At 40.2% G+C, this 117,364-nt stretch overlaps 6 protein-coding genes across 12 annotated transcripts in view; 5 read left to right on the top strand and 1 right to left on the bottom strand.

Annotated features, from left to right (window-relative positions):
- The window catches only part of hk2 (hexokinase 2), a 79,211-nt gene extending 73,323 nt beyond the window's left edge, over window positions 1-5,888 (bottom strand). Inside the window, exon 1 of one of the 2 annotated variants that reach the window (XM_054772422.1) lies at window positions 5,654-5,888. In XM_054772422.1, the coding sequence (XP_054628397.1) occupies window positions 5,654-5,716 (63 nt within the window). In that variant the 5' untranslated portion in view covers window positions 5,717-5,888. The remainder of the gene's footprint in view (window positions 1-5,653) is intronic. The other variant, XM_054772421.1, reaches the window with a different exon arrangement.
- Window positions 5,889-10,941: 5,053 nt separating this feature from the next.
- figla (folliculogenesis specific bHLH transcription factor) lies at window positions 10,942-29,929 on the top strand. Its single transcript, XM_054772423.1, has 5 exons — window positions 10,942-11,180; window positions 14,233-14,376; window positions 14,448-14,537; window positions 20,723-20,875; window positions 29,788-29,929. The coding sequence occupies exons 1-5, from the start codon at window positions 10,995-10,997 to the stop codon at window positions 29,800-29,802; spliced, it is 588 nt and encodes a 195-aa protein (XP_054628398.1). The 5' UTR covers window positions 10,942-10,994; the 3' UTR covers window positions 29,803-29,929.
- Window positions 29,930-31,767: 1,838 nt separating this feature from the next.
- add2 (adducin 2 (beta)) lies at window positions 31,768-55,599 on the top strand. Of its 4 annotated transcripts, XM_054773897.1 has the most exons (16): window positions 31,768-32,084; window positions 38,545-38,737; window positions 39,067-39,208; window positions 40,625-40,776; window positions 40,870-40,950; window positions 41,611-41,760; window positions 44,424-44,567; window positions 44,775-44,873; window positions 44,961-45,137; window positions 46,535-46,780; window positions 50,586-50,702; window positions 50,772-50,858; window positions 50,944-51,070; window positions 52,715-52,780; window positions 54,336-54,369; window positions 54,516-54,577. In XM_054773897.1, coding segments are annotated over exons 2-16 (1,770 nt in total). In that variant the 5' UTR covers window positions 31,768-32,084; window positions 38,545-38,590; the 3' UTR covers window positions 54,517-54,577. The 4 variants fall into 4 exon arrangements, with proteins under 4 accessions (XP_054629872.1, XP_054629869.1, XP_054629871.1 ...); XM_054773894.1 differs by lacking the exon at window positions 54,336-54,369 and having other exon boundaries at window positions 31,771-32,084; window positions 54,516-55,599; XM_054773895.1 differs by lacking the exons at window positions 31,768-32,084; window positions 54,336-54,369 and adding an exon at window positions 32,163-35,373 and having other exon boundaries at window positions 54,516-55,599.
- Window positions 55,600-55,754: 155 nt separating this feature from the next.
- On the top strand, window positions 55,755-64,083 carry snrnp27 (small nuclear ribonucleoprotein 27 (U4/U6.U5)). 2 transcript variants are annotated; one of them, XM_054773898.1, is made up of 7 exons: window positions 55,755-55,964; window positions 57,836-57,968; window positions 60,337-60,443; window positions 61,093-61,172; window positions 61,767-61,802; window positions 63,380-63,444; window positions 63,769-64,083. In XM_054773898.1, exons 1-7 carry the CDS (start codon window positions 55,928-55,930, stop codon window positions 63,821-63,823), a joined length of 513 nt encoding a protein of 170 aa, XP_054629873.1. In that variant the 5' UTR covers window positions 55,755-55,927; the 3' UTR covers window positions 63,824-64,083. The 2 variants fall into 2 exon arrangements, with proteins under 2 accessions (XP_054629873.1, XP_054629874.1); XM_054773899.1 differs by lacking the exon at window positions 61,767-61,802 and having other exon boundaries at window positions 55,756-55,964.
- Window positions 64,084-64,654: 571 nt separating this feature from the next.
- mxd1 (MAX dimerization protein 1) lies at window positions 64,655-100,466 on the top strand. 2 transcript variants are annotated; one of them, XM_054773260.1, is made up of 7 exons: window positions 64,655-65,268; window positions 65,893-65,992; window positions 79,236-79,355; window positions 81,080-81,109; window positions 87,400-87,514; window positions 87,770-87,929; window positions 91,203-100,466. In XM_054773260.1, the coding sequence occupies exons 1-7, from the start codon at window positions 65,202-65,204 to the stop codon at window positions 91,397-91,399; spliced, it is 789 nt and encodes a 262-aa protein (XP_054629235.1). In that variant the 5' UTR covers window positions 64,655-65,201; the 3' UTR covers window positions 91,400-100,466. The 2 variants fall into 2 exon arrangements, with proteins under 2 accessions (XP_054629235.1, XP_054629236.1); XM_054773261.1 differs by lacking the exon at window positions 79,236-79,355 and having other exon boundaries at window positions 91,203-100,465.
- A 6,771-nt stretch (window positions 100,467-107,237) lies between these two features.
- Window positions 107,238-116,487, top strand: zgc:65851 (uncharacterized protein LOC321113 homolog). The gene is made up of 4 exons (XM_054774691.1): window positions 107,238-108,063; window positions 111,345-111,662; window positions 111,747-111,871; window positions 115,008-116,487. Exons 1-4 carry the CDS (start codon window positions 107,320-107,322, stop codon window positions 115,348-115,350), a joined length of 1,530 nt encoding a protein of 509 aa, XP_054630666.1. The 5' UTR covers window positions 107,238-107,319; the 3' UTR covers window positions 115,351-116,487.
- The last annotated feature ends 877 nt before the right edge of the window (window positions 116,488-117,364 follow it).

Below are 117,364 nucleotides of genomic sequence, written 5' to 3' on the forward strand. Positions count from 1 at the left end.
GTAATACGATGCGAAAAATTTACATAAATTCTTTACATTCAGTGGAATTTAAGTAAAAGGAGGTTTACGTTATGCGAGGTACTACTGTATATCTTTTTTTTTTTACATGAAAACAATGGAAAGTATTACAGTGTATGAATTCACATACAATGGGGCAAAAAAGTATTTAGTCAGCCACCAATTGCCCACGTTCTCCTACTTAAAAGATGAGTGAGGTCTCCAATTTTCATCATAGGTGTACCTCAACTATGAGAGACAAAATGAGGGGAAAAAAAAATCCAGAAAATCACATTGTCTGATTTTTAAAGAATTTGCCAATTATGGTGGAAAATAAGTATTTGGTCAATAAGAAAAGTTCATCTCAATACTTTGTTATCTTCCCTTTGTTGGCAATGACAGAGGTCAAACGTTTTTAGTCTTCACAAGGTTTTCACACACTGTTACTGGTATTTTCGCTCTCTAGCAAACTTCAGACGAGCCTGGAGATGTACACTGCAGGATTTGAGTCCCTGGCAGCGTAGTGTGTTACTGATGGTAGCCTTTTTACTTTGGTCCCAGCTCCCTGCAGGTCATTCACTAGGTCCCCCAGTGTGGTTCTGGGATTTTTGCTCATCGTTCTCATGGTCATTTTGACCCCATGGGGTGAGATCTTGCGTAGAGCCCCATATCGAGGGAGATTCTCCGTGGTCTTGTATGTCTTCCATTTTCTAATAATTGCTCCCACAGTTGATTTCTTCACACCAAGCTGCTTACCTTTTGCAGATTCAGTCTTCCCAGTCTGGTGCAGGTCTAAAAATTTTGTTTCTGGTGTCCTTTGACAGCTCTTTGGTCTTGGCCATAGTGGAGTTTGGAGTCTGGCTGTCTGAGGTTGCGGACAGGTGTCTTTTAATCTTGGTGTCAACAAATCTTGCTTGTTTGTAGGTGGCCAAATACTTATTTTCCACCATAATTTGCAAATAAATTCTTTAAAAATCAGACAATGTGATTTTCTGGATTTGTTTTTCTCATTTTGTCTCTCATAGTTGAGTTATACCTATGATGAAAATTGGAGACCTCACTCATCTTTTAAGTGGGAGAACGTGCGCAATTGGTGGCTGACTAAATACTTTTTTGCCCCATTGTATATGCTACATAGGGGTGGGAATCTCTGGCCACCTCACGATTCGATGAGATTAAGATTCAGAGGCCTGCGATGCGATGATATTATTGATGCATCTTTTTTGTGATCAATAGTTTCATTTTTTTCATGCATTTTTTTTCTATATAATTTCTTTTTACTCACTGTTTACTACTAAAACAAAGCATATTTGTAATGAGCCACAATTAAAATAAACATGAAACAGATTAATTTACTTCCATTATCTTTTAATAATTGGAAGGTTACATCTACCAACATATTTCCCATTGCACAGAACCAGCAGGAAAAGTAAAGTGCACCAGTCGAAACATGTATAAAACAAACTTTATTCTGAGTAACCACCATTAAAAAATCTGCCATTATTCACAAATAAATAATAGACTTCTGAATTCAAACTAACATCCTGAGCATAGAATCTTTGACCAAATAATATTTTTGCTGTATAGAAAAGTCAAAAACAGCTTTCATAGTAGGGTGGGAGAAATAATCGATACTTGGATGCATCGCAATGCGGACATTGACCATTATTAAACGAGTCATAAAAAGACAGAAAGCGGAATTGCTGGACAGTTTATGGTGGTGCACCTAAAACGCTACCAAAATGGCTGAGCGTAAACTCCAAACTCCACCCGCTGGATTTAAAGCGAGCATCTGGAAGCACTTTGGCTTTCACATAGTTGAAGGTAAAAGAGCCGGCTGGACAAGAGCCAGATAATATGGAAGCTTTGTCATACAAGTTTTAAATATTTTGGGAACACAACAAATGTGAAAAACCATACAGCATGTTTCCACTCTAACGAGGAGGAAAAACAGCCAGCTGAAGTTGCTGCCAACCAGAGAACCATCGAGCAGGTGATAACTAATTTTCCTCAGAAAAGGCACCGTTATGTCACCGTAACAGCGCACCATTACTGATGATTGGAAGCTAGCGTCTCATGTGCTACAAATTACAGGAATTAATGAGCGCCACACGGGTGCCAATATGGCTGAGCTGTTCAATGTTGCAGATTATCGATGCGTCAAGATGCATCAATAATCGTTTTATCGTCGCCTCCCAGGCCTCTGAATTGTAACCGCATTGAATCGTGAGGTGGCTGGAGATTCCCACCCCTATTTCATACAAAATATAGATTTCTGCACGAGCAGCTGTCATAGAAGAATGCTTGCAGACGTCAATATATTATGAATAACCAAAAAAGTAGGCTGCCCTTATTCACAATTGCTGTGTCAATGAAATAACGTTGCAATGGGACGTTGTAACTGGGTTCCAAAGTGCGCAACAAAGCACTGGCCCTTTACATTGTGGGAAGTTGAGTGTTGCAGTTCTGTGCTTTAGCACAAGGCAGCAGTGTCTCTACAGTCTCTCTCTTCTGTCTGCACCGCCCATCGTCTTCTGCGTCCTGACTGGCTGTAGACCATTGTCACTCAATCTCCTTTGTGTTGTCTCTTGTTGTAGTCATGGCTGGCAAAGTAGCTACCCGTGTGAGCTTCTTGCTAACCGCTAATACTGTAAACAATAAAAGAAACAGAAGTTAACCGCGGGTGACTCTGAACACTGTATCGTTGCAAGTTTTCTCCTCGACAAAACCCACAATGTCGACAAAACGTTCTGCACACACAAGGCAGAGGAAGCCATCCATCACACAAAACGTTGGACCCCTGGCCATGCTGAAGAAAGGCAGAAGTTACGCGGCTGTATAGGGTGCCATTACAGAATACTGTAAATGAATCTTCGGTTCATGGAGGACCATGAGGAGTAAAATCCAACAGGAGCAATATGTTTTAACAAGAATACAGTACAAAAACTCTACAGCCTAACGGCGCCAGGACAAAGATGCACAGTCAGAGGAGTGAAATACAGGTGGGTCACTTATATTTAATAATTTGTATAATAATTTAATGTCCAACCAAGAAGTTTGATTATTGTCTGAGAAAAGTGTATAAAGTGTATGGTGAGAGGTTTTACAGCCTTAAAACATATACAATAGGGGTGTAACGGTACACTAAAATGTAATTTCGGTTAGGTTCAGTTTCTTGAAGTGCTCGGTTCGGTTAATTTTTGGTACAAAAAAAGGCAGAAAAAATGACTTAAAATGCTTTCATTTAAAAAAAATGCAAACAGAACTTATTTTAAATAAATAAAAGCGACCTATTTGGGTGATATTTCAAATAAATTAGATGGTAATGAGTTTTTATAAATAGAAAAATAATAATAAAACAAATATTGTGGCGAAATGTAATGGACAGTGACAGTTAAATAGCTCTCTGTTGCACATGAAGTCCAACCATCTGCCGTAAGTGGAATAGCGGACACATGTGATAACTCGTTGATGACATCACTTTTAGCTTTTTCATGAAGTGCTGGTATAACTTTCTGGCTAAAGTGAGGACGTGATGGTATTTCATAGCGAGGTTCAAGAAGTTTAATCATATACATTCATGGAAAAAATAATTAGACCATCCTTGTTTCTTCAGTTTATTGATCCATTGTAATGCTTGGTACAACTAAAAGTACATTTGTTTGGACAAATATAATGATAACAAATATAGCTCATAAGAGTTGAATTGAAGATCTGATATCTAGCAACTTCCATGGTTTTCTTGATAATAACCAAAATCGCTTAAGTTCTTACATGAATAGCGATAGCATTGTACTGCCAAAAAATGTAACTCTTATGAGCTATTTTTGTTGTCATTGTTATATTTCTCCAAAGGTACCTTTAGTTGTTAAAATTAACAAGAAACTGAAGAAAAGCAAGCAGACGAAAAAAAAAAAAAACAGTGACTGACGCACGAGCCGTATATAGCTGTCTTGTGAAATGTACCACGTACGTTATGAAACAAGTTTAAGGTTGCAACGTGCATATGGCAACGTATTGAGAGGGGTGTAATATTTTACCACGCTTATGTATATAATGTAGTATGATAGTCATACAGGCAGAATGTTTGATGCAGCTCTTGTACTGTGCAGGTGTACCTAATTTTGTGGCCAGTCAATGCCTGTTACTGTTACCACTGTCTGCGTACTGCAAACTGAAAATTAACAAAATTCTGATATTGTTGGTCGCACGCCTGTTTTATGATGACTTCATGGAATAACACAAAAATACATTTCAAGGAAAAAAGTGGTTATGCTACCCCAATTGAGTTGCATATGTGATGGACGCAACACAAGCCTGCACAGTGCCGTCTTGTCAAATGCGCTGCATATTTTACGAAACAGGTTTACCAAACCTTAACTTTAGATTCAAACCGAAATAGAGGCGAGCTGAGGAAAACCTAATAAAGTGGAGGCAGTGGGCAACGCCACACGGGCCGTTTTCAACTTGCCAATTGCACCGTGTACGTGAATGAGGCACCAATCAACTCCTCTGGGGCTTCAGCCTGCACAGTCGGTCTCGGGAGGGGCGGTCGCTGTGTGTCACTGGCCAATCACAGAGCGTGAAGAGTGAATACATAATGAGGATTTTCTTTCATCACGATTACGGATAATGACGAGATGTACTCGTTTCATGCTCGCATGTGGCAGCAATGCATTATCCTGTCAGTCTTTCAGTTTCTTTGTGCCAGTGGGTGGAGTCGGGGCAGCTAGCAAGAGTGCTGAAGCCTGCAAGTGAATGAATATGAATGAAGGCACAAAAGTGATGGTTTCAATGCTACAGCCCCAGTGTGAGAATATTTGGGTTTCAAACAGGACAAACAAGGTGAGCCGATGAACACCGATGAGCCGATATGTTGCATTTGTTGGAAAGTAGTGGCAACAAAGAAGGGGAATCTTAACAAAGACAGTCTATTTTTTTTTTACCTTTGTTGGTTATGATTTTTATTTTATGTGCAATTTTTGCTAAAAACAGACTGATAGTTTTTTTTGTCTTTTTTTAAATGTATTATGTTCTTATTTATTTTATTTAAAAGCCCTTGATATTACAATTGCACTCTTAAATACCCTTGAGAAATTCAAGTTTATTGCTTTTGATACAGTGCACTCGCATTATTATGCCATATATGCCATACCACATGCCATATAATATCGTTACATTAATGAAAGATGGTCTCAAAATAATGTTGACAATAATATCGTTTATCGGCAATAATTTGTAGGACAATTATTGTCCACTAAAACTTGCTGTTGTGACAGGCCTACTGCTGGTGTATTTTATTTTGGAAACCGTGGCTCCACTCTGTAATGCTAAAAAGACACTTTTGACTGGCTTTTTCTTGTGACTTTCAGGTCTAGAAATATGAAAATTAAAATCACTGTCTAGCTAAATATCCCTTAGGACTAACTAAAAGTAGTTGACATTTATAAAACGAAAGCTGTTTTTCACTAGTGAACGCCTCAACGGCCTTCACAGATGATGTTGTTATACATTTAGATAACAACACTACCTTCAACCGGTGTTACCCGTTTGCCCCGTCTTCACAGTGGCTTACGTGGTACAGTACCGAGTAAGTGTTTACTCAATGTCTTTAAAACTGTTGCGATTTGTATAAAACACCAATAGCGTTACTCACTTTAAGTACTTGCTCGTCATGGAGTTCGGTGGAGTATTTAGCAAGTAGACTCGAAGCCAACATCGTTTCCGGGATTTAGTCGGTCCTCCTTCAGATTTTGCAATAGTTCCAACGTTTTAACGTTGTTTATTCCAACCGTTTTATTCTACTCCCGTCCAGTCGCCTTCGTTTACGTTTTAAATTACTAAAAAAAACTTGCAGTTTCCGGGACTCGGCAGGGTGACGCCGTCACGTCAGTTCAAGTCGCTGATTGGCTGAGGGCATGGCGTCATTACGTGCTGCTTTGTCAACTGCTGTACAGTAGCGTATCGATTCAATACCAGGAGAAAACAGGCCCAATATCACCGATACCGACAATCATACCGTAACTTTTTACTTCAGACGTTTCAAGACATTTAATGGTTTTGTAATTTTACGCTTGAGCATGTTTATAATAACAATGAAGCACAGGATTTTATGCGAACAAGAAAAATCAACAAACTTACTCCTGAGCATAATGAAAATCAAATAATGGGGGAGGGAGGGAGGGGGGGGCGGGGCAAAAGCTACTTTGTTATTTTTATGTATTTATGTATTTTTTTTTATTTTGTAAAAAAATATATATATATCCAGTATATCGAAAAACAAAGCTTTGTTTTATTATTAGTTATTAGTGTCAACATTTCAGCTTCTTCTGTTTACCTTTACCTTTACATTTTTGTTCTATTTTTCCCATTTTTGCAGTTTTCTGTTCGTTTGTTTTAAATTTATTCCTACAATGTGCCGCCGGAGTCGATTCTGTCAATATTTGTATTGATCTGCCACCTAGAGCTTGCTGGCCCATTTGTTAGGTTTGTTTCATGTTGGGGGGCCACACAGTAACAGCTTGGAGATCGGGAAGACCTGGGTTCGATTCTCCCCTGGGCATTTCTGTGTGGAGTTTGCATGTTCTCCCCGTGTGCGCGTGGGTTTTCTCCAGGTACTCCGGCTTCCTCCCACATTCCAAAAACATGCAGGTGAGGTTAATTGACGACTCTAAATTGGCCATAGGTATGACTGTGAGTGTGAATGGTTGTTTGTCTATATGTGCCCTGCGATTGGCTGGCGACCAGTCCAGGGTGTACCCCGCCTGTTGCCCGAAGTCAGCTGGGATAGGCTCCAGCATACCCCCGCGACCCTAATGAGGAAGAAGCGGTATAGAAAATGGATGGATGGGTTTCATGTTGGTGTTGTCACCTTTTGACCTGTGTGCTTCTTTGTAGATCCCTTCACTCCCTGAGTGGGCGGCGCCACGAGGCACACCTGAAGCCACTTGGTCATCAAGGGCTCTTAAGCCACATGGCTGCAGGAGGAGGACGTGGGATTGTACTATTGGTTTGCATGCTGCCTGTGAAACACCAGTTTGTTTGCGCCTGTGCTCTGAGCCTTAAGATTGCTGTGTTATTTCAAAGTCTGTTCCACGAGTTCCTTGCCTCCTGTGACGCCGTCCGCTCATCAGTGAGTTGTTGCCTTTTTCCACGGTGCCTTTTTGTTTTTGTTTTCTTTTGTTGCACCGTTCTACCTCAGTTTGGACTCAGAACTTTTTGCTATTCCTTTGTTACTTGGTTCCTGCTCAACTAAATTAAAGATATTATTTTTTGACCTGGATTGTGTCTGGCTCTGCATATTGGGATCTCCACCTGACTGCACGTAACACCATTAGGCAATATAAGGACAATATAAGACACAAACGGCATCATTGCCTTCAGGGGATGCCAACAAATATATTAATATAATATAAATTAAAACTAGTTATTACTTGCAGTGTCACAATGCACTCAGCTCACAAAATGAGACAATATGCACATTGGGTTCGCAAGAATGAGACGGGGTGATATTTTAACATTTTTAAGAAAACTACAATTACAATATATAGGACTGGACATAGACTTTTGCAGCAATCGTGTTTTGATCTGACAAATCAAGTAAGTTTGATCAAGTGTAGAATTACTACAGCTTCTGCTTGGACCTAACACCGCAGTAGCTGTTGAACTCCGATGAAAAAAGCGTCTCACGTCTCACTCACCCTAGCTAACGAGTGACACTGGAAACGAAGAGGAGGGTTGGATTGCAAGGTTTATAGTATGCACCAAACGCGTGAAATCAGATCCAGCCAATATAACCACATAATTCCAATTTAATAAAAATATGCATTATCTTGCAGTAATATCTTGTTGATTTTCTTTTCATTTGCTAGCAAAACAGTAGCATGTTTAAACATCCAGTAATGTATTTCCTTAAATTCTGCTTTGACGTCACTTGTCATTTTTAATCGGGCTGTTACCATTTGAACATTAGCTAAGCAGGTTCAAGAATGTGATTGCCGAACAGGTGACCAAAGAGAAGGAAATGACCATCACAGTAAAAGTATCAGTGTATTTCTTATAAAGGCACGCCAAATTACCCTGACTCATTTTAAAAAAGTAAATGATTCAATAAATAAACGGGCAAATATTTGTAACCCACCCAATAGTAGACCCAAAGTTACGCCCTTGGTGTGCACAAAGCACTTAATGTGTGGTTCCAATCCTGTCTCGTGCCCTGCCACTTCTATATTACATGTATTATCATACACAGTAGCGATGCCATAATTCACAAGGGTTCTGGCTGCCCTGTTCTTGCGTGACAGCTTTTCTCTAAATTTGTTAACCATGCAAATTGAGTGATGTTATTTTAAGACAATGATAAAAACAATTTATTTTGCAAGCTATGTAAATTGCCAAAGCATGGGTGCGCCAGATAAATGTTGACTAGGGCAGCACTTTGGGTAGGGGCCGGCTCTGCGCCCACCATGAATAGGCAGACACAACAACATATAGGAGCATTATTTGGAAACAATCTCATCTCTTCCTTAACATACAATTTTATTGTAGTATAACCGCCCTCCAAGTTTACATTGGAAAAATATATGGAGCTTACCATCTAAATATTTTATCATAAACAAAATTTAAGAGAGGTTTCCAATTGATTCATCGTTTTCTACAGAGATTTAAGACAGATATTGATGAATCAATAGTACTTAATGACAATAATAGCCCAATACATCCATTTTCTATACCGCTTCTCCTCTTTTTTTTTTTTTTTTTAGGGTCGTGGGTGCTGGAGCCTATCCCAGCTGACTTCAGGCGACAGGCAGGGTACACCCTGGACTGGTCGCCAACCAATCGCAGGGCACATATAGACAAACAAACATTCACACTCACATTCATACCTATGGACAATTTAGAGCCGCCAATTAACCTAACATGCATGTTTTTGGATGTGGGAGGAAAGCGGAGTACCCGGAGAAAACCCACACACACACGGGGAGAACATGCAACATGCAAACTCCACACAGAAATGCCCAAGGGAGAATCTAACCCAGAATCAATCAATAAAAGAATCAATCTCCAGACTGTTACTGTGTTGGCCAACATGCTAACCACTAGGCCACCGTGCGGCCGCCAAATACAATATACATGAATAAAATGTGTATCTACACAAAGCATAATTTTAATTTCTTCAAATGGAATTCAAATCATTTATTAAAAACCTTCACCCATACACTACTCACTTCACATTTTTCACAATGTATTTATTCCCCTGACATTTTTCTTTTTGACATTTCTGATACTTTGAACACCAGCACAGGTTTTATACACTGAGAAGCATTTTACAGACATGTTATACAATACATAGGCCTACCTGACCCTGATGAGAAATGGTGATGTCGCTCACTTTTCTTTTTCATATATTACATACACATACTGTACCATAGCAGCACAAAGCAGTACCCTGCTCAAGGATACCTCGACAATGGTCAGTTGACTTTGTCATTCTGAGTTGATCCCTCACCTTTCTTACAATCATCCTCAATGGATGAGGTAAGATCTTGAACAGAGCTCCAGATTGAAAACGATCCAAAACAATGTCTTTTTATTTGTACAGAATTTTGTGACATGTTAGTTAAATACAATAGTCATTTAAATACTTCAATAATATAAATGAAATTTGGCCGCACGGTGGCCTAGTGGTTAGCATGTTAGCCACACAGTCAGGAGATCGGGAAGATCTGGGTTTGAATCTCCATTGAGCATCTCTGTGGCGTTTGCATGTTCTCCCCGTGTGTGCGTGGGTACTCCGGGTACTCCGGTTTTCTCCCACATTCCAAAAACATGCATGTTAGGTTAATTGGCGACTCTAAACTGTCCATAGGTATGAAAGTGAAAGTGAATGATTGTTTGTCTATATGTGCCCTGCAGTTGGCTGACAACAAGTCCGGTGTGTACTTCACCTCTCGCCCGAAGTCAGCTGGGATAAGCTCCGGCATACCTCCGCGACCCTAATGAGGATTGGCAGCATAGAATATGGATGGAAAAATAAATTCACAAAAAATTGTCATAATTTGAAATTATGCAATTACTTCAACCAAGCGCTTCCTGTATCGCTCCATAAGACTCCTGCACCTTTTGACAGTTATTTTGGCCCACTTTTCATGAGCAAAGCAAACAGCGCGATTGGGAGGAAATGTGATATACGTGAAAATCATCAAAGAGCCTATACTGTCACAAAGGTAGCCGGCCATTTTTTTGTAGGCGTAATTTTGGGGATATTTAGGTCATTCCTAATTTTTATTTGCTTTCTGTGTAATATTGTAATGCGTGTTGATTTTTAACTGTAGAATATGCTGCGGGCCATTCACAAACGAGCTGCGGTCAGCAAATGGCTCCCGCACCGCATTTTGAACACCCCTGCTGTGTGTCCCAGTGCTGGGAAACTCGACTCCTTTTACTGACTCAAATTCTTATGAGTCACTCACTGCTGCAAATGAAGTACTCGATTTACTTGAGTCAACCGTCACAGAGTGCATGGGCATAAACTTTCACATGCTCAACCTCCCCTGACTTGTCCCGCATTTAATCACTCCCTGACATGTTACCTGGTTTCCTTTTTTAATTTAGTTAGTAAAAATCAGTTCAGTAAAAAACTTGCAGGTAGTGAATGACTCATTCAATACTCCCACGTCTCTACTACAACGGACATTATCTGCTCAGCATGGTCTTGTCCATGAATGTTGTAATATTGACTTATAGGAATGTTCCAAATTAAATGTTGATTAAAGAGCAGTAACATTAATACACAAAGAGATAACTTCATGTAACTTTGATATGAAAAAAAAAACAGAAACAAAAAAAACAAAACAACGCAACCTAATTAAGGGAGGTGCAGCTCAGGTGTGGAGCTCTCCTCCCATCACCTCACACCGTCGCCACCTGCCACCATGGCAGTTCATTAACCATCACACGGCAGGTTACATGACTCCAATTAGGTACTGCTCGATAAAATGAAGGTGCCAGAGGAGGAGTTAATGAGTGACATTTTGAAGCGTCTCACAGGTGAGTCGGCGTTGCCCGTTTACAGCAACATTGAGAAGTTCAAACGAGGCAAGGATGGGTTCTACGTGGTGGCTGAGGACTTCCACGAAACTGTGAAAAAAAGAGAGCAGGTCAACGCCAAGGAACGGCTGAGGGTGAGTTGATACGGTTGTTTTATGTGTAAGCGAATGATTACGTTCGTGCACTTGAACACCGCGTTTGAGTTCCACAAGGGGCAGGCATTCACTGTGGAAGTCCACTTTCCTTAACTTGAACGTAAAGCAATAGCTCGCTAACCCGCTGATTAGCAAGCAACTCACGGTGAGGTTCATCCTTGGGTGGGGGGATCGATTCAAATGTCGATTGTATAGATACTAAGGGCGGCGCGACATCTCGTCCTTGATGTTTATATTCACAAGTTTTTGTTATTGAGGTGGTATTATTATTATTATTATTATTATTATTATTATTATTATTATTACATTGATATTGTTTATTAGGCAGCAGTCCCAGCAGTCTGGAAGCAGGGGTGGACATGGACATATATCATTTCAGCCCCCATAACGAGCCTCCACTTGTTTATATTAAACAGTCCAGGGTTGGGCTCTAACTTACAGCTTCTGCCTTGATGGAGGATGCATGTACCAACACAACAAACCGAGGCTTACAGCAGAACATGTGAATTTTGCAGGGAGTAATTGATGACTGGCGATTAATTATATAATTCCTCAGTGTAGCTCACACACTGTTCTACCGGCCTGAGTGAGGCACACACTGCGTTCTTGCTACTGGAACTAGTTCTTCAATGAGTACCATTTGATACTGCTAAGTTTTATGTAAGTAAAGGGAATAATTTCGTTTTGTTGTTCTTGTATTGTATTATACACTCCTGATAAATTAAGACCAGCTGAAAAATTGCAATTACATTTTGTGCTGTCAAATCTTAGAGGTTCTAAAGAAGTTTTAAAATGGGAATGAGACAAAAAAATTTGTCAGCAATTTATTGCAAACAACCATTAAAGTGAAGTGGGCTGTTCATCTGTCCGTCAAGCCATGGGATGATTCTCTGCCCAAATGAAGGTTTTTACTGGTGCAAAGTGCAGTCCAATAACCATCAGACGGCATCTGTGAGAGAAGGGGTTTAAGAACAAAAAAACTACTTCAAAGGCCTCATCTCAGTCAATGCCACACAATTGCCCATTTCGAATTTGCACAGGAGCACCAAACAGATATTGAAAGGTGGAAAAGATTTATTCAATGGGGGGTAGAGAATATAAACTTGACGGTCCTCATGCCTTCAATGTTACTCGAATGACGAGATCGTGGCACAGTGGAGGGTTTGCCATCATGATTTGGGATGCTTTTTCCTTCAACGGAACAATGGAGCTTCAGGTTGTGTAGGGACATCAAACAGCAGCTGGCTATGTGGAGATGTTGCAGGGGGAATCCCTCGTCTGTGTGGTAATGACTGGGACAACACTGCAGTTCACAATGCCCGCCTGACAAAGGACTTCTTCCAGAGGAATAACCTCACTCTTGGGCCATCCTGCATGTTCCCCTGATCTAAATCCAATTGAGAACATTTGGGGATGGAGGGCAAGGGAAGTTTACAAAAATTGACAGTAGATGGCCTCCGTGAAGGCATTTTCACCACCTGGAGCAACATTCCCACTCGCCTCCTGGAAGCACTGGCATCACACATGCCCAAACCAATTTTTGAGGTTTGGGCATGTCCCTTTTTATATTATTATTATTTTTTTTATATATATATTTTTTGTGGGGTTTCTCTGGTAACCTGTGGTCTTAAACTTTTGATCAGCTGAACATTCATTTCAGTTTGTTTTTCAATACATTACATACTCCAAGTTTTTTTTTTTGTTTGTTTTTTTTCTGCATTTGAAAGCTCAACTTGGAACCTCAACCTCGGTCTAAAATGTAAATTCGTGCAAATTTTCACCTCCACCGTTCTTGTTAATACTTGATGCGAGTGTTTCCAGGAGGCTAGTGGGAACATTGCACCAAGTGGTGAAGATGGCTTCACGAAGGGCATCAACTGTCTGGAACTGATGGCCATTTTTATAAACTTCCCTTGCCATCCATCCCTAAATGTTCTCTATGGGATTTAAATGAGGGGAACATGCAGGATGGTCCAAAAGAGTGTTATTCTCCCAGAAGTCCTTCATCAAGCGAGCATTGTGAACTGCAGCGTTGTCCTGTTGAAAAACCCAGCTGTTACCACACAGACGAGGGCCCTCAGTCATGAGGGATTCCCGCTGCAACATTTGCACGTAAGCATCTGCCGTTTGACGACCCTGCACCATCTGAAGCTCCAGTGTTCCACTGAATGGGGGGGGGAGGGAAAAGCACCCCAGATCATGATGGACCCCCTCCACTGTGCCGGGTAGAAAACATCTCAAGTGGGATCTCCTTGTCATGCCAGTAATGTTGGAAGCCATCTGGACCGTCAAAGTTACTTTTTTTTTTTCATCAGAGAATGAAACTTTTTTTTTCCAACCTATTCAATGTCCCATATTTGATGCTCCCTGGCAAAGTCTAAGCGGGCAGTTTTGTGGCCTTGAAGGAGACGAGGTCTTAATTTTTTTGTTTTGTTTTTTTTTAACCCTATTCCCGCAGATGCTGTATGGTTATTGTGCTGCAGTCAGCACCAGTAAGGGCCTTAATGTGGGTCGAACACCGCCCTGTGTCTTGATGGACAGCCCATCGGATCCTCTGGCTCAGCGCAGGTGTTTATTTTTTTGGGAGGGGGTGGTCTCAGGATCTTTCAAAAAAAAAATGTAGACTGTCTTACTGCGCCCAACTTCAGCAGCAATGGCACGCTGCGAGAGGCCTTGCTTATGCAGCTCGACAATCCGACCACGTTCAGAGAGCTTCTTGGCTTTAGCCATCAGGAAGGCATGACAGTGAGTGCCGTTTTGAGCAGATTTTGGCTTTTATAGCCTGCGGTCTTAGGTTATCACCTGAAAAGTTTATTTCAGGGTTTTTTTGTTTTAAAAGTTTCATATGTTTTTGCATATTGTAGCTCTACTTAAAACCTCATCCAAATGTGCAAAATGCCAAGTCTAGCAATTTTTCAACTGGTCTTAAAATGATCAGGTGTATAATGCACTTAAGCACTGTCATGGATCCCTTTTTTTTTTTTTTTGTCCTTCTGTGAGTGACTAATTTTCGGTGTCTAAATCTATGCAGATAAGGAACCTTAACACCATGTTCTCTCGCTTGAAACGTATGGTACCGTTGATGCGACCAGACCGCAAGCCCAGTAAAGTGGACACTCTTAAAGCTGCAACAGAGTACATTCGATTGTTACTTGCAGTTCTACAGGAGACTGATGTATGTTCCTTCGCCCCTGCACTGTTCTAATTCAAAGATTTGAGTTGTTTAACTCCATTCTGTTCTTTTAGACTGATTGTAACGAGACTGACTTCCTGAAGAATACAATATCCTATGGGCAGACTGATGGCTTTGACAATAACGTTTGGGAAGTGGATGATGTAAGTTTGTACTGTGTACATACATTTTTACTTTCACATTCTTGAGTTAATCCTTAGGTTTGTTGTTTGGGGGGTGGGGTTATAAAGCTACAATGTTTCGGCATGGCTCTAACTTTTGTAACCATTTCACCACATTGCTAATTTATGATACATTTAGCCTGCTCATATTTGGCAAACCTTTCTTTAAAGCTTTGCAGGCATTTGTTTTTGTTTCAGACCAAGGACACTCTTACACGCTTTTCAGTGTTCATGGAGCACACTTGAAATACTACTGGCGATAATCATTTATAATGTATTTTCTTTGTATTCACAAGTCTTCTAACCATGAGAAGCAGATGTGTGATGTACTTTTGTCTACGTAGTCGCAAAATAGTCTGTTTTCCATATTTGTGGCAGATTTCCACAAATTTGGCCCTACCTGTTTGCTCTCGCTCATAGATACATTAATGGGAATGTCTGAATGTAGTTTGGCGCTCAAGCACTGTACAGTGCAGAGGGAAAATTTCATGCATGTGTCAAGGTGGCATTATCCTTCTAAATCACACTTGTCATCCGGCCCACGGAAGCGTTTGGGAAAATTTGCAATGAGTTGGCCCTCCTCACAAACCTTATCAAAGTGCTTACAGCGATTTTTGTTTAATCGACTCGTCCAGTATAAACCACTCCTGGCAGTTTTCATTTTAAAAGTGGAAACAATATTGTTTTTGTATATGGCATGAGATTCACAACTATTAAGGGTGCCAGATTTAGACCAAAAGTCAAAAACTGTACACAACTAAAAGCGGTAGCACTTACACCCTGTCTATACAAAATAAAACCTGACTGTCAAAAGTGATCATTTTAACCACAGCGAAGTTTGCTGGGGAAACTCAATCTGCCCGTTCCACAGCTGCAAACTCTTTGGGGTTACAAATCTCACGAACTGTAGTAATAATTATGGTAATGATTATAATAAAAGCATATTTGTAAGCGCCTTTCAAGGAACCCAAGGACACTGTACGTATACCCAGTTAAAAGCAGCGCACACATAAATGGAAAAAAACAGGCATAAAATTATGGAGAATAAAATGTTTTGAAAAGAAGAGTCTGTATGTCCGGTGGGAGAGTTCCAAAGTTTGGGAGCAGAGCGGCTGAAAGCTCTGCAACCCATGGTGCTGAGGTGAGCAAGTGGGGTTGCGAGGTGGACTGAGGAGTATCAGAGTGAGAGGAGGTGGCGGCAATGTTGAGATCGGGGGGGGGGGGGGGGGGGGGGGGGGGTGAGCTTTTGGATGGCCATGAATGTGTACAGCAGGTTTTTAATTTCAATTCTAGACGTGACGGGGAGACAATTGAGGTACTGCAGGACGGGGGGGGGGGGGGGGGGGGGGGGGGGGTGATGTGATGAAAAGAAGGGGTTCTGGTGATCGTGCTGGCGGCTGAATTCTGGACCGTTTGAAGCTCATGGAGGGATTTGTGAAGGAGGTGGTCAGTCAACCATCACTTTATTGAAATGAACCATGCCGAAACAACCGTAGTCGTATATCCAGACATCGGAAAGTTGGAAATTTCAAGCAGGGAATGAATGAATGGATGGATGGGGGAAAAAATGCTATTTTCCCCACTCCCAAGTCCATCCAGTGAAGTAAATTTTTTTTTTTTTTTTTTTTAAAGTGTCCATATGACACATTCACCAGGTGTCAAGTGCATTTTGTCCCAACCTGAAAATATTAGTATAAAATATATATACAGTATTATGTTCCAATCCCAGCACTGTGCGCATAGGGAACCGGGATAAAGTGTGAAGGCTGATTACTTACTGTATCTAGTCGTCGGTGCTAATGAGACATTTTCTCAAAATCTGACCATATTAACTTTTTTCAGCCTGGGTTATTGGTGCATGTCTTGTTGGCAACTTCAAACGAGTGTGTGCGCACTGATGATGCATGAGTGTGCTCAACCTATTATGTTGGCTAAAAGGACAAGGTGTTAAGGTTTTTAATACTTTTCAATATGCAGAAATATACAAGTGTTAAATTTTAGGATGAATAAAGATAGTGGGGTTGGGGGTAATGTACAATAGGCTTTGAGTTTTGGCCCCCTTGTTCGAGATACTGCTTTTTTTTTTTTTCCCCAAAAAGCGACAAATCTAGTGACGTTTTGTGGTCTTACTGGAGTCTGACATGAAAGCTCATGTCTTAACGAGCAGCGGGTGCTGCTGTGAATGACAAAGGAAGCAACAAGAGTGAGTTTTGCTTTTTTAACTCACTTTGTCTCCCACATTATTTCTCTTCTACAGCGTCCACTGCAATTACAGTACATGCATCATGGCCAATTATGCAAATTAGACTCTCAGCTAGCAGTCCTATGGGGAAACAGATTTTCAAAGGAATTTTTAGACATTTTAGTTTAGACTCTAAGCTGACAGATACTGGCGGTATACTACAAAGAGTTTAGTGGGCTGGCAAGGTGTAAAGCCGGGCATGCCTGTTCAACGAAGGTAGCTCTTTTAAAGTGGCTATATCACCCTGGTAACTTAGGCTAAACGCCAGACTTTCACCTTTTTAAAATCTGATATGAAAGTGCCGCGGGCCACACAGTGGCCTAGTGGTTAGCATGTGTCCACAGTCAGATCGGGAAGTTCGAATCTCCGTTGGCCATCTGTGTAGTTTGTATGTTCTCCCCATGCGCATGGTGGGTTTTCTCCAGGTACTCCGGTTTCCTCCCACATTCTAAAAACATGCATGTTGGGTTAATTGGTAACTCTAAATTGTCCGTAGGTATGAATGGTTGTCTATATGTGCCCTGCGATTGACTGACTGGCGACCAGTCCAGGGTGTACCCCGCCTCTTGCCCAAAGTCAGCTGGGACAGTCGCCATCGTACCCTCGCGACCCTAATTAGGATAAGCGGCATAGGAAATGGATGAAAGCGCCGCTGTTTAACTAATTCGGAGATGGCGTCACTATTTGAGAACCCGGTGGACCTGGGAACAAGAATTGAAGCAGCACTACGACGGGAGCGTTTTTTCCAATATCGCGCTAGCATTCCCTGATATCCATCTATAAGAGATTTTCAGTCACGGAATTAAGCTAGATATGCTCAATTTTTGAGCATCAGGAATAAAATTTATTTTTTTTGTTTTGCATGTTTGTCACGCTTAAATGTTTCATCAAACAAATGTATGTATTAGTCAATGACAACACAACTGAACACAATGCCATTTTTAAAAACTTATTAAAGGGAGCCAAAAAGCCCTTGTATTATTTTAGAACTGATGTAGTCTCGGTTCATTTTGGATTATGTACATGTACATAGATAATGTACATGACTGCCAGCTCCACTTTCCACCCTCCTGACATATCCCTTCATCACTGGATCAAATTTGGCCATAAGCTCCACCTTTTCAGAAAATGTTAATTGTCTGGTTTTATTTAATGTTCCAGCCTGAGGTCAGCTGGGATAGGCTCCAGCGTATCCGCAACCCTAGTGAGGATAAGTGGCATAGAAGATGGTTGGATGTGTTTGTCTGTGGAACCCCTAAAAGCCATGTTTCTTTCACTTAAAGACTCAATTATTGCCGCCAATCAATGTAGAACATCACACCACCTTTTTCCCCTCAACGTCTGTACGTGCCATCTACAGTATTTATCGTGAGCCCTTTTGCAACACTAACCTCCGTCCTTTCTTGTTGCCATGTGAGCATTATGCTCCTGGCTATTGTATTTTTACAGTTTTTTTGTTTTTTTTTTTTGTCCTTCCCTATTCAGTTTGTACTCGTTTAGAAAGACGTTTGCAGCGGAGTACATAAGCCAGCTTACTTTTTCTCCATTGACTAAGAGTCTGTTAAAATAGTAATGTTGACACCTTTTGTCCGTTTTTTTTTTTTTGTCCTTCCCTATTCAGTTTGTACTCTCGTTTAGAAAGACGTTTGCAGCAGAGTACATAAGCCAGCTTCTTACTTTTTCTCCATTGACTAAGAGTCTGTTAAAATAGTAATGTTGACACCTTTTGTCCGTTTTTTTTTTTTTTTTTTTTTTTTTTTTTTAAAAGCGAATGTGAAGCTGTTTCCTATTTGAAAGGGGCCACTGTGAACCAACTTTATTCGTACCTAATCAGTTAGAGGATGGCCTGTCAGCCGGGTCTATTGGAGCAGCAGAAAGTCCGCTTGATGCTGCTGCATCACGGCTGGGTTGTGTTTCAGAAGTGGATGGGACAGGAGGAGCGCTTGATGCTGCTGCATCACTGCTGGTTTGTGTTGCTGAGGTGGAGGGAACAGGAGGACTTGCAGCGGTGGGACTGAGGAATCTCAGCAGCGCATATGTGGAGAGAAGAGTAGTTAACACCAGTATAATAATAAACACTTGGTTTCAAGAATAAAATATAATTGAAAAACCTAAGCAATGCATGCATAATGTACTGTAGACTATATTGTACTGTATAATATACCTGTACAATGCATTTTTTTGATATGCAGATTAGTAATATCAATTTGTCATTACAGTGAAATGCTAATTAGCAGAATGAAAATAATCTGCAGTGTAATGTTATGCTCTACTATTAATGATGCACACTGACAAAGTTTAACACTATAAAAACACTTAGATAATATGAACTAATAGAACAAACAGCTCGGCTTACAACTAAGTATATAAGCGCATGAGACGTTAATAGCATTTTGATTAACTATTACAAGCTGGGAAACGTGAGCCAACCAGGTGTCACAATGTAAACAAATTTTAACATTACGCTGTTGAATAAATCGAATATTTACATTTACCTGAGGAAGGTAAGGTAGTAGGAAGTAGTTGCATTACTCTTTTCCATAACAGCTTGGGCCTTTTGATAAAATTTAACTGACCTTTTTAAAACTAACAGCGCTGGGTAGTTAGCATAGCATAGTTGGCTAATCAATAACGGTTAATGACGCTATCGGTCATTGTTCTGCAACAGAAAAGTGACTTAACTGTAACATGACCTCCGTCTTTGTCCCTTTTTTTTTTTTGTCTTTTTTTCCTCCCCTGGACACGACAGTTTTGTACATGTTTGTGTAACTTACAATACCATCGGTGTTAATTTAATAGGGAGCCTTATGAGATATTATAATTATCACGACTATAGGCTTTGCTATACAGTTAATTGTAAGACATAATCAGTTTTTAATAGTTGTAATTTTTTTTTCTTCCCTCACTTCTGGCGCCCTTACCATTTGCCTACATTGCCTAGGCCACAGGCCAGCCCTGGCCCCTGGCATCAATTAACTGCAATGAAAGTTACTTTTAATAAACTAAAAAGTAGTCACAAAACATGTCAACACTGTCACCTAATGGTGACCACGAGGTACAGCACGTCTCATGAGCACGCTGATGCAACTCATCCGTCAGAGTATTTGTCACATAAGTGTAATTATTTCACTTTGACATGGCCATTAATAAGCGGATCAGTGTTTTTATGTATAGGGCAATGTGACTTACTAGCTGTCAGTGTCATCATAGAAAAACAGTAGATTTGCGTGTTCATCCCGACAGTGTTAATAAAAAAAAAAAAAAAAAAAAAAAACTGAACTTGTGCAATAAAACACACTATTTGATGTCAGTAAAATACAAAAACAATGAAGACGGTTGTCCTCCCAATTTTGCTTTATGCCAAGGTTAATCTTTTTGTGAACTTATAATAACTTGCTCATCTTGTGTAAAATACACCCGCTGGGATTGCGTCTCATTTTTGCGCAGAAGTAGAATATGACATCAAATGCCCCCTTTTTTTATGGGAACGTGCACTGAGCACAAAGCCGAGAACCGAACTTGACAGTTGATAACCACCATGGCAGTACCACTTTAATTCTGTTTGGGGAATTGAGGTTTTGTTGAACTGCATCATTAGCGCATCATTAGCGCATTTTTTTTTTTTTTAGCCACTGTGGCAGTATACCGCCAAACAGCGGAGCAGACTCTGTAGGGGTAATGGTTTAATTCATTTGGGCTTTGCGCCAATTATCTGGGAAATGGGACTGTGACATTGTGATTGGTTTGGTTTGTGTCATGTGGGGGGAAAAAAATGACACATACTCCCAAGTGTTTCAGAGGTATTGAAGAAAGGGTAGACTTAAAGAAAACTAAATGTACTGTTTAGTGGGTTGGGAAGAAACAACACGAAAGAATAAACATGAAAGATGTACTGTAAGCATTTTGTGCATGTTTTACATGACAGTTTCTGAATATGCCAGAGGACAACGTTGAAGATGGCTTTGCCATGCCATCAGAAGCCGGAACAGAAGATGGAGATCTGACCAGACTGGTGTTGCAGCATTGTGTGATGCCTTCCTACCAGTTCATCATTCAAGTAGCACCTGATCAGACCTCGGTAACTTCCTGATTGTATTTGTTTTGTGACTGTTGCTGAAGGAGAGCGCTATACAACTCCTTGATTGTATATGTTGAGTCCTGAGTCAAAGTTTGGCCTCAAACCTGGGACAGGATGTGGTATGGATATGGGAAAAGTATTTCATCTATTTATAAAAAAAAAGGCAACGCAATAACCATTTGGGTAGGCTGTAATACCAGGAAAATTACTAATCAATGCACTTTTTTTTTTTTCTCTTTAATGTGCTAAGCACAAGTGTATGAATAATAGGCCTTCACTATAACTGACATAACTGTCCAATCAGCATCTAGATATGCCACACCTGTAAGGTAGGTGGATTATCACAGCAAGGAAAAGTGCTCACTAACAGATTTGTGAACAAAATTTCTGAAAGACCTTTCACGTACATACAATTTTAAAATCTTTTGATTTCAGCTCATGAAAAATGGGAGCAAAAACAGGTGTTTTGTGCGTACCTTTTTGTCTTATTTGCCTTGCAGTTTACCCTGTTTTTCAAGCATGGTGCAAAATGCGGTTTGCCAAAATAATTACAGTAAATGGAGTCTTTTGAACAAGCGGCAACCAGACACTTCAATTCCTGAAATGACAGACCAGGAATATTTTATTACAAATGAAGTTTAGCACAATGCATTTGATTTCAATGAGTCACAAATTAGATGTTGGAACTGTTTTCTTTTTCCTTTTGTCTTGTGATTTGATTATTGAACGTGAAGAGGCTGTGATTACAGCTGCATCAACCTTGCGCAATTTGAAGTACATCAGCTTCAATGTACTGCGGCTCTCGCACAAGCTGAGGTTCGGTATGAGGTGTGCTAACTTTCATCAATGCCGTTGGATCTTATTTTTTTTTCTTGTCCAGGAAAAAAAAAAATGTTCCAACAGATATCCCTACCCTGTTGAATGATTGAAGCATATTGGAAACATGCCTGGTTTGTAGTCTGTTCACTACCTGGGTTTGACATGTATCTTTTCTTTCCCAATAAAAAAAAAAAAAATATATATATATATATATATATATATATATATATATATATATATATATATATATACACACACACACACACAGACCCTTTCCAAAAAATTAGAATGTCATGGAAAAGTTGTTTAATTTCCATAATTCCATTCAAAAAGTTAAACTTTCATAGATTCAGGGCCCACAATTTAAACGATTTCAAGTATTTATTTGTTTATTTTTACATAATTTGGGCTTCCAGCTCATTAAACCCACGAAAACAGGAATTCAAAAAATTAGAATACTGTGAAGAAATCAGCCCAAATTTTGCAGGGCATGAATGTTTTAAACTGAGTGTCACACACTAATCATCTACTAAAGTCAAATCACCTGCACAGGCTTCCCCAGGTGTCATTAAATTGCTTCAGTTTGGTTCAATTGTCTCAGTTGGGTTCAATATGGGAAAGACTGCAGACATGACAACTGGCCAGAAGACCATCATTGATACCCTCCATAGGACGGGTAAGCCACAAATGTTCATAGCTAAGGAGGCTGGTTGTTCACAGAGTGCTGTGTCCGAACATATCAATGGAAAGTCTAGAGGAAGGGCAAAATGTGGCAGGAGAAGATGCACCAGCAAAAGAGATGACCGTGGGCTTCAGCGGATTATCAAACGGGGAAGATTCAAGAATCTGGCAGAGATCCAAAAAGAGTGGAATGAGGCATTCAGACGCATCCGGGAGATGGGCTACAACTGTCTGGTTCCTCGGGTCAAGCCACTTCTGAACCTGAGCCAACGTAGGAAGCGTCTCCACTGGGCCAAGGAGAAGAAGGACTGGACTGTTGGCCAGTGGTCCAAGGTCCTCCTTTTCCGATGAAAGTAAAGTGTGCCTTTCATTTGGGAATCAAGGTCCAAGGGTCTGGAGGAAGACGGGTGAGGAGCAGAACCCAAGCTGCCTGAGGTCCAGTGTGAAATATCCACAGTCCGTCATGATTTGGGGTGCAGGTGTTGGTAAACTCTGCTTTCTTAAATACAAGGTCACCGCAACAGTCTACCAGAATGTTTTAGAGGACTTCATGATTCCCTCTGCTGAGGATCTGTATGGAGATGCAGATTTCATCTTCCAGCAGGACCTGGCCCCTGCCCATACCGCCAGAAGCACCAAAACCTGGTTTGATGCCCATGCCATCACAGTGCTTGACTGGCCAGCCAACTCACCGGACCTAAACCCCATTGAGAATCTATGGGGTATTCTCAAGAGGAAAATGAGGGGCACCAGACCCAACAACAAAGAAGAGCTGACAGCAAGCATCAAGGAAATCTGGGCTTCCATAACTCCCAGGCAATGCCACAGGCTGATTGCTTCAATGCCACGTCGCATCGAGGCAGTGATTAAGGCAAAGGGATTCCCAACCAAGTATTGAAGATTGTCATGTCGTTTTGAAAGTACCATATTTTGATTGATTTGATGTGATCCTAATTTCTTTCTTTTTTTCCTGAAAAAACTGAGAAGTAAATGGTGATTTCTTCACAGTATTCAAATTTTTTGAATTCCTGTTTTTGTGGGTTTTATGAGCCGGAAACCCAAATTATGTAAAAATAAACACTTGAAATCGTTTAAATTGTGGGCCCTGAATCTATAATCTATGAAAGTTTAACTTTTTGAATGGAATTATGGAAATTAAACAACTTTTCCATGACATTCTAATTTTTTGGAAAGTGTGTGTGTGTGTATATCTATATCTATCTATCAGTATATATTCATTCATTCCCTCTGGCAGCATCGGCAAAACTTTCACTTTGTCTCAGAGCACACAACTATGGTGTGTTCAAAGACCGCTAGGCATAACCACGTGAAAAAAATAAAACCGACAAATCTGTAAACATTTTTAACAATATTTTTTTTCCAAAACTTTATAATGTTGAAAAAATGTTTTTGCATTTTAATTTTTTTTTTTTTTTATCATTGTTCCCGAAAGCTTTTCACAGCCTGGTGGTTGGGGACCCCTGCTTTAAAACATTAATGAGCACTGCAGGAACACACTTCACCTTCCGTGAAAGTTCCGTGAAAGCATGATGTTTATTTAAAAAAAAAAAAAACTGCCAAAGATCATCCTGGGCATGGTGCAGGTGGAAAAGATGGCTGCACATCTGGCCCATCCCAGTTGTCGTCACAACTCTGTGGCATGGATCGACTGCAACAGCTGGGTCTGAAGCGGGGAGTGGCGGCAGCACTTAAAGACTGCTGGCATGCCAGCATGAGCCGTCGGCTAGACAGAATGTGGCTGGTGCCAACTGTGCAGTGATCTGATGCGACATTGATGAGAATGACATTGTAGGACCGTTTGGGATCACAGATTCGGACCCATTCAGATATGGTGTGCGCAGGGCGTATAGCACAATGCTTCAGGTCGAACTGCTGCTTCATCCAGCGTTACTGTTGGGCCATTCTGTTACCCAAGAAGAGCGTCACCACTGGTAGACTTTTGGTGTTTTGTTTTTTTTTTTTTTTTTGTTGGACAGCAGCATTCATGGTTCCACTTATCACAGCAAGTCTTCCAGGTCCTGAAGCAGCAAAACGGCCCCAAACCATCACACTACCACCGCCATGTTTTACTGTTATGAACTTTTTCTCAAATGCAGCATTGCTTATACACCAGATGTAATCGGACGCACACCTTCCAAAAAGTGAAACTTTTGTCTCGTCAGACCGGAGTATTTGCTTGTCTCGTCTGTGTTCGCTCGCTCGTCTTGGATCAAGATGTTTTCTGGCAAAATTAAGACCAGCCTTAATGTTCTTGTTCAGCTGTGGTTTTCGTCTTGGAACTCTGCCATGCAAGCTCTGTTTGCCCTTTTGACCTTAACTGAGTCAAGTGAGGACTGCAGTTCTTTGGTTGATGTTGTGGGGTCTTTTGTGACCTCTTGGATGAGTCATTGATGCGTTCTTGGGGTAAACGCACATAGGTGGGTGAACACAGGCTCCTGCGCTGATGCAGCTTGGAGAGGCAGGAAAACTGCTGTCCATTCTGCATGAGAATGAGGTCAGGCACTGTGTGGCATCTGGTGCAGAGCTGGCTGTGTCTTTGGAGAGAGTCTGCCACATTGTTCTTGTCAGGTGCAAACTGCATGGTGAAGTTGCATGTCTGCCGCCGCATAGTATACAAGCTCATTTGCATGTAGTCTTCCGCAATAAAATTTTTGTTGCATTTTGTGTGGACTACGCTTGTTACGTTTGCAATGCATACTTTGTTTTTTGTGAAGTACATGTTTTGGATGCAGTAAAATCAGGCTTTTTTTTTTTTTTTTTTTTTTTTTTTAGAAATCACTGCAGCTGAAATGTAATTCAGCTGCTTGTTCTCGTTCTACCGTTTTTCTTATTTCATTGTCTTTGTGAAACACTTTTGCCTCACACAAAATGGCGATGTGCAAACGGGTAAAATTAACATCAGATCATGTTTTATACAAAAGACTCGGAAGAAAATATTTGACATTGTTTCCTCTGTTTGTTCAATGTGTTTGCAGTACATTTTTATTTGGTTATAGCTGCAAATCACTGTAGTCTGTGCGTCATGCCCCTCAAAGTGACTGCACCCTGTCTGGTACCCCTTTCAGGAGACTGACCCTAATAAAAGTGGGCAGGGGTGTTATTTCATGTGTAGAGGGCTCTGATGTTAAAAGTGTAAATTATAAACTGATGCAGGAGTGAAACTGACAAACATTGTCGCTTGTCTGCGTGCAGTGGCACACAGTTTCAAGACATCATTGAAATTACCAACATTTGTGTTAACTCAAAAGTACAGTTTTTAAAATGAAATGTATCTGGAGCTACACCTGCCTCATTTTCTATTTTCTGCTGTGCATATTTAGAAGTTAGAAGCACCTTTTTTGGGGGGAGGGGAAATCATTCACAATAGGGGTGTTCGTTTCAATTTCGATTTGTGGTTGCCAATATGATTCAAGGACGATATTGGTTCATTCAGAATGATATGATCCCAAACAATTCCGGAACTTTAAATCGATTCAGTAACTTTTTTTTTTTTAAACTGGATATTGGACAGTGCCGGTGAAGTTTCCTAGATTCCTGTTTTTTTTCGGTAAGGAAATCGGGTATGAATTATGGATATAAACAATTAATGGCAAATACATACAGTACATTTGATTGGAGTGCAGCCAACACTTCAGGTTGAATTAACAGGAGGTTAACCTTTTCTGCTCTCATTTTCAATATTCAATAAAAGTACAGTAAGTGCAACCCCCCCCCACCCCAGTTGCTGGGGCCACTTATGTGTTCAAAAGAGTAATACATTTGCATCTCAAGAATGCCTCCCCGAAAACCTCATACCTCACAAATTGCCTGTCGTTATTTGTCTCCCACCGTGTCCCCTGCGCACTCACCGCTCCATTTTTGTGTATGTGATGAAGACGTTCTCATGTTCTTCTGCAATGGAGGGCCGTGGCCATCTTGTTTACATGTGTTCCACAGCAAATAAGATGTGAGCAGTGTTGGCAACTTGGTGATCTTGTCCATAGATCTGCCGACATTCCAACCCCTATTAATGACATCTATTTTCTCAAAAGTGATTAGTGACTTTTTCTAGCGTGCACAGTCCACTTCCGAGCCGCGATGCCGCGGGGCTGGAGCCCGCCCTGTTTTACACAGCGAGATCTAAAACGCAAATGTTAAGCTTCAGTAAGCCTGGATAAAAGAGGGTGTGTTTTTATATTTTGTTAGTCTATTGCTACTGTATTTGTAAAATGAAGTGAATTAGCTTAAAATTATTTGGGTGAATGTAAGTACACTAGGTCCCCAACTTACGAACATCTGACTAGCGAACATTCGTGGATACGAACACAAGCCGACTGGTTTATTTTATTTTGCCTTGTAGTCGCTCAATCAGTATTTATACTGCTACTGTACATGCTTGACCAGTAGAGGGCACTGTGACACTGCTAATGGGACCAACAGAGGCAGCGTTAGAGCTAATGGGACCAACAGAGGAAGCGCTAGACGCTGGGGAGATAAAGCTAAATTGTACAACCCGGACAGAGCGTGTGATTAAAGTTTATGAAGAGTTAATAGGCCTGCTTAATTCTACACCACCCACAGAACACTACCTCTTTTAGAAGAGTAACGACGACGTTTGTTTGTTTTTTGTTCCCCCCCCCCGTCAATAGCCAACGTGTGATTGGAGAGCTTTGAGACGTATTGGCCAATAAAATAAAATATTTGTTTTATTTTGATATAATTATGGCCAATTTTAAATAAAAAAAAAAAAGGATTAATCAAGTTTATTTGTAGTTCTAAATGTAGTTGGTGTTTTTACTCACTCTTGTCTCTCCTGGGAGGTTGTGCTTTTTTCCTACAGCATTTTACAGCTTCATATGCAAATTAGACGACATTTACAGACTTCTAGGACAGCCAGTAGCTACTTTTCCCTACTGAAAAGTTGGCACCAGTGGATGTGAGCGTCTTCATCACATACATAAGAATGGAGAGGCTACAGTGTGCAAGGACACGTCGGGAGACAAATGTAACGCAGAGCGATTTGTGAGGTCGGACTTTTTTTTTTTTTTTTTCCCCCAAGGAGGCATTTTTACGATGCAAATGTATTAGTCTTTTGAACACATTGTTTTGAGAAGCCAAGGTCTTTACTTAAATGGCCTCAGCAACCGACGGAAATCCGACCAGAACTGGAAATGTGGGGGTAAGTGACTGTTGATGTACTACACTGTTGATGGGGATGTCATACAACTTCATGTCAAAAAAAATAACTATCCATTTAAGTCAAGACACAAGTTGTGATCAACCCACAAGTACAACCGTACTACAAATTCTATAATAAATTGGGCTGTGACATTTGTTTTAAAAGTAGTCAGAAAGTCCAGGGAAGAAAACGGTGTCATACTTTTCATGTATGCCTCGTGCACTCAGTACAGCAGCACACTGTATTCGGTTCCACACCACACTACAAATTGCATGCACACAGTAATTCCGGGGCAAAATTAACAGATTTTTAGATTTTAATGAAATTTCATCAGCAGGTATTAAAGTTTATATCCTACATACCTTTTTTTCTTCATCTTGTCCATGAGTTTGAAAGGCTTAAAGTTGGACTTAACTTTCGAAGCTTGTATGAGTGGATGTGGTCCGACACTCAGTATGAATCTGATTTTTAAATTAAATCCAAAGTAATCTACATAACAAACATGAATAGGAATTAAAATATTTTGAAAGATGTCCACACGGACGCTCCAAATCTACCACGCACGCAGTGTCAGATTTTTGCATGGCTAAAATGGACAGTCTGTGTTGTGTGAAATCTCATTGCGCCTTTTGTTGTGCTGGCACGTGGCGATGACGTCACATGCAGGCAGGTTTAATGGAGTAACATTTAATGTCTTTATTGTTGTAGATTAAATTCTCCACAACCTCCTAAAGGTCAAAGGACCACTTTGGAAAATTAATTAATAAAGCCAATTTCACCTCCCCCTTGCGTTCTCTTTAATCTCCAACTATGAAAAGGAAGACTCAACAATTTTAGATTTTTTTCCAAATGTATTGAAGAATAAGTCAGACAGGATAGTTTCCACCGTCTACAGGTACCTGGAGCTTGTTTCACTTTACCTGTCCCCATCTCCTGGCTGAAAACGAGTCCCCCCCCCCCCCGATCGTCCCATAGTCATTTTTATACTTGTTTGCTCGGACCATTGGCGCCAGTCCCTCCAAAGATAACTTTCTCCTAAATTTCTTGACGAAGCTTGTGACGCCAGCAGATGATAGCCGGCTACTTTGCTGTCCCGATAAGACTTCCTGTAGTTGTTGACATAAACAACATTCTTTTCCTCAGCCGATGTCAAGGTAGTTTTGTCTACATTCTGGCTGTTTAACCTTTGACACACTTAAACAGATGTTCACCTACTCCGCTAATTATTTATTAAAGCATTTTTTCCATGAACTACTTGTAATCATTCACTAAGTTATTAGACGAATTGATGAAACGGTCATACTATACTGTACTTATTTTAAAACACTCAGCAATAATTCAATCAATAGACATCAATGCAAACAGTGATTCTAAAATGTACTTGTAATAATTATTTACCCACTCAGTAAATTCATTTTCCTACATTATTAAGTTCTAAACACAAACAAACAAAAAACACATCCATATAAAGCCTGCCTTGGTTAAATCCAATGCTTTAGTTCCTAGTATCTATGCAAATGATTGATTGCCTTTTGTCACCTGGAATAGCAACTTGCTGAACACCGATCTATGTACTTGGATCATAGGAATATAAATCGCCACATCGATGAATCGTTACACCCCTAACTCACAATTAATTTCAACATGGCAAAAGAGATAATTATGCAATTCATCGAGAGTTCTGGTTATAGATTCAGTGGTATTTCGACGAAGCTACATAGCGTTCATTATTTCCACAGTTCATGCACACATCTAGTTTGCTATTAAACATTACAAGTATAGCAAACAATTATCAAAATGACAATACGGCCACAGTCAAGGCAACACAATTCTGGGCTGATGCTTGATAGTTGAAACTGTTGCAGATCTGCACCCTGTCAAGGTTACGTTTGTCTGCACAGATTGTTTGTTTGTCTAAACTAGCAACTTTTGGACGACAAACTGTATAGGGTGGGCAAAATGATGCATTTTTCACTGTAGAACAGAAACGCTACACCGCAACGGTGAGATTCTTAGTCGTACACTGCCCTCGTATGGTCAAATATTTGAGTACACTTTCACTAAGGAATAGTGTAATACCGCTACTATTGCTACTGTACTACTATTCCCACCAAGGCTTTTTCAGCTTGGCATTATGCTTTGCGACTCAGCAGTGCAATATGGTGTGGCTTTTTCTGGTCAATGGGTCACTGATTTGGTTCTCAAATGACTTTTTTTCTTTTTTCCCCCGCAGGGATCGTTAATTTGAAGAAAGGAATTTTCCAGACTCTCGTGTTTTATTTTATTTTTTAGTGTTTTTTTGGTTTTACTTTTGAAACTTAGTTGTAATTGGTTGTTAGCATATGAAATGTATTGTTTCACCAAATATATCTTTGGCCACATTTGAAGTGTACAACTGACTCCAGTGTGTCTTAAAGTATCAGAAGTGCTCCAGTTATTTGTACAATCCTAATTTAAAAAAAATAGATGTATTTTTGACTGCCAATAAATTGATATGCTAAATTGTGTGAGTTGTATATGCATGGTTTATTGTAGTTTCAATACTAAATGTTCAAGCAAAATACAGTAAAATGTCACAAGGGCCTCATGATATTTCCATCCATGTAAGTGTGTGCTGATTTGAAAGATGGTATGTCATACATGTAGTATATCACTATACTGATGAACGGATCTGCTTTAATGCACAACTAAGTCATTTGCAGTATGTGCGGATCAGATGTGTTGGGAAGGAGTTACAGTAGATGCCATCTACTGTACAAAGTTGTAAGTACAAGCTACACACAGTCCCATCATAATGTGTTTGTGAATGAATGCAAAAAGGTAGACTCAAATCTTAAGTATTTTTTAAAAGTATGGCCAAATAGTTTTTGCCAAATATCTGTGCCAGTACACGAATGAATGAATGTATGGGGAAACACTACCTTTTCTGTCTGTGCTTTGAATCTAGAATGGATATTTTTTAAAAATATTATTATTGGCCTGCAATTCAGTGCGGGTAGTGAATCCATCCATTTTCTATACCGCTTCTCCTCATTAGGGTCGCGGGGGCATGCTGGAGCCTATCCCAGCTGACTTCGGGCAACAGGCGGGGTACACTGGACTGGTCGCCAGCCAATCGCAGGGCACATATGGTAGATTAAGAGTCGCCAATTAACCTAACATGCATGTGTTTGGAATGTGGGAGGAAACCGGAGTACCCGGAGAAAACCCACGCACACACGGGGGAGAACATGCAAACTCCACACAGAAATGTCCAGGGGAGAAACGAACCCAGGTCTTCCTGATCTCCAGGCTGTTACTGTGTTGGCCAACATGCTAACCACTAAACCACCGTGCGGCCCCGCGGGTAGTGAATATCAGATGAAAACAAACTTGTTTTGTTTCTGGCTGTTGGCGTTGCAAAGGTGTGGTGAATATCTCTGAGGAAGGTAAATTATGGCGATGCCTCCCCGTTAAGCACTATCAATGCCATTCAACAAAGACAAATGCACTACTGGAATACAACACACCTGTTCCAGCCAACCCCACCTTCCACCCAGGCTCCAACGAGGTCACGAGCGCGAGCCATCGAGCTCAAAGCCGAACAGGTACCAGCCAATGTGTGGCTGTGCAGGTATGTGTTTGTAAACCTCACTCCCCTGTATACAAACACATACCTGCACAGCCACACATTGGCTGGTACCTGTTAGGCTACCATCTCAAAGAAAAATGTTACATACTGTATGTTACGTTATGTTACGCACTACTCCACAGGATAAATGGTAGAAAATAGGCAATGCATTAACTATGTGTCGGATCTATACTAAAATTAGCAGTATTGCCCACCCTCAGCAGAAAATGAACGGAGCTTCATCTTAACATAGTGTGACATGAATCATTACCAGCATTTTTACATTTTTTTTATTTCAACAGCAGTCCTTTCACGTTCAAGTAGTATTGACGGGCACAATAACCCACTCTAGTTTTTCCTGAGACCCAAATTTCACACTTCTACTTCAATATGTACTGTATACTTAGTTCCTAAAAGATTGTATTTTGATAGTGTAGTGCTGTCCCAAACCGATGAGTCATTGCCTCTTACCGGAAATGACTCTCGTATTATTAGTCCCGTTCCTCTTCGTCTCTCCTTTTATCAATTTTGACTCAAGACCAGACCACGCCCCCTCTTTCGGTATTTAGCCAAGATGGCGATGATTCATTGGCTGCAGATTCACCATTTAGGGCGGTGTTGAGTGCAACATCCGGGCACTGCCGCGCTTCCCAGCATGAACGCACTTGTGCACTCGAAATGCTAGGTGTAAAGTGTGGAAGTGCACCATTTGGAACACCGTATACGACAGCGCCAGACTGGGCAGGCGTGGCAGTGGGCTGTTCCTTGGAGGCGCAGTCGGCAATGAAAAGCATCATGGTCCCCCAGACTTGCTAGTAGGTACCCTGACAAAGGAACACAGCTGTCGCAACGTATTCGAAGCTACCGCATCTGCCTTATTTGAAAGGGGTCCGGTAGGCACGTCCTGGGGATGCACTGAGGTGAGTGCACTGCTTTCTAGTAAGTGTTTCATTTCTATGTTGCGTGTTTGATTGGGCGTTGTGCAGCATCCTCATTGATGCTGCATCTCAAGCGCTATACACTATATGGTTATTACGCTAGGTATATATATATATGTGTGTATACATATATATATGCGTGTGTGTATTTATTTTAATTCTTCGTTGGTGCATGGCCTGGAATGTGCACTGTGCGTCGTTTGGCTGAGTAAGATCAAAATATGCATTGTTGCCAAACGACGTAAAATTTCCCGACAACATTTTGGATTGCGTTTAATCGGCCTTGTCGTGTGCAAGCACTGTGTTGCCATCGCCCTCCACATATTGCGGACGGCCGTCAGCGCATCATTGGCTCTGCTGGTGCTGATGCTGCCTTGCGTGCATGAGTGTTGCTAGGGAGCCATGCAGCGTGCGGCCGCAAGGGGATGATGGAGTACAGAGAGGGCGTCCTGTTGATAGGATTCCCTCACCATGTTCTGTCAATACATGTTTTGTTTCTGCCACACTATTCGGCATTTGAAAGAGTGATGCAGTAGGGGGTGGATCGATCCAAATATTGATAGCACTGATTCAGAGGGTAGTTATATTTATTTTCACAAATGCCTGCGTTTTTGAGGTGTTGTTCATATTGTTAGTTTGTTGATAGTGATACAGCCAGGGACATATATTTAATATCAGTAAAGAAAAAGTATTGGCATCATTTTTGTTAAATTTTCAACCTCATGACGTCTCACGACACTTAACTGCTTAACAACTACTCTTGCAAGTCAGTAGCCCAGAATCCGATCACAAATGGAAATCGCAGCAGGTCATTACGCAACATAATGGTCTGACTCACGGTGTCATCTTACAAAGCATGCTAACATTATCACACGGCAAATTAACACTCAAATAATAATAATAAATAATAATATAGGCTACAAGACAAGTACCAAATACGAGTTTGAAATAAAAAATAGCAATTTTAACTTTTACCCAGAATGCACTAGTCCCAGCAGAGCAGGTCATTGGTCAACGGAGTGCGCAGCAGCCATGCCTGGCAGGCCACCAGAGGGCGATCATGAGTGCCTCTGACGTCGCCATAAGAACTTTTTTTTAGTCGATTTGACTTGGTATTGTCAAATTGTGATCTACTGATCCTACTTAAGTAAATGTTTCTAAAGTATCATTATTCAAACTAACACGAAGTAAACACATTAATATTGCAAACATTTAAAAATATATATGTCTATTAACTACGGTTTTCTCACATGGTTTACATGTAAAGTAACATTTACCGTCACAAAAAAGTTTTTTTTCCAGTGTAGATGTGTGGCTAGTGGCTTTTTTTGAAAAAGAGAATGTATAGGTGTCAGAATTAGGGCTGCAACTCACGATTATTTTTCTTAGTCAATTAATCTGAAGCTTGTTGTTTCTATTAGTCGCGTAATCGGCTAGGCCCGAGACCAGGGGTCTCAAACTCGTGGCCCGCGGGCCATTTGTGGCCCACCAAATCGTATCTTGCGGCCCGCGACTGGACATCAAAGAGTAGTGCAACTGCAGCCCGCAACATCCAGGCAAGCTCAGTGTTACTTCCGTACTTACAGGGGCAAGTAAACACCAACACTGGACTAACAGTGGTGTTATCACATGGATGTATTGTGTATTGTATCGTATCCTGAGGTACCCTGAGATTCCCAGCCCTACTCCCAATACTTGATGTGGCCCAGACTCTACCTCCACTGGCCCCCAGTCAAATTGAGTTTGAGACCCCTGCCCTAGACGGACCACGTCAATATGAACCAAACACAAGCAGTTAGTGTTTTGGCCTGCCACATCTCAGAAAATATGCAAAAATGTCTCGCACCGTTTTCCAAAGTCAAAGCCGATGTGCGTGAATATCTCGTTTTGCCTAAAACACAAAGATAATAGGTTTGCTTCCATGGATGACTAAGGAAATTAAAAATATTAACATTTGAGATGCTGCAATTAGAGGATATTTACATTAAAAAAACAGGTTAATCGAATACCAAAATACTTGTCGATTAAATGTATAATCGATTAATCATTGATTAATTGTTGCAGTTCTAGTCTGAAAACTCATTAAATATACCGACAAGATTGCTAACTTGGCAACACTAATCCCTAATGTCTTCTCTGGTCGACCAGATGCATATAAGGTGTGTTAAGAATCAACGCTACAACGCCATCTACTGTACGGAGTTGTACCGACATTCATTCCACAGTCCCACTATAATGTGTTTATGAGCACGGGTAGCGCCAAATGTATTTGTGTCGGTCCAAAAGTATTTGTGGCTGGCCCTAACATCTGTTTGTTTGCCAGGAAGAAGAAACTACAAGTTTTGTGTAAAATAATAATGATTACAATAATGATGGTGCTGATTTAGATGGGAGTGAATATGGATAGAAGTGGCTATAATAAAAGTATGCACCTCTAAATCAACGACAGTCATTTCTATTAACTGATATTGTGATGCCAGAGAGATAGTGATGGATCAATCATAATACACGCAGTTTGTTTTCCAATGTGATGACGTTTAAACCCTGCTTTTAAGAACTTACATATTTACATATATTCAGTAGGGAGAGGGATCCATTCAAGTTTTAGCCTAACGAAAGTGGAGCCACAGAAAATCAATGCAGACCTGCTTAAGTAATTATTGTTCCAATGGATGTTTGTGCTCCCAAAAGCGCTGTAAGTAGATGCATTTACAATATGCGCTACATGCATGTGTATGAGAGGCTAATGTGCACCATAATGGATTTCTGGGAGATTTGGTTCTCAGAGCACAGCAGCATGTTTCCATGTCCGGGTCTCTCCTCAGGCATTATCTATGGATACATTACATGTGAATTGCAAAGCTTTTAAAGATAATACAGTAGAGTATACTGAATACAGAATACTGACTTAAAACCAGTACCCATACAATGCATTTTTGGCCAACCGTATTGTGTGTACAGTATGCAAGTAATTGAGTAAGACACACGAGAAGGGAGGGCGTGGTGTTTTGGGACTTTATCTGTTCCCTGCAGCACTAAGTGTGTGTGTGTGCGTTCTTCCGTGTGTGTGTGGGTGTTGGTGTGTGTATACACGCATGTGATCTTTTCCAAAGATCGTTAAAGTATCTCTGGTCTTTTTCTCCACTTAACGAGCTGTGTTGCTGGTCCACTTCCTGTTAATTGTTCGGATTAATCTGCACGTGAGCTTGTACCACTATGCTGCATGTGCCTACCCGCCAGTGCTGTGAGTGATACAGTTTCCTCTGTCTGGGTAGGTTTCTTTTCAATTACTCTTTTTCTTCATGGGAATTGAGGGTTAATGTGTAATCTGAATGATCCTGAAAGATTATGTATTCTTATATTAATATCTGATCTGATACACTAGTCCAAAAACCCACATAATCGAAAAACAACAACGCGAAAAACTAACTAAAGACACCGTGACCTAAACTAATAGGCAAAATACACGAACCAGAAACATAAAGTAAGGTACCGTGGTGCAATGGGGCACTCTGGGAAGGCAAGGGATATCAAGGAAAGAATAGCATAACCAGGAGAAACTACAGCAACCACGGATAGACAATGAGCAGGTGGATGAGGGAATAGCAGGTATAATATACAGGACAAATTTACAGTACAATACAGTGAATTTCCCCGCTGTGGGATAAATAAAGTACAAATACAAAGAAATAACATCTAAACTCGTTGCCTAAGCTACCCTCAACTGACTGCTCTCCTTGTGGAGGAGCAGCATCTCTACGCTAAAACCCTCCTGAATAACCGAGCTCTTCTCCAAGGGCGATCCAGCCTGCGGAGGACACTCATTTCAGCTGCCCGTATCCACTCGTGAACACAGGTGATGTAAATTATGGCCCTTGAGGAAAATTAATTACCCTGCTTCTCAGCCGCTCTCTGATGGGATTGACTAGAAAATGAATGAATAGATATCCGTTTATGTCAACATGTGTTGTAGTATTGTTAACTTCATCATTATCTTGCATGATTTTGCAAAGTCAGATTTGTGGTTATGTCTACAGCTGCAACAATGAATCGATTAATTGATGATTAATCGATTATCCAATCTATCAACAACAATTTTGGTATTTAATTAATTGTTTGTTTTTTTTTATTTAAAAATGTGTCTGATTCCAGCCTCTGGAATGTCAGTAGTTTTTCAATTTCCATTTTCATCCATGAAAGCAGACCTACTAGCTTTGCGTTTTAGGCAAAACAAGATATTCACAAACATCAGCTTTTACTTTGGAAAACAGTGATGGACATTTTTGCCTCTTTTCTGATATGTTGCAGACCAAACCACTGACTGTTTGTTTTTGGTTTATATTGATTTGGTCTGTCTACGGCAGGGGCGTCAAACTCGTTTTCACCGTGGGCCACATCACAGTTATGGTTATCCTCAGAGGGCCACTTTTTATAATTCTATTTTAGAATTTCGTTAATTAATTATTACATACATTTTTCATTCATTAAAAAAAATTGTCATTTTAAATTGGATTTGACAACAAAAAAAATAAATTTTCTGTCAATATTGACAACAAATACATTTAGCAAGAAAGATCGTCTTTTTGATTAAAAAAAAAATTTTAGTTAGTAATATTAATTTTGTTTTTACTTTAATATATTATTTTATTATTTATTGTAAATGTAACGGTAAATGTTTCTTAAATTATTGTAAAAATGTTTTAAATATTACATTTTTTGATATTATTGTAAAAATATTTGTTATACCGTATATAAAAATGTGTACTTATTTAAATACATTTATATTAAATAAAAATATATAAAATTACAGCATACATATAAAAATACAATAATATAAATATAATCTTACAATAGTATAAAAGTAAAATAATAACAAATAAAGCTTAAAAAAGTAAAGACAAAATTTATATTAATAACAAAATTACAATATATATATACTAATATTTTTTTTTAAATATTAAAATAAGTGTCCTTTTGACATTATTTCAAGGCTTTCGCGGGCCACATAAAATGATATGGTGGGCCAAATCCAGTCCCCAGGCCTTGAGTTTGACACCTGTGGTCTACGGTCTAACCAATTACAGTAGACGCTCCTACCACGTAAATAATCCGTTCCGAGAACCTTTAAGTTATAGGGTTTTTATGTTATACGAAGCGTAAAATACATGTAAATAGCCTAATCCGTTCCAAGATCTTCCCAAACTCACCCCTTTGGCCCTTCAAAATATTCAAAGTCCACCAAATATGGTGGGAAAATATAATAAAATGTTAGCATAAACATAAGAGTAACATTCCAATATAAAATAAGGTAATAAATAAGTTTACTGTAAATAAATAAAACTGGAAAACAAAAACAATCCTACCGTTCACGAGATGTCTTGATCAGGAGCACACAAGTGGAGGCAGGAAGGAGGAGGAGGAGGAGGACTAGCCGACTAGTCGAAACACGACTCAAAGAGTCTAAGAGTCAGCTGGTCTCACAGACAAACGCACACGCACTACACGATAATGCTGTGTGCAAAATTTTAATTTGTAACTTAACTTAATTGTTTAAGTTAGTTTCAGGGCGACTACGAAGAGGAAGGTGTTTGAAGGGACAAGCCTGTCTCTCACACAAACTCACGTACGCGCTATATAACTCAGCCAATGAGATGAGAGCGTAGGCGGTGTCCCGATTATCAGCCAATGAGATGAGAGCGTAGGCGGTGCCCCGATAATCAGCCAATGAGGTCGAGAGCGGAGGCGGTGCCCCGAAAATCAACCAATGAGAGCGTGATGCGTCAGAAGGCGTCACCAAGTGTTAGTCTGAACTTGCACCGACTTGAGGCATTAATAAAGTTGATGAAAAAAAAAAAAAGACTCGCACTGACTTGACACTTTATGTTATATGGAATTTCTTCCGTAATACGAAGCAAAAACTTTACATAAATTCTTTATGCTCAGTGGAATTTATGTAAAAGGAGGTTTATGTTATGCGAGGTACTACTGTACTTGATTAGTCAAAACAACAAAATAATTGTTTTGGAGCCCTGGTTATAGATGGGAGGGGCAACGGGAAAGGAACTAGCACTTACCTCCAAAGCAGGCAGTCGACTTCTCAGCTGTTCTTTCACCCCCCTTTGCGCAACTAACAATATGCACCCATTTAAGTTTTGCACAAATGGAAGAAAACAATAGAAACAGACTTCTGTATGTTGAACAATCCTTTATGATTGTCCATTTTTCTTGTCTCTGGCCTAAGTCACAAGTAAATGTGCAAGTAATGGCTATTTTTGTTGACAATGACTTACGTCGACATGAATCAGACCATCCAAGGGATGTCGACTGAAACGGGTTCCACTGCACTTTATGTTTATGTAATGGAATGGTTGATATGTTTCCAGTTACAGTATGTTCCCTATCTGATTTGAACTGTTATATTGGCTGTTACTATGTTCTCCAGAGTTATCCTCGACCCAGACCTGGTTGTAACACACCAACTGTGGAAGATGAGCAAGTCCCCCACCCCGAAGGGCACCCCGGTGCAGCGGAGCCCCAGTGATGGGGTCCCAGAGGGCCTCCAGTCTCCTCAGCATTCCACACCCAGCTCTGGACCGCAGCTTAAGAAACGCATCTCAAGCCTCCTTCAGAGTCCAGTAAGATCAGTGAGCTCTAAACACATACGACATAATAATAATAATAATAATAATAATAATATGAGTAAATGTAGACTTGTCATAGAGGTTGGTAATGTAGCAGAAAATCAATTGTCTCTCAAATGTCATTTTCATGCTGATGCTGCACTAATTCTGCACTCTGTACTGGGTTTTTGTATCTTCGATGGTGACGGTGAGACTGCGATGCTGTGTTTTATCATGAAGTAAGAGTGTAGATGAAGCACGTACGATGACGATCAGATGGAGTTATGTATGTACAGTGATGTAGATATCCTTGATGACTGATGTACATTGATCTGTGTGTGCAGTCATTCAGGGAGGAACTGGATGTGCTCATTCAGGAACAGATGAAGAAAGGTGGCAATTCCTCAAACCTGTGGGCACTCAGACAGTTGGCGGACTACATGACCTTGCATGGCTCCCCGGCCACCCTACCAGTCTCCCCATCCAGTATGTACTTTTATACACACCTTAAGGTACAGTGCATTTATAGGAAATGTTCAAATTGTTCAGCTATTTGTCCTGGGGTGGACGATATTACAAATGTTGGTATCGATGCCATACCAAGTAAATACAGGGCCAGCATTCCCGATACCGATGCCGATACAATATTTTTACGATCTTTGAATGATTTTGAGACTTTGCCTTCAGTTTTTGATTGATAGCTGTGACCCCAGGATGCAAGGACATGGTTGCTGATGTTGAGCCAACAGGTTGGCGTGATACACACAAAAAAAAAGCAAAGTAGCAAAATAACAGAAAAACTAGGAGGGACTGCTATGGCTAAACACAAATCTCACCATCGGACGTGGGAACAGGAAGGCGCACGAAAGGCCACATCAAACACACATACAAGAGTGGAAGGTAACAACAAAGCAAAATAACAATGAACCGGCGACTACGTAGCTGAAGGTCCAGCTGAACTAAATAGAACCATAATTGCAAATTAAAGACAGGTGCGCCCCCAGCTCCCTCTAACCCTGGGGTAGGGAACCTATGGCTCGGGAGCAAGACGTGGCTCTTTTGACGGCTGCATCTCACTCTCAGACATATTTTTTTAAGGATGACATTTATTTACATTTTTTGCTGACATTTTAAAATAAAACCTTTCAGAAATCAGTTTTAAAATTTCTTTAAAAATATATCACTTTTTTGCATTTTAATCCATCCCTTTTCTACTACAATGCAGGTGGCCAGAGCCAATGCCACCTGTCCAAAACTCAATTATTACTGGATAATGTGGTATACCTACCTGGGTCACTGAGAGGTCAAGAAATACACTTCCCTCCTTTGGTCAAATAGTCTGCTATCTAATTCTGCAGAGCAAAACCTTTTGACGAAAATTATGGCGAAACGAAAGAAAAATGAAGAGTATCGTACAAAACCATGAAGCACCAGAAGTCGCATTAATTGTAAGAAGTATTTTATTTATTATTGGTTAGCTTCAGTATAATGTTATTAAAAATAATACATTCATAGACGTATAAATTGTGGGCCTTGCTTAAAAATGTACGGATTTAGTTGTATTCAATGTTACGGCTCTCAGGGCCTTATTATGTGACTTTCATGGCTCTCTTCGCCAAAAAGGTTCCCGACCCCTGCTCTAACCAAAGCAAAGGTAAAGCGTATGGTGATAAACAGGAAACAGAAATAACTAAACAACAGCACCGAACAGGAAATAATCCAATGTGATCTGCCCATTCCACATAATATTTATCAGTGGTGGATTAATAACGACATGCAATTCATGATTCACGCTATTGTATGTTTGTTATCAATCATAGAGTTAAGTTAAAAAAGGTCAAACCTGAAGTGACAATATTTTCTTGTGTGGTTTTGTTGCCTATGCGTTTGTCCGTCCCACAGACATGATGATGGTGACGCCCATTAATGACCTCCAGGGCTGCGATCCTGGCAGCATGGTGAAGGGGGAAAGACTGATGCGCTGCAAACTTGCCAGCATCCATCGTCTGTTCGATCTCTACGGCTGGGCCCAGATCAGTCACACCTGTCTCACTGTTGGTTTTGTATTTAAGTTGAAATTCCATTTTCATGAATGTTATTATTTATGATTTGTGTCTTTCTTTCTTTTTTTTGTTTTTTTTAAACAGCTGCGAGTCAGCAAAGAACAGGAACACTTCTTGGTGCTACCCGACGGCCTGGCATACAGCGAGGTTACTGGGTCAAGCCTGGTTAGTATATCAAAATACCGAGGATGACCTCCTCATCTCCTTCCTGATCTTCTTGTAACAGCACATGGAATCCATGACCCCTCTAGCATTCATTAGCATTCAATAATCTTCATCCTTAATGATGGGGAAAAAACAGCCTAGGTCTCAGCTTTGTGATATAGGTGACAAAAAGTCCTATTTTTATTTTTAAATCTTATTATAATAATTCATTCCTAATGTATTTATATTGTATTCATATTCATATAATTATTAGAATATATTTATATTTATTTTCAATTTATTATTATTATTTCAGCAACTACTGTAAATCACCGTTTTGAGGGCTTTAACATACTTGAAAACTTAGCAAATGCTGCGATGTACTGTATATCCTGGCGAAAAGTGGATATCTTAACCATACCCTGCTTAGTAGCGCCCCCGTTGGATAGTGAGAAAATACATTTGCATTTGAAAATAAGCAAAATTTTCAAGAAAATAAGTAGAGTGTTGGAAATTCTGGTCTTTCCAAAGAAATTCCACCAGAAGTTCCATTGATAGTTTATTTAGTTAGTTGAGCAAATTGTTACAGTAAATCCAAATTGTACTGTGTTTATATTCAGGTTCCCATACTTTGGTGAAAGGTTGATACTAAGTATGCTTTAGGGACTGTGTGGTTTTCAGGTAAAGGTGAATATCTTGGGTGAAATAGTGGAGAAGGGCAGTACCAACCTTGGTGTGGACGCAGAGAAGTTCAGCCTGCACTCAGCCATCTACTCGGCCCGGCCTGACGCTCGCTGCCTACTGCACCTTCATACGCCGGCCACAGCTGCAGTGAGTCTTCCTGTATATGGTTTGTCAATAAGACACCACATCTGCAAAAACTGCATTTAGTCCAACATCAGGCTTGCTTTTCTGTCCCTCCTTGGCGCTTCTGGCTTGCGTGCCTCGTGGGTGTGGCTGTGCTCCACTCTATGTGGGGCCCAGTTCGCTTGCGGTCGCTGTGGTGTGGCTCCCTGGCCAGCCGTGGTTATGTGTTTGTGTGTCGCTTGGATGCAGTTCCTGCCAACCATCCAAGAACAGTTTGGTGACAACCGATGCTTTTTCCAGCATGATGAAGCACCTTGCCATCAGGCAAAAGTGATAACGAACCCGCTCGGGGAACAAAACATCAACATTTTGGATCCATGGTCACGAAACCCCCACAAACCTCAATCCCTTTGAGGATTTGTGGTCAATCAGGTGGACAAACATAAACCTGCAAATTCGGACAAACTCCAAGCATTGTTCATGCAAGAATGGGCTGCGAAGTGAATAGACAGCACCCATCTTTTTTCTATGCCGCTTATCCTTCGGGCGAGAGGCAGGGTTCACCCTGGACTGTTCGCCAGCCAATCGCATTCAACTCACATTCATACCTAAAGACAATTTAGAGAATGTGTGAGGAAACCTGAGTACCCAGAGAAAACCACGCACGGGGAGAACAGAGAGATCCCGATCTCCTCCCTGTGTGGCCAACATGCTAACCATTCGGCCACCATGCAGTGAATGCCATGGTGAATTGAAAAAGAAGGGTCAACTCTGAAATACTGACTCTTTACATAAGCTTAATGTAATTATGACTTGTAATTATAATTCAGTATGCCATGACTTTTGGCCGTGACTGTACAAAAGGGCGCAATACTTATTTTTGTAACACAAACTCAGTGAGAAACATGGGAAAGGGGACAAAATAATAATTAGGATTGGGGTGGGGGGTGATGTTTGTCTAGCCTTGGCTGTCGGGTGGGAGGGGGTGACAATCAGCCAGCAAAAACACACAATAATATTAATTGCATGTATTATTTTTTTGTAATTATTAATGTAATTTTTGTCCAATGTAATCAATTTGATCTTTATTCCATTTTTTTTAAATGTACCCTTCTTTTTTATACTTTCTTTCTCTCTTTAATACAACGCAATTACATAACAATCATCATGACTACTATTATTTATCACTATTTTGTTTTTTTCTTCATATTTGATTAATAATTTTTATTAGTATGCAGCCCACTTTTAATGACACATCTCCCCCACAATGCACAACCCTCCCCTCCTATTGTACACCATTATTACTTGTCTTATGTTTTATGAATTATGTTCTATAACCCCTTCAGGTATGTAAATATGTCCATCACTGCTTAGTTATTACCCACTTAGGTCGTTTTTTTTTTTTCCTTGCAGAAAAAAAGGCTTATTTTCAGAAAAACAAATGAAAATTTGACCAAAAATGCACGAATGCTGAAGGTGATGTTCCACTGTAAGCGAATAAATTAGAATTAAATGAAAATAAACGTTAATTGATGAAATAAATCAGAGATTAAAGATAAGTGAATACAGTAGCATAAATATGACAGAAACATTGTATAACGCATGAATAATGCAGAATATCAGTTGAGCTTATTAATGATAAATGAATGAGATATATTGCTTGGTATTGTTGATATTGGCATACTTGCCTCTGATGTTTTGATGAATAATTGATCATTTGTTGGCATATTTAATGTTTCGGCTGGACTGTTCCTCTGTGTTGTTTTCAATTCTAAATCTTCTTGTTCAGCAATGCTTTTAATGTAGTTCTGTTGTTGTCGAATGCTGATGACTTTATTCCATCGGACTCCATCGGTCTTAGTGCCTCTTAGTGCCTTTCCTTTTCCTTGTAGTCAAGATGATGTGATGTTTTCTATTTGTCCAATACTTTGATGTCCTTGAAAACAAGTACACTAAGTCCCCAACTAACGAACACAGTTGGTTCCAGACGACCGTTCTTATGTCGAATTGTTCTTAAGTAGGGGAAAAGGTAATATTACCAATGATATAGGTACTACATGTACGTGTATACATATACAGTATATGTGTATGTATGTAAATATGAGTTTGGATGTAGTAGTAATATTAAACGAGGATAATTAATTAAAAAAACAATAATAAAAGTGATATGATAATACGTAATGATAAATGTTATTTACCTTTGAAGAGGAGTGGTCGAGCATACGTTGTTGTGGTGGAGTTGGAGGAGGAGTTATTAAAAAAAAGGACAAATCGTCGTCATCGTTAGACTCTAAAAGAGGTAGTGTTCTGTGGGTGGTGTAGAATTAAGCAGGCCTATTAACTCTTCATAAACTTTAATCACACGCTCTGTCCGGGTTGTATTATACAGCTAACAATGTAGCTTTCTCTCTACCGCTGTTCTACCACTGTTGGTCCCATTAGCAGTGTCACAGTGCCCTCTGCTGGTCAAGCATGTGGCAGTATAAATATGGACTTCATAAGGCAAAACACATGAAAATATAGACTAGTCGGCTTTGTTCGTATCTCCGAAAGTTCACAGGTCGGGTGTTTGTTAGTAGGGGACTGAGTGTACTATTTAACTTGTTGGCGTTTCCCCTGCTTCCTTAAGTGTTGTGCTTTCTTGGTGATGTGAACGTGAAGTTTGACTGACAAATGTCTGTCCTCAGATTTCAGCAATTAAATGTGGTCTCCTGCCATTATCCCATGAGGCCCTGCTTGTCGGTGATGTCGCCTATTATGAATTCAACGGAGTCATGGACGCGGAGGAGGAACGTGTGGAGCTTCAGAAGAGCCTTGGACCCACTTGTAAGGTTAGCACATCCCAAGAAGTAGACCCACCTGACAATAGAGACTTGATTCAGCAGCTGCTTCGTGCTTCCCTCTTGAGTGCAGAGAATAAATACTTAATTATCAAATCAGGCACTGCCGCAAGATTAGAGCTATGGTGCACTTTTATTCCACGTGGATGGACAGCTTATTTATTTGATTGGTTTTAATCAAGTCTTAATGATGTGAAGGTTCTGGTGCTTAGAAATCATGGAATAGTGGCCCTGGGGGAGTCTGTGGAGGAGGCCTTCTACACAATCTACCACATTCAGGCTGCCTGTCAGATCCAGGTACACACTCACACACAGTCCTTCAAATATACAAATGAAACTTTTGTTTTAACATGATTAAACATCATTTCAACTTTTGTGTGCCAGGTGTCAGCGCTGTGCAGTGCTGGCGGTGAAAAGAACCTGATCCTGCTTGACCGGGCCACCCATAAACCCAACCATGCTGGCACTGTGGGCAGGGCCGGCTCTACCTTCGGCCCAATGCACAAGAGCCGCATTGGAGAGCATGAGTTTGAAGCCCTCATGAGAACGCTAGATAATTTGGTGAGTCAGTTCTATAACACAAGTTCTAGTGCAAGAAATATTTGTACTGAGCAGTAAAAAGTCAGATACGGTTGAACCTGTTTATGTTGACGACCATCTAGGTCAGGGGTGTCAAACTCGTTCTCACCGTGGGCCACATCACAGTTATGGTTATCGTCAGAGGGCCACTTTTTATAATTCTATTTTAGAATTTTGTTAATTAATTATTACATAAATGTTTCATTAATAAAAAAAAAATAGTCATTTTAAATTGGATTTGACAACAAAAAAATATAAAGTTTTCTGTCAATATTGACAACAAATACATTTAGCAAGAAAGATTGTCTTTTTGATTTAAAAAAATATATATTAAAAAATTAAAATTAAAATTGTTAAAAAAAATATATATATTTTTAAGTTGTTTTTGTTCATAATATTAATTTTGTTTTTACTTTAATATATTATTTTATTATTTATTGTAAATGTAACGGTAAATGTTTATTAAATTATTGTAAAAATGTTTTAAATAGTACATTTTTTGATATTATTGTAATGTAAATGTGTACTTATTTCTGTACATTCATATTAAATAAAAATATATAAAATTACAGCATACAGCATACATATAAAAATACAATAATATAAATATAATTTTACAATAGCATAAGATTAAAAGAGCTGTTAATAAAAACACCAAGGTCTTTTACACAGGGGCGGCAATAGGATCAAAGAGGGCCTGCGACACCGTTAACATCAGTGAGGGCAGTGTCCCCAAAAATCACAACCTCAGTTTTCTTCTCATCTAGATAGAGAAAAATGATTGACATCCAGGTTTTTGCATCATGGAGGCAGTTTTTTTAAGGTTATAAAAGATTCAGTTTTGGATTGTAGGGGTAGATATACGTGGATATTATCTGCAAAACAATGAAAAGAAATGTTATGGTTTTTAAAAAATTGAACCCAATGGCAACAAGTACAAACAACACAGGACCTAAAATAGAACCTTGGGGCGCCCCATAGCTAAGAGGGGAAGGCTTTGATGAAAATGGGCTAAGATGGGCCAAGATTCCCACTATAATTTTTGTAGAGCTGACAAACAGGAATATCCCATTACATTTTGGTGACCATCTGGATAAAACTGCAGATCCAGAAATGCAGTTTTACCTTTTGATTCAATTCAAAGAATCATGATGGACTGTTCATCATGAGCCAGGAAGTATTGTGCTAACAAATCAACACACCACAAGCGAGTTGTTATATGTTGGATGCTGGACTGTGACCTAAAACTTTATTTTGTCTATGGAAGAAAAAACGTAAGTAGACAGAAAACATCTAAGCTGTGATGGTAACGGTGAGCCTGGGTTGAGTTATCTGTTGCATAGGTGAAATGTTAACCTTTACCGCCTGGTGTCCTCTAGGGTTACCGTACAGGCTACGCCTACCGTTTCCCACTGCTGCTGGAAAGATCACGAACGCGAAGGGACATAGAGGTTCCTGCAACCGCCACAGCTTTTCACCAGTTTGACGATGACGGAGTCCCTCTGGGTCTCAAGCAGCACCCTTTTACCCAGCGCCAGCAGCAGGAGAGAACTCGATGGCTCAACACCCCGAATACCTACCAAAAAGTCAGCCAGGAGCAGGCCAGTCCTGGACAGCGCACCACTGTAAGTACCTGTATGTAGCGTTAGAGATGTTACAGGATTAGTGAATACACTGAACTGGTGAAGCAGATGTGTTTAAACCAGGGGTCTTAAACAGGGCACATACAGCGCAAATGAAGCCTTATGTATTCTCAGGGTATTGAATCGATTGCAACTGGATTGTTCAGGTTGTCTTAGAAGATGTTATGCATCAGTTTGTGCTCACGGCTCAAGACTGGAAAGGACTTCCTTTCTAGTCGTGAGTCACTTGAGTTCTGGCGTATTACAACATTACATTAAATGACACAAATTGTAAGTGAAACCTGTTGCATTGTTGTTAACATTGTATTTTTGATTAATTGGAGAGTTCAAAGTGTGTGTTAGTGATACCAACAGGACTTGTAGACCTCCAACAACGATAACCGGAACAAAGTGTCAGCAGTCACGTCGTGGCTCTCAGTTCTTTGAACAATTAATTCATCCGGGCGCCGTTTCAAAAACTGTAGACTTTATGACCTACTTAACTTAACTCCAGGTGTGGTTTCCACCACCCAATCATTACAATTCTAGTACAAAAGGACAGTCAGAAAGTCATTTGCTAATCCTGTGAGAGAAAAGATGGCGTTGACCGTGTCAGGTCAGATGTTATTACTTCATATAAATTGGGGAAACGATCAAGACCAGGACTGAGATTAAAACGAAATGTAGTTGGGCAATGAGAATAAGCCTGGAATCTTAATGAGATTTGAGACCACAGAGTCCGTTGACGGCACAGTCAGGAGATTGTGGGTTCATATCGCCGTTGGAATAGCTCAGCATCATTTGCATGTTCTCCCCGTGCGTGTGTGGGTTCTCTCCGGGTACTCTGGCTTCCTCTCTCAAAAATAAGCATGTTAGGTTAACTGAAGACTCTAAATTGCTCATAGGTGTGAATGTGAGAGTGGCTGCGACTGGCTGGCGACCAGTCCAGGGTGTACCCCACTTCTCGCCCAAAGACAGCTGGGATAGGCTCCAGCATACCCGCGACCCTAGTAAGGACAAGCAGTATTAAAAAATGGACATACAGTGTATGAATAACACGACGATAGGCGTACCGTATTCTACACTACCCGGACACAAACCGAGGCAAAATTTTGGCATACATTTTTGACGTTAATGGAAAAACACACTAATTGTGTCATACACTAACTGAGGTTCAAATACTTCTACTACTTCTTCTGTGTTGCTACAACCACAACTGTAATACAACCAACTGTTTGGGCAGAGAACTCCCTTGTGGGAACACCTTTGTAAAGAAATGGTTTAGCAAAAAAGTAGCCAGCAAAGCAATGGTGGGAGCTCCGTGCAGCTGCTGGCTCTGCCTTTGGCCTTTTGTGATGAAAGGGATTGCCTCTGTCTAACAGGTATTGTACAGGGTGTCCCTGAAGTCTGGACACAAAGGAAGTGTGAAGTCATTGCTTGAGTTTGCATGAATATTGCAAAGTGCATCAACCAGATATGCGAACGGCGAAAAAAACAAAAAACTAATAATGGATGCACCCATTAAAAGTATTTTCGATACTCTAACCTCTATATTCTGCTTCTCACCGTTATAAAACAGTTTTTAAATGCAGTTTTACACATTAACAAGTAATTATCGGCATACAGAAATGTGCAGTTACACAACAACATGTCCTGTCAAACCATCTTCCTGCTGTAAAATGTTGAGTGAATTGACTTGTGACAGAGTTCCCTCTGCTGGATTCATAGCTGCAGTACTCTTTTCCCCTGTAGATAGCGCCATACAACCAATTTATATTTAAGTGAACATAAAGCAACCCAAAAAGTAATTATTTACGATTCAAAGCAGAGGAAAGAAATCCGTTAATATGCAAGGGAGTGAATGGGTCCAATGTATTCCAGTCGAATAAAATGTTGTTGAAAATGGGATTTCTTGCAAATGTGCATTTCTGCCCTGTGCCCAGACTCAACGGACACCCTGTAGAACCCTGCTGGCACTGACGTCACAAAGCAATTTTTTTGCGGTGATAATACCCCGCCTCTCACTCGAAGTCAGCTGGGATAGGCTCCAGCATACCCCTGCAACCCTAGTGAGGAGAAGCGGTATAGAAAATGGATGGATGAACACTGTCTAATCTAATACTGTCTAATGCAGAGGGCCTCACTTACATTTGTTCAAGGGCCAGGATTTTTCTCTGCAGATACTGTGAAGGCCAAATAAATAAATCTAGGATTTCTATAGGATTCTATGACTCTGGCTAATTATTAGCCTTTGCCAGTGCCAGCAAGCCACTAAAGCCCAGAGTCTTGCATGGGTCCAAATAATCAGGGGGATGGGGCGATGGACAGTGCCAAAGTTATGATGCGTCATCTAAAAGTACATCCGCAGGTTACATTCCTTTGAAACTTTATAAACAGCAGCAGTCCAGTCGTTGTTAAAAGTCTTGATTTTCAGCGTCTGCTTTTCTTTTTTTTTTGTTTATTTCCTTGATCGCCCATCTTTACATATGAAACTGATCTTATCCACAAATCTTACAGTATCTACCTCTGCAAAGGTCTCAAAGTCAGCCATTGTCCCCTTTTGCTCTGCCAGACAGACAGTAAACAATCAAGCCTAGGTTAAAGCTACAGGTAGCGGGAGCAAAGAGCCAGGCAGCGCCAGGTTAGCGCTTATGAGCTGTGAAAAGAGTAAAGCTACTACAAGGACAATGATGGATTTCATGACCATTTTTGGTAAGAGGCTCAAAGCAGGTCTGTAGTATAACCTGTTGCACAAGTTTTGTTTGCTTGTAAAATGTGAAAAAAAGACTAAAGGAACTGATATAATTTAGTAGTTTGGACAGCAATTTTCTAAACTTTTAAGTTATATTTGAGAGACCGACCTCATATGCAGTTAAAACAACAAGTTTGAATTGTTTCACGTGTATTGTTTCATGTTTTTTTTTAACAAAATACGATTGAAACATTGAATGTACCTGTATATAAATATAAAACCGTATTGCATTGTAAATCGGTGCATCACTTGTTGATAGCGTTATAGTCGCATCTTCTTCTACTGTTGCTTCATTGTAACGAGTATGCCTGACTGTCTCCCCCTGTGGAGTGGAGGAAGTACTGCAGGAATGAGCACTTCTTTAGTGAGACTAAATGGTTTCATTAATTTGGTGAATTTTGGCACGCTAAATGAAAAGCTTTGGCAGGTTGGATGTGGCCCGTGGGCCACCTATTGAGAACCACCGGTGTAATGTCTCTTTTGCAGAAAACCTGCGTGAAAAAAGCTATGGTGACCGTGGTTGTGGTTCTTTTTGTTTTCCATAACAGCAAAATGGGCAGAGTTGCAATTATGTTTTTGTAGTACAAAAACAATATGAGCCATCTACTATAGTGGTTTGCAAAGCTGTCATGTAGCTAGCGAGGGCTTGATTGCCAATCATTATGCCATTCAAAATCACACGGTAATTGTTTAGTGATCTGTCCAGGTTGCTTTTTTATGCTCTAGCTAGGATGAAGCGGTGTAAAACATGGATGGAAAGCTGGGAAAGGAAATGATACTGGTTGTTTGAAATCAGTAGGAGGAGCTAGCTCTTCCTAGCTGTTTACCTCCTTTCTCCCTCCCACCTCACTGAAGCTCTCTGCATTGCAGAGAAGGCTGCCTCTGAATCCGCTCTGACTGCTGCAGTGCAGCGTCTGCCCTCTGGTGGAAAAACCCAACAGCACCAAATACATTTTGGACCTCAATCTCTAATAAAATAATAATTACTGACGAGAAGATTGTTGAAGATTGTGGTTTTTTTTGTCCAACATATCAATTGTTGTTTCTCTCCCTCAGTGGCTGAAGACAGAAGAGGTGACACAAGCTGGCAGTACTTCCATCAAGATAGAAAACCCCAACCAGTTTGTGCCTCTTTTTACTAACCCTCGGGAAGTGATTGAGACACGGAACAAGGTAACGTTGGGTTGTCCTCTTCTGTGAAATGTTCACATCGTACTGATGTTCAAGTCTCCCCCCCTTCAGATCCGACAGCAGAATCGCCAGGACATGAAGACAGCAGGCCCACAGTCTCAAGTCCTCGCCAGTGTGATAACGGATGATAGTCCTCCGGTAAAATGCAATGTGTTTATTTGTAAATATGACCTCCTCGCAGATTATCTCCATGTTTTAAGAGCTTTGTTTTTTAATCCGTTAGTCCCCAGTCAGCCCACCACAAGTCCCACCAGAGCCTGAAACTCCCAACCCCTTTAACCAGCTGACAGACCAGGAACTAGAAGAGTACCGCAAGGAAGTGCAGAAGAAACAGGACAGCGGCACCAATGGTATGCTTCATTCAGCCGGTCCTGATGAAAGTGTCAATGGCTTTTTGTCTATCATCATCACACAGGAGCTATACAGTAAGACATTTGTTCTTTTTAGCTAGACGTTGTAATTAAGAGCTGAAATAGCGCAAAACTATATTTGCAAGCATTGCAGTTGTTGAGGTCAGTATTATAGCAGCCAACTTAGGGTGAAAGGCAGAGTACACCCAGGACTGATCACAAAACAATCAGACGGCTGACGCATACAATGGAACCCAGTGTTGGTCGACATAGACGGGTAAAAGTCCTGGTCCGCCTCCTTAAGTCGATGTCGGTGTACATGGTTGACCACTTTTGTTGACATCAAATTTGAGACGCATTCAAAGATATGTGATGATATGTAGTATTTTACCCTGGTCACCTGGTGTCACTTATATAAAAAAATCTACTAAGAGCCTTTGGTGAGCTACTCAAAATCAGCTGGTTAGATAGGAGACCCCAGTCATAGTATCACCATCACAAGGCTGGGTTAAACAACCACACACAAATAGTCTTTTGAGAACAAGATATAATTAGTATAATGACAACAAGAGAGTAAAGTTGTTCTGTGACACTTGGAAAAGTACGTACCCCATGAACGTGATAAAAACAAGCATGATTGGCATAGCCTGTGTCGAGCTCAATACGAGACACGCCATTTTGCTGGCAACCCTGCATGACACAGCAGACATGTAGGATTGGCCGCCACACAGTTTTTCTGGTTGACTTTGAAAGGAGTTTATCGACATACGCCGACTACATGTTTCTTTACGGTGATCGGCCGATTTTGATCGGTGGCCGATCGATTGGAGCATCCCTATGAAAGATGATTTGTGAACAGATGGAATTGGAGTCGCGGTGTAGCCAGTCACAGCTCACAACTATGGTGCGTTTAAGGGCTGTCCAACAAAGTGAGGAAAAAAAACATAATTGAAGCATAAAGATATAAAGGTGTAAAAAATGGGGGCTTTTTTAACAGAGGTACACGTATGCTGTACATTTTACCTGTATTATCATTTTAGATTTATAAATTACCAATTTAGGGTGAATGAGATGTGTTTTCTGCGGAAAAAATGACCTATTTTCACAGAAAAAATATACATACTGTCTATAAATAATAAAATAATCATAATAATCTTAACATCAAAATAAACATTTGTTTTTTTATTTGTGCATGTACAAAATCTTTATTGTCATTGTAGCATCTGTATTATTGTAGTATTTTAATATCATATGAAAACAGAATAATCCAAATAAAAATATGCACAAATGGAGGAAAACCATGTAGGTGGATTAAAAAAATCCTCACCCATTCTCCTTGTGTTTCATGGGGAAGCAATGGCTAGTTTAGGGAGAAAAGAATAGGCACAATGTTGAGACCTCATCTTCCTTTGACATGATTGTTGTGATATGTTTTGTCTTAATGTTTTTGTCACTGTTGCATGCCATTCATCTACTCGGTGACCTTATTTTTTCCTTATGATTAATACTCTCAGCCTGTACGCAACAATCATTACTGACGTCCACCCCACCTTAACTCTCCTTTTGGCCTCTCAGCTTCACTTTCTGCACAGCCAATCACTTATCTCAGTCTCTTAGTGTCTTACTCTGTGTTTTTGCAAATAGGGGAGGAGGTGGCAGATGAGACTTCCCCTGCTACCTCCCCCACAAAGGGCCCTCTGCCCAACCAAGGTGAGGCTTAGCAATGCATTCACTGCCTGCCCCGCATGCCATGCACTGTGGCTACCTGGTCAGCCGCCTTCTGCAGTCTGATTGACATGAAGCAGCCAGATTGACTTTTTAGACTTTAATGCTCCCCATGCTCACTGACAGCCCTGTTACTCCCTCTCATAGTCAAGCAACAATTAAGCCGCAGTGTTGTGTGTAGACACATGTTTCATAGAACATTATCTACCAAAAAAATGTGAGAAAATGACATAAGCTAGTACGCTCATGCTATTCTAAATTGTTGATCCAAATGATAGTATATTGATATAATTGGCACTTCTTTGTCAAATATTTCCGTTTCTACATGATATCAAATGCTCTACCATATATATAATATAAGGCAGAGGAAAAGGGGTGGCACATGCACCAAGGAAGAAGCCATTTGCGGCTTCACTCTATCACGGTTTTTCAAACATATTTTAATTAATAAATTATGCCGTCTCAAAACACAAAGGCATTCAGAAGACGCGTATAAGACGTTGTGATGATATGTAGTATGTGTAGTATTTTACACTGGTCACTAGGTGTCAGTAATGTTACTGTAATATTTGGTGAGACACAGAAGCACTAGACTTAATTGCGAATACGCGAATGACGAAAAATTGAGAGTGGTTGATATGCCTCTGGAAATGTTTATTTTGACCCTTTAATCATCAAACCAACAGGAGGTAATCAAACCAAACACCACCTCAATCATAGTGCAACCAAACACACACACGTGGAACACACAATGTGACTGCGCCACACGGAGTGGGTATCGAAATAAACACTTCTCCACTAATAAACAATACTATTTTATACTAAATTGTAGACCCCAATGCATGCTGGGTAACCTCCTGTTGGGGAAGTGTGTGTGTGAGCTTCCCAGCATGCTTTGCGGGTTATGAATTAGCGTAAAATAGTATTGCTTTGAATGTACAGTATATTAGTGTGTAAGTGTCAATTCGCAATTTGAAGTTTGTGACTACTTTCTGTCCTACTTACGCTTGACCAATGCAGGGCAAATGAGATGGGTTTCCTCCCAATAAACAGCCTAATTATGCAGATTATGAGCACAAAATGGCTGGATTTACCACAAATTTTGATTGTGAAAAATGTGTGCGGGTTGTCGAATATATGGAACTCATGTTTGCAGCAACAAAATAAAGTTATAAAGTAAATAATAGTTACTACATAATGATAGAACCTTGATGTATCTGTAGTGTTACTTCATATTTTTCACGGTCAAAAGGGAGTAATATTGGGTGTCAGGTCTTATTTGCTGTCTGCACGATGCTGCGTTTTTCGCTTGAAAGACATTTTGGCTTGTCATGCTTGTGGGAAAAGCTGCTGAACACCCGTAGTTGTAAGCCAGCTTGCGCAGCATCCAAACCCCATGATGGTTTACAGCTAAACCGCCAGTCAAAATATCACATTTGTAATCCTATCTAAGTAGGTCCATCTGTCTCTGTACCCACTGTATCTTGTGTCCCTCTGTGTCTGTCTGTCCTTTTCTGTGTTACTCCACAATGATTCATAGGGCACACCTCTGGTGCTTTGGTCTTGTCTCACTAGTAAGTACAGAAACAGTACACATCTCACATAACTAGAGCATGCTCATCTGCACTGCCATATACTGTAGCTTTACAGCGCCAACAACGCAACTCTTTTTGTGTCCCATTGCTAAAATAATATCCTATTATTTCCATCCTCTGAGCAGGGGATGCCAAGACGGACTCTCCGGTCATACAGAATGGAGGTGAAGAGGAGAAACAGGCGACGGAAGAACTGGAGAAAGGGATGAAGGCCCTTTCCACCAACGACACCTCCGCTCCTACTGCCCTGCCTGCCAAACCACAGGGCGGGACCCCCGAAGGCTCGCCATCAAAGTCCCCGTCGAAGAAGAAAAAGAAGTTTAAGCCGCCGTCATTCCTGAAAAAGAGCAAGAAGCAGAAGGAGAAAGCGGAAACCTGAGTTTGAAACCTTGATGAATTATTGCTGAGGTGTGTCTTTGTGCATAATGCAGTGACAGACTGGTGGAGTTGACTGCGTTTCCAACACACGAACAGATGTAAAGACGACGATCACACTTTTACTCTTTGGTTTGAAGGAAACAAAACATACTATTTGACCCCCTCTGATCCCCTTAATTTCATCACACTTTTCAACACTTTGTACCTCTCATGTCTTTTTATCACCTACAGTTTGATGAAACCATGTCTCAAGAAGCCAATCACTCTCCTTTTGGTCAACCAATATATTAAAACAAAATATACACAAATGCAACTTTCCAATTCCCTGAAATAGTGCACCCTTGATCCCCCTATAAGCACTTGGAATAATGTAGATTTACATGTGGTGACTGATCATAGCATCTAATGGTTTAGCTCTAAGTATGACATTGATGTTGCAGTTATACTAATGTACTGATAGCTACTGAATGCTGTTTATTGTAAATCAGTCAGACAATAAATGTTATTATCGCAGGAAAAAACAAGACGAAAGCTGGCAAAATCATCCTGTCTTGCAAGAAAAAGTGGGCATCTATAAAATATGTCACTGTAGCTTGAAGACTGGTAAATACACTGACGGCACTAATACATCCCACATTTTCCATTTCGTATGTGTATGCAAAATACCTCCAGTTAATTTCTGTCTTAAGTCGGTCAGAAAAAAACAACAATGCTAATATGTTGTTTTCTGATGGTTTTGTTGATTTCATATTAGAATGTGTAAGTGAATGTTGCAAGTTTACCATATATCTGTCATTATTAAAGTTTTATTTGAAATCAAATGAAATTTAATTATGGGTACGTCCCTTGTTTTTATTAAATCAATTTAACTTCTGTGAAAAAAATAAAAATGTAGGCTTCATTATACCATTTTTTACTATATCAACCGACAGGCACTAATATTGTCTTACAACAGGTATACCTCCGACTCTTAGGAGGCGCTGTAGGGAAAAAAGCGGAAGTAGGTGTAAGACAAAGCGGAAGTTTCGTTGATGTGCGATGACTATTAGCTAAAAACCAAGTACGCTAGATTCCTAAAAACTAGACTGAATAACCGTAATTTCTTTTTTGTACTTCGTTTATCTATTTTTTCAATTTTTTACTTATCCGACCATTCAAAATGGGAAGGAGCAGGAGTCGAACTCCTCCAAGACGTGGTAAGAAACTGGATGTCGTTTCGTGATGTGTTGAGTGTGTAATTTAGCATAAGTAGCCAACATTCTAGAAAAAAAACAAGGATTAAGCACTAGTACTTACAAGAAGTGCACTGCTATATTGATATTACTATATATGTGTAAATTTCTTACGTGTATTTAATGGACGGTGTGATAATGTTTGTCACACAAAAGCAGCTGTTAATGAGCTTCTTGTTTGAAACCACCGGTGTTTTGCGCCATTAAATGACATAGTTGTTAGTATTTTAATGTGCAAGGTAAGTGTGTTTTTACTTTTGTCTTCTATAATGGTTATGTGCCAATCACTGTTCTTGCGAAGGGATGTGAATGTTTCTTCGAGAAGTGTCAAGAACCGTCACACAATTTGTTGCCATTGGGAATTCTACGGTGGCTGGCAAGTGCAAACAAGGTCCAAACGCAGAAATGATCCAAACCCAAAGCAATCACAGTTAAAGAACTTAGAAATTGGTCACTAGTGGCAATTCTCTTTTTGATCACATCAGGTAGCAAAGGAAAGAAAATAAATAAGTCCACCAATTAAGTCTACCAATTAGAGCGATACGGCCTCAATCATATACATCAATGATATATATCACAATATAGTCTTTGGCAAATAAATTTATAATAGAACAATTTCAATACAGGTTACAACGGCTTCTTGTTTGACTGCTAACGTCAAGGCTGCATGTACCCCATTTGCTGCATATACAATATCTAATTACAGTAATCCATCACTACATTGCTCCCTTACTCTATTGTGTTTTTTTTCAAAAATTAATTAATAAATGACTGCTGTTTTATGGTTGACTTTGACGTTTTCAGCCTTGGCCTGTCTGACATGAAATAGTGGAAAAAAAAGTTCTCCTCCCATTTTGTGTGGAAGTGGTAAGTTTTTGGCGTCATACATTGTAGTGATGGAAATTTTGGCTCTTTTTAGAGAGCTGGTTCTTTAAGCTCGCTTCACCAAAAAGAGCTCCTAAAATTTATTGTTGTCTTAAATTGATTTATTACAAAATTATATTATTGTGTATTGTGTAAAATTAATTACCAATGTAAAAAATACATGCACATTTATTGAAACCTCAATGAACAGCTACAAAAATATATTAAAATATAATGTTATATTTTAAAAACAAAGGCCCATCTCAATAGACAAATTGGTTCAAAATAGGTCAAATCTCCGTGCATGAACGAATCTGCTCTAAGAGGACCACAGCGTGTTTAATCACGCCCCTCCCCCTGCTCAGTGTGGACACAGCGAGGCCGCCACACATCTTGACCAATGACACCCACTTTTGACAGAAAAAAAGACAAGGAAAAACTAATTGACTCCCAACGACTCCAACCAGCTCCTGTCCTTCATTTCAAAGAGCCGATTCGTTCACGACAGACACAACCCTATTATTTGTCCTTCTTCCCCACTCTGTTTGAAAACCCTAAGTTTAGAATAAACAAATTGGAGGCTAAGTAGTTAGCTCGGTAGCATGCTATGTTTAAAGCGGCGGCCGTCTCGTGTCCCAGCAGTGATCCGTAGCCTGCGCATTAAAATTGAGTAATGTGTTTTAAACAAAAAATAATAGGAGTGTAAAGGTGACTGTAGGGGTGTTATTTCATGTCTACAGGGCTCTAAATGGTAAAAACTGTTTTTAGAAAGTCCTAAACAGGTTTTCTATGCTCTAACGACAAAAATATTCCATTTATTAATATTGAATCCTACTTTGCAGAATTTCACGTGTCGCGGTCTGGTCCATAACCAATTAATCACGATAAACAAGGGACTGTACTACTAGTGTGTTATTTTGCCTTCTGTGTTCACGTTCCTATGTGTAATTCACTCATTGTATTTCATACAGAGAGAAGACGTTCCCGCTCCGCTTCACGAGAACGCGATCGAAGGAGAAGGGAGCGAGATCGGTCTCGGGATCGAGATCGCGAGAGAGACAGGAGAAGAAGTCGTTCCCGATCTCCTCACAGGAGGCGATCAAGGTGACGGAAGTTTTAAGTTTCAATATACGATGGATACCCACATATTTGTCATTCAGCATTCATGACCCTGCAAATTTGCAGATTTTTGTCACCACATTATTTTTTATTGGTGGAACATTTTGTGCTTATAATGTCTATATTTAGGCTGTTTATTTGGTAGAAAACTAGGGATGTAAATCTCTTTGTGATGGATGATTCGAATCTAGATACACACGTTACGATGCGATGAAAAAAAGGGATATCTGTTAAAAACAGAACGATTCGATACAGTGTACAAACTAGGGCTGCAACTAACGAATATTTTAATAAACGATTGATCTGTCAATTATTTTTTCACAATAATTGATGAATCGGATTTAAAAAAGTACATTTGGACTTTTTCCCTCCCCAAAATCATAGCAAAGATGGCGAGGAAGAGGAATTACTCCGACACCTAAATTGAAGTAGAGAAGTATTAAAAAGTCAACTGACAAACATCACAAACACTCTACTGCAAATCAGCAAGTCACTGGCACAGACTGCTGCATGTGAATCACCAATAAATAAATAAGGAATAACACATTTTTGGTCTGCTCTGCGAGGAGTGGTGGTGCCTTGTTTGATGGTCAAGTTGTGAAGCACATAGCAAGATGATATGGCCTACGCTGGACAAGCGCAGCCGTAGCTATTTGTAGTTTCACTGTTCTACCTCTACGTTTAATGTTTGTTGATGTAGACATTAATCTTACATTATAAAATAAAGAAGCCAATTGTATAAAAGTGGCATTCTTACAGTATTTTCAAATGTGTAAAAGAGCACATCATATCCCAAAGCATGCTCTAAGGCAGGGGTCCCCAACCGTCCAAATTTTCAGGCGTAATGATTAATTAAAAAAAATAGTGATTTTTTTTTTTTTTTTTAATACATCAAAGTTTATTTAAATGGATATAAATTTAGGAAATGTGGGCCATTATTTTATTTTAGAAATCCCACAATTTTGCATTTGTTGTTTGTTGCAAGCGGCGACATGTGTCACTTTGTTTGACGGTCCTTGAACGCACCATCTAACTTTATCCTACAGTGCACAAATAGACTACTATACTGTATATTTCTTTCACCTCATATTTGATCCCAAATGGTGATACTATGTGGGACTGCATAAAGGTAAGATTTGATAACGTTATTGAGTGGTAACGTGATTATTTGTTGGATTTGTGCATAACCTCAAGTTAATTCTAGGGAACTGCGACATATAATCTTCTCTCTGCAAAAGAAACTTCAGGCTCGTACTGGTGGATGGTGGCTCTGTATTCATTGAGTGTTTTTAATGTAATGTTCCTGTCTTCGTTTTACACAATACCAAATATTTGATAAATTAGATCGCTATAATGTACGCATTGCTACTATTTACATCCATTCTCGTCTGCAGTCACTGTAAGCTACGGTGAATGCGCGGCAATCCTTTCTCCGGCAGCCCAGGCTCTTGCATTGTTTAAGAGACGAACTGTCATCCGGTTGCTAGTCTTGCGATACCCGGTGCAGGTCTCCACAATCGATTAATCTAAGGATTTATGGCTGGTTCTTAGCGATCCAGGAGGCTTCTACCGGTGCAACCCGATCTCTCGCTTCTCAAACCGGAAAGCCAGTCGCATTGGTTTATCATTGACAATCCATCTATTAGAAAACCCATTTAATTTGTCCTACATTGCTATAGCTTGAATTGCATAGAAAGTAGACAGAGGCAAACTTAAACTTGCTTGCAGAGGTGTGCTTTGTATACTCATTCACGGTGCAACCAAAAATAACACAAGTAACAAATGTGGAACACACAATGTAACTGCACCACACGGACAATGCTGGCATCCAATTAAATCCAAACAAACGCTTACACACCAATGTACATGCAAAGCAATACTATTTTGTGCTAATTTGTAACCCGCAAGCCACACTGGAAAGCCCACGTGCACACTTGCCAACAGGAAGTTGCCTAACATGCCTTGCGGGTTATCAATCAGTAGAAAGCAGTATTGCATGTGCAGTATATTAGTGTGTAAGCATTAATTTCGATACCCGAGTCGTTCGTGTGGTGCAATTATATTGCGTGTTCTGCATGTATTACATATTAGGTTTTTGGTTGCACAGAGAGGTGCTGGTTTGAAGACGTCCTGTTGGTTTGTGTTAGTGTCAAAATAGACATTTGTATGGGCGTCTCAATTACTTGTGGTTTTTTCACCATTAATAGCCAATAGCGGGGATCTACTGTATTGTTTTTTCTACATAAACTGTGATGAACTTAACCAACTGTGAAATGTATTAATTCAACACTTGCAGAGATGCACTCAATAGTTGTCATAAACTGTCTGGCAACTGTCTGTTTTTCCTTTGCAGGTCTCCCCGACGCCATCGTTCCTCCTCAATCTCTCCTTTGAGACAAAAAGACAGACGCGAAGATGAACGTAAAGACATGAAGTCATCCAAGCCCATTCAAATATCAGGTATCAGACCGTGCTGACATTCAGGCTCTGTCCACACGGGAATGTTTTTGTGAGTTGAAAAAAGGTTGCATCCTCACTGTGCCGGATTAGTAAATAGTTGCGCCCAGATGGGAAAACAACTGAACACTATGTAATACACTGGGCACACCTACGTGTGGCGCCGTGAACACACACATGGACTGAACCACGTGACACACCAAACCATAGAAGAAGAAAGAACGCTATCGCGTAAGTCCGTCGCCAAGAGAGTGTCGACTGAGGTGAGCCTTGTCCGTCAAAATATTCAGATATTATGCTGGCTTGTCGTCAAAGCTCACTTCTGATTACGTGATGGCGACAAGGTGGCGGTGGGTCGATGACGTCATCTTTCTCGTGTAGCACTGTCTACACGGCAACTACAAGCCGGTGTTTCAGATTACCCACTCTGGAAGCCGTTTTCAAAAAATACCATTTCAGGTCACCCAGAATGCCGTTCACATGTGAATGAGAGGCTGAAATTATAAAATACTTATATAATAATAATACCTAGAAACGTGTCCGTGTGGATAGCCCCTCAGTATACGACAGCCCCTCATACAGGATAGTTTGTTGGAGACACATAGGCGCCAGTAATGGAATTCCACTCAATTAAATAATTTTTTTTTAACAGCTGAGGACATGCAAGGCAAAACTGAAGAAGAAATTGAGATGATGAAATTGATGGGATTTTCAACATTCGACACCAGTAAGGTGAGTGTGTTTGATGTGCAAATTTGATAAAGAATGCTCGTATAACTGCTGAGTCACTGCTCTTCATGGAAAATAATAGCTCACACATCTAATTGCCAACATGTATGCATTTTTTGTACACTGCACGCATTGAATATGTTTGTTTGCTGCTCTCCAGGTACGCATTTTGTTGCATTTCACAGGTTTTAGTTTCAAGCTCAGTCTCTGCACATAGCGTGATGTGCACCTCCAAAAAAAATCAATTCTTTCCTGTCTATACTGTATATGACTTGTTCGTGTACAGCCCACCTCCACAAAGGCCTTCTCCTCCGATTTTTGGATCAACATGTGCAATAAAATGACTGTTGTAACACATAGTCTAGTTCTAGTTTAGTTCCAGCTGCAATAACACGCCCATTTGCTCTTTAATTACCATTGTTCGCTTGCTACGAAGAAAGTTGCCAAGCACAATGGGCTTTTTACAAAACTAAACAAATATGTCCTTTGAGCCTTACATTTTTCAAGTTGGCCCTTGTGGAGGTAGTGCTCATAACATTTCTTAAAGATTGGTAGGTCTATATTTGCAGAAATTTCTTTTTTTTTTTTTTTTTTCAGAGAAGAGCTGTCTCGTGGGAGCAGGGCAGTCAGACTGTGAGCTATGGCATCACTTCTGTGAATGATAATAGATGTAATATGGAGGTGGCAATGCGTGAGGCAGAATTGGAACCGCACATTAAGTGCTTTGCAGCAGGCAATCCAGCCAATGGTGTTCCCAGCGTCAGTCACTTGCAACTTGTGGCCGCTTTTTTTTTTCCATCAGAGTTCAACAGCTGCCGTGGTACTAATGTCCAAGCAGAAGCTGTAGTAATTCCACATTTGATCAAAGTTACATAAGATTTGTCAGCTCAGAACACGATCACTGCATATGGCTTCTATCAAAACATGTGTTAGTCAGAAATAGACATCATGGGAACTGTAGTTCTTTTATTGTTAAACATAAGCAAATTGACTGCAATCTGCAATCTATTTTACATGTGTCTTTACATAACTATACATCAATATAAATGATTAGTAGTAGCAGCAGCAGCAGCAGCTACAACTGCTGTCATTATTTAAACTTTTATCATTGTTGTTTGTTTTTGTGGAAAGAAGTTAAGACAATGGGCCTCCTGAGCGGCAGTGTCTCTTGAGGCAGAGGAGGAAGACCTGGAAGATTGGCGGTTCGATCCTCGCTTGCTCCACCCAGTCATTGATGTTGTGTCCCTGGACAAGACACTTCATCCACCTTACCTCCAGTGCTGCTCACACTGGTGTATGAATGGTGGTAGTCGGAGAGCCCCGTAGGCACGAATTGGCAGCCACGTTTCCACCAGACTACCCCAGGGCAACTTTGGCTACAGATGTAGATTACCAGCAGTATGTGACTGAGGAGTGAATGAATAATGGGTTCACCTCATAGTGAAGCGCTTTGGGGGCCTTGAAAAGTGCTATATAAAATCTAATCCATTATTACCTCCAGCAAGCAAGTTTATCTGTTTGTGTTCAAAATAACTTGAAAAGTTCTGAATGGATTTGGACGACATTTTCAGGAATGGGAAGAATTGGATTACATTTTGGTCGGAGCACTTGGGGGAAAAATATAAATGTCTGTTTGTCCAGTCCTATATTCTGCCATTTTAGTTTTCTTAAAAGTAATGTTAAATTCTTGTCTCATTCTCGTGAACCCAGTATCGCGTATCGTCTTGTCTCATGAGCTCAGTGTGTTGTGACACCCCTACTATCTACTGTACGGAATTGTAATGACAACCTACACAGACAGTCCCATTATAATGTGTTTGTGAGTGAGCATGACAAGGCGGTGGTCTGTGACGGGCCGCCATAAATGAATGTATGGTTGATACTGCCATTACCAGCATACAAGCGCTTATTGGGTGACAAGAATGCAGTCTGTTCTTAAAAGTTTTAATTGAATTCATTCTGTTATCAAAAATGAAATAATTAGCAGAGGCATACAGATTGTATGTTAACGTATTGCTGTCTACAATTTGTTAAAATGTGTTCTCTGTATTTTGTCAGTTCATTACATTGCAAAGGTTTAGACAGCATACACATTTTCATTCACATTTTCCCTTATTTTATCAATAGTTTTTTAACTTCCTCCGAAAATTGAACCATGAGACTATCCTGAGGATCGTTTGAAAGACAATTTTTTTTTTGTCTTCAATCAGGGGAAGAAAAGTGAAGGATCGACCAACGCATATGCTGTCAATGTGACCATGAAGAGAAAATACAGGTATGGCAAGCATATAAACAAATGTTTCTACTTGAGTAGAGCTATTTTTGACACGCTGTCACATTTGATTACATGTCATGAGTGGATGTCATGTTACTCATCAGACGTGAATCTCCGCCCGCTGGTCAGATTGCTGTTCAAAATGTCAAGTTGTTTTTCCCCTCACAGGAAGCGCTATCGCTGCTAGTGGAGCCAATCACCTCTGCAGGTGTTTCTATGCAGAGAGTCTGGCTTCCCTATTGGTGCATGATGATGTAACCTGTGAGTGTTGCGAGGGTAACAGTGATGTAATGTTTTGTCTCTTTTTTTATTATTATTTTCTAGGCAGTACATGAACAGAAAAGGTGGGTTCAACAGACCGCTGGACTTCATCGCATGAAAGTTCCAACATCTTTGCCGCTATATTCCTGAAACTTACCTTTTGAATTACCTGACAAGGATAGATGGTTTGCTTTTTGTTATTTTGCAATCTTTTGTGTGGGATGCTTTTGTATATACAGTACATTTATGATTCATAAATGGTAGTGCTTATGTTATGATGCAAATCCATTGCAAACATGGGGACTGAAGCTGTCCTGGCATGACTTAAGAGAGTAGTTAGTTGTGTGAAACCATTTAAATAAAATCATTTTTAATGTCTGCAGTGTCTTTATTGAGAAAGTCGAAACCTGGTTCCCTTCTTTACTTCTTGCCTTTTTAAACTGAAGCAGTTGGTCGTCCTCACAATAGCTGTGTGACTACTACTGCAGAACTGAACCTGGAACAAATTGATCTAAAACCTGTGTCTTCCCGAGTGTATATAATTTGTAGGAGGTACCACTTGGGCGACAGCATGTGAATTTGACGAATCATCGATCAGGAAACGAGACCAACAACACCACAACAGCCAATCACAATCATACACCACGAAACACCACGTTAAGAGGGCGTGTCACTTCAGCCAGAGGCGATTACGGCCAATGGTTGGTGGCTTTATCTGGCTCTAACCAATCAGGATGCAATACTGGATCCTAGCGTAACAGCGTCCATTGTGGATCTGCGTAGCTACACTTTTATGTAGACGTGAAACAAAATGGCCTTCACGGTCTTCGGTTTCAGCGAATGGCGTGCTATTCGAATAAGTGACAGACTGAATGCCCAATAGAAGTCCAGAGTTTCTATGTTCGCTAACCAATAATATTTTAGCATACACAAAGCTTTGCCACGAAATACAATTATTAGCTGTCGTTCAAATATACACAAGTCATTTTTTAGGAACCAGAGTGATGTTAGTGGTAAAACGCGATACAGCGATAAACTAGCACACCACTACGACTCCAGCGACATATCACTGATGTGACAGGTTGGGTGATATCGCGGGGGGAACTTTTAAAAAGACCAAATTACTCTGTAACCACTTAAGGAGGCGGATATTTGTGGGTGTTTTTGGAGCAGGGGTGCTAGTGACAGTAACCTCGAACGACAGAGTGAAGGGTTAGCTTGAACAGTAAAGCTAGCCTCTCACCTGAAACAACTCTGCTGTCATTTGAGAGAGGACACCAGGAGAAAAACAAGCGCTTGCCTTTGGCACATTTTAACTTGCACATTATCCGTTCGACAGATCGTCGGCAATAAAATCATTTGCCTTTAAAAGCAAAAACAAAATCAAAGAAGCCTGCACCAGAGTTTAAGAACGTTTCTGTATTGGGACGAGAAGCAGGTTGTGTACAACAAACCCTCATCGGATTGTGTTGAAAATATCAGTGGTATTACTAAACATGACGGCTATCGGAATGGTGCAGATGCTGATCGAAGCAGCCGAGTATCTTGACCGGAGGGAACGAGGTAAAGTATCATTTTATTCTTGTTTGTAATTATTTTTTTGTATCCTGTTGAAAATTTGCAGCGACTCCCCTCCCCCTTATTTGTGCACCTACCTACTATGTCAAAGCGGCGACGATTCACATTTCTCCCTTTATTATTTGCCATTACGAACCCATATATTCAAATACGGTTTGTATTTTTGCAGAACTGTGCACTAGGGTGCACCACTCACCGGGTAAAATGCAGACATCAATAGTCATCAATGTTTGCGATGACTGTCGTGCACTTGAGCAAAGTCACATTTGCGTTGCATGTAGCGCATTTTCTTTCTTTCTTTGTTTTGTTTTTGTTAATAATGTGATGTTTGCTGGAGACATTGTTTTCACACTGGCCCCTCCTTTCCTGCTGTTGTGGTTTGTTAGTGGGGTTTATTCCAGTTCAAGATGACATCATTGTCCAGGCTGAGGGTAGAAAATACAATGCAAAGATTTGGCGTGGAATGCTTCATTTATGCTTACCATTGAGCCTTAAAAATGTCAGCTGAATGCTAAAAAAGGTTGAAATGAACCTTTTGTGCACGCAGTTTGAATTTTGGTCATGGTTTGGCTCAATGTCCATCTGACCACTCTTTTTATGTGCTTGCAGAAGCTGAACATGGCTATGCCTCCATGCCTCCCTTCATTAGCAGTCGAGAGAGAGAGAGCTTGAAAAGGAAGAACAAAAGCAAGAAAAACACAAGTAGCAGGTACAAACCAATCACCTTCAGTTTTAATGCATTTAATCATTCTGCAACAGTCATGCATAGCATCATTACATGTCAATGAGTAGTCGTGTATTCCTCCACATGTAACATCTCAAAATATCCACACACTGCTGTATGTGTTTTCTGTGAGAACAATGCAACAATCACGTTGACAGGATTGATTCTTGTCAGTATTACATCCTGTACATGAGCAGTGTCCTAACGTTTTCCACTGAGGGCCGCATACTGAAAAATCAAAGCATGCGGGGCGCCACTTTGATATTTTTCTTTTTGTGAAAAAAGGCTAAAACCAACCTGATATGCTAAATAGTAACATCAGAATTTAAAAATTGTCACATATAAGAGGCTGAAATCAGAGGATATTTACAAAAAAAATCTAATACCAAATTAGAGGTTAATTAATTTGCTTAATCAATTAATCATCAATCCATCGATTAATTGTTACAGATCTGCTAAGAAGTTAGACACAGTGGAACCAACTTCAATCAATTCCACTTATGATGACAAGCCATTTGTATTGGCTAACTCATCATGGATTCTACTACAGCAACTAACAAATTGCACCCATTTAGATCAATAGCCACAGAAAGAAAGATTTGCACATGTACGAAAGCTCAAATTATCTAGTAGAGCTGCAACAATTAATAGATGAATCGATAATTCATCAATTATGCAATTAACCAACAACTATTTTGGGATTCAATTAATAATTTTTGTTATTTAAAAACTAATTTAACTATCCTCTGATTTCAGTCTCTCAGATGTGAATATTTAATAATTTCCTTCGTCATCAATGAAAGCCAACCTATTATCTTTGTGTTTTAGGCATAACAAGATATTCATACACCTCATGTTTAACTTTGGAAAAGTGATGCGTTTTTGCATCTTTTCTGATATGTTTGGTACCAAACCCCTACTGTAAATTCCGGTGTCTAAGCCGCTACTTTTTTAAAATTAAACTTTAAACCCTGCGGCTTATACAACGATGTTGCTAATTTATGGCAAAATTCTAATCTTGTGACAACTCCTTTACTTCAGAATTACTACTGATTGTTTAAATTGTGGCCCTCACAAGTCAGTGAGAAAGCGGTAGCTCTTTCTTTGGCAATAGCCAATCACAGGTTATCAGGGCACTCACAACGAGCTTGTCAACCTATTGGTTGTCAGTGGAGGTCAGGCTTCCTGGTGGACAGAAGCAGCATTGCAGCCATTTTCTACAAGTATGCTTTCTATTCTCTCCTCCAATTACCGTAAATCACGGTGTATAAACCGAGCTTTTTTTCCACCGGAAAGACGCCAAAAATCGGGGTGCGGTTTATACACAATGACAAGTCTGTGACCAGACAGAAATTGACCACAAGCAGACTTTAGAATAGCCGTCTGTGGGTCAGACAGTTGCTTTGACTTTAGCGCCCTCTGCTGTACAGTTGCTGAAAGTGAAATTCCTTTTTCACTTATCTGACTGCTGTGTGTCTGTATTTTCACACAGTGAAAGGATCTCTATATACACTGAAGCTAACCTAAGCTTCCATTAAAACATTGCAGATGGTTTAAAATACAATACAACGTTGGAGTTTATTCAAATTCACACTGAAGCAATGCAATGTTATGTACAATACATGGATAACTGATGCGCATGCGCAGAACGCCGCTCGCGTCACCACTAAACCAACATTAGCTACTGTTAAATCAAGGCTAAAGCAGCTAAAGCTAAAATGCCACGGCGATCTTTCACAGCAGCATTCAAACTCTCCGTCTGCCGGTATGCAGAAGACTTTGGGAACCGGGCAGCAGGACGGCAGCACGGTGTGGAAGATCAATTAATCAATTAATTGAAACAACAGGGTTCCGATTAATCAACTAAAAAAATGCTTAGTTGCAGCCCTTGATAATAGGATTATAACATATCATATGAAAACAGAAGAACCAAAGTGAAAATATGCAAAAATGGAGGAAAGCAACGTCGACATAGGTTTTTTAAAAAAAAAATAATTTTCTGGCCAAAGTCACAAGTAAATGTGCAAGCAATAGCTAATTTCGGTTCGGGTTGTGTCAATGTCCGTCAGAGAGTTTGAGGGGCGTGGACATAAACAGGTTCTAGTATACAGTGGAACCTTGGGTTAACATTGTTAATTTGGAACAGGTCAGACTTTAACCAAAACGAACGCTAACCTCCATTTTACCCATAAGAAATCATATAAATCCAATTAATTAGTTCTAGAAAGCCAAAAATGTTAACAAAAAACGCTTTGATAGTTTTACAATTATAGTTTCATATACCGAAAACAATTTGAATTGCATATAAAATACATGTAAATGATAAATGAATGGGATTAATGAACATTGAAGGTTATTTTTACCTTAATTGAAAATGTGACTGTTTCCATAGACATGTTCCCATAGATGTGGCAACGAGACACCACACGGACAATACCTTCCTATGTTGCCATGAGTTATTTCTTGAATTCAATTGTTTCTCTCACCTCAATAAACCAAAATGGAGCCAAAGAAAGTTGCAGCTGCCAGCATTTAATAAAGAAGGCGAGAAACACCGCTGAATTCAAGAAATAACTCACGACAGAACAGTGTGCCGTCTCGCTGCCACATCATGTCTTTTGTCACGTCTTCAGTGAAGGTAAAAGTAACCTTAAATGTTCATTTATCACTTTCATTCACCATGTATATGCACTTAGAATTGTTTTATGCATGTAAAGCTGAAAATATGTGTTTTGTGTTAAGATTTGAGAGCCAAGTGCTGATGACATATGTGGGCGACGTAGCCGACTTCCAGTTTTGGTTGCCATTTTGTTTGCAAGCTAAGCATGCTAGCAAGGACGTTTGTGAGTACATTAAGAACACAGTTGGACTCATGCAGTGTATTAATAAGACAACAAGACGCACACCATAGTGTACGCTAATGGGAAAATGTCCACAATCCAAGGCAAAATTTTTGACGTTCATGGAAGAACACGTTAACTGGGGCTGACACTAATCGAGGTTCCACTGTACATTGAAAGAAAAAAACAGCCTTCTTGTCAGTTTTGTTGTACGATCAACATTTTCTTCTTACATTATACCTTCTGGCTTTTTTCCCTCCCAATTTTTGCTGTTTTTCATAGAAATTGTATTTTTAGGATGCATCTCATGTAAATAAAAAATGAGCTGCGGGCCGCACTTTGGACACCCCTGCTGTACATAAGAGTTACTAAACTAAAAATCTAATGAAGTAACTTCATTATTTGCCTTTGGTGTATTTGAAATTTGGTGTGATTTGACACCAATCAGCACCTCATTAAGGTACATGCAGATGGTGCACAGTCCAAATTCTCTCCGTGTCTTCATGGCTGGTTTAATTAATGACCATTCCGCAGTGCCAGCATTGTGTCAAGAGGTATGGCTGGGTCCGTGTTTGTTGTCAAGGGCCATGTTTTGACTCTGTTGCGTTTGAAAACGTCACTTGGAGTGGCAGCAGCAAACAAGTGTCTGGCTGATGGCTGGTTGCCACTTGTTAAGGCAAAGTGGGTCAGTCAAGGTGACTGCAGGAGACATTTCAGCGACAGGCAGTCCTGACAACTTGGTCACCTCAACGCGACTGCTCGAGCATAGTGTACATTCATAGCGTGTGATTTGGATTCCTTAAATTTGTCCAGTAAGGACAGATTTGTGTTGCATCCACACCTCCCAACTCCCCTGTGTACTCTGTGATTAGATCACTATTCTGTTATCTTGGCCAGCACTCATCACTTGGCAATTTATTACAGCTCTGCACTGCTTTTACACACTGTTTTATAAAGAGAGATGTTCCATGTCTTCATTTTTTTATGCTTAATATACAGTGAACATCTAAGGTTGACTACAGTCTGTAGTCGAATTTGGTCATGTTTTGAAAGAAAATATGGTAAATGTAATTCTCAGGGTATTTAATTGATTGCAACTGGACTGTTTAGGTTCTCTTAGAAGACGTTTTGCATCTCATCTGAGCAGGCTTCATCAGTTCATGCTCAGTAACTAGATAGGACAGCTGTCCTATCCAGTCTATTGCGTCAATGCCCTGAGAATGCAATATTGGTATCTGTATGTATCATAAAACCTTTTATGTACGATGCAATGTTATCCACTGTTAATAAATAAGATGTTTTTACGACCAACCGTATGGCTAATATGCAAAAGAGACCAAGCCAGTTGGGCATATACTGTATGTGTGCATTGCTAAATTGCAGGGATATCTGTTAGTAAGGCGGGCAATGTTGGGGATCAGGGGAAAAAAAGGACTTATTATGGTTGTCAGTTTATTGTTGACTGCCCCGTATTGTACTGAACAGCCTTGAGTTGGATTTGAGGCTTTTTTCATGTTCATCATCAGATTTCTTCATTTTGTCATTTCACGTACCACAAACAACAGATTTGAAAGCAAATTAGAGTAATCATTTAGATGCTTTCCGAGCGAAACCTGACCCCCCCACCACCCCAAGTTTATTAACTGAGGTGGGATTAGTTAGATGTTGGATACCAAATTCACTACATGACTTTTTAACGAAAACAAAGACGCCTTGTGAGGTATTGGTTTAATAAAATTATTTTCTGGCAGACTGTATGTAAAGATACTCCCCAAAGGGGATCGAGTTCTTGACTTTTCATATTCAGTTTTCGATCATGTGCCTATGTGTTGCAAACAAATCTAGTACTAGTACAAGTGCTGGAAGTACTGTACAGTTCACGCTGCATCAACAGGGCAGTGAATAATAAGGGGCACATCACACCCTGGTCATAGTCTGTTTGAACTGCTGCCATCAGGCAGACGGCACAGGTCAATAAAAACAAAAACTAGTAGACTGAAAGACAGTTTTCTTACCTGCCACTGTGAACCAGCTAAATCCTGTAACAAGCCATTTCGGAATTATGACCAAATGTCTCCGTTCTGTGCAGTACTGATTCTTTTAATCTATGCAATGTGTGTGTGTGTGTGTGTGTGTGTGTGTGTGTGTGTGTGTGTGTGTGTGTGTGTGTGTGTGTGTGTGTGTGTGTGTGTGTGTGTGTGTGTGTGTGTGTGTGTGTGTGTGTGTGTGTGTGTGTGTGTTTGACTGTTTTTATGACTATTATTCATTTATTACGCTTCTGTGTTATTTATTTTACTGCACTGATGGATGGCACATCATTTTGTTAACCATAAAGATTCTATTCCATAATACCAGTTGTCTGGGATATGAACAACTAAAGTAGGGGATTTGGGTTTCCCTGGCAATGACAGTGTGACAGTTCTCCACAGTACATGTATAGCCGTTTAGATATCTTTAGTTTAGATATCATTGGTACATATTGTTATTATTCATATTGTTGTTATTATTATCATGATGTAAAACAAAAAAACAGTTCTCCAAATGTATTGATTAGAAAAAATAGATTAGTGGAAATCCTGAATGTAACACCCATCCTGCACATAATGCCATATTTCTGATTTTGAATCAGTCACTTTTGTTATTGTCAGAATATTGATGAAAAAACTGAGAAATAACACGCAAGTTCACATTGTGTGTTGAGGCAGAGGTCAGCATATATTCTTCCTCGGTTCAATTTTAGATGCATTGTGTGCGGACGACACTGGTTACATTTGCGACGTGTACACGTCCATCCATTTTCTATGCAGCTTAACCTAATTAGAGTCGCGGGGGTATGCTGGAGCCTATCCCATCTGACTTGAGGCGAGAGACCGGAAGTACACCCTGGACTGGTCGGCAACCAATCGCAGGACGTGTATACATTTTGGTGCTCAGGGTGTCACAAGATCTTGTGAGATCAAAACGTGACGATATTTCTCGTTTACAGAAACACTGACTTCCAGGAACAGGTCATCCAGAAGTCCATCAGACTGAACTATGGCATGGCTACTGTGAATGATAATAAACATAACACCTCTGTGTTCCCAGCGTCGGCGAGTGACGTGTAGCTGTTATTTCCATTAGAGTTGAACAGCTGCCGCCGTGTTAACATCCAAGCAGAAGGTGTAGTAATTCTACGTATGATCCAAGTTACTAAAGGTTTGTCAGATCAAAACATGTGGATGTTTGGATGTGTCTGCACCCTTAATCACAGAGTCGTTCTATTTACGCTCGTTACGTAAGCTAGTAGTAGAAATGAAAGTCAGGCTTATCTGAGATGATGTATTTGAAGATAAAGGGTTAAGTGGGTGTCTTGCTTCATTAATAATGGTACTGCGGCGACCATAACAAGATCTGTGTTGTGCGACATGGTCAGTATACTTAGCGAGTAGGTATGCACATTAAAAGTGAAAGACAGGAAGTGTTTCTTGCGTCATGCATTATTCGGTAATAAAATTCAAGCAACAAAGGCGATGCATCCACCGTGCAGGCCAGCGGAAGTGGACATCCACCTCCAATTGTGCAAAGCCGGTCTGAAAGCTGCATAAACCCCTCCACAATGCAACCCAAACCTTGACCAGCGGCAGAGCCAAGAAGGCAGAACTTGGACACGCATCTCTGTTGCCGAGCTACACCTCGCCTTCCTGGTGAAACATGCATGGGTGTCCAAAGTGTGGAGCAGGGGCCATGTATGGAACATGACACAGTGCAGAAATAAAACGTAAAAAAAGCCAGCAAAAGTGTGAAAATAGAGCAAAAAGGCATAATGTAACTACAAAAAGCTAAAATGTTGATACTAATAACTAATTATAACAAGATTTGTCATTAAATACAAACCTGATAGACAAAGACAAGTAGACAAAAACAGTGAGGTGACATTGTTGAACTACAAGCTGGAACTATTAATACTGACACCCCAAGAAATGCTGACAGACAGTATGTTACACAGTACAATACAACGCGCATCTTATCGTTTTATTAATACACAGTGTGAGATGACTGTGTTCTTAATATGTTTATCACAAAACAACTTTGTTAGCAGCTTGCTAATACATGTCACCTGTCTGTCATCAGCTGTTGACTTCACAAGTTTCAAAACTGTTAACAACACGGTTTTATAGTAGTTGCATAAAACAATTCAAAATGCATATAAATGACGAATGAAAGGAATACATGAACGTTTAAGGTTACTTTTACCTTCATTGACAACATGAAGGTCGCCAAAGCAACGATGTGGCAGCGAGATCAACCCGGATACCACCTTAGTGTTTTGCTACGAGTTCATTCTTCAATTCTGTAGTGTTTCTCACCTTCTTCGTCTATAAGGCTGGCACATTTTCTTTGGCTCCATTTTGGGTTATTTTAGAGCTGTGATCAAAATAAAAGCTGAGACTTGAAGTCAGAGAATGATATGCCTCTAGTTGGTGGAGGTGCCGTAGTTTGATCTGGTTTCCACAAGACATCAGACATTCTATGGTAATCTTCCAACAAAAGCAGCACGATCACACTTGTTAGTAATTTTTTCTGTGCAGCTTGGATCTTTTGAATATGGCCCATGATGTATGAAAATTTGGTTCTTAAATGTTAGCATGGTAATTTATTGCCCAGGCATATTAATATTTTACTGCCAGCAAGACTTGGTGTGCTGTGGAGAAAAAAGCAAGGGAAGAACTATGAATTCATGAAGTACTGTATTTGTCAGAGTGAGGAGAAGCTTCTATAGTGCCTGTTGTTTCTCCATGGAGTAGACTTGTGAGTAGTGGGGGAAGGGAATGTGTATGTGCATGTGTCAGTTGTAGTGCCTTTCCCCTCCCCCCTCATCGCTTCCTCTTTTTTGCTCTCTTTTCCCTTCTACGCTCAACAAAAATATAAATGCAACACTTTTGTTTTTGCTCTAATTTTTTATGCGAAGTCAACGATACACATACACAATATCACCATTTCTCTCAAATATTGTTCACAAATCTGTCTAAATCTATGATAGTGAGCACTTCTCCTTTGCTGAGATAATCCATCCCACCTCACAGGTGTGCCATATCAAGATGCTGATTAGACACCATGATTAGTGCACAGGTGTGCCTTAGACTGCCCACAATAAAAGGACACTCTGAAATGTGCAGTTTTATCACACAGGACAATGCCACAGATGTCGCAAGATTTGAGGGAGCGTGCAATTGTCAGGCTGATAGCAGGAATGTCAACCAGAGCTGTTGCTTGTGTATTGAATGTTCATTTCTCTACCATAAGCCATCTCTAAAGGCGTATCAGAGAATTTGGCAGTACATCCAACCAGCCTCACAACCGCGGACCACGTGTAACCACACCAGCCTAGGACCTCCACATCCAGCATGTTCACCTCCAAGATCATCTGATACCAGCTACTCGGACAGCTGCTGAAACAATCAGTTTGCTTAACCAAATAATTTCTGCACAAACCGTCAGAAACCGTCTCAGGGAAGCTCATCTACATGCTTGTCGTCCTCATCGAGGTCTTGACCTGACTCCAGTTTGTCGTCGTAACCGACTTGAGTGGGCAAATGCTCACATTCGATGGCATCTGGCACGTCGGAGAGGTGTTATCTTCACGGATGAATCCCGTTTACACTGCTTAGGGCAGATGGCAAACAGCATGTGTAGCGTCGTGTGGGTGAGCGGTTTTCTGATGTCAATGTTGTGGATCGAGTGGCTCATGGTGGCGGTGGGGTTATGGTATGGGCAGGTGTCTGTTATAGATGAAGAAAACAGGTGCATTTTATTGATGGCATTTTGAATGAACAGAGATACCATGACGAGATCCTGAGGGCCATTGTTGTGCCATACATCCAAGAACATCACCTCATGGTGCAGCAGGATAATGCACGGCCCCATGTTGCAAGGATCTGTACACAATTCTTTGAAACTGAAAACGTCCCAGTTCTTGCATGGCCACCATACTCACCGGACACGTCACCCATTGAGCATGTTTGGGATGCTCTAGATCAGGGGTCACCAACGTGGTGCCCACAGGCACCAGGTAGCCCCCCACGACCACATGAGGTGCCCAAAAGCCTTGTTTTCATTGAGGTTTTCAGTTAATAATGAAATAACAGTGGAAAGAAATGCATTCTGAAATACAAAATGTGAGTTGTGGACACCAGCATTTTGTTAATGTTCTGGTAAAACAAGCATATTTGCTTTGTTTGGGTTTAAAATAAGCTCTGAAAATAAATCTTACAAAAATGAGTAGCTCTTGGCCATTTTCCATTTTTTGTAAAAGTAGCTCTCACAAGGAAAAACGTTGGTGCTCTAGATGCTGTCTCTTGTGTCCTTGCAGTGATTCCGTGGCCTATGTATTACAGTTGAGCAATGTATTGTAAATAAAGAATAATAGGAGTGTAAAGTTGACTCTAGGGTGTTATTTATGTCTCCAGATAGGCATGGCAAGGTATACCATGGTATGAAAAAGTCAAAATAATGGATTTAGTGTGTATTTCACATGACTTTGCAGTTATCGAACTAATGTGTAAGCACAGAACACTATTTAAGTCAATTTTCAACATGTTAACGTGAATATCATAACCTAATAATTTGCAAATGTAATCGTTGAATCGCTTGTAGTGTAAAGAAATCCGTATTGACACAACACGTTGCAGCTTAAAACATAGTAAATGACAAAACACACTAATGGCATTATTGTACAAGTAGTAGTAGTACAAGTGAAAACATTGTACTCGTGAAAGATTTCTTCAAAGGGATGCGCATTTACAAGGTTTACTCCATTTGCAACAGTCTTCCTTGCTATAAGCGTGCGCGGTAGCATGAGGTGGCAGAACTCGTCATTCCGCCGATACGGCCCGGCTGTTGTCATTTTTGGCGGTCGACATATAACTCACACCGAGGGTCACCACATGTGGAAATGTGATTCAGAACGAGGCAGAAGCCGAGGATACGTGGTATCAACCATTTACTCTTCACTGAACAACAAGCAACAACTACTGAGCAACAGTTGCTAACAACAATCACATGACTCGGAAACTGAAATGAAACTTGGTGATGCAAGCAAATCAATAAAAACTCGGCAAATACACACTCCAACAGCTCCAAAACACTCGGACAAGTTGTGACCTGCACATTCACCACATAACATAACATTACAATTAAAATTATTATTGTTGTGACCTTTTTTGAGCCACAGATTAAGCCAGTGATTGCATATATTTGCAGTTTTCTTTTTTTTTTGTGACATGAGTCGCAGGATTAGCCACCGTAGACTGCATTAGGAACTACATTTTATTTATTTATTTAGAAATTATTCTGTTATTTTTTGTTATTTATTTTAAATACATATGTTACACTTCCATCGTGTTCTACTGTATTGTTTAAAAATGACTGTTCAACTGTTTTTTTCCAGGTATGCTCCGACCAATCGGCCACCGATAAGGCTGGGCAATATATCGATATTTTTGTTATTTCTTTTAAGCACGATGTCAAAAACAAACGTATCGTTCATATTGATATACACTGGATTTGCGCTGTTCTCTTGTATTTTGAAACGGAGGTCTGTCTCGCTCTGCTTTTTGTCAGCAGTCTTGAGCGGGGATGCTGACTGGGTCACTTACTGATTCACTTACCTGTCAGTGTGTCAGAACGTGTGATGGAAGAACGATGTGTGATCAGCTAAACAACTACTCCTAACTACAAGATAAAAGGTGGAGGGTGGAGGCTGGAGGCGAGTCCAGATGTGCTTATTATGCTGTCTAGACAGGTACTGTAGCCAAGATAAAATATTACAATTATTTTATTTTGATGAATGGATGGCCAATTTTTAATTAACAAATAAATAATCACTTTTATTTGTAGTTCTAAACGTAAGTAAGGTGTTTTTACTCACTTTTTTTGTCTCTCCTACGAGGTTCTGCTTTCTAAAAAAAAAATAATAATAATAAATACTTTTCAAAGTACTTAAAAGGGGCACTTTATTTAATATTTTGTTCGTTTGTGCTTTTGGTATTAGCTGAGGATTTGAGCATAGTTAAAGGTTTGTTTTAAAGAAGATTGATGATTATATTTTACTTGTTCTATATTTATTTCAAAAAGAGAATGGAGTATTTTATTTTAGCGGCTATTTTTCTATAAGATTTTTAACATTTTAATGAAACAACTTAACATGCATATTTGACTTTGACTTTGTGGAAAAAATATCGAGATATATATCGTCGTATATATCGATATTCATATATATAAATATATGTTAACATAAATATATCGGGATATGAGTTTTGGTCCATATCGCCCAGCCCTAGCCACCGATCACTATTGTCGGATTTCCGTAAAAAAACATATGAAGCCGATTTATTAAAAAAAAAAAAAAAAAAAAAAATCAAATCCTACATGTCCACTGTGTCACGTAGGGTTACCAACAAAATGACGCATCTCGTAGTGAGCTTGCCACAGGCTACGGCAATCGATGCCAACGTGTCTGATCACTCCTTACTAAAGCTATTGCAGTTTGACTATTCTTGCATCTTTGTTTACGCGCTTTGCCTGTCTGTCACTGGCTGTACTTTGCATGGGCGGCAGCTAGCTAGAATTATCCGCCTAGCTTCGTGTGTTTGGACGCCAAATGTGAGTTTTTTGGGGGTTTTTTACCACAGTGATGTTTTGTTTCAAAACATCACTGAAACAATCAGTGTAGTTAGTTCGGAACTCGTTGTTGTCCCATCGGGAACCCACAAGTGCATATCATGTTCATGGGGTACGTACAAACTTTTTCAAATGTCACTGAACAACTTTACTTTCTTGTCATACTAATTAGACCAGTATAAATGATAATTTAAAATGGAAAAAAGCAGAGTTGATGACCTACAGTTGATGAACTAAACATGTTGAAATGGCGATAAACACAGGTGAAAGTTGGCGGAACCTCCTCTTAGGGAGTGTGAATGGAAGTTAGTGGGATTAGCTTAGTTTAACATTCTAGCGCGGTTGTGTGTGTGCGAATCGCGCTGGATGAGTATATTTTCACCGCGTTGTGTTTTACCACTTTCATGTAAAGAGGGTTTTACAATGCCCGATGATGACGTGCAGGTTCCCAGTGAAAAAAGACTGGAACCAAGTTTATTCTTGCACCCAGCTTCAAAGTAAGAGCACCGTTTGCCCAATGTCGTCTGTGTACAACAAATAAGAGTGTCATAAAAAATATCTTACTTATGCAGTTGGATTTGCATCGGTGACTACGTCTTCCTTAATGACAAGCACAGGCATTACAGTTGAATATTTTGTAGCCGTGTGTGCAGAGGCTGACATCCCATTAGAAAAGTTAGCCAGTTTGTTACCAACAAATAAAATGTGCTTTACAATTTGAGGCAAGTGTATTTAATTATACGGGTTAAGGTTTGTACCTTTTGTCATATCGTGATACATCCCAAAAATATTATGATACATGCTAAGGTCCATATCGCCCAACCCTAATACTGATTATATCTTGCACTCAATACACTATTTGTGTGTGGTGGTTTAATGAAAATAAACACACCGTATGATGGTGGTACTATCACAGGGGTCTCCTGTCTCACCAGCTGATTAGTTCAATGGGTCAGAGAATATTAGCTCCAAGTCTTAGTAGTTTTTTTTATTATAACTGTTGAATTCAGACTTTATGCCTTTTAACAGTGGTGTGAAAAAGTCGCAAGTAGATTTTGGTGTGCGCCCCTACATTTTCTGCTTGTGTAAAAAATAGACATACAGTGGTGTGAAAAAGTGTTTGCCCCCTTCATCAAATTTAAACATTAGTCAATGACAACGCATCTGTACAAAAAATGCAGTTTTAAAATGAAACTTTTCATTAAGGGAGAAAAAAATTCCAAACCTACATGGCCCTGTGTGGAAAAAGTGATTGCCCACGAAACCTAATAACTAGTCGGGCCACCCTTAGCAACAACAACTGCAATCAAGCGTTTGTGATAACTTGCAATGAGTCTCTTACAGTCCTATGCCAGAATTTTGGCCTACTCGTCTTTGCAGAATTGTTGTAATTCAGTCACATTGGAGGGTTTTTGAGCATGAACTGCCTCAGGTCATGCCACAGCATCTCAATAGGCTTCAGGTCAGGACTTTGACTAGGCCACTCCAAAGTCTTCATTTTGTTTTTCTTCAGCCATTCAGAGTTGGGTTGTGTTTTGGGTCATTGTCCTGGTGTGAAAAAGTGTTTGACTCCTTTCTGATTTCTCATTTTTTTTCCATGTTTGTCACACTTAAATGTTTCAGGTCATTACACAAATGTAAATATTAGTCAATGACAACACAACTGAACACAAAATGCAGTTTTTAAATGACATGCTGGTGTGTTTTGAATCATTGTCCTGCTGCAGAACCCAAGGTTGTTTCAGATTAAGGTCACAAACAGATGGCCTTGATATTCTCCTTCAGGATTTTTTGTTAGACAGCAGACTTCCTGGTTCCATTTATCTCAGCAAGTCTTCCAAAAACAAGCAAGTATTGTCCACCACTACTCTACACCAGGTACAGCTGTATTGCACTCCATGTTGAGCTGGCAAATTGAGTCCTTGCATGCTCACTACCCTGTTCAGTTATTGTGTTAAGTGCCATGTATTTTTTATTCTTTTGGCCATCAGTGACTGTAAAAAATTACTTGAAATCTATCAATGCGCTGCTCATCGTTAGCTGTAATAAACAAGTGTACCCAGGTAAATGCCTCTATGCCGCACAGTTTATAGACTTGCTTCCTGGTATTCCTGGTCTATTTACAAACAAAAAACAAAAACAGACACACACACACCAAAGGCATATTACAAGTTCTCAGTCAGCTTGAAATAGCATTCACAAGCTGTGAAGTGGATGTGAAAGCAGCAGACAGTACTATAACATGTACTGTATGCAGGTCATGTTAGCCAAAACCGTTCTGTACTAAACAATTATTATGCTAAACAAATATTTAAAAAAACAGATTTATTTTTTGTTTGTTTGTTAGTTCCTTTGCCACGCGGATGTATGTGACACCGCCTGACTTTGCTACCATTTTGTACCTGTGCGCACCTTTTATTTGCACTTTATAGTGGGTAAATTATTCACTGAGTTGAATTTCGGAAAACACAAATTGGCAAAAAAAAAAAAAAAAAACCCTCCCAAATCCATCCAATTCTTTTATGCTGCTTATCCTCACTAGGGACGCAGGGGTATGCTGGAGCCTATCTTAGCTGACTTCGGGCGACAGGCGGGGTACACCCTGGACTGGTCGCCAGTCAATGACAGGGCACATATAGATAAACAACCATCCGAAGTCAACAAATTAGCAAAAAATCATTCAGTGTATTCATCTGTTCACCCAGAAACTAGAGCAGAGGTTGTGAAAGGTTGGATCGGTCAGCAACTAGAATCCAGCCTGAATGAGCAGTATCTCCTGCCAGCACTGTTATGTCATAAACGTCTGTCTGCCCTGCATAGAATTCATACTCTGCTGGAGGGGGCCTCAGTGCAACTGAGGTGACTTTTTAAAGGTGACAGCAACATGCTAGTGCAAGTTGGAATCCCCTGAGATGTTGGAAGAGGCTAATTTTGGACATGGGTTTGAGGGATCATGGGGTCTGGTCGAGGTAGTGAAGTGCTTAGGAATGCAAAGGGATCTTCTTCCCTGAGACATCGCCACCATCCACTCAACCCTTTTTTTTTTTCAAACATACTGTTGGTCAGTGCAATTTGCTAAAAAAATGGACTGACCCAATTTCTTGGTTCTTTTATTTCAATATGTATGTCTAGTTTTAATATGCTCCATTTTGAACCCCAACAGACAAGAAACACATCCCCTTCCTCAGTTGCATGCAGAATGGATAATCAGGCAATATCAAGGGGCCTAGTCCTCCCTACTGTTTCTGGTTACTGTTACTATGTTTATCTCCAGCCCACCTCATCACGTGTGCAAGTGTAGTCCTTAAAAAGGACATGTTTCCACCGCAGAAGGACCTGCAGGCTTCAGAATACTACTAGGAATACGAGCCTTTTGGTCATTTTCCTTGGCTCTCTGTATAGCCCTCTCCGCTTGCCCATATCCTCCCACACATCCTTTTCTGACTGTCTTTCATGCACATTCCCCTGCAGTGCAAAGACTGCATCAAGAGGGTTATCATCTTTTTTGTTTTTTGTTTTTTTTTAGGAAGATGTTATGTTTGGTTGCTCATGTTTTGCTTTATCTCCACAGGTCTACACACAATGAAATGGAAAAGAACAGGTATGTTAATAGCAATCCAATGATTCACATGAATAATGTGCTTCTACTCAATCTCCAACAACACCTTCCTTCCTTCCCTCAAATCTGTCCCATGCTATTGCCATGGAAATATGCATACAAATCATCAAACATTTTACAGACATCCTGCAGCACAATAAATCCGGAGCCCCATGAATACATTAATTGTAACTAGACATAAATGATATTGGATGTAAAGTCATAGATAATTTACATGCATAGTCAAAGCTGCCTGTGGTTTAGCTCTTCGGTAGGAGGATGCATTGTTCAATTGTTCCTTTTTTAGCATCATGGCAGGCATCCTTGTACTTGGCCATCAATACCAGTCTTCCCGCTGGTCAAATGTACATAAGACTAGCAGCATGTTTACCTTACGATTTCAAACGCAGTTCTCCAGTCTTGCCAACATGTATGCATTTTTCTTAAGCGGCACACATTTTTACCCTTGAATACGCTTGTATGCTTTGCTGCTCTGCAGGTATGCATTTTGTTGCATTTTGCCGGTTTCGGTTTTCGAGTTCAGTGACGTGCACCTCCAAAAAAATCCCCAAGCTTGAAGAACATTTCCTGTGTGTATACAACTGGTTCGGAGGGCAGACAGCCCACCATCGTGAATGCCTCCCTCGATTTCGGATCAACATTTGAAATAAAAATGACCGTAGTAGTGCTTCAACTAGTTCCAGCTGTAATAACGCTGCCTTTCTCACTTTAATTACCATCGCTTGCGACGGGAAGCTAACCAGCTAAATGGTCAACAAAAATTGTGGTTGCTCGCAGAGTTGATGTCATGCGCACAACCCTGAGAATGCTGTAAAAGCAGATAAGTGTGTCTCAGGGGCCATAGGTTTTTTATTGGCCCACGGCACATTGTAGAAGTAAATTAAACAAACAAAAACAGAAAAAATAGAGCAAAAAGCATAATGTACGCAGAGATGAAAAAGATTAAATATTGATAAGTGGATGATGGGAAGAGGGCGATTGTGTGCACACGCTGCACTCGTACAGGGTGTGGCATGCACCCACAAGTTTAGATATGTGTTTAGATTGTTTTTACATAGAAATGACGAGTGAAATGGATAAACATTTAACATCAATTTAACGGAATCAGAGGATTAGTTTAGAATTGGGTTACCTAGCAAACAGGAAGAAATTTGTAAAGCTAGGAGAATACACATCTGCGAGTTTAAATATCACGTGTGGAGTACCCCAGGGGTCAATATTGGGACCAAAACTGTTTAATTTGTATATCAACGACATTTGTAAAGGGACAAAGGACTTAAAGTTGGTCATATTTGCAGATGATACCACTGCCTTTTGTTCCGGGAAAAGCACACAAGAACTAAGTAAAAAGGTCAAGGATGAAATGGTCATATGAAAGAGATGGTTTGATAAAAACAGATTATCCTTGGACTTAAGTAAAACTAAAAGAATGCCATTTGGAAATAGCAGAAATGATACGTACGATCAAATACAAATAGATGGAGTGTATATTGAAAGAGTGAAAGAAAGTAGATTTCTGGGGATCATAATAGATGAAAAAATATACAACAAAATGTGGCAAGAAATACTTCAATATTGAATAAAGCAAAATTTGTTCTTGATCAAAAATCACTCCACACTCTACTGTTCTTTGGTATTACCATATCTAACTTATTGTGTGGCGATATGGGACCATAATTATAAAAGTAAAATAATGCATAAGTTAACAATAACTTCTTACCCAAAAACGTCATTCAGTATTTGTCGATAACAGAGGAGAAATATGATCTTAGAGGAAAATTAAACTTAAAACACTTATACGAGAGAACGACGCTGAAAACCCACAGCATTTCTGTATGTGGAATTAAATTATGGAACGGGTTGAGCATGGAACTAAAACAATGTACAGAGATGAGTATATTCAAAAAACAATAAAAGCAGTTGATGTTTAGTAAATACAAAGCAGAAGAGTCTTGATCATTATATTTATTTTTCTGTCATGCTTGTTTTTATTTTATTTTTTATTATTAAACTGATTATGGAATGCAGGAAGTGAATAATATGTACTGCACAAGATGTGGAACAGATGGGGGGTAGGATTAAATAAGCTTTGCTTCTTCCTACTTCTTTTGGACATGTGGAACTGTGAAATGATTCATGAGATGTATTCCATTGTAACCTGCATGCATGCTCAAATAAAATCAAACCAAACCAAACCATATCATATAGTCAGTAGCAGGGGTGCAGCCAGGAATTCTGGGTCCCATGGGAAAAAAACATATTCCTCCCCCCATTATTAATAAATTACAAATTTTATTATAAATTACCTATTTTTTGGGTCCCCTGGCAGTCAAGGGACCTTTATACGACACCCCTGGCCAATGGCAGTCATTATAAATAAATTGAGAGAAGTATAATTAGTCCAGGGCCGCACGGTGGTCTCGTGGTTAGCATGTTGGCCAACACAGTAACAGCCTGGAAATCGGGAATACCTGGGTTCAATTCTCCCTTGGGCATTTCTGTGTGGAGTTTGCATGTTCTCCCCGCGCCTGCGTGGGTTTTTCCTCCCACATCCAAAAACAAGCAGGTTAGGTTAATTGGCGACTCTAAATTGTCCATAGGTATGAATGTGAGTGTGAATTATTGTTTGTTTGTTTGTCTATATGTGCCCTGCCATTGGCTGGTGATTGGATAGGCTCCAGCATGCTTTCGCGACCCTAAGGAGAGGAGAAGCGGTATAGAAAATGGATGGATGGCTATTTAGTCAGTGTGATCAGTATTGATATTGGCAGCATAAAACCCCGATCGAAGCATCCCAAATTTAAAAAAACGGAACGATTTGATACGATTCGATTTGATTCAAGTCTATGGTTAATGTTTGCTGATGTAGATATTAATCTTACAAAAAATAAAGATGCCAGTTATATGAAAGTGTCATTCTTATGTGTAAAAGAGCATATCATATCCCCAAGCATGCTATAAGGCAGTGGCAAAAATAAAGTCAACAGAATATCATGTCAAATGTTTGTCTATATTGTTTAGACAAAGACCAAAAAAAGACTTATTGAATGAACATCTTTATCTCTGATTGGATCAATCTTTTACATTCTATATTTTATATCTATATTTTTATACCTGTTAAAGTTGGATTTGGAACATTTAAGTTTTTACATGTCTTAATGTTGCTGGAAATGGAAGTGGAGCCACCAAACTAAGTTTTGTTGTATTCTGTGTGCAATGACAATAAACACATATAAAATATAACAACAGAAAAAAACACAAGTCTTAACCGTCAGTCCGATTAATAATACAAAATAAATAAATATTGCAAAGCCCTTTAAATAATGACAGATCTCTTCCAAGCACTGGTAAGTAAATATTTGTCACGAGTGTAATGAAAATGCTGTTTCAGCTTGGAAAAGTAAACAATCCCATACTCCAAATGTCATAACAACGGTAATCATACAACATTTCAGACTGCTTTGTAATCAAGTTTGTAGTCAAGTTACAAAGCATAAAAGTTACCATACTCTGGCTGTATGGTAACCAGCTGGTATGGCTGGTCAAGCAAGGATTCCTATTGCAACAACACATCATCATTAGGGTAAAACTAACCACTCTCACAACGGTCTAAACCCAAATCACGTTCCCTATTAGTGGGTAAACATTGAAACGCTTGGTGAATTCTGCTTGCAGAAATGAGCCAGTGTTTATCCACAGGCCACGAAATGACTGCTTATTTTTCCATTTTTGTTGTTTTATTTTGTTCGCCTAATCGACACAACAAGCTTCAGATTAATCGACTAAGAAAATAATCGTTAGTCGCAGCACCATAGAAAAGAGTATTATTTATGTTGTAGTTTAAATCGTTGCATTTTATGCCTACGGATTGACCACAATCAGTCACCACCTCTTCTTGTCTTACCAACTACCAACTATTTATGCCAGTGAGTGCATCCATGGCAGAGGATAAAGGCGAAGACAGCAGTATGATTTATTTACTGCCACACATCAGGCAGAGTGACCTAGTTGTTGTTTTTAGCCAGTCTGGGCCTAATCAAAGAGAAATCAATTTGCGTTGCAGAGCTACAAATCTATAGGTGCTGTAGGTATACTGTACTTACCTATTGACACACTGTCCTTGTAGATTTAACCAGCATAACCTAGTACTGAAACAGCCACTCATGAAGTGTTGTCACTCGGACACAGGCCCCGATCCGGGAACTCTTAAGCAACAAACATTTGCTGTGCCGTATTATGTCACAAGCCAGACCATTTAAGTATTATGTAATGACCTTTGATCCAAGTCTGCTTCATTCATAAAATGCTACTTTGTGTGTGTTTTAGGGTTAGGTATGTTTGTTTTTTTTCCAAGCACATTTGCAGTGATCAGGATATACTCACTGGCCACAACACTAGGTACACCTGCCCAATATAATATTTCAATATTAGAAAAAAAATATGTATTTTATTTTTATTGACACTTTTCTAGCAATACGTTGAGCATTATCTTATTAAAGGTACAATTTTTTATACAGATTTTGTATTGCATCTCATTACACTGTACAGGTATGTCTAAGTCGTGGTGTGTGAATGTAATTTGACTGACACCACTGTGAAATAGGCATAATTGTGATAATAAATTCACTTCCGGCAGTGACGCTTACACACTTCCAACATCAAACAATCAGGTCATCCATCCTTCAGCTGCAGGGGGAAAAAAACGTAACATTTTCACAATCAACCCTCAGAAGGAGTGGGACGTCCACACTCCCACTCTGTCAGGCTCACATGATGCACACAGGCACGCACACACACTTTTGTAAGGCTGGAGACGGAGGTGTGTGTTGCATAACAGCAGGGTCAGTCGGTCTCAAACACCCACCAGACCTCAGCAACTGCCAGAACTTTGAGCAGCATGCAATGCATGCAGAAATTGGACATGTACAGTAAAATGTGTGAATAATCACACATTTTACTGTGTGAAATGCGTGAATCTCATTCACGTGACATATGGGCAGATTATTAATCAGTTCAATTTCAAACATATTGTATGTGCCGAAAACATGGGATGTACCAAGCAAAAAATAATCAAATTTTACGATTTGATGTTAGTCACTTCTTGTCCGCTTATGCTTCATCTCATTTATTTCCTAGTTTTATATGATATGGATAAATGTGCAACATTTTTTTATATGCATTGTTTGCACTCTTGTTGCTAATGTAAGTTGAATCAGTTTGCAATGAACCTTTATAAGCAATAATATGGATTAGTCCTTCAAACCTTATATTTTCTGCTTTATATTTTTTTCCAGGTCATATACAAGGTATATAGAGGTCATAATCCTCTAATTTCAGGCCATCCATTTGTTCATTTACTTGCAACAGGGGTGTTCAAATTTTTTCCACCAAGGGCTGCATACATAACAATTAAAGGATGTGGGGTATTTTGTTTATAAACCACTTTAAACCAGGGGTCTCAAACTCAATTTACCTGGGGGCTGCTGGAGGTAGTGTCTGGGTGTGGCTGGGCCGCATCAAGTATTGGGAGTAGGGCTGAGAATCTCAGGATAGGCTCCATCTTACCCGTGACTTAATGAGGATAAGTGGTAAAGAAAATGGGTGGAATTTTTGCACCACATTTTAACCAGAATGCAAGATGCAAGAGTGAGACTGTTTTAGTGCAACATATTGTAAGTGTAAACGGAATTTTGGTTTAGGTGTCTGACAAACAGTAAAGCCATTTTAAACTCATTGAGAAAACACAACATCTCATGTATCTCAAGTAGATGAACGCTACAAAGTAGAAGCATAACAAAAATCAATATTTAGTGTAGCAGTGACGTACTCAGCAGAAAGAGACAGAATGACCGGTAAGCTTGAGCACGATTCGAAGATTTTTTCAAGAAGAAAGCACCAGAGATTACTCTATTAAAAATAATGCAAGGAAATGAGAATCTGAAATTAAAAGCAGAGAAAAACTGTAAATAAAATTCACATATAAGGATGAATGTGTTGGGCTTTTTTAACAGTGGTACATGTATGCTGTACACTTTACCTGTATTATCACGTTATACAAATTATCGACTTATGGTCAAGGCTTCTGTGGAAAAAAATGGTCTATTTTCGATTTTTTTTTTTTTCCCAAACATCTACGTATATACACGGATCCACTGCATAGCATGACATGATGTGCATACAAACATATACAGTAGGTCCTGAAGGAAATTGAAATGAGCTGATCATGTATAACCATGTATGAATTGTTCTTCTTTTCCTTTGTCTACCTTCAGACGGGCACATCTACGACTGTGTTTAGAGCGACTTAAATCCCTGGTTCCTTTGGGTCCGGATGCCAACAGACACACCACCCTGAGCCTGCTGATGAAGGCCAAAGATCACATCAAGGTGCGTGTGCGTGTGGACTTATTAACTCCTCTAGTTACTGCTCACGGCGAACATTTGTTAGTACACTACAGATGGAATCTCTTCTGTACAGTAATTCACCTTATCAATCCAGTTGTCAAAACAGTGACAATTCACTCTCATTTTGTGTTGCACCTCTAAAAAATTTTTATCACAGACACACATTGTTTTGAACCGAACCATACCGGCTGGTGGAAATAGAGGTTAAGTGCATTCATTGCCTTGTTTGCCTCGCAGAGGTTGGAGGAGAGTGACAGAAGAGCTCAACACACCTTGGAGCAGCTTCAGAGGGAGCAGAGACATCTGAGGAGGCGTCTGGAGCAGCTTGGGGTGGAGAGAAACCGCATGGACAGCACCGGCTCCACCATGTCCTCTGACAAATCCGACTCTGATCAAGGTCAGTCATGCATAAATCCTGTTTTGTTTTGTTTGGTTTTGTTTTGTTGTTTTTTTAAGGTGCAAAATGTACACCAACATTTCAGAACATTTTGTTATCCGTCAGAAATTGCAAGTCCTATTATTGGGGAGGAAGCTACAGCGCTATTAATCATCCTCTGAAGAGATGGTCCTTTTTAACTATGCAAATAAATAACGGAAAAAGCTGAGTTTGTTTCTTTTCCCATGTTATGCTTTAGTTCCTGTTTCTATGCTCCTATTTTGTAGTTGCTTCCTGTGTTGCCCTGTTCTGTGTTCTGTCAGCTTTATGTTTCTTACTATACACACTTCTTGCTGATTTGGTATCTTATTATTTAGTTCAGCCGGTGGCGTTTTTAGTTTGTCGGTGCATTGCGAGTTGATGATTCTACATGTGCTTCAAGCCGGTTCATGTTGCTGGATCCCTGTTGCTGCACTGCAACTATTAAAAAAATATACTTTTACCTGCACGTGGGTCTCGTCTCTGCATCCTGGGGTTGTCGCCAGCATTACCACCATGCCCTCGTGTGACATGTTGCTAACTATTTGATCAAACTATCGTCGTCAGAACAAGTTCGACAGGTTTTAAGAAGCGTTATTCTAGTCAGGCTTTCCGCAATTTTATGTTGTTTTTATTGACTTCATATTTTTGCAGGTGCACTTTATAATAGAAAAGCCTTTGTCATTGCACAGTGTACAACATGACAGTGAATTAAGTCTGCATGGGAAACATAATGTTAGGTTACAGCATGACAAATATTCTTTTTTTAAATAAGCCAACAAAAAGCTCTTACACAACCCAAGGTGATTAGAGAGATAACATATGCGTCTCTAGGTCTACCCTCGTCGTACACACACTTAAATGAGTGTTCTTTGTTCATGTGTGTGGGGGTTTGCACTATGTTGCATGAATGCAAAGATATATTATACTAAACAGGAGATTTTAACCTTTTGTCTGCGTTAATAAAGTTTCATCACTACGTGTCATCATGAAATGTAAAAAGGTGCCGTTAGCAATGAAAAATGAGTTGCATCAACACATAAACACAACGTTAGAATAAGAAACTAATCAGTTCTTGCTCAGCAGTCTGAACGCTGAGTTACTTTGATGATGTTGATTCCCAGTTACCGTTTAATCCAGTCTATTTATCTTTTGTTTGACGTAGTTAGGCTGGGACTGTTCTGTTTGTGTGTGTGACAATGTTCTTTTCGTGTTTGTGGAGAAGTCAGTGTGCTTTGGCTTTGGCATGGCTTAGAGCTTGTGGGAATCGGGCCCGGGGGTCTGATGTGCCGAAGCGGCCAGGCGCAAGAAAATAGTATCTTTGGCGTTTATTTACCTAAAACCACAAGGGGTCCAATATAAACACCAATGCTTGCTCTCAGAATGTAATTTCCGGCGGAAGTAGATACTACAGCGGAGGATCATGGGAAATTCCCAGCACTACTGAGACATGGCACAGTATACCCCTAACTGATCGGGTGCAAGGATGATTTTTACATATTCTACATTTCTACATTCTATCATATGTTTAATGTTAAATTCTTACATGTAGAACTTATTTCTGATCAAATTAAATCCTTAAAAGGAAACATGCCCATTGACATGCTCCTAAGAGGTACATTTATTCTTAAGACATTGATTTATCTCCAAAACTAGAGCAACAAGAAGGAAATTATAGTCTTATTCAGTAAATTGAATATATAGCCTATATTTAGAATCAGGTCTACAATCGGAATGTAGATAAATAAATGTTACCCAGTGTAGTCAGTGCATGTTAGAATGTACCCAAGAATGAGACGATGCTCGAGATTGGGTCCACGTGAATGAGACGTGAAGAAATTTTAACATTAATTTTAAGAAAAGTACAATGAAAAAATACGACTGGACAAACTTTTTTGTTAAATTGCATCAAAACAATGCAGGTGTGTTTGAAATGTCCCACAAATTGATGCTGAATTATATTATTGTCAAAATTTTTTGAGACCAAATAAACCCCTAATGTTATGATAATATGTAATAATAAGAACATATCATAACATTGCAATATTTCCTTTAATATGTCAGCGTTCACTCTGTAAAGTTGTGGAATTAGCGTTTGTGAGATGTATTTTCTCATAGGCAATTCGTACTGTTTAACGTTGGCAGTTTTTCTTAAAATGCTGTTTCAAAGACAGTATTTCTTTTGCGACTTACATCATATTTCACTGTTCAATTTGTATTTACTTTGCATCTCGATGTGTAGTTTTTTACCCCGGATTGGAAAACTGGGTTGGGTGGATATGTTTGAGGTGGGCAAGTTCCTTTTGTTGCGTTTTATGTTGCTGCCACTTTCGAATAAATTCGGCATACTGGCTCATTCGTGTTGATGGGCACGACTTGCTCATTGATATTTCCACACGTTTGGCTTTGCAAATATCTTTTTCCCTCATGTTACCTTGCATTGCTCCTCATGAAACCGCCACTCTTTCACTGTGTGTCAGTGCGCGTATGCTAGCAGCCCCGGCTCTCCCCACAGAGACAAAGTGACTGTATGACTGACAAGAGGTCTCAGTCTGTTCGCCGTTGAATATAAGTATGAATCGCGAGACAGTTTTTTTTCTAAACGAGAAATCTCGTCACGTTTTAATCTCACAAGCTCCCTTGTGACAGCCCTATTAGAATGTGAAAGTTTGTCTTGACTACCCCAAGGGCTCTTTGATGCCTACACTTGTATACAGTGGATGCTCGTGCTTTTGCAGTTCAGCATTGATGGCCAAAAATAGGCAATTTTTTTGCAGAAGACATCTCATTCACATTAAGTCAGTAATAACTTCTAAATATGTGATAATACAGGTCAAATATACAGTTTTCAGTGTTAAAGAAAGCCCACAATTTTTACGCTTGTCTTTATTCTTCACTGATAGTTTTTTCGTCAAGCGTTGCAATTTCACATTTTGTTCGGCATTCCTTGAACACAACATAGTTGAGTTTTTATGCATTTCTACTTTAAAATGTATTTAATATGTGTGTGAGGTATGTTTAAGAGATACTGGGGAGGGTTCTGGAGCTCAATTTAATCTAATAATTATAGCAGTCACTCTTACTGCAAATGTTGATCCGAAATTGGTGGATTTCAAGCTAGCAGGAGGGTTTGCAGACATAAGACATTTTTATGGGCGTCTCAATTACTCGCATTTTTTTTGCTACTGTATACTTGCTGCAGTATATCATCAGAACTGCCGTTCAACTGACTTGCTTCCTCCTTGTCGCCAACAGAGGACCTGGATGTGGACGTGGAGGGAACAGACTACCTGCTGGGTGATCTGGAGTGGAGCACCAGCAGTGTGAGTGACTCAGGGGACGAGCGGGGCAGCCTGCGCAGCAGCTGCAGTGACGAGGGCTACGCCAGCGCCAGCCTGCAGCGTCTGCAGGACACTCAGGAGAGAGCCAAGCAGCTGGGCTGCGGCCTATAAACGTCACGTGAACACCGTCCTATCAGAATGTGTCGCCACGTCCTGGTCATGTACCCACCTCACCCTACCAGGACTAACCAAATCCGAGGGTTCTCATCCAGCAAAGCATTTTGACTGTCATCTAGACCCGAGCATCTTTGCCCACAGTCGGTACGTCATCAGCTAACGGTCTTTAGGGGTTAGCTTCTCTGCACCAATCAAACATGTCAGGTCCCTCTATCTTTCAGCCAGAGAATGTCACCACACAATATCCCACTGCCTCTTCTCTATGTCTCAAGAGCCATGGGAAGCACTTATGAGATTTTACACACACATACACACACACGCACACACTCCACTATCCATCCTCGCTGTCCAGTAAGACCATGCTCCAAAAAGGTGTGACACAAGTCTGGCTTTTTGGTCTGGTCAGTCATTTGTGCGTCACATTTTTTTGCTTGAAAATATAAAGGCCCTCTTTATACTACAGCAGAAATGTCAGCAGTCCTATAGAGAGGGTGTTGAAAGACATTTTGAGTGGCCTGTCTGGGCTGCACAGCGTGGAAGAGTTTTTGGAAACTTTAAAAACAAAGAGAAAAGAAAAACTTAAAAAAAAAAAATGTGTCAGGGAACTGCAATATGAGCCTCACTACCAAGGCATCTTTACCCTGGCATTTTTGGTCCACACTTGGACACTGGAGGATTTGGAGTCGGGGTGAAGGGTTGACACTTTTTGACACTCTCTGATGACTGTGTTTTTAATTTATGTGTATGTGTGTGTGTGTGGGTCTGTATCTGTATGTCTGAGCGTTTGAATGATAGAGGTCACCAATCAGTTTCTGAGACCAGCCACTAGGCCGACTAGGTGCTGGTGCATTTTTGTCCACTACTTCTCGACCGGGTGTCACCTGGGAGGGAAAAGTTTACCTGTTGAGAGCAGTCGAGAGGCTGGAGCACATTCCACTGTGTAGGGCAGATAGGCAAGTGAGGTTGAGAGCATTCTTTTCTTTTGGTAGCATGTAGATGTTCCTACTACCATCAATTTACGAAAAGGAGAGTCACGCAAAAAAAAAGAGAAAAAGAATGACTGGAAGGGATGGGCATTCGACTAAATGTCCTTGTTTGATTCATTGAGAAAGTTAAGTCCATTGGTCAAGCATGATTTTTCATATTACTTTTCTTCATACTACAGTGGATAAGTTGATGCTGTTTATGTCGACTGACTCAAGTCCCAGTTCACCATGTACAGTGGAACCTCAGATAGCGTCATTAATCCAGTTCCAGAAGGTCTGACTCTAACCGAAACGCACTCTTTTAAGTTTTCCCATTAGAAATAATGCAAATCCAATTAATGTCTTCCAGACACCCAAAAATATTAACACAAAACACTTGCAACTTTCTTTGGCTCCAGTGTGGGTTATTTTGCATCAAAAAAAGCAGAGACTTGTGGTGTAACTGTGTTAGTTAGCAAAGAACTGCTGATGATGTCATAGACGGGTGACACAGCTGGGGGACAATGACTTCCTCTTCCAGTTTCCATGCAAACACAGGGATGTTTTGTGATAAAATACGTTACAAACACAGCTGAACTCACCCATAATATTAATAACACGACGAGACACGTGGTGTATTCTATGCTATGTTTAACATATGCGAACTGAGGCAAACATTTTTGGAAATGGAAAAATACATTAACTGTGGTGTACCTTAACCGAGGATCCACTGTAGTCTTATTACTAAAAATTTATGAAATTTATCACCGTTGTAAGTACTTTCCCCACGTTCCAATCGTCTTATTTTTTTTATGGGGGCTGGGGCATAGGACAGGACAGGACAGGACAGGACATGACTGCGTGGCTACCCTGACACCAGTTTCGCCCCCTCTTTGTGGAAAATGATAATGGTATAACTACGCTCAAGATGCTCCGATCCTCTCCGTATTTTATATGGTGTCTGGAAGAAAGACTTTGCGCATGTAAAAAATCATGGTCAAAGCTATTTTCGATTGTGTCTACAACCACTTATGTTGACATTATGTTGACCGGTCTGAGGACTGTCGACTTAAACAGGTTCCACTGTGTAGATACACTCTGAGCAAAATTTCAAGACCAGTTGATTAATTATATTTTGCACTGTTGGCTCTTAAGAAGGTTCTAAGTAAAGCTTCAAAATGCAAAAAGATGAAGTGGGAGTGAGTGAGTGCTTTTGAGTAAGCAATCTATTGCAAACAGCCATTAGAGTGAAATAGGCTGTTCATCGACTGATCAAAAGTTTAAGACCATTGGCTTTTCCATCCATCCATTTTCTATGCCGCTTCTCCTGTTTAGGGTCGCGGGGGTATGCTGGAGCCTATCTCAGCTGACTTCGGGCGAGAGGCGGGGTACACCCTGGACTGGTCGCCAGCCAATCGCAGGGCACATATAGACAAACAACCATTCACACTCACATTCATACCTATGGACAATTTAGAGTCACCAATTAACCTAACATGCATGTTTAAAAGCCAAAATCTTGGCAAAAATGTCGATTAAATGTAATTTTCTGTCAGGTATTGCCACTGTCATGATCTCTAAAGGGTAAAAAAACGTTCAGTCTTTGAGTGCATTTGAATTGGTGAGCTGCAGAAGCAGGCCTCTTGCAGCATGCCACTGCTGCTGAGGTTGGACACAGTAAAACAGTCATTTCAAACTTCTTTAAAGATCCTGAAGGTGAAGGAACAACAACAGGACAACTCTGCAATTCACAATGCCCGCCTGAGAAAGAACTTTCAGAGGAATAACCTCACTCTTTTGGACACCCTGCGTGTTCCCCTGATCTAAATTAAATTGACATTTGGGGATGGATTGCAAGGGAAGTTTACAAAAATGGACATAAGTTCCAGACAGTGTATGCCCTCCATGAAAACATCTTCACCACATTCCCACTAGCATCCTGAAAACACAGGCATCAAGCATCCATCCATCTTCTACCGCTCATCCAGGATCGGGTCGCGGGGGCCTACGCAGGGAGGCCCAGACTTCACTATCTCTGGCCACTTCATCCAGCTCCTCCCGGTGAATCCCGAGGCGTTCCCAGACCAGTTGGGAGACATCGTCTCTCCAGCATGTCCTGGATCTTCCCCGAGGCCTTCTACCGGTCGGACTTGCCCTGAACACCTCTCCGAGGAGGCGTCCAGGAGGCATTCTGACCAGATGCCCAAGCCACCTCATCTGGTACCTCTCAATGCAGAGGAGTAACGGTTCTCTCTCGGATGACAGCGCTTCTCACCTTATCTCTAAGGGAGAGCCCAGCCACCCTACGAAGCAAACTCATTTCGGCCGCTTGTATCCGCGATCTTGTCCTTTCGGTCACTACCCAAAGCTCATGACCATAGGTAAGGGTAGGAACATAGATTCGACCGGTAAATTGAGAGCTTTGCATTTCGGCTCAGCTCCCTCTTCACCACAACGGACTGATGTAGAGTCCGCAACACTGCAGACGCCACACCATTTTGCCTGTCGATCTAGCATTCCATCCTTCCCTCACTCGTGAACAAGACCCCAAGGTACTTAAACTCCTCCACCTGAGGCAGCATCGCATCCCCGAACCGGAGATGGCACTCCACGCTTTTCCAGACGAGAACCATGGACTCCGACTTGGAGGTGCAGATTCTCATCCCAGCTGCTTCACATTCAGCTGCGAACCGATCCAGTGAAAGTTGAAGTTCACGACTCGATGAAGTCAGCACGACCACAACATCTGCAAAAAGCAGAGACCCAATCCTGCAGCCACCAAACCGGAACCCCTCAACGCCCTGGCTGTGCCTAGAAATTCTGTCCATAAAACTAATGAACAGAATCTGTGACAAAGGGCAACCCTGGCAGAGTCCAACCCTCACTGGAAACAGGTCTGACTTATTGCCAGCAATGCGAACCAAACTCTGACACCGGTCATACAGGGAACGAACAGCCTGAATTAGCTGGTCCGATACCCCATACTCCCGGAGTACTCCCCACAGAATTCCTCGAAGAACACGGTTGAATGCCTTCTCTATGTTCACAAAACACATGTAGACTGGTTGGGCAAACTCCCATGCACCCTCAAGGACCCTGCTGAGAGTGTAGTGCTGGTCCACAGTTCCATGAGCAGGACGAAAACCACACTGTTCCTCTTGAATCCTATATTCAACTATCCGGCGGATCCTCCTCTCCAGAACCCCTGAATAAACCTTACCAGGGAGGCTGAGGAGTGTAATTCCACGGTAGTTGGAACACACCCTGTGATCCCCCTTCTTAAAAAGGGGGACCACCACACCGGTCTCCCAATCCAGAGGTAGTGCCCCTGATGTACACATGATGCTGACACAGCATTTCATTACTCCTTTTTTGAACATTTATTTCTATTTTGGGGGGGATTGAGCTATGGTCTTAAACTTTTAATCAACTGATGAACAGCCTATTTCAGTTTAATGGTTGTTTACAATAAATTGCTTACTCAAAACATTTTTTGTCTCACTCACATTTCCTCTTTGTGAATTGTGAAGCTATACTTCGAACCTCCCAACAGTGCACAATTTAAATTATTGCAATTTTTCAAGTGATCTTACAATTTGGATGAGGAGTGTATATATTGATCAGAATAATGTTCCCTCGTGTAGTCGTGTTGTGATGGAGGTCTGCAGGGATGTCGCTCATGACATCAATTATGCCCATCCATCATGTCAGGTTGAGTTTTTATCGTGAGCGCCATCCAATAGAGGACTCCAATCTATTTATTCTGTGCTAAAACCACAAACGATCTCTCCTTTGCCTTGCCTCGATAGCCGTCTATTGTTTTGGAAGAAATGTACACCTTTTAATGTAAATAGTTTACAGAAAGATATCTATGTCTATCAGAAGTATTTATTAGAGCTGCAAAATCTAGAGAAGGATATAAATATATATTTCATTAGTTCTACCCAGCTTTTGTTCTTTTCGTGAGGTTTTGTGCCGTTTGTTTGCACAGAATAGTCAATCCATAGAATATTTAGAAATGTCTCTTGTGCCTCCAGTCTGTGTGTGTGTTCACAAGTTGGGCGCGGATCTCTTAGAAGATGAAATGTTACTTGGTGGTTGATGGTCCTCCTTAGCTGTTTTGCAGTGCCACCGAGCCCTAAGACAAAAAAAATGTCAATCAAGTATGAATCAAGTATAAAACAGAGAAGGTGGTGGTTTAGTGTGTAGGAGCCTCAAAGACATCCCGTGAGATTTCATCTCCTTGTTTGGTCAGGAAGCCGCATGCGGTGTGAGGATTGCAGTTTGTTTTGAATGTAGATGTCCTCCATCCTGCAGCCGGCGCATCCGCTTGGTGCCAAAGGAGTCCCCCCGCCCCCTCACTTGTGGCTCTCAGTTCAAGCATGAAGATGGTACACCAAAATAAATGAAAATAAAAAGCAACAAAATCCGAAAAATAGTTAATAGTCTAAGTGTGGAATGCTGCTTTTTTTTGTAATCCAGAAAGTAACCGTGTAGCAATGTTTTAAAGAGGGTGTGAAGGGAAATGGATTGAAAAGAGGTTGTGACTGTGTGCGTGTGTGTGTGCGTGTGTGTGTGAATGCGTGCGTGCATCCTTGGGAATTGATAAGGTACATCTCGATAAACATACATACATGGGATCCCCGTGCATTTGCGATCCAGCAAGTTTGTGGATTTTTGTTTTTAAAAAGTGAACAATGGCAGTTGAAGAGAAAACGGGAGGATTATGGAGCTGAATCTAATAATTACAAGTCACTTTTTTTTTTTGATGTTAAAATGTTGATCCGAACTGGGACGAGAATGTCAACATCACGGTTTTTTGCCATTCAGTGGTGGCCCCGGAACATCACTTCTGCAAAAAGCAGGGATCTACTCTATTTGAGTTTTACAGACTTGGGCGCAGTATTTTGTCATCCATAAAATATATACCATGTGTGACCTTAAACTGGAACGAGTGAAAGCCAAAAGCGGTTATTTATTACAGTGCTCGCATTAACACTTTTATCGAGATGTAACTGCAGTGGAACCCGTATAAGTTGACCCCGCTTATGTCGACAACTCATCAAGTCGACCAACTCAAGTCCTGGTCCACCGTGTCCTCATTACGTGTTAGTCGATGTCGACATACATGGTCATTTCTCTGATAATGAGTCCTTTTATGTCGACGTGTTATAGTATTGTTGACTTCATCATTATCACTTGCGTCTTTTTGCAAAGATTTGTCAAAACCGGGAGCGGCAAAAGGAACGGAACGGCAAAGAAAGGCAAGGTTCTTTCTTCTTTGACGGTGGACTTCTCAGCCATTCTTTCTTATCCCTTTCCGCACCTGAGAAAATGCACCCATTTCAATTTTTCACAAATGGAGGAAAACTGCGTTAAAAAGGTTAAAAAATCCTTATCCTTATCATCCATTCTCAACCGCGAGGGGTCCAATCTGAGGGGTGTCTTCTTCAACGGGTTCTACTGTAATAGACGTTTATTCAGTCAATGTCCTCAGAGAGATTTTGGGGGGGACGGGGGGAGTAATGGTAGTTTTGAGAACATAAAAGCACTTTTTGTTTAGCTTTTAATTAAATAAAAAAAAACATCAACCTGACGGAAGATTCATGCGTTAGCATTAGCATTCGTTTTCCCATCCATGGCCTGCGTGTCTTCCGCCAATCAAACACGTGCAACTCCCCTCCTCCACATGCTGCATTGGCATCTGTGGTGCAGGCCAGGTGGGTATAATGGGAGGGGTTAGTCTTTAAGACCCTGGTGCTTTTAACACCTGTCTTAAAAGACAGGTGTTTAGTCTCAAAGAACAACCAGCTGTTTAAGCTACAGGTTCCAGCATGGGTGGATCTTGTTTATGTTTGTAAGATTTGTGCATTGTGACTATTAATGTTTTGAAAATGTAAAACCCCAACAAAAATACACTACATGTTTGAATATGATGTATTGAAACGTATGGCACGCATTCGTACAACAAGACAGACACAGCTTGGTCATACATCCATGAATGTCATTGTCACCTGATGCTGCCTTTCTTCTAAGAAGGCTCACGTCTGTGTTCAAATACAACCTAAAGGTGGACATTTTGTGCACTTCATTTTTAAGAATTGGAGAACTGAAAGACGCCACTTGGAATATGTGGCAGCAATTTATATTTGCCAGAGAAAGCAATTAAAACAATTTGAAACCCTTGTTTATCTACCTAGAACTTTGTCGTTGTGTTTATTTTACAAGACACAGGAATGTTATTATACTGTGCCCTTCAAAAGTAGTGAGGTCAATTCCTTTACTATTGCTGTAGACTGAAAACATTTGGGTTTGACATCCAAAAGATGAATATGAGACCAGTGAGCAACATTTCCTCCTGTGAGGAACAGAGACAATGAAGGGCAGACTCACATGCCTAAACACCCAATGGTGTTTGAATCCGGTGATGAGCATGTGGATTTGTTTTGGCGATGAGACCTCGAGCCTCTATCACATAATCATAGCATGTCAGTGTGACATTAATGTGTATTAATTAGTAAAATTAAATGTAAAAATGGACAAAAAATGTGCAATAACAACCCATATTTTCCTGACAGTGACTCAACTTGTATGAGTGTGCTTAGACCGTGTTATGTTTTACCGCTTGTGTGTTGAGGATTTTGTAGCAATGTGTGCAGAGGCTGACATCCCATTCGAAAAGTTAGCCAAACTACATCCTTCCCGAAATATTGGTCAAAATTGATGTATTGCATCAATTAATGTAAGGATTTTTGTAAGCATTTAATTTACAGACATTTTATTCACCGACACAAAAAGCACACACTATGGTGGTAAAATAAGCGTAAAAGGAAAAAAATAGAATTCCAAAAATTTTAGTTGGGGGGAATGAAACAAAATTTCAGGAAAAAAACTGGTTTCATAGGGCCTGACTCGTTTACTCAATAAATAGCACTCAATGTCAACACTCAGTTTCAATTTGGCTAGGATAGGTTTTGCCTGTGTAGACTGCATTTAAAGAAACAACATAAAAACCAGAAAGTTTCCAATGGGTGAAAAACAAGCAATTTGATAGAAGATGGAAAATCATTCAGAACCATTGCACAAACATTGGACTGAGGCAGTACAGCCACCCCGTGTTTATCGTGATTAAGTGGTTCCAGATCGTGATAAGTGAATTTCCGCAAAGTAGAATTCCTTTTTCATAAATTTTCATAATTCAAGCATAGAAAACCTGTTTACGACCTTCTAAATACGATTTTTAAGATTATTAGAGCCCTCTATACATGAAATAACACCCTATAGTCACCTTTACACACGTAATACCCAATATTGTTGACATATAAGAAGAGTCCATACGACATAATATAGATTCACACGTTAGCATTGGAAGAGTTTCTTGTGTTTTTACTTCCGGGACTTCTTGCGGTGGCTAATGTAACTCTACCAGCGTAGAATACTACGTATCAACGTATCTTTCAATGTGTTTTCTGAGTGCCTTATATTTGTATTTTGGCTCATTTAATCATTTTTATGCATGAAAATGCTTAATTTAGCCCAAACATACATACAAATTGCTTAAACATGCATATTTTTTTTACTAATAATAGGCCTTAGTCAACCAAGTAACAGTGATGATTCAGTAATATATTTTGAAAAAAGTGTGAAGCCGCAAAATTTAAAGCGCAAATTATGGAGGGATGATTGTACTGCATTTAGAGGTGAAAACGACATGTAAACCAGAGATAACCATTTACTGTTACTACATTATTTACTGGAGACTTCATGAACAAAAGTACAATGCAAACCTCTCATTAGCAACAAGAAAAGGAAAAAGCCAGGCTGGAATTTGCCAAAAACTACAGAGATGAGCCTCAAAAATTCATATTCATATTTTGATGTCAAACCCAAATCTTTTCTGTCAACAGCAAAAATATAGAATTTACCTCACTGTTCCAATACCCATGTGTTCTTGCTATAATAAGAAGAGTTGGAAAGAGCAGCAATAACAACACATGAAAGACCCGGCAGACTGCTTCTCAGCAGTCTACGTGCCAAACCCAAGGTTTGTATGATCACAGCCATCTGACAGCCGCTCAACAGCCAACACACACAAAGCCAAAGGACTTTTTTACATTTTACTTGAAGTGTGAATTTTGATGAGAATGAGGAGAATGATCAAGAATTGATTGGCAGGTCCATCATTTCCAATCACAGGGGGCATTTCAACGTTATCATTAACGCGAAGCAGCGTGAAACAACAGCAGCAACTGTTTACACATCATTAAAACCTGCACACAGTAACTTCCAGTTCTGAGCAAAATTAGTTAATAATTAATTCATCTCTAAACGTTTCGAGCTGAAAGATGAACCATCACCAGAGACAAACTCGCTTTCAAAATACAGTTTAATAATTATCAATGTGTTGGCATAACCTACCTGCTTGTGCTTGTCAAGAAACGTGTTATGTAAGGTGTGTGTGTGTGTTTACAGCTGTGTAAAGGTTGTCGGTCTAGTGGCCCACCTATTGTGGTGGGTATCTCCTGTATCTCGTCCCACCCATCACGTCCACACACACACACACACACACACACACCTGCAAGCTTCCTTACCTACTGACTGACTGTCCTAACAACCAGACACCGCCAGCAAAAGTGCAGGAACTTTTATTTCCTGGTAACTTTGCGTTTCCACCACAATTTCTAGTTCAGGGTAGACAATATTAGCTCATTTTTTTTATTATTAAAGTGTCAGTTTGTAAAATATAAAGCAAAAAGATGCAAAACAAGTAAGAATACAAAGCATTAGTGAAGGGTTATTGCTGTGTCTTTTGTTGGCAAATGTCTACGTCCACAGCGTAGAAACAGTCAGAAAGACGTCCTCTCAGTGAATGGTGATATCGTGGTGGTCAGACGAGTCCACGTGGTCCTTTTCCGCTGTAAGTATCAACACATGAAGAATAAATAACAGTGTTGAGCTCATGTCGACGACGCCATCACATCCACCGACTTGTATTTAGAGCGGTAGTCGGTTAGCATTCGTGCTCACTCTGCTTTTGTAGCTAACAAATGGCGTGCCGCTGACTACTGTTATAACATGTAACAAAGGAAATCGTAAATATTTGATTGATTTAGCTTCATTCCACTTGTTTACTGCTTCCTCCATTACGCCACACGTCCTCAAGCAGTGAGCTAGCATTTTGTTACAGCAGCTCAGTTGGTGGCCATATGACTTGTTGGTACAGTAATACAGCGGTTAGGCCCACTACCACTGTTCTTAGTCTTTTCGCCGATTTGTTTCGGCCAGCTTGTTGACTATTCTTCCACACACTCGGGTGTTTTGAGACGCTGTCTCAAAATCCCGCTAAAGACTGTATTCCTCTGTAAATATGTTTAAAAAAAAAAAAAGTCCATCTGCTTATCGTAGCTTCGCAATTCGCATATCAACATGAAACTTAAAGTTTGTAGCCGAACGCCGGTTTAAACATGGCAGCTGAGTAGAAGCACTAAAAGCGGGTTCAACCAATCAGTGTTTCTCGCCTCAGGTGTCAGCTTTTCTTTTGATCACGGCTGCAAAATGACCCAAAATGGAGCCAAGGGAGGTTGCAAGTGCAAGCATTTTAATAAAGTAGGTGAAAAACACTACTGAGTTCAAGAAATAACTCATGGCAAAACAGGAAGGTGGTGTCCGTGGTGATCTCTCTGCCACACTGTGTCTGGCCCACATCTTCAGTGAAGGTAAAAGTAACCTGAGATGTTCATTTATCATTTTCATTCATCATTTAAATGTATACAGTAATCCCTTGTTTATCACGGTTAATTAGTTCCAGCCCCGACCATGATAAGTGAATTTCCGCAAAGTAGGATTCCTGACTGAAAATTTAATATTTTCCTAGTTACAGCATAGAAAACCTTCTCACTGCCTTTCTAAATACGCATTTTAACATTATTAGACCCCTCTAAACATTAAATTATAGTAAATATAATAATGCATTTTATTTGGAAGCTCCTTTCAAGGAACCCAAGGACAATGTACATAATCACAGATAAAAAGCAACGCACACATAAAATAAAATATAGTCCATCCATCCATCTTCTACGCCGCGTATCCTCACTAAGGTCACGGGTATGCTGGAGCCTATCCCAGCTGACTTTGGGCGAGAGGCGGAGTACACCCTGGACTGGTCGCCAGCCAATCGCAGGGCACATATAGACAAACAATCATTCACAATTCAACAATTTAGAGTCGCCAATTTACCGAACATGCATGTTTTTGCAGTACCCGGACTCCACACAGAGATGCCCAACTGAGATTCGAAATCAGATCTTTCAGATCTCCTGACTGTGTGGCCAACATGCTAACCGCTGGGCCACCGTGCGGCCCTATGGTAGACGTAAGAGTAAATAAGGCATTTAAGACATAAATAAGACTTGTGCTCGTGTGCGTTGCTGTAAATGTGTTCCCTAGTGGAGATGGGTGAGTGGCGGACAGATGACAAGTGACTTCGGGCGTTCAGAGTTGAGTTTCATCTTACCGTGGATTACGGCCGCAACAGTAGCCCGTGTTCTTATTAGGAATTTTTATTCGGGATTATTGTGCCTGTTGTGAGATCATTCAAACATGCAATAAAAGTCTGTTGTTCCGGCCATCAATCTGGTGCTTGTGTGTCTCACCGAACATTACACTAACATTACTGACACCTAGTGACCAGTGTAGTCATTGTCTTTGAATGCGTCTTTTTGAATGCCTTATATTTGTACTTTAGTTCATTTTGCCATTTATATGCTTGAAAATGCTTCATTTAGGCAAAAAATACGTAACATTTTCTTAAATATGCATATGTTTTGACTAATAATAGGCCGTATTCAACCAGGAAACAGCATGATTTATTAATAAATATATTTGTGAAAAACCGTGATAGTCACCTGCAAAAGTAAAACTATAAAAATGTGTTTTGTGTTAACATTCTTGACCGAAGAACTACAAAGGCACCTCTTTATGACATCGTAGGCTGGCGAGCAGCTCCTGTTTCCATGTGTTAGCAAGCAGATAACAGGGACGTTTTGTGATAAAAACACATGAAGAACACAGTTGCATTCATGCAGCGTAAGAATGACGAGACAAGATATGGTATCCTAACCGGAAAAAAGTATGCAAACCGAGGCAAAATTTCAACGTTAACCAAAAACACGCTAACCGGTGCGCACGCAAAACGAGGCGTCGCTGTTCTCGCAGTTTTTTGCCATCCGCTGGAGGTCCTGGAAGGTCACCCCCGAGAAAAGCAGGGACCTGCCGTCTATTTGCTTTGCACGTGTGCTTGTCTCTGCAGATGGAGGAGATCATGTGCACATGTGCAAAGGATACATCTCAGGGGAATGCAGCGAGAAGCTAGGCGAACAAAAGCTCAGTGCATCCGAGGCTGAACAAAGAAAAAGCAGACGGGTAGCACCTGACGTGTCAAACAACCGTAGACGATGCGGATTCAAAGCAAGTGTGGTGCTGGAGAACAACGGCTCCGTGGAGATGTTGGAAGTAATGACACTCACTTGACAATGTGTCACTGTAGAAACGCTGCTTTTGTCAAATGACAACAAGAATCACATTTCTATGCATTAATAGCAGCTATTAATTGGACATTTAGCACTGATGCACTGTTGTATGGTCAGTATAGTGTGAGGGGCTCCACAGGAAGGGCAGCTAAGGAAGCTGTCTTCAAATTCCCTAATATTTTCACATGAATATTATTATACTGCAGTATGAACACTTAATAAACGTCTGGAGGACTCTATCTAATATTTAATTAGGGTTATACTATTAATAATAATCGTTTGTCGATGTCAGTTTAATGTATGCTATTATAATTTATATGTTACATTTATTGTCTGCATGTTGTAGAGGCCTTGCACTTTAAGAGTCCGTGGCTGCTTTATGTTTCTCTACTGGGAGCACAGCGCCCTCTTCAGGTTTGAAGCAGTATGACACAGTGCATTTGGCGTGGGCGATACTGCCATTTTTTTTTGTCCGTCTGATAACAAGCACCCACAGGGCCGGCAGTGCCTGAACTGATGCTAATACTTTTTACTTGAAGATATTCAAGCTCATTGAGTCATTTTGTGATTTTTTTTATCGGCAAACTTATGTGTGAGCAATTTAACAACATATAAATACAACAATGTAAGACAGTGTAACACTATCAACGTCATCACGTGTCAGTCTTTGTAGTTTTCTGTGCGGAAACACGTGCATGATCATGAATTTATGACACCTCACTGTTCAATAGATGCGGTGTGTCTTCGCTGCTTCTATTTAGTAACCGCAGACGGGCTACGGAGGCCGAGCATGTCAGCGAATGATGCTAGCAACTAGTTTTAGCATCCTGCTGAGTCACTGCCAGCCCACATCCCTCCCCACCTCTTATGACGGCACACACTGCAAGGCAAGCCACAACGTCATCCATACTCCATTTCTATCATAAAACTCAGGGAAGTGCTTGAGCATATCATGTCCACTAACATCTGATAGAAGGACAATGATTCACTTTTTCATTTACAATGAGGCACCAAAGACGTACCAGTGATGCTTTGATACTCCTGAGTGCAGGGATGTCCAAAGTCTGGCCTGGGGGCTATTTGAGGCCTGCAACTCGATTTATTTCTGGCATGCAGCATGTTTAAAATAATATATATATATATATATATATATATATACTGCTTCACAGCTACAAATGATGATTCGTGCCACACCGAAAAGAAAGCCGTTAATGTTAAGATTTGTTTAATTTTTCTTTTTTTTTGCTAAATGCTCAATTTTTTTTCAAATATTTGAGAATAGTTTAAATAAAATTTCAAATCGAACAAAATACCCTAGGTACCAAATGAATTGCTACCTTGTCTGTGTATTTCTTGAAATTGTAGATTACAAAACTTTAAACTAAATAAATAAATACTCAACAGAGAAAACTTTTTTTTTAGGTAATCTAGACTATTATATTTGACTTTGTCCAAAATAAAATTTAAAAACTATTTTCCTCAATTTGGATATTTAAGAATTTAAATACAATTGCAAAGTTAATTAAAAAAAGCACTTAAAAAACTGGCTTTAATTGAAAACAAATTATTTGTTATGTTGCATTTTTACATGTAGTTTGTAAATTGTACATTAGAAAACTTAAAATAAATCATTACAAAATAAGATTAGAAAACTTTTTAAAAAAGTAATCTATTGCCCACTTCCATATTTGATTTTTTTAAAAAGCATTCGTAGATTGGGATATTTAAGAATCAGTTAATTAAAATTGCAACTTCAAAAATAACTTCAACAAAATCACCTTTAATTTAATACATTGACAACATAAGTTACCTTAGCCAGAAAATATTAGTTAGTTATTGTATTCATACATGTATTTTTTACATGTTTTTTTAAATTGTAGCACAGCAAACTTTAAAAAAGTAAATAAGTAAAAATCAAATTAGAAAAATTAGTAATATATTGTGTCATATATTTGACTTTGTCCTAAATAAAGTAAAAAAAAAACAAAACATTTCTCTTGATATGGATATGTAACAATAATTTACATTTTAAAAAAATAAATTCAAGAACTTAAAAAAAAGCATTAAAAATTGTTTGCATGTATTTTTTAAAACTGTAGTTTAAAAAGCGGTCGTTTAAAAAAAATAATTAAATAATTCATTATCTACTATTACATTTAACTTTGGCCAACAAAGAAAAACCCCAAACAATTTGCCTCAATTTGGATATTCAAGAAAAATTTTATATATAAAATTGGAAATTCAACAACTTAAAAAAAGTCTCTGTAATCGCTAAAATAAATAAATAAAAAATGAGATTAGAAAACTTTTTAAAAAGTAATCTATCACTCACTGTAATTATTTTTTTGTTTAAAAGCACTTGCCTCAATTGGGATATTTTAGTCATAATAATTTCAAGAAAATTGCAAATTCATCAGATTCAACTTCAAAAATAACTTCAACAAAATCGCCTTTAACTGGCATGAAAATAAATTACATTAGCCATTCATTATGTTGTGTAGACAAAGAATCCAATCAAATTATTTGGATTGTTTGGGTGTTTTTAAAATAACTTTTTACAGAGACGAAGTCTCTTTGGAAACATTTATTGTTCTTTGCATGACTTTGCATTGTGTTTGGTGCACAAATTCGAGGTGGAGACGCTGCAGTGTGTGTGCGTGTGTGTGTGTGTGTGTGTGTGTGTGTGTGTGTAGGGGTGTGGTCTCTCTCTCTGGATGAGAACCAAGGCTAGAGACACCTTGCTTCACTTCAATATCACACGGCTACTGTAATACCGTTGACATTTTGAGCATGCGGCTCCAAGTAAAGAATGTTTGACCGCATTGAATATTCCAATTTTCTGTGGCATGCTATCATGATGTTGTTTCAGTGGGGGGGTGTCAATGCTTATTTTGAAGTTTTTAACAATGCTTTTTGCATTACCCTCACATGTTTATGCGTGGGAGCATTTCACAAGTCTCAATGCAGAGGTGGAGATAGGTGAGGGTGGGGGCACGACTGCAGCACCATAACACAATCTGGTGCACAGCTGTATGGACTCACAACCGCCCCCTTCCTGCAAGGACAGCAGAACGGTCCAATGACAATGTTGAAATAATCCAGAAGCATTCATTTAGTGCCACCTTGATGAAAGTAATGCATATATAAGTCTATATTTCATGAGCTGCAATGTAAAAGGATAAAGAAAAGAGGTGCTGAATGAGTAATTTCCTGTCTCCCTCGAGGATAGAGGTATTCTGCATGAGCTTGCAGGTTTCCCCCACAGCCTCCCCCCTGCACCCATCCATCCCATCTCCTCTTGTCCCTGCGTCAGATGATGCGCAGGCGCGCTGGCTATAAAAGTACCTGTCCTGGACCAAACAGAACTCTTCTTCTCACTTCCTCCACTTCCACGGCAGGCACCAGCAAAGTAGACGCAAAGATGAGTTACTCCAGTGAGATGTACAGCAGCAGCTCATATCGTAAGATCTTCGGTGATGCTCCGCGGCCGGGTCGTGCAGGTCTGGGCAGCAGCAGCCCGTCCCGAGTGCACACCTCGGGGTACCGCAGCCGCACCTACGGGTCCCCGTCAGTGATGTCCTCCACCAGCTACCGCAGGAGCGCCGCACCCGGCCGGGTCTTCTCCTCCTCCTCCATGCAGGACTCCCTGATGGACCTGACCCAGTCCACGGCGGTCACCAACGAGCTCAAGATCATCCGCACCAACGAGAAGGAGCAGCTGCAGGGGCTCAACGACCGCTTCGTGTCCTTCATCGAGAAGGTGCACAACCTGGAGCAGCAGAACAAAGTCCTGGAAGCGGAGGTGACCTTGCTCCGGCAGCGCAACAACGAGCCTTCACGCCTGCACGAGCTCTACGAGCAGGAGATCCGCGAGCTCCGCGCCCGCGTGGAGGAGCTGACTCACGAGAAGAGCCAGATGCACCTGGACTGCGTGCAGATGAGCGAGGCGCTGGAGCGCCTGCGCGAGAAGCTCGACGAGGAGGCCAGGCTGCGAGAAGAAGCCGAGAACGCCCTGAAGGGCTACCGAAAGGACGTGGACGACGCCACCCTGGCGCGCCTGGAACTGGAGAAGAAAGTGGAGTCGCTGCTGGATGAGATCGCCTTCCTGCGGAAAGTTCACGAGGAGGAGCTGCAGGAGTTGCAGTCGTCGCTGCAGGCCACGCAGGTAAACGTCACGCACGTGCCATGCACCATGAAGTTGAAAGTTTAGTGTCATTGCAAATTATTATGGAATATTACCTCAACACACATCGCAGGCTGTATTGTAGTACTACGTCGTATATTGTACCGTAGTACTTTTAAACCCACTCGCCTGGCTCTTTATGAGTAATTTCCCTCGTGCTGTACCTTACAGTCATGCGCACTGGCGAATTTATGGCTCTGCAGTCCCACCCCTCATCTTCACAACCTTTATCAACTTTAAAACCGAGTGTTTTTTTCTTTTTTTATGCAGCTTTTTAGTGCATATACACTGTCTCCGGGTGTCCAGACATTGTACAAAATCAAATTTGAGATTTTCTGTTTTGGCTTAAACCCAGTGCAATGTAGATATGTTCAGGGGGAAAAAAGCAGCCTGGGCGACAAAAAGTTATTTTGTATGAGTAGTTTTTAGCAGTTTTATATTTATACTACTATTTTGTAATAATTGTATGATCAGTTCCAATAAAAAAGCAAGCTGCGGGCCACAAACGTCCTCCGGGACACACTGTGGACATACCTTCTCACCTCCATTCGGCCGAGAGGCATTCAATGTCATTTGTTTGTGCTGCACTACTAGTGTTACCAGATTTAGCAACATTTCACTTGACTGTGGTATTCATGGGGTGTTGGTAGTGCATTGATCATTACATGAAAGAAGGTGGGGAGGGGAGGCAGAGCGGGGAGAAAATGTGCAGAAAACGCGCATCATCCATGGGTGTGGTCTCCCCAAGCGGCAGGAGTCAAGACAGTGACTTTCACTGTTAAATCAAACCAAAAAGCTGAATTATTTTAACACAATATTAAACCTGTGCATTTTTTCAAAATAAATATCTTCAAACAGAAGCAACAATAATACTGCTTGTGTTGCATGATCCAGTGCGTGAACGACTTGTTGGTGAGTCAGGGTAACTTACTGCGGAATCAATACATTGAATGTTCAGTGAAGAGGGATAGTTGCCGGGTAGATTTCTCCAGGGTTTTGCCGCCTTCTTGCAGGCAGTTTTACTGCCGTGTAAGCGATTGACAGCGCAGCGCAAGATGCTTGAGTCAGCGGTCTTCAGCTGTGGAGCAGTGCCCCTTACTGACACAAACTCATTTGCCACATTCGCAATACAGCAACAATCAATTACAACACTACAAATCTCTGTTAGAGCGGCTCTATCCTGCTCATTACAGGGGGATTTTGGATCTCAGTGGGGCACTACAGTACGTTTCTTTTAATAAAACCTCAAGTTGTGTGAAGGGTAAAGCGTATTCTTCTCCTCTTGGCCGAAAATGCTTCTCCTCCTCTCATACAGGCACGCCCACGTCAATTAGTTACGAGTTAATAGCTATCAGCAAACAGTAAAGAAGAATGGATATTGAATAAAAATGGATGTCTAATGAAGAATCCGGTGTCGAAATGTGCTTTGCTGTTCGTGAAGTGGTGCGAGCACAGCAGCAGTGACCGCGAGGGCGGTCTTTAGCTCCCCGAAAACAAAAAACACTGGCGAGAGCAGAGTTTTTAAGTTAGCCCTGGTTTCAGGAAGTCCGTGTATGGCAACTTGTCTAATGGTAATCAGATGTAAGAGGTGTGTATCTTCATGCCGTAAGGGCAGCAATGGGAAGATTTTTTTTTTTTTTCCGGGGGAGCTAAAGACCTACCTCGCTGTCACTGCTTTTCTGCTCTCGCAACTTTATGGACAGCTGTTTTGTGAACATGGACTTCGTGAAGACGCGAGAAATTTACAAGATCTCATGGGAAGTTTGTGAAGTTCTCGTACACGGCCGTTCACGAGATCTAGGAGTGGCGTAAAAATGAAACCAGGACTTACAAAATTAAAAACACACCAACCCAATGATATGGCACTTCCACATCACGAAGAGCAAGAGTATAGAGCTGCAACAATCAATCAGTGAATCGATGACTAGTTTATTAGCCAATGAATTGCCAACTGTCTTGGTATTCAATTAATTTGCCATTTGTGGCCCACGGCACACATTCTAAAAATACAATTTAACAAGAAAATTAAAACAACAACAGCAAATATTGTAATTTTACAAGAATAAAGTCAAAATATTAAGAGAAAAAAGTTGTAATCTAATGAGAAAAAGTCGGAATTTTATGAGAATAATATTATGAGGAAAAATAACAATAAAATAAAACAATAGCATAAAATAATAGCATTAAAGCTGAAATAATAAAGGAAAAAGACGTTATTTTTTAAGTCGTAATAAATATGGGACACAAACAAAACAACGAATAAATTTGTAATTTTTGCTAAATTAGGTTGCAGAAAAAGTTATAGTGTTATGAGAATAAAGTCAAAATATTATGGGAATAAAGTCATAATTACGAGAAGAAAATGTACAGGAAGAAAGTTGAAATACTGTAGTTGGAAAATGAATTTAAAAACAACATACAGCTGTCATTTCACTAGAATAAATCAAAATATTAAGGGAAAAAAATCACAATTTTACGAGAATAAACTCCTAATAGGAGGAAAAAATAATGTCATTTTAGTAGCATGGAGTTGAAATATTAAAGAAAAAATATAATTTTTTTTAAGTTGTAATATTATGACAAATATAAACAAATAGAGTTGTCATTTTTGGAAAATTAGGTTGGGGAAAAGTTAGGATATTATGCAAATAGAGAATAATAAAGAAAATTTAGGAAGATTAAGAAGAAAGTTTAATTATTTGGGGAAAAAAACAGCAAAAATGGGAAAAAAAAGAGCAAAGACCAAAGTTAATACTAATAACGCGCTTTCTTGCCTACTGTATATAACAAAACTGAGATGCAGTTTTTTCTTGACATACAGTCATGGAAAAAATGATTAGATCATCCTTGTTTCTTCAGTTTCTTGTTCATTTTAATGCCTGATACAACTAAAGGTAGCTTTTGTTTGGACAAATATAACAATGACAACAAAAATAGCTCATAAAAGTTATTTTTTTGGCAGTACAATGCTATAGCTATTCATGTAAGAACTTAAGTGATTTTGGTTATTATCAAGAAAACCATGGAAGTTGCTAGATATCAGATCTTCAATTCAACTTTTATGAGCTATATTTGTTATCATTATATTTGTCCAAACAAATGTACCTTTAGTTGTACCAGGCATTAAAATGGATCAATAAACTGAAGAAACAAGGGTAGTCTAATCATTTTAAGAGTACTGTACAACTTTTTTAACATCTAAGTCAGAAAAGTTGGAAATGTAGGATAACTGCAGAAGAACCCTGAAACCCTCTTATGTACAGGTGTCAGTGGAGATGGACATGAGCAAACCGGACCTGGCGGCGGCCCTGAAGGACATCCGGGCCCAGTATGAGAACCTGTCATGCAGGAACCAGGCCCAGGCAGAGGAATGGTATCGCTCCAAGTTTGCAACCGTGACTGAGGCCGCGGCTCGCAACCAGGATGCCATCAAGCACTCCAAGGAGGAGCTGACCGAGTACCGCAGGCAGGTGCAAGCCCGCACCTTGGAAATTGAGGCCCTCAGGGGCCACAATGAGGCCCTGGAGAGGCAGATTGCTGAGATGGAGGATCACCACAACAGTGAAATTGGAGACATGCAGGTAGGTGGTTGTGTCGCGCACACAATGCTCTTATGGAAGATCACCACTCAAGTCTTTAAACGCTTCAAGTGTGTGTGCTTATAGGACACCATTCAGCAGCTGGAGGCTGCACTGCGCAGCACCAAAGGAGAAATGTCCCGTCACCTGCGCGAATACCAGGATCTACTCAATGTCAAAATGGCACTGGACATTGAAATTGCTGCTTACAGGTTTGCAGTTCTCAATGAAGTACTCTTTGTAATGCACAGGAATCAGTGACATTCTTCAGACAGCAATTTCAATCACATTATCAATCAATACTTGCTTACAACCTTCAGAAACATCAGCATGGCCTACTGTACGTCGTAGGTCTTCAGGCTGGTGACACATTGCAGGGAAAAAACGAGTGTTAAGCCACCAAACACCCCTAAAACAGCCACAGTCCTTCGTCATTCTTTTAAAATAGATTTATTTTGGAGAGCTACAGTATGTCTATCTTGTATTTTCTAGTAGTGTGTACAATCTAGACATCCATTTTGGGTCTACGTCTGGCATCAGTCACCAAAGGACTTGCTGTTTGTTTGATAACAAATTACAAATAAATACCCAAAAAATCTCAAATACATTATAGATACCCTTACCACAAAATAAAAATCCTGGAAATGAATGAATAAATAATAATAAAAATAAATTACCAATACAATAATCAACATCAGTTTTCAATCACCACACAGTTTGTGCACAATAACTCAATACGCTACTTTGCAATAACTATATACAAAAGCGAAATAAAACATACAAAAGCTACAATGTATATGAAACACCTGCATACCACCTCACCATTTTGCGGTTCGAATTTCGCAACTTTGCGTTTTTTTTTAAATATTTTAATAAATAATGCTGTTTTGCGATTGAATACAGTGAAAAGTCTGTATATTGAAGCAAATTTGAGGTATTTTTTTGCCTAAATTAAGCATTTTCAAGCATAAAAATGGCCAAAAGTTATTCAAGAGATGCATTCAAAGAAGCTGTGAATGATGTGTAGTGTTGTATACTGGTCACTCGGTTTCAGTAATGTTACTGTAACATTTGATGACACACACAAGCACAAGCGTAATCGCCAGAACAACAGATTTTATTGCAGGTTCGAATAATCTCCCAACAGGCTCAATAATACCGATTAAAAATCCCTAATAAAAACACGGGCTACTGTTGCGGCCGTAACCCACGCCAAGCTGAAACTCAACTTTGAACACTCCAACGTCACTTCCTGCCCACCGCCCACTCAGTCCCCGAGCACCGGAACACATTTACAGCAACTCACACAAGCACAAGTCTTATTTATGTCTGAAATGGCTTATTTTTTCTTATTATGTCTACTCTATTGGGTATTCCTAGTGTAATGGTTACTACAGTATATGGATGTTATTTTATGTCCAGAGGGCTCTAATAATGTTAAAAAGCATATTTAGAAGGTTGTTAACAGGTTTTCTATGCTTTAACTCAGAAAATATTCAATTCATAAATAAGGAATCCTACTTCGCAGAAATTCACTTGTCACGGTCAGGTCTGGAACCAATTCACCGTGATAAACGAGGGATTACTGTATATGCAACCCTATGAACAAAGTTTGCAGTAGTAATAATAACAATAATTGGGTACTGCTTTACATTCAATGTGAACTTTTACATTTGAACACTTAGGAAAAGTACTAACCACTTTCAATATAATAGGAACTTATATTTTTAATGAGACATGAGTTTTTGCTGCCCCCTAGGGGCCTTGCCCCGCTAACATTTGCACATATTGCCTAAAAGGCCAGCCAGCTCTGATCAAGGGTGCAGATCATTTTTTATTGGTTCGCACACGCTGCAGAAATAAAATTAAACATAAGTAAAAAGCAGCAAAAATGGTAAAAATACAGCAAAAACCACAACTTAAAAGGAAAAAAGCTGAAATGTTGCGACAACTAATAATAACACAAAGCTTTGCCTTTAAATATATACCGTGGAACCTCAGATAGCGTATGCCTCGGTTCATGCGTTTTTCGGTTAACGTTGAAAATTTTGCCTCGGTTTAAGTACATTTTCTGGTTAGCATACAAGGTGTTGCGCGTCTTGTCGTGTTATTAATACACTCCATCAGTCCATCTGTGTTCTTAATGGATTTTTATCACAAAATTGTCCTTGTTAGCAGCTTGCTAATACATTGAAACATGAAGCGGAAGTGTGAAATGTTGTCTTTTTAGATGAATGCACTTTTACCATGATGTAAATGACCTCCGTCGTCCGTCAGCTTTTGAATGTGTAGTTCTCTGCTAACTAACACAGTTAAGCCACACGTCTCAATAATGTTAACGCAAAACACGTTTTTAGAGTTTTCCAGTTCTAGTTTCACTTGCATAAAACAATTCATGATTCATGATGAATGAAAGGGATAAATGAACAGTTAAGGATACTTTCACCTTCACTGAAGCCGTGATTGTTGACAAAGACACAATGTGGCAGCGAGATCAACACGGACACCACCTTCCTGTTTTGCCATGAGTTATTTCTTGAATTCAATAGTGTTTCTCACCTTTTTTTCATCAAAATCCTGGCACTTGCAACTTTCTTTGGCTCCATTTTGGGTTATTTTGCAGCCGTGATCAATAAGAAAAGTAGAGACTTGAGGTGAGAAACACTACCGAATTCAAGAAAAAACTCATGGCAAAACAAAAATGTGGTATCTGTGTTGATCTTGCTGTCAAATTGTGCCGTAACCTTAAATCATCATTTATCCCTTTCATTCATCATTTATATGCATTTAGATGCATTTTTAATTGTTTTCTGCATGTAAAACTATAATCGGCAAAACTATAAAAACATATTTTGTGTTAACATTTTTGGCTTTCTGGAACAAATGTAATTGATTTACATTCTTTCTTGTGGGAAAAATGAAATCAGATGGCGTACGTTTTGGATGTTCTGGAACGGATTGATGACGCTAACCAAGGCCTTTTTTGCAAAATTGAAAAAATACGTAAAAATATCAACATGGCCCCTTGCATCCTTTGATTTGTACTATTACCGCTGGCATGTTTTTGCAGGTTTGTGGTTATGTCAAAATCAATAAAAACAAACGAGGAAGGGTGGGAGAGGGAGCAGGAAAGGAACTGCCACTTACCGTCAAAGTTTTAGTGTAATAAATTTTGCACAAACGGAGGAAAACGTAGGTTAAAAAATCCTTTATTATCGGCAAATTCCCAAATAAATCTTTACGCAATAGATATTTTTGGTTATGTCGATGCGAGTCAACCAATCCGATGTTGACTTAAAGGGGTTCCACCATAATAGTGACACATTTGTCCTTGACTTGTCTTTGCAGGAAGCTGCTGGAAGGCGAAGAGTGCCGCCTCAGCACTGTCGGCGGCGCCATGGTCCAGTCCGGGTACCCGGGCTTCTCCTACATGTCATCCCGCACCTACTCCCTGGGAGCGTACAGGAAGCCCAAGCCTGAGGAGGAGGAGGAGGAAGAAGAAAAGGAAGATGAGGATGACGGAGAGGAGAATGACGACGAGGGTGAGGAAGAAGACGAGGGAGTCGACCAGGAGGGAGGTGAAGGCGAGGAAGAGGAGGAGGAGGAAGAAGAGGAGGAGGAAAAGCCGAAAGAGAAGGTTGAGAAGGAGAAGAAGAAGGAGAGCCCCACTGGGAAGGCCAGCAAGAACTAAACTGCTTCTGTAGCGTCCCCAGCATCACCACTTGTCATTGTACATGCTTATTAGATCATATGGTTGCATCACCCATTTGCAAAGTGCTGAATCAGTAGAAACGTGGGCTCCAGTAAAGCTAGCATGATGATAATTTTCCCTGTCAGCAAATATTGTGCCATTCCTGACCGACTAGCGCAATCAAACCCTTGACTAGCACACACGAGCACACAGACTTGACAGCCAGGCCAACTTTTACGGTGCTATGTGATTTTTACAGATAAAAGTTGGCAGACATTTTTATCAGAGCACGATCAGCTCAAAGCGTAACGTAACGTAAGCGCATGCTCATCATCGCTATCCATCAAGTCTGTCCCTTCAGTGCTCTCTTTTTGTCAAAACACAGCAATAATGGCAACGCAAAAGGTTTTCTTGAATGCGGGCGCAGGTTATCGTGAATTGTCTCCATGCAGGGCTGCGGTGTAGGGGGGAAAAGGTAGGACAATTCAAAAGACCAGGGGCTCCCCAAAAATTGGTAATTATTCAAATATAAAAAGGTGCGGCTCAACGTGTTTTTTTTTTTTTTTTTAATGGGGCCAAGAATTCCTGGCTGCACCCCCGTTTCCATGTGTGATGTTTTCCCATCTTCCTCAAACAAACATGGCCATATTTTATGTTGACTGTAGAGATGGGAGTGTGGCTGAGTGGCAGGCAGCTGACCGTGACACTGACGGCCCTCCACTCAGACTGCAAGTGGCAGGTGGGTCACGGTTGTGCGGCGTACAAAAGGGCTATTTTCACCCTAACCCCTTCTTATTGCTTTACCCTGAACTGTTAGTAACACCGCCATTCATCAGTCATTTATCATTTCCCCCTCTTTGACAAATGAATGAAACGACGGGCACAAATGCATGGCCTGATTCTGCAGTTTGGAAATCCTGATTTGCTTGTTGTGTGCTCAATTTAAACTTGCCTTAACCGTAACTGAAACTGAAATGCAACACCCGCATTGTACTCGTTTCCGGGGAGGGGGGTCAGAGGAGTGCTACATACATAACTGTGACTGTACATGCTGCTCGCTCATGCAGTGATATTTCTCGCAAAAGCCAAATAAAGCTATTAGTGATGTGTGGGTCGCGAACCAAACAGCTTTTCCAGATGCCGTTTTTTCCTCTGTGTTATTTTTCCTGTTCAAGCTGCATGTGATTGGTCAACTGTCAACTACATGATGCGGTGTCTGAGACCATGTCCATATGAACATGGATATTTAAAAAACACATTTTCGCCACTCTGTTCATCGATATAGATATAGATGTTAGCCCATGAGATTTATTTTTATTTTTATTTTTATTTTTATTTTTATTTTTATTTTTATTTTTATTTTTATTTTTATTTTTATTTTTATTTTTATTTTTATTTTTGTCGCAGGGGAAGCAGTCTCATTCAGTTTGCCTGGGGCCCTCTCCCAGCTGGGCATGCACCTCACCAGGGAGGCATGCGGGAGGCAGCCGGTGCCCGAGCCACCTCAACAGGCTCCTCTCGATGTGAAGGAGCAACGGTTCTACTCTGAGCCACTCCCGAATGTCCGAGCTTCTCTCCCTATCTCAGGATCTCCCCCCCAGAGACCCACCACCTGCAGGGGCAAGCATAAGGGTCCAGTGCAATGTGTTTTCAGTGGCAGTCGAGGGCAGGCACCTGGGCGACCTGGTCTTCGGCGAGCAAATCTGGTTCTTGGGACATGGATATTTTTAACCCGTACAACCCCCTGTCCTGGGGGCAGCTGTGTTCCTATGGTAACTACTACGGCACGCTTGTATCAACACACACATGCTATACATCCACGTAACCGGAAGAACGTCAACAAAAAGCTCAACCAAATCGAGTTCAGGTGAACTGGAGACAGTCCAAACCACAAGTCCTTAAAACCCAGTAGCATAGAAATGTAAAATATGTAAATAAAAAAGCAAAAAATAATCTACAGTCACCATCAAAATATCACTTTGATACCAAAATCATCCATGTAGCTTGTAGCTAT

The sequence above is a fragment of the Dunckerocampus dactyliophorus genome, chromosome 4, assembly GCF_027744805.1.
Source record: "Dunckerocampus dactyliophorus isolate RoL2022-P2 chromosome 4, RoL_Ddac_1.1, whole genome shotgun sequence".
NCBI lineage: Eukaryota > Metazoa > Chordata > Actinopteri > Syngnathiformes > Syngnathidae > Dunckerocampus > Dunckerocampus dactyliophorus.

Bases quoted from the DNA above. Each gene is read 5' to 3' on its own strand.
- figla (XM_054772423.1), top strand. From the start codon at position 10,995: ATGAAGGTGCCAGAGGAGGAGTTAATGAGTGACATTTTGAAGCGTCTC. The intron at 14,377-14,447 runs GTATGTTCCTTC...CTGTTCTTTTAG, and splicing joins CAGTTCTACAGGAGACTGAT to ACTGATTGTAACGAGACTGA. The intron at 14,538-20,722 runs GTAAGTTTGTAC...TTTACATGACAG, and splicing joins ACGTTTGGGAAGTGGATGAT to TTTCTGAATATGCCAGAGGA.
- add2 (XM_054773894.1), top strand. From the start codon at position 38,591: ATGAGCAAGTCCCCCACCCCGAAGGGCACCCCGGTGCAGCGGAGCCCC. The intron at 44,568-44,774 runs GTTAGCACATCC...AATGATGTGAAG, and splicing joins GCCTTGGACCCACTTGTAAG to GTTCTGGTGCTTAGAAATCA. The intron at 45,138-46,534 runs GTGAGTCAGTTC...GGTGTCCTCTAG, and splicing joins TGAGAACGCTAGATAATTTG to GGTTACCGTACAGGCTACGC.
- snrnp27 (XM_054773898.1), top strand. From the start codon at position 55,928: ATGGGAAGGAGCAGGAGTCGAACTCCTCCAAGACGTG. The intron at 57,969-60,336 runs GTGACGGAAGTT...TTTCCTTTGCAG, and splicing joins CCTCACAGGAGGCGATCAAG to GTCTCCCCGACGCCATCGTT. The intron at 61,173-61,766 runs GTGAGTGTGTTT...TTTTTTTTTCAG, and splicing joins CAACATTCGACACCAGTAAG to AGAAGAGCTGTCTCGTGGGA.
- mxd1 (XM_054773260.1), top strand. From the start codon at position 65,202: ATGACGGCTATCGGAATGGTGCAGATGCTGATCGAAGCAGCCGAGTAT. The intron at 65,269-65,892 runs GTAAAGTATCAT...ATGTGCTTGCAG, and splicing joins TCTTGACCGGAGGGAACGAG to AAGCTGAACATGGCTATGCC. The intron at 87,930-91,202 runs GTCAGTCATGCA...TGTCGCCAACAG, and splicing joins CAAATCCGACTCTGATCAAG to AGGACCTGGATGTGGACGTG.
- zgc:65851 (XM_054774691.1), top strand. From the start codon at position 107,320: ATGAGTTACTCCAGTGAGATGTACAGCAGCAGCTCATATCGTAAGATC. The intron at 108,064-111,344 runs GTAAACGTCACG...TCTTATGTACAG, and splicing joins CGTCGCTGCAGGCCACGCAG to GTGTCAGTGGAGATGGACAT. The intron at 111,663-111,746 runs GTAGGTGGTTGT...GTGTGCTTATAG, and splicing joins GTGAAATTGGAGACATGCAG to GACACCATTCAGCAGCTGGA.